The following is a 144,179-nucleotide window of genomic DNA, read 5'->3' as shown; positions in this document are numbered from 1 at the left end:
TCACTGAGCCCTTCTGTGACTCAGAATCCCTCCCTATTAATAGAAGATGACAAAATACTTCTCTTACTGAGAGAGGTACTGAGAGGTGCTTATAATCGTAGCCAGGAAAGGCGGGGGGAATGTCATTCTAAACGCCAGTGATGTATAATCCCATTCCGGGGAGACAAACTGTCTTTTGCCTCTAACTTTTTATTACAAAAACTTCAAACCTACAGGAAAGTTGAAAGTTGAGTAAAAGCATCAGAAATACTCTTTGGAGGGAAGAAAGGCCTATCTCTCCATTGTTTTTCATTATAAACAAAAGTGTAGGGGAGGCGCCGGCCTGTGACCGAGTGGTTAAGTTCACGTGCTCCGCTTCAGCGGCCCAGGGTTTTCCTGGTTCGGATCCTGGGTGCAGACATGGCACCACTCATCAGTCCACGTTGAGGCGACGTCCCACATGCCACAACTAGAAAGACCCACAACTAAAATATATGACTATGTACTGGGGGGATTTGGGGGAGAAAAAGCAGGAAAAAAAGAGAAGATTGGCAACAGTTGTTAGCTCAGGTGCCAATCTGTTAAAAAAAAAAAAAAAGTGTAAGGGATGTTACTCCTATTACTCCTATTGCTGAAATGGGGGTGGGGAGCATCCCATATTAGTAGAAGGGGTTAAACATGGTCATTCAGTGAAGAGCTGGGCATAATGTTTTCAGGTTGTGCTTCCGTTTGAGGTCTTGGAGTCTGTCCTCGTAGCACCTGGTCATGCCTTTTTTCATCTGCTGCCTGGCCCTTTCCAACAGCGACATTGCCATTTCACCACCCAGGACCGTATCAGAATTCCCTCCTCTTTTTGCAAAAGTATCAATGGTATCTGTCACAGAATGCTCTACAGACTGAAAATGCTTTAAATTATGCCAAAATGACTTGGTTTTCCACCTCTTAAAACATTCATGCTTGATATATCTGCTGAGTTGCTACAAGATATCCTGAGGGATCAAAAGCTAAATCACATGGGGACACTCCCCTCAAGAAGCTAACAGGTGGGACTGTGACCCAGGAAAGAATGTTACAAAGTTAGCATTCATGGAGTTAGAACAGTATCAAGGTTCAAGATCAAAGTTCAAGATGACTGATGGAGTCCTGCCATCCCAGGATGGGACAACTCAGACCTACAGTGGGGAACTCCACAGTGCTTCATTTCATATGTGAAAAGCAAGTGGTTTTAGAGTGACATAATAAGGAGACAAGTCAGGAACACATAAAGAGAAGATAATATACGCTACTTTCTGAGGCACGTTATGTAAGTAATCAATGATTAGTTCTCTCACGTGGAGATATTTGCTCTGGTACAGTAAATTACTCTGATTCATTTGTTCTCTCTTAATGTGCATTTCTTAGAAAACTTACTGGTGAAATTCATCACAATGCAATTGGGAAATTACGAATTACAGAGGAATAAGTCTTTTTAATCCTTACACAAATTAGTTTTTATTTTAAGGGCAGTTTAAACATCACAACATCACAGTCTGCATTTGCATGTACTTGTCCATTACTCATTGGATTGCTTTACTGCAAAGAGCTTAAGGAAATCAACTGGAAACATGGCTGTGCTGACAAGAAAGAGTCAGTTATAAAGGGAAGTAGTAAAGACTTATCCACTTATTCATAAAGTAATATGGCCATTTGATAATTCTAATTTCTGATTCAATCTTTAAAGCTGACTTACTTCTTTTAAAAACATGTGCAAGCCACAGACTGGGAGAAAATAGTTGCAAAACACACATCTGATAAAGGACTGTTTACCCAAATATACAAATAACTCTTAGAATTCAGCAAGAAGAAAATGAACCACCTGATTTTAAAAAGGGCCAAAGACCTTAATGGACACTTCACCAAAGAACATATACAGATGGCAAGTAAGCATATGAAAAGATGCTCCACATCATATGTCATCAGGGAAATGGAAATTAAAACAACAATGAGACCTGCGCACCTATCAGAATGGCCAAAATCTGGAACACTGACAACACCAAAGGCTGGCGAGGACGTGGAGCAACAGAACCCTCATTCATTGCTGATGTGAACGCAAAACGGTCCAGCTACTTTGGAGGACAGTTTGGCAATTTCTTACAAAATTAAACATACTCTTACCGTATGATCCAGCAGTCATACTGCTTGGTATTTACCCAAAGGAGGTGAAAACTTATGTCCACAAAAAAAAAAAACTGCACACAGGTGTTTATAGCAGCTTTATTCATAATTGCCAAATCTTGGGAGCAACCAAGATGTCCTTCAGTGGGTGAATGGATAAATAAAGTGTAGTATATCCAGACAATAGAATATTATTCAGCACTAAAAAGATAGGAGCTATCAAGCCATGAAAAGACATGGAGGAAACTTAAGTGCATATTGCTAAGTGAAAGAAGCCAGTCTGAAAAGGCTGCATACTGTGTGATTCCAGCTATAGGACACTGTTGGAAAGGCAAAACTATGGAGCCAGGAAAAAGATAGTGATTGCCGCGGGTTGGAGGGAGGGACAGATGAACTGGTGGAGCACAGAGGATTTTTAGGGCAGTAAAACGATTCTGTATGATACTATAATAGTGAACATGTCATTATACATTTGCTAAAATTCATAGAATGTACACCACTTAGAGTGAGCCCTTATGTAAACTATGGACTTTGGGTGTTAATAATGTGTCAGTGTAGGTTCATCTCTTGTGACAAATGTACCACTCTGGTGTGGGATATTGATAATGGAGAAGGCTGTGCATGTATGGGGACGGGGAGTTGAAGGGGAAATCTCTGTACTTCCTGCTTAATTTTGCTGTACACCTAAAGCTGCTCTAAAAAATAAAGTCTGTTTATATAATATATTTATGTACATAATGGGTGTGCTGCTGTCAGGTGACTTGGAACTACAAAATACAGTTTTCCCCTTGAATGACATGAAAGCCCCTTTTCAAATGTCTGCATATATTGTACAGTTTTTTTTCTTTTAAAAAATAAAGCATTAGTGAGTTATATTTGGATAGGTGAGACCTGTGCATGGAATAAAATTCAAAAGGAAAAAGTGGTATAGAGTAAAAGTTAGCCTCTCCTAGCCACCTAGTTCCTCTTCCGAGAGGCAACCACTGTTAACTAGTTTTTACGTATCTTCCCAATGAGAGTCTATGCATGTACAAGCATATACATTTAGTATTATTGATGTTATTATTATACAACCGTAGCAGACTAAACAAACAGGAGTGCAGTTTGATTTCTCACTGAACACATTTTGGAGATGGGCTCATAATTAGAAAACATAGAGCTTTCTCATTCTTTTTAATGGCTACATAGTATGCCCTTGCATGGGCCTACCATAATTTATTTATCCAGTCTTCCCATCGATGAATATTGAGGTTGCTGATAACATTTTCGCTAATGCAAGCAATGACTGCAATGAATCTGCTTTTACACACTCACCCACTTTGTAGGTGAGGATATCTGCAGGATAAATTCTTAACTGTGGAATTGCCTGGTCAGAGTATGTGAATGTATCATTTTGATAGACATCACCCAGATGACCCTTTCAGAATGGTACTAGTTTACATTCCCAGCAGTAATGTATTTATTCCCCATACCTTAGCTGACACAGTGTGCTGTCAAACATTTTGTCAATTCGGTAGATGAATACTGATATCTCATGGTAACTATAATTTGCATTTCTCTTATTAAGAGTCAGGGAGAGCATCTTTTTGTATGTTTGAAGGCTGTTTGGATTGCCTTTCCTGTGAACTGTCTATTCACATTCTTTACCCGTTTTTGATTGGTAAATAAATAAAATTAAAATCCTATTTTATTTTTTATACCTTATTTTCAGCCGTAATGTTAAGTTCATTATAGCCATTGAACGTCAATACCATTACTCAATCGCTAGTTTCAAACAGAAAAAACGTGGAGGCCCTTGATAACCCGGAAGCACACTTTGATATGTAACTCATTGATGCCTAACATTCCCTTCTCCACTCCTTTTAAATCTCCCCTTGTGATGAAAACTGCACTCACTCCTTAGGTTCCATCAGGGTCAAAGAGCTCTGATTATTGTTTGTTTTGTTTCAATTCCAGAAGAATTGTTTGTCCTAAGCTCTGTTTCAGCCATTATTAACTATGCACACCTTCTGAGGAATTTTAACTCATTGAAATCACAGGTCTAATACACACTTCTAGCTTTCAGTCCCTGCTTTCCTCATGAGCATGAAGGACAGAGTAATACAGTCATGCGTCACTTAACGACGGGGATACTTCTGAGAAATGTGTTGTTAGCTGACTTTGTCGTTCTGCAACATCATAGAGTGTACTCACACAAACCTAGATGGTATAGCCTACTGCACACCTAGGCTGTATGGTACTAATGTTAGGGGCCACCGCCATATATGTGGACCATTGTTGACCGAAACTTCGTTATGTGGCGCATGACTGTACCACTAGATATCTAAAAGCCTTTATCCTCACCCCCCACCTCCCCAAGAGAAGATATTTTCTGGCGCATTAAATAGAGAAGTGGGAAAGTCCCTTTGCTTCTCTTTCTCCTTCTGGAAAAGATTTGTGACATTAAAGTGTCTTGTTTACAATCCCCAAATATCACGTTGCTCTTTGCAGCTGATATTCTTTAGCTGTTGATTAAAAAATACATATTTTACACAAAACAGAAAATCCTGAATCAAAAGGATTTTGAATATTACTTCCAACTGGCTTTATCACAAGTGCATATCAGGAATTCACTGAAAGTGAAATGGGAGGTAAGGACACAAAGAAGGCAGAGGATAGCATCAAAAGTAATCAGATGGAGATTGGGAAGTAGGTTTGCAAATAGCAGGATGTATATAGGAAAAGCTACCGTCCATTGTCCTGGTTCACCACACCAAGCTGGGCAGAAGCAACCAATCTGAGAAAAGAACTGCTAGTATCCAGTCCTCTTGTGGTGAGATGAAACTCACTCACAGGAAAGTTAGATAGGATTCAGGAAACGTAGTCTCAACCCAGAGACATTTCGCTGAAGCAGCTCTCTTAACCTTAACAGGGATTTTAGATCTCCATTCATTTTGTTTAAGAAGGAAATAGACTGTAGGCAGGAGGCCAGATTGAAGATATAACGTGATTTTCTTTTTACTCATTATCTTAGCCAAATTCCCTAGAAACTAAAACCTGAGGCAAAGATTACAGTCATGTGTCATTCAACGACACGGATACGTTCTGAGATATGCGTCCTTAGGTGATTTAGTCTTTGTGGAAACATCACAGAGTGTACTTCTGGAAACCTAGATGGTACAGCCTACTACACACCTAGGCCATGTGGTACTAATCTTACGGGACCACGTCTTATTTGTGGTCCCTCAGTGATCAAAACGTCATTATATGGTACATGACTGTACTTGCTAAGGCTGTACTGAAAGGTGCAATCCCAGGACTTCAAAAGAGAAAGAGAAAGAGGGATGAGGCAGGGATGCAAATACCAGGTAATATGTTGAGGAACTGACCATAACTTCACAAGGAAATACAAGCCAGTTGCTCGTTCTGCAGGTCACCTTGAAGCAATCCATCAGGTGTTGGGGGATGGGTGGAAAAAGGAGAAGGATTTGTTTTCCTGGCCTCTAGTCCCTTGATTCAAAGTTTAACTCCCTTGCACTTCTGGGTTATTAGCTACTTCAGGGAGCCATTAGGGAAGCCAGATTCCACATCTTACTAAGCTGCCTGGAAGAGGTGGAACGAAAGAAGCCATCCATAAGTTTCATGAGTCTGGTCGGGTCAGACGGGAGCCTGGAGCCACCGAGGCTCCTCTTGCAGTGGGTGAGATGTGGGATGATCTCTGCGAAGCCCCGCCCCCGGGAGGTTCTCCATTCAGGAAGCGGCTGAGGCTTGGGTCAGGCAGGCCTGGGGAATCTTGAGAGGCAAAAAATTAGTCCAGTCTGGTCAGTTTTAAAATTATGAAGAGTAATTTTGAAGCTTTTCAGGATCCAAGAATTAGTGCTTTTGTGAAGGTTAGTATGAATGACTTTCAGATAAATGAGTCATCAACTCATGAGTAAGGGGTGGAAATTCTATTATTAACAAGATTTATAATTGCTGAAATATTTTTTATAATTATTCAGATTGATTTCTGGACTGAGTTTACTCACTCTTAATCAGATGACTTTTATTACTAAAGTCGATTTTCAAGGGGTGTTCATTAATAAAAAGTGCTCCTAACCACAATGCTTTGTTCCCAAGTGGTATATCATAATTTGTGCTAAGAAACGTATCTGCATTTTACCAAAACTGCTACTGCACTAAAAAAATGACAAGCGCTTATCTTTCTGCACATTCATGTGCTCACAACAGGGTCCTGTGATATGGGCATAGCGGAGGGAGGGCAGACGGTGGTGATGGCTGCGGGAAAAAATCGATGAAACAGTCTGTTGATGAAATGAATTTCATACATCTAAAAATAAAATAACAACAATTACTTATCCCAGCATATACATCCAGATAACATTTGGAAATTTACGTAGAAGTAACAGGAGGGCCTAAATGACACCTTCTGAAAAAAAGTCAAACTTTTTCAAAATGTGTGTTCTCTTGGATTCTTGGGATTCTAGAAATTTGTTATCCAAGTGAAACGACCCAGTTGGTGTCATCTCCATGTATACAGTAAGAAGCTGACTTTGTGGAACAACACATGGGCACTTGTCCCCAAGACTGTGGTATCTTTATGTGCTTTCCACACTCCCCATCCAAAGCCCCACCAAGAACCGTTTGTGTTTTCCTGCTTAGTGCTTATTTGATCTGAATGTAGTCTCCCCCCTCTAGCTTCCCTCTAGGCATTTACCAATCCCTTATGAGGTCAGGAGCTTGCACTGTGGCATAGGAAAAATATTTATGTACTTACTTCATATCCTGCAGGAGCAAGAAGGCAGCATGAGAACTTCTGTTACCACTAATTGAAAGTAGTTTATCACTTTATCTTTCAAAAGTTTAATGTCAGAACTTCAAGGAGAGGATAAATCGTCCAATCTGGGCCTGAGCCTGGCCTTCCCACCCTCCCGGAGTTTTGATGTCTGAGAAGAATCCTAGCGGATGTGGATTTACATGTTAGTACCTGAAAGCGGGTGCAGCCCCCACCCTGGAATGAGTGTACACTTCCAAAGGATTCATTTCCAGAGGGTGGTGGAAGGAACCACAGAGACAGCTATGTGCCCACACGCTCAGCCATCTGCTGTTCCAACCACACGTCTCTCCCCCTGTTTCCTGCAAATGATTCATCTATTCTTTTTCTCCTTCTTCAAAGTTAACTTCTTCAAAGACAACTGTGTAGGCTTTTAAGGGGAAAGTCATTAAGAAAAGTGGAATCTGGAGTTCTTAGGGTGAGGTAGAGCGGATGAAACAGTCTGGAATTTCACAAAGCAAAGGGTGCAGGTGTGGACTCCGGGCTCTCCTCTCTCCTCCTGGTGCACCATTTCACGACAGGTTCTCATCATCCATCAGGAACATGTCCACAAAAATGGCGGCACGTGAACTACGAGCGCATGAGTTGCTAAAGAGCAGAAGAGGAGAGGACGGAAGTCGGGAGGAGGATTCTCGATTTTCCAGCTGAGAATGCTGCTCATCTTACCCGCTGTCCTACACAGCTTCTGTCTCTAATTTTATACCAACGAATGGGATCTTTGTGACTTTTTCTAATAAGCAGACCAAAAAGCTGCCACCAAAGTCAGGCTTTCAAGGATGCCCTAACCAAGCACCTGAGAATGTGATTATGGCTGTGCCTCTGACACCAAGGGTATTGTGGCAACATGCTGCATGGGAAGGGGATGAGCATGCCCAAGAGGAGGTATTCCTTAGTTTTTTGTTGAATTTCTTCAAATTGGAGGCAGATGGGCCTTATTTCAAATCCTGGCTCTGCTTCCAGCTTCTGGGACATTAGGTGAGTTGATAAAACTCTGGGAATCTCAGGTACATTGTGGGATGAGGACACCTACCTCACCGAGTAGAGTGAGGACTGAAGAGGATACTGTATGCAAAGTACTTGGTGTGGTCCCTGGAACAAAGCAGATACGCAAGTATCAGGTGAATAGGAACATTCTTTATCATTTCACTTCCATTTCTGCCACATCCTGCACCCTAAGGCTAGCCAGGTAAAGAACTCAAAGGAGAATGGGGGTTCTGGCCTATTCTAGTATGGTCTTGCCCATCAGGAGAGGAAGGGACCTGGCAATAGGCTGCATGGGACAGACTGTCCCTGTTAATGCAAGACACAGGGGAGAAGGAGGGAGGCAGAGAGACAAGTAGAGCCTGTTGACACCTTCTTCCCACACCCTCAACAGCCACCACATCCCCTGTAGCAAGTGGAGGCCCAAGTCATGAGGGGTCCCATTGCTGGGTAGAATATACAGATCCCAGATCAGATTGAGCTCTTAAAGACTCTAGCATGATGCCTCCATTTCTCATCTGTAAAATGGGTGTTATGATAGAACTTACATCTTGGGTTGTTGTGAAGATGAAATAAGATCTTCTCTGTAAAGGACTGAGCAGAGGGCCCAGGACAGTCAGCAAGCAGTACATAAATGTTAGCTGCTGTTATTATTTTGTTTTCATTTCAATATATGGAATTGTTAACAGTTACTTCATTCGTTAACCTGTTTATTGATTGATCAATTTTCATTTAATAAACACTGTTCACTCAGTCACTTCATTCATTTATTTATCATCAAATATTTATTGAAATCTTATGCTGTGCTGGAATTGTGCTGGGCTCAGGAAATGCCGAGAAGCATTGGACGAGAAGCTTGAAGGCCAGTCGGGGAGAGAGATGAGTAAAGAAAAACAGGACAGGAGAGAGCACAGTAAGTGTCCTAATAGAGAGGGGTAGAAAGTGCTCCTGGAACCCAGAGGAGCCAGGAACGGCTTCACAGAGAAGACGTTTCTTGAACTGGATCCTGAAGGATGAGCAACCTGGGGAGTTTGGGCTTGGGGATTTCAGGTAAGAAAAGCAGCTTGCAAAAAGCGTAGAAACTTACGGTTTTAAGATAAGTCATGGGAAGGTAATGTACAGCACAGTGACTGTAGTCAATAATACTGTATTATATGTTTGAAAGTTGCTAAGAGAGTAGATCTTAAAAGTTCAGAAACCAAAAAAGGGATAAAGTTGTGAAAAAAAAAAAGCACAGCTGAAAGCCAAGAGGACTTTGGTGTGGGTGGTATCTGGTCCTGTGCCTGCTGCCTTTCCCTGAATTCAGGCTTGACCCTTGGCTGGGGCCGTGGAGTCCCACCCAGTGCGGGGCTACTCCAGGTGAGTCCTACCCTAGGTGCTGGGCCCAAATCTGCTCTTAGAGGAAATATAAGCAGGTCCTCTAGCTCTGTCTCTGCTTAGCCGGGCTCTGGTTCTCTTCTGAGCTCCTGCTCCATTTCCAGCTGTGAGGTTCCCACTTTATTCCTGTTATAGGCTCTATCTTGTATTCCGGTTCTAATAACTGAGTTTCCATCTTGTTCCTTTCTCCACATTCTGCCTCTAAGTTTAAGACTGGGATTCTGCGTTTTCTTATGGGCCATCCCAGGGCTTGGGGCCCTTCTGGAGACCCATCCTTGGCCCTGGGGCCCACTGAAGGCTGCTTGGTCCACTGATGATCCCTCCCTGCCAGATTCCTCCTCTTCACCCTCCTCAGGGAGACACAGACTGATGACCTCTTGTTCAAAGGCTCTGATGACAACCGAAGGCTGAACTGCCCCATTGCTGCCTCAACAAAAACTCCCATCTACAACCTGTTTCAACTGCCTGGAGGAACTGCCCCCAGAACCATCAACAAACTCAGTTTGGCTCACCAATAATTGAATTCCTAGACTCCATTTTGACCATTGCTAATGAAAAATTTACTACCTTTGTATTGAAAGTAGCACCAGACAAATGCTTTTTGGGATACAGGTTATGCCATATGATTTAGTAAATTCCCCACAGGCATTTGTACTTATAGAAGGAGTCCAATGAAAGCTATTGGAGTGTGTGTTACCAATGAGCCTTGGTGTTGCGGACCCATGCCTGTGTGGACTGACTGGCACTTTATGGCATGTATCATTTCCTTAACATTGCTGAGGAGATTAGGACACCAGTCATATGCTACCAGCCACAACTTTTAATAAACAAACTTGGGAATAAAGTCACAAGAGGAAATGGGGACCACTTGGAAATTTGAGAACCCACACGTTCTCTATGTTATTTTTTTTTCAGGAAGGATTTCGAAGTTTCAACCTGTTTTAATGCTAGCCCATCTGGCTGCTTTATTAATGAAAACAGTAGCATCGTCTAATGCTCTCATGTGAGGCAGTACTTTCCAAAAAATCACAGAAAGAACTTTGGGATTTGATGTACCATATTTTGTCTTTTTTTTCTTTGAAAAAATAAATCCTAACTGGAGAGCGTCTTAGAGAGTGTGTGCATAGAAATATTCATTGAATCGTGCCCAGTGTTGTAGGTCTATTGCGGTGCGTGGGGCTTCCAGAACAATTACATAAGTGTTAGCATAGTCAGGAACTTTTAACATTTGTGGCAGCTTAATGGAGTTCTTTTCACCATTGAAAAGATCCTAATTGTTGTTTCCTTAAATTTAAAATGCATAAAACTGGTGAAGCAGTATAAATTGATTTTGAGGCATTTCTATCAAGTGTGCTTTGTTGGCAAAGAAACTGAAGAAAACTTGTTTGAAATGAAAAACAGGTGATCAAGCTGTAACAAATACAGTGATCTAATCGTCCAGCAGAAATTGCCTGGGAGCATAAAGTGTAAATGAGACGTTTTCATTCTTTTCCTTCTACCGTCCGTCAAGATTTCCTTCACAATCTGAGTGTCTGTAGCCTATTTACTTGAACAACCTTAAATTCAGAAACATGGTTTTGGGGTTTCCAAAAGCTACTAGAATACACCACTACCTGGCTTTTATTTTTTAGAAGATCCCCCAGGAAATAATGTGATGTTCCCAGTCCCAATAATATGTTTGTTAAAATGTTAGTTATCTTTTTTTAAAAGATACTCAGGTTCCAAGGTATCTTCCATTAAGAGAAATTAGAGAAAGACCCAAGTAGAGCCACTCTCAATTCATCTTTTCTGTCTCAAAAGTGAGCCCCCGGAATCCAGGGTTTAAGGGCTTTCTAGGGAGGGTAGAGTCCTTAGTTCTTGTATATGTTTATTCAGTGTCTTGCACAACTTTCCAACTGGCTTATTTTCCTGCAGATAAGAAGTTGTAGTTATGGGTGTTACTGTATTTATTTGTTCAGAAGACTGGTGCAAAGGACAGGCGGGCAGAGCGGGCACTGACTCATAGAGGGTGCTGTCTGCTTGTACCCTGTGCACCCCTTTGGAGGGGAGAGCACAGTCCACCAAGTCCAGCTCTGCACACCCAAGTGTCATTGGATTCTTTCCGCATGACCACAAGTGCTTGAACACCTTTCCTCTGTAGCAGAGCTGATGGCACAGAGCATGCTGGGAATCCCTAAAGTGAAGGTGTGGTGAGGCTGTGTGAACCGTGTGGGCTGTGGTCACGTAGGTGAGAATGTAAATGAGATCACAAATGTAGTCTAAGCATCCTTGTGACACACAGTCATCATTGGACTTTGCTTGTTGATGTTGGAGTACTATGTGCCATCCAGGACTATTTCCAAGAATCTACTGAACATGTACCCCTGGGGCTAAGGAGGCAAGATGAAAAGAGGAATTTGGTGTTCCTCCCAAGTTCCCTAGATAATGGAAATGATTTGTTAGGAAGAAGCGACGTGTTCATCCCAGGGCTGGGAGGGTGTCGGGGGAAGAAGGCAGCTTTAGAAAGTAACAAAATGCTGCCCAAAACAAGGGCCAAGTCACAACATACCCTCCAGAACAAGAGAAAAGAGGTGAGGGGAGCTGCCCTACATTGTTTCACTGAAAAACTCCTCATCTCACTCTTCATATTCCTAGCTTTCTGCATCCAGTCATTACCAAGTCCAGCTAGCTCTATCTCTTCTGATTCTGGAATCCGTCTTCCCTTCTCCATCTCTCCAGCCACTGAGTTCAGTCTCTTACCATCTCTCACCTGGATTACTACAATTGCCTCCTAACCCGTCCCCCTGCTTTGAGTCTTGCCCCCGAAACCCCATATCTCACCAAGGGGATCTTTCATGTCTTTTCATTGTTTAACAATGGGATTTATTGGGAGGATTTCTGTCAGCCCTCAGGACCAATAAGAAGACTCAGAAACTGATAGAAACTCAATAGTGGAGGCGGGATAGGGTAGGTCTAGAAGCCACTCCACTGTGTTGCCAGTGCCCTGCCTCAGGATGAATGATCTTCTGTCATTCCTGGGGAATATTTTTCTATCTTTCTTTCCTCTTTTCAAGATTCTGATTCCAAGGAGTGCCCCTTGTTCCAGTTTGGGTCAGGTGGCTGTTTGGTGGTGAGTAGAGGGTTGAGGGCAGCTAGATTTAACAGTCTCACCAGACTTTCCAGTACGGGAGAGGTAATCTTACAAAAGGAAGTCAAAGTGGAGTGGCTAATGTGTGGTCAAAAATCAGCATGTGCCTGTGATATGCTGATTGGAGAAGGGGCATCGAAGTGCAGGGTAATATAGATTATCCCATTGTACTCCGATAGTTTGTTAACTTATCCCTCTTCCCCAGTAGACATTGAAGTCCTTGAAGGAAGAACTATGTCTCATTCATCTTTGTATGCCTGGCCTCCCATAGACACATACAATCAATATTCACTGTGTGAAACAATGAATCAATGTCTGTCTAAATGAAAGCTTTGTTTTGTCTGGTTTATAAGCTTTCAGAATTACTTTATTTCCCCCAGCTCCAGCCTTCAGCGATCCTTCTCCCTGACTGAAGACTGCTAGATACTGAACTCAGTGGTACTCAGTCCACTCACCCTCTGGGTGTTCCTGAAGGCAGAGAGAACAAAGAGATTATAAATCAGATACAAGACTCTCTTCCTGCTTCCATTCATCCATCTCTTCTAGCACCATTTTGGTCTTCGGGAACTCCTAACGTGCATTCGTTCCTGGGATGCTTAGTAGTTCTTCATGAGCTCGTATCTAACTATCTTATTTGACATAATACAATGGAAAGAATGTGCTTAGAAATCACACAGATGTAGCTTCCATTATGAACCCACCAATTACTAGGTTTGTGACCCTGGATACTTTTTTTAATCTCTCTAGATCTTGGGTTACACATCTGTTCACTGAAGATACAAGTGTACATGAAACAATATATGCAACGACACTTGTCATAATGCTTGTCATGTGACAGGTGTCCAGTGAACATCAATTGCATTCTGCTTTGGCAGCATATAGTGTTAGAGGCATGAGGGAAATTGGCAGGGCTAGAGGAAGTCATTTGAACTGAAAGGAAAAGGAGAAAAAACCAGAATGAACATACAAAATGATTTGTATGTGTGTGTTGTTTTGTTCTGCTCTAGGATGCACTGGGGTTGTTAGCTTCTATCATCTGAGAGGTCACTTTTATGAAAAGCCTTCGGGCAGAAGAAATCAAGGATTGGAAAGTTGGCAAGCCCTCAGATGAGCAAGTTGCCTGGCGGGGGTTGGGGGGGCCTGCCCAATAACTTTTCTCCACCTCTCTGGCATTATCTCATAATAAAAGAGTATGTTAAATTATGCACGTTATGGAGGCTGGCCCCGTGGCTAAGTGGTCAAAGTTCCTTGCACTCCGCTTCAGCAGCCCAGGTCTGCAGGTTCGGATCCTGGGCGCGGACCTACTCCACTCATCGCTCGTGCCATGGAGGCGTCCCACATACGAAATGGAGGAAGGTTGGCACAGATGTTAACTCAGGGCTAATCGTCCTCACCAAAAAAAAAAAAAAAAAAATTTGGCATGTTGTAATTATATGATGTAATAAAAATTTTTTAGAGGTTGGTTCTATAAAAAAGAATTAAAGAAACATCGCTATTACTGTAGTTTTGTTTTCACATTTAAAAAAATCACAAATGGAAAATTCAAGGTACTGCAGTAGAAATATAATTCGTGCTTCTCTCAAATCAGATAAAAAATGTGTTGACCTGAGGAGAACTAAAACCAACTCTGCAGCTCCAAAGAGGGCATGATACTCACTCCTCCTCTCTTCATGATCACTTGTTATATCCATTTTTTCCTTTCTCCAAAATTCTAAGCTGCTCATACATCCCAGATTGTTCCTGAGGGGAAGGAGCACATGCTATCCTGGTGTGGTAATTCCTGGTTTGGAGGAGAGGGAAGATATGAGGTAGAACTGGAAGATAGTGAGCTAAAAATAGTATAAGCCTGCCCGCGCCTCACCCTGCAGAACTGCACCACTTGTTCCCCTGCCAGAGGGAAGCCAGGGTGCTACAGTGGGCTGAGGAGAGAGAGCCTTGATTTTTCCTGGAGAACCACTTTTCTCCTATAGGAGAAATGACTGTCACTCGTGATGCCTTCCCCTATCCCATCCAAGGAGAGGCTGGAGACATGACTGAAGCGAAGTTTATCAGATGCTCTTGACCTGGAATTTTTTTTTTTTTAGGAAGATTAGCCATGAGCTAACATCTGCTGCCAGTCCTCCTCCTTTTTTTTTTTTTTTTTTTTTGCTAAAGAAGATGGGCCCTGACCTAACATCAGTGACCATCTTCCTCTACTTTATATGTGGGACGCCTGCCACAGCATGGCTTGATAAGTGGTGCATAGGTCCACACCCAGGATCCAAACCGGCGAACCCTGGGCCACCGAAGCAGAGTGTGTGAACTTAACCACTGTGCCACTGGGCCAGCCCCTTGACCTGGAATTTTGATGTCGAGAGAAATGACACGAAAGCTGAGAATGGTCCTAAATCCTTTACCCTGGTAGCAGTGGCCTAAGGCAACGGCATTATTCCCAACACTTGAAGACCTAGAACTTGTCTGGTACTTTTATAAAGCGGCTTCTCAGCTTCTCCTTCTGTTCTGTGAGCTCCTCTATATCCTTCCAATAAATTCACTTGTTTGCTTAAGATATCCAGACTCAGCTTCTATTCTTTCCATCACACAATTCGGACTAAAACAGCTTCTCAGATGCCACAGACACCAATAGGCAACACTACAGGGCAAAATTTGGGAGGTGGGGAGAGTCACTTGGGGGCAAATACCTACTATGTCACCAAGTCCAATTTTTCTCAAGCCATTCAAATCCCAGATGTTGGCTTTACAGCAACCCTCACAAGGCTGGGAAGGCAAAAGAGCCCCAGGGCCAATTCTCCCTGGGTTAATTTAGTTGAAATCACCAGATTCACTAGATCTGCTAGTGCAATTCAAATAGGCCCCAGAGATTCTAGAAAAAGGTCAGTGGTGCTGGCTTAGGTGGGTATGTTTAAATCAGTCTTGTAAGAGGGAGCGCCAAAGTTGCACAGTAATTATATAACAGATTATGATGGAAGAGCAGCCACTGCAGTTAGGTCAATAGGCATTTAAAAAATCACTGCGTGGGAACCTTTTCAAACCGCAACCCTCCATTAGGAGCCTACATTTCCCAGAAGATCCTCATTCCTTCATTTAGGCAGCAATTTTAAAGTCAACTGGAACCACTGTTTCTGCATGACAGCTACTGAAAAAAAGTCAGACTGTATTTTACTTTCCTATAAGCAGTGTCTCCTGGCTATGGCATTTTGTATTCCTAAGATGTGACATTCTTTTTCTTCTTTTTTTTTTTTTGGCGAGGAAGATTGGCCCTAAGCTAACATCTGTTGCCAATCTTCCTCTTTTTGCTTGAGGAAGGTTGTCCCTGGGCTAACATCAGTGCCAATCGTCCTCTATTTTGTATGTGGGACGCCGCCTCAGCATGGCTTGGTGAGCGGTGTGTAGGTCCACACTGGAATCCACACCCATGAACCCGGGCCGCCTAAGCAGAGCTCCTGAACTTAACTACCACAACCACTACGCCACCAGGCTGGCCCCATAGACGTTCTTTTGAAGTTATTTGCAGCTTTGGTTTGAAACGTATCCTAAATTAGCAGTAACCAGCCTTTTCCTCATGGAGTTTAGGGAGCGAGAGGGAGAGGGGGAAAGGGTGCATAGGAGAGGAATTTCCTGAAACATTGACCAGAGTCCTCCGCAACCTGTTGAAACTTCTTCTTCTTTTTCTGTTGGTTTTTGCTGCAGGTGCCACTCCAGCATCCTCAGGGGGAAGAACCTCTGTGTATTCTGTCATTCAACACTTGTTCAGGACGCATCATGCCAAGCACTATATCCCGTACCAGGCACTGGGGAACTAGGAAGACGAGGTGTTGCCTAGAAGGAGCTTCTATTCCAGTGAGGGTGGATTCGCACGTGTTGCCCCTGGGTCTAACCAACGGAATAAGGTGATTCTGATGTCCTTACTTTCCAGGTAGAAATGGTTGTTTGTGTGAAGCAACAAATAGACAAACCCTTCAGACAAGGAAAATCAAAACAGGAAATTGTTGATTTCAAATAAATTCAAAAAAGGAAAATCTTCCTGGGAAGCTTTTATTTCCAGTGACTTATTTCAGTATTTCTTTTTTTTTCTCGTGTGGAATCTTTTAATGAGTACCTTGCATTTGTGAAAAGCTCGATGGTTTTGCAGAGCGTGTTCTGTGCATGATCTCATTTGGTCCTGGGAGAAGGACTGAGCAGGTATGATCCTAATTTCACAGATGAGAAAACTGAGGATGATGGAGCTCCCAGGACTTTCCTGAGTGTTCTCAGCTAGCTTAAGTGTGACTGGAAGCCAGGCTTTTCCTGTTCCTGGTCGGCACGGCGGTCCTCACTTCTCCCCTTCCACCTATCACATTGCCATCTTTTTCATCTGTCACAAAGTGTTCTGCTGTTGTGGATTTGATTGAGATTAGCTATAATATTTTGATTGGGACACAGAACGTTTCCCCTGACACACACACACACTCCTAGAATGTACATATCCCCATAATCTGCTACCATGATTTGTCAAAAATTATTTTTAAACCTTTTTCTTCCTGGCTCAGAGACAATTGAGGAAAAAACCAAATTTCCAGTTGGGCATTGCTTTCCCAGCAGGGATGGTTATAGAAAGAAACCGGAGAGTACACAATACACATAATTATTGTTTTGCATCAAAAACGCTAGAAGCAGGGGACTGGCCCAGTGGTGTAGTGGTTAAGTTTGCACGCTGCACTTCGGCAGCCCAGGGTTCACAGGTTTGGATCCCCAGCACAGACCTACACAACGTTCATCAAGCCGTGCTGTGGCGGCATCCCACATACAAAACAGAGGAGGATTGGCACAGATGTTAGCTCACCGACAATCTTCCTCACACACACGCACACACATACAAAACACTAGAAGCAGAAATACTGATGCCATATCAATAACAGCAGCTTCTGAATTTATAACAAAAAGTCTTGGTCTTCCATGACCCATTTTCCTGGTTCATCCATCCTCATAAAAATCAATCAATTTAGTGAGACTAGGATGGAAGCCACATACAGATAAACCATTTATTGTAATAATACAGCCTCTACTAATGAAAGTCAACATTTATCTAATGCCTATTATAAGCTAGGCCCTATGCTAAGTGTTTCATGTAATTATCTCATTTAATCTTGACCCCAACCTTTTCAGATAGGTGCTATTATTATAACCATTTTAGAGATGAGGAAATTGAGGCTCTAAAAGGTCAACTGTGTTGCCCAACAATACAAAGCTACTGCGGAGTGGAGCTGGTATTTGAAACCAGGGCTGCCTGACTGCAGAACCCGCTTTCCTAATCACCGTTCTAATTAGGGGCACAGATTGGTAGATGTCGACCTCAGTCCAACTACCTGTTTCAGGCATGAGGGAGCAGAGCCCTGGTGGGCGAAGGATCCGCTTAGAGTCCCACGACACATCCTCACCAGTAGAGTGAGACTTGCTTCCATGTTGCCTCTCCCAGCTGGAGAAAAGCTAGCGTGAGTCTTTTGGTATTTGCCTATAAATCTACATAGAATATCTTTTGAAAGTTTGAGTTGATTCCATGTCATGTAAAGTGGAAGCCTGACAAACTGTTATAAGTGCTTAATTAAGAATCCAAGGATGAGGCTAGTTATTCAATCATAAGACACATTTCTGAACAATTGAAAACCAGCCATGTTCCAGCAGGACTCTCCAGTTCCACCTGGATGTGTTCTGATAAGAGCAAACTTGGAGAATGAGTATCTGTTTCATCATAGTGTATTTATCTCAAGCTTCAGGGGGTCAACTTTGAAAAACTCTTAAGCAGAAAGTTAACTTGTAATAAGCTGATGGTGATAATGCAGGTTTTATGACTTTGGTTGTTTGGGTTGTTTTTCTTTTCTTCTTTTTTTAAGAGCTCAATAACCACACTGAATGTTAAGAATCCATTAGCTCTAAAGGGAACATTTTGAGCTCCCAGAAAATTCATTTTACCTCCCAAATCTGAGCCTGTACACACAAAAATTCTTTGTCTTATAAAAAGGCTTAGTATTTGTTGATTCCGCAAGATTAGTCCCATTGATCTGAAGCACCTGTGCTGCTAGAAAATGCTGGGCATTATCAATTTTTACCATTTGTCCAGGAAGCTATGCTTGGACTAATGCTATTTATCCAGCTGTGTATACAGACCAGGACAGAGGAGATCAAAGCAGTTGGGGATTTCGTAACATCTAGGATCTGGCCTGACAGCCAGTCAGGCCCGGAGCACATGGACCTGATTACAAAACACCTTCTTCTGCATCCTTTTAGGATACTGATAAGTGAAGGCAGTGCTATCTGTCCTGGCCATAACCCCCTTCCAGGATTCCTAGGACCTCTTTTAGGTCATTCTGTGGTTCTGCTTAGTCTTCTGCATAGTGAGTGCACAGAAAGCATGAGATGAAAACCCTAACATGCAATTTGTAGCAATGAGACCCTGGGGATTGTTAAAGAACAAATAAAAAGGCGTGTGGGAGGAGGCCTGTGGAACTGTGTGTGCCACCCCAGATGGGCCTGCTTCAGCCCTCTCCAGGGAAGGAGGCGGCGCAACTGCATCCCCTTTCCTGAGCCCTCCTCCTGCACTCCCCCTGACGGCAGGAAGGCAGCAGCAGGAAAAGGCACTCATTAGGGGAAACAGTCCTTGCAGTCCGCGTGTTCAGTGACAGCAAGAGGGCTGGGGACAGGAGAGCCCAAACAGGAAGAGGAAAAATACAAGATGGTTTGGCAAGAAAGGAAAAATTGAAAAGCCCAAAAGGTAAAAATGAAATAAAAAGCCCAAAACCACAGGTTGTGTTTACCTGAGAAGCGAGAAATTGAAGGTCGCAATTTAAACTAGAGCGATGCGAAAGTGGCAGGCAGTTGGGGAGGTCCCGCCACCACCTTCCCCAGCAGGACTGCAGGGCAGAAGAATCCATTCGAAGCCCGCATCCCCCAGCCTGGCAGAGGATTACTCTTTGAATGACGCGGGCCTCCCCCAGCTGCTCAGAAAGGAGCTTGCGTGAAGGTAGGAGGGAAGGGATGGCAGAGAACCTGCCTCTTCCCTTTCTGGGTTTGAAAGCGTCTCAGAGAACTTTAAAGGCTGACAGCTAAATTTAATCAGGGTTAAATCATTGAAATGATGACGATGTTCTTATGCAACACGAATGAAAAGAGATTCTGCCAGCGCTTTCCCTACAAGGCAATGGTACAGGCTTCTAGGAGCAGCTTAGCAGTTTGGAAATGTTATGAATTAAGAGGAGGCAGGAAATGTGGAAGCCTGGTTCATTGCTAATGTTGTCTTCCGGGGCCTTGAGACCTTTGGGTTAACCAGGCAGGGATCCACAGCTTATGCTGCATAATGACAGGGCTCACATGCTCACTCGCTCGCTCTCAGTTCAGCAAAAGACTTCATACGTGGCCTCCTAACTACATTCTATATTTAAGACAGCCGTCTTTCCTTAGGAGCTCCAAATGTTTTCTGCTACAGGAGCTTGCATGAACCTTACAACCAGGACTTGGACTGAATGAAACATTAGTTTGTTTCAAGAGTTCAGCAATCTGATTTTGTGCCAGTTCTATCATTTTAGAAAATGTACAGATTCCGTTCTGGTTCAGGCTGGCTTACCACATGATTTTCTTTAAAAGTAAATGTCAAGGGGCTGGCCCCATGGCCGAATGGTTAAGTTCACGAGCTCCGCTTCAGCAGGCCAGGATTTCACTGGTTGGGATCCTGGGCATGGACATGCCCTCTCTATATATCTACGTACCGTGGGGCTTTGGGAGAAGAAGAAAAAAAGAAGAAAGATTGGCAACAGATGTTAGCACAGGTGCCAATCTTTAAAAAATAAATAAATAAATAAATAAATGTTAAGTCAACAGTGATAGGCCATGTGCCCTTGATAAGATGTGATGAGAAGGGCACTTTATCTGTGCAATTGTCCTCCCCCAAACTCATAACCCCTGTCTAACGATGAGAAAAATATCAGATAACCCCAAATTTAAAAGCATTCTATAAATTTCCTGACCAGTACTCTTCAAACTGTCAAGGTCATCAAAAACAAGGAAAGTCTGAGAAACTGTCACAGTTTAGAAGAATCGAAAGAGACATGACAATTAAATGTAACATGGTGTCCTGGATGGGATCCTGGAACAGAAAAGGACATTAGGTAAAAGCTAAGGAAATCTGAATGAAGTGTGGATCTTAGTTAATAACAACGTATCATTTTTGGTTCCTTAGTTGTGCCAAATGTGCCATGGAGACGTAAGATAGTAACAATAGGAGAAACTGGGCATGGGATATATGGGAACTCTCTGTGTTATCTTCACAATTTTTCTATAAATCTAAAATTATTCTAAAATTAAATGTCTATTAAAAATAAATGTTAAAAGTTAGTTTGGCTCATGGTTCTACAAAACTAATCATTTGAGTCCATTTCAGATTCCCACTTATGTTTGACCCCCTATTCCCAATGTGCCCTTATTACTGATATTTGACCAAGGAGACAATTGAAACATAAGGATAGGACTGAACACAAGGTGAGGGACGATGATGTGGGGAAGGAGCAATTTCTCTTCTGGAAGTCATCTACTTGGTTCTCTATTCAAGCACCTGCTGGGATGCTGCGTAATAAAAGAGTCTCAGGTGTTACCTTTCTAAGGGTATATGCATTTCAATAGGATATTTTGGAAAGAGGAAAGCAAGTCCTAAGGATTGATTTTATAATGATGGAATTTCCAAAACAAGATGAAGTTGGGTAGGGATAGAGAACAGCTCCACTGGTCCTTAAGCCCAAAGCACTCATTGGGTCAGTCCCTACTCAAATGACACAGAGTCAGCCAGTCAGCCTGAGAGCAGAGGCCGTAAATCCTGCTTCCTAAGGTCATGACCTCCCGGAATCCATCAGGGATAATGTGACTTTTCATCTCAGGTATATGCCATGCGGCAGTGTGGGCCCTGGAGTCCCGTGACAGCAAGATGCTGGAGTCAGCCTCGAAGAGATGACCCATAGCCTACTTTTTGGTCTTTAATAACCTGAGCAGCTAGCTATCTAACCAAGCTCTGCAACTGCTGTATGAGAACATGATAGACTTTGGACTCATAAATTCCTGAGTTCAAGTCCCCACTTCCAAGTTTGCCACATCCTGTGTGGCCCAGGTCAGGCTACTTAATCTTGCTGATCTTCAGGTTTTTCATCAGGAGCAAAAAGGCGGATGGGAATCCTGCTTTGAAGGATTGCTGTGAGGATTAATCACTCTGAGTGTGCGAGAACCGCTGGCCCCTTGTCTGCAACAGAGTCGGTGCTGAACAAGTATTCCTTCCCCTCCCTGCTCCCTCCTTCTCACAGAGCCAGGTCAGTGGGGACAGGCACAGCCTGGACAGCTCAGCTCCTTTCACAAAGGGTTCTCTCTGTTCTCACCAGATTTGCGTTTCTAATAGGATCAGGAATTCTGCTAATTCATTGATCAGTAATCCTGAGGTGTGCAAATAATCTCTTCTGATTTGTGCAGAAATACATTTATTTCTCTGTGGAAAGGTCCCATTTTCTCCCACTAGAAATCGTCTGGGCAGCTCTCTCGCTGGACGATGAAGGATAATTGAACCCAGGAGCTACGCAAAGTAGACACTAAAGAGGATTGTTTAAAACAAGACAGGAACCATCTGCTAACAGGACGCCTTGCTGCGAAAGATGCCACTGTGTCTTCAGTGGAATTATGAGAACAAATAAGAAGCAAGGTGCCTAGGAAGGCTAAAAGTGGTGGGGAAAAAAAGGAAGCAAAAATTAAATAAAATGAAAGGCAAATTGCCAGGCAGGGTGAATAAGAAAAGAACCCTCAATGCAGAGACAATCTGAAGGTGAGAAGGCTGGGGAGGTGCTGAGCTGAAACCCCGAGAGGAGACTCAGAAGGGAACACTTTCCCAACAAAGAGGCCATTTCTTTTTTTTTTTTTTTAAGATCGGCCCTGAGCTAACATCTGTTGCCAATCTTCCTCTTTGTGTTTTCTTCTTCTCCCCAAAGCCCCCAAGTACATAGTTGTATATTCTAGTTGTAGGTCCTTCTGGTTGTGCTATGTGGGATGCCACCTCAGCATGGCTTGATGAGCGGTGTATAGGTCCACACCCAGGATCCAAACCCAGAACTCCAGGCTGCAGATGCAAAGTGCATGAAATTAACGACTCAGCCACGGGGCTGGCACCCAGGCTATTTCTGTTTCTAGTATAATAGCACTTTCACGGTAAGTGTGTGTCTGTTATGGTGAGGGTGTCAACTGTGTCTGTTAACATCAGGCCTTGTCCCAACAGTGTGGCCTGCTGGACTGTAGAGTTTACACCTAACTGATATAAGAAAGCTTCTGCTTCTCTGTAAACCAAACCTGCATTAAAGTTAAGCAACCAAACTTTTAGTGTTGTTATTATTCACAGTCTGCATGATAACGTGACAGTGACTGCTGTCAAGCAAGCCATCATTTAGACCAAACATGAGTTTGAGGAATTCCACAGAGATGTTTATATATTTGACCCAAAGGGGTCTTCTCAACCTTTGAGGGAGAAAAAAAGACAGATTTTAGTTGTTTTAATAAAAGCATCCTTTGCTGTATTATTTTAGAAAACTTTTTAGTCAAATGAGTATACATGTTTATGGTGGAAAATTTTGACAATGAGGACTAGCTGAATAAATAAATATCATCTATTATCTCATTAATTAATGATAATGCTGTCATTGCTGTTTTCTTTATCTTTCAAAATTATGTTTACATTTATAACATAAAACTTTAATAAAAAATGTGATAAAGAAAAAAAGCATCCATAATTATTCCACCTTAAAGACTCAGAACTTGGGGGTGTTTTTTTCCAATCCTTCTTCCATCTCTATGAATAACATTCCTTCCTTAACATGGTTACAATCAAACTGTACGTACAGTTTAGTATCGTGACATTTTTACCTGACACTGCCACAAGTTTTTCGGAGTCACAGTTTCTCTTCAAACATCTTCATTTCTAAGGGCACCTTAATATCACAAAGTAGTTTTACTATTGCTTATATTTAACTATTCTCCTATAGTTGGGATTTAGTTTGTTTCTAGATTTTGTTATTAGAAATACCACTGTATCAAAGTAGTAGGACCATAATACATCATGTTTAAGATCCTAGAAATAGCATGATTTTGTTACCCCAAGTTGTTTCTATTTACATAACAGACATGTATTGAGTGCCCAGTATGTGCAGGATGCTGGGATTACCAAATGAATAAGATACAGGACCTGTACTCAGGAGACTGTAGTGGAGACAGATGCTTATACAATGTATTTTAATCCACCTTGAGAAGTACAATAATAGAAGTAGGTGCCAGGTTCTATGAGCTATTGTATAAAAATCATTTGCCCTGTATCTGGCACATAGGAAGTGCTCAATAACAAGATGACAATGATGATGATGCCGCCATCACAATTCTCATAGCATCATTTAACTGCTGGTTTCCACAATTCACATTTACAGAAAAATAAATAAACTCAACAAACCAACAAAAAGTGCTTCTTGAATTATAAAAATCAATGATAACCCATAGGTGCCCAGGCTATGCCGGAAAAGAGCAAAGATTATCAAGTCTCTTCTAATTGCTAAAATCAAGTTCCTCATGGAATAAAAACTCCTTCCACAGCGATGTTCTAATGGCGTGATGTCATCCTAGCTTAAATGCTGTCAGATGGAATGACTTTGCTCTTCTGAACATGACTTGGGTCAGATAGAGCTATTTTCAGAAAAGAGATGGGTCAATTTAGTTGTACTTCTATTTCTTTAAAAAAAATTTATATATGTATAATATAAAAATTGGTGGATCAAGGAACTCTAAAATTTTCCATAAGTAGGGTTTTTTTGCATGTAATTCCTGATTCCCATCATTGCCTTTAGCAGCCAGGTCTACAGACCTCAACAATGGTTAATGTTTAAAAAGGTACAGCATGTTCTGATTAACAACCCTGCTCATTTCCTCTCCTTGATGGTGCTGCTGTGATTGCAGAACTCAAGTAAGAGCTTTTCATTACATGAGGATGCATGAGAAATGATGCTCAAGTCCTAACAAATGTGAGATTAAAGTTGCTTGAAGAACTTGCAGCCTTAAGGAAAAACTTGAATTGGCTTGGACCTCTTTGGGGCTAGGTTTGCTGTAGTACGTGGAAATAACCCACAGCCGCTGCTGAAATATGCATAAGGACTTCAGACAGGAAATGGAGGAAATGCCGCATTAAACTGAAAGCACGGTGGGATTTAAATAAGCCGAATGAAGATTCTCTGGAGAGAGTTTGATCAGGGTACTGCTGGCATTGGCTCTACAGTAGTAGAAAGAATTGCATTGTCTGCCCATCAGATCCAGAAGGCAAAGTACTTTCAAGTTCTCCAACCATCCTCTTTCTTCTTTATTAATCCCATTCTCATTAATCTCCTGTACAATGTTGCATGAGAGCAGCACAATGCAGCTACTGACATTTCCTGTAAACGATATACCCAATCTTCTTCCTACCAATCCAATTATCGCCACACCCTTCGTATTTGACTCAATACTCAGCTCCTCTGAGAAGCTTTCTCTGATTTCCCTGTAGTCTTTCCTGGTCATTGCAAACTCTCAGCAGTTCCAAACAAATCACAGTTTGTCGTGTGATTTGCTATCTATGGCTATGTATTTACTTGTGCTCTGCGTTGGGCTTGGTCATAGGGCTACCTGATGAGTAAATCCCAGGCACTGCCCTCATGGAGGTCACAGTCCACATGAGAAAAATAGTCTAATAAAATGTGATAAGGGCTATGGTTGAGATAGGCATGCGGAAGCCCAAAGACATGCATCTTCTGGGAGGTCAGAAGGCTTCCTGGAAAAGCTGATGCCAGAGTTGAGTCTTCTGGGATGAGTAGAAATCGGGCAGGTAAAGGAAGGGGAGGGGAGGCTCAGGTGGTCTGTGTGGTGGGTGCTGGAGGCCAGGAACAGATATGGCAGGCCCTGTGTGCCCTGTGTGCCATGTTATGCTTGGGTATAATAGTAATCTTCCACTTGCTGATGAGAAGTTCTCTGAATTTGGCTTCTTTTCCTCTAATTGAATTATAAGCTCTTCTAGGGACCATATTTCCGGTTTATTTTGCCATCTTCCCCATGGGTCTGTTATAGTTCCTAGTGTTTTCCAAAGAGAGTGTTCTACCACCCTGGGAAACACTGCTGACTCAGTGGCCTCCTTCTGGGCACGCTGTCCACCAGCACTAAGAAGACTCTGTGCGACCATGGGAAGATGTGCCATGTTCTCAGCTGCAAGCTGAGACCCAGGAAGACGTACATGTCTGACTCAAAGCAAGTATGTGCTGCCTAAATGGAAGAACCATCCAAACCATTTACCCAGACACTCCACAGTTGCCGTCAAATACCATCTTTATGCTACTTCATATTTTTAGCCTTTGAGATGATGATTTACATTTTATATTGAAAAAGCTTAGCACCAACATTTCTATTATGATTTCATTGGATAAAAAATGGCACTGAGCGGGTATGAAATAGAAGTTCTAATCATCCTACTAAAACAGAAAGTAATTTTTAAAAATTAAGATTTTAAAAGCCCTCCCTTTTTGTTGATATGATTGCCACCTCAAAAGTTGCAAATGCTGGGTGAGTCACTATCATCTCTTGACCCATTGGACTTTATTTAAAGGTGGAAATATTTAGTGGGCAAATAGGCCAGTATCTTACCAACCTTTGAGACCTTTGTTGAGCCCCTCTGCTTCACAGGGAGAAGGATGGCTCCCCCAGACTGAGCTTGAGGCATGAGAAGTGTGCCTTGTTTCCGGCCTCCAGTTTGGCCCCTAGGTAAACAGACTCCCACATTCCAAAGCTGCCAAGTGGCCCTCTTTCACGGGCGGTTAAACCCTAACTCCTCTCCCACCGCCTGGGGTCAGGGGTGGAGCAGGGAGGAGAGGTACAACATCAACAATGGGCAAACTCAAAAAAAAGGTAGAAAAAGTCACCAAGAGAGTTTTCCAGGCTCTGCTGCTCCAAAGCCCTCATTTGAAGGTTACGGCTTTAGAATGACACAGGAGGCAGTTTTCCACGGGAGCCCTCCTTAATGGAAACAGCCAGGATCTAGCTTGCCTTCGGAAAGACGAAAGAAAACCCCTGGAGCGTGCAGCCAGGTGGGGAATTTTGCTCACTGAACCCAGAGCTTTCAGATCTACCAAATAATACATGGGAACCTTTGTTTCTGATGGCCCAGGAGCAGGATCTAACTCATAATAGTGTGAAAATGAGACTAACGGCCTGTTTTAAATGCCTCAACTAGAGTTTCCAAACCCTGGCAATATCCCAGTCAGCAAACACTCCAAGGATGAGATGCTTAAATAAAAGCCACTTCCAAAGCCAAGGCCTCATGGAGGGAAGAAAGGTGAGCAAATTACCTTATCGGGTTAAACGTCCCAGTACCCAGGTTAAGAAATCCATTTCAAACATAATAGAAGAACTTGAATGTGAACACTTTGGGAAAGGAAATAAAACTTCCAGCTTAACTTTTGCTCCAAGCCTCAGTGTCCTTATTAGTATATTAGAGATATTGATACTTAATTCAAAAAGATAGTCACAAAGATCCCATAAGAGAAGATTTTCAAGTTCTTGCACAAGGCACCTAGAGGTGATTTGCTTTCTCTTTTCTCCCACTATTCTGACTCCTATTGTTCTCACCATCTTGGTAGCTGGTTATATAACCCACTCGGGGTGCTTCTTGGCTCATACTTTTTCTCCTGGAAGAATATGAAAACTCATTGAAGACAAGGACCTTGTCTGATGCACTGTGCTCCCCACAGAGGATGGCACAGAGTAGATGGACAGTCGGTGCTCAGTGGATACAGGTTTCTATGCCTGCAATGAATTGTTTCACTTTTGTCTGACTTTTCCTCCCTCTCAATCACACGCAAAGGATGATGGGGAAGAAAAAAATGTTTTTCAATACTTCTATGGCCTCTCCCACCTTTAGAGATAACAGGAATGGAACTAGAAGGAGAAAAGTATTTCTTAACATATGCTGATCTAATTAGAGGACAAAGCCTGTATTTTCCAATGGGGCAGCATTACTGGAGAAATTACCTCCTGAATGGCTTGTTAAGTGCAGTCTCAGCAAAATGCAAGGTCAAAGCTGTTATCTGGCCAAGAGGGCATTTTTTAGATAAAGCCGTAGATTTACTGAATACAGCTCTCTAAACTGCTGCAAAACACCAGCAGCCTTGCAGCTACCTTATTGATACCAGCACCCACCAGGCACGGAATGCCTGGGGGAAACCTGGACTTCTAGAGACAGACGACTTCCATACACAGATATAGAAGGACGTTTGACATTGCCAAGCCTTTCATTTCACAGATGAGTAAACTGAAGCCAGAGAAGTCATGATTTGCCTCAGATCACAAGGCTAGTTAGAGGTTGAATCAGATGGAAAAACCCATGGCCAGTGGTTTCAAGTCCAATTCATTTATTCAAAAAATGTTTATTGTCTACTACATGCTTGATATGTTGGAGATACAGACGAGGATGGCATGGTCCTTATACTCAGGGAGCATATAGCCTAAGAGGGGTTACTTGGCAGTTACATGACAATGTGACAATGTAGAATAATGGGTGTAAAGGGCAGTAGGAGAGCCAGGCCAGGAGAGTGAGGCATCACTTCCGGCTCAAAATTCAAAGGGACACGAAAAACTTAGTAATCAAGATAAAGATCAGTACTATTGACTTTTCCTTTTGGCTCAGGCTCCTAGATGGCTCAGCAAAGCACTATTGCTGATTTTGTCTTTATTTAACATTTTAGTATTTTATTCATTGTGGGTTTTTTGCATTAATTTTGATTCTTTAAAATACTACATGAAGGGGCTGGCCCGGTGGCGCAGCGGTTAGGTGCGCACGTTCCACTTCAGTGGCCCGGGGTTCGCCAGTTTGGATCCCGGGGCCAACATGGCACCGCTTGGCATGCCATGCTGTGGCAGGCATCCCATGTATAAAGTAGAGGAAGATGGGCACAGATGTTAGCTCAGAGCCAGTCTTCCTCAGCAAAAAGAGGAGGATTGGCAGCAGATGTTAGCTCAGGGCTAATCTTCCTGAAAAAAATAAATAAAAAATAATTAAAAAAAATACTACATGAAAATGTACCTCTTTTTCTTGATTCCTGAGTTTTTTTGTGCTTCCCTCTAAAATTTTGCATCTTAGGCAAGGACCTCTCCCTAATCTCCAGGGGAATGTAACAGAGGCCCTGTGGGGATGGGAGGTAAAGGAGGAGCCTTCGTGTGAGTTCCAGGAGAGGCACAAGGTTTTCAGATTCTGCTTCTAAGAGGCCTACAGGTTCAAAAGAGCCCCATCAGAGGATGGGTGGGTAGGACCTCTTTTCAGCCAAAGCAGCTCTTCTTTCATCTGTCTTGTTTGCTAGCATTTTGTGTAAGGGTTTGTTGTAGTCCTGGTTTAGTAGAAAGGGATTTGCAGGTCTGAAAACTGTTTGAAAAGGTTATACAGCAATGAGAAAAAATTAGGTTCCAATACATAAGGCCCATCACACATCATGGGCTCTAGTGACAGGGTTGAGGGAGAGAGTAAGTGGATGAAGCAGGCAAGGCGTCAGGGCCCAAAGAGGGACTGGAATGCACGCAAGCAGCCCAGCTGCTGACTGACCCACCAAACGTGTAATGGGTGTCAGAGCTCAGCTGCTTGCTTTCCTCCCGAGCCCCCCTGGAGAGCCCCGTTAGCAAACTCATTCAGCACACGTCTAGTTTGGTCCTCTGGTCGTTTTCCTGGACTAAATGGCTTGCATCCCCTTCTTTATCCACCAGAAAGAGGGTCTAAAGGAGAATTTTTAAAAATTTGACTATCACAGTAGAAAGTCTGCTTTCCTTAGACAAATGCTCAATAGATGTTGAGGGGAAGGACGGAGCCAGAGAAAGAAAACACCTTAGAAACGATTCTTAACAACTGAATTAAGTGTAATCCAGCCAGACCTATTTGGGGGCTGCCACACTGCACAACTCCAGGGGACGCCTTCTCATTGTATTCTACGGAAATGGCATCCCCTGCAGTCATGCAATGCCCAACCAGTTGACTATGCAGGGCAGCAATAGTTGATGATAGTCTAAATATCTACTAGGGAAGAATAGCTTATGTCTCATGTAGCTCACTCATGCATCTGGATTCAAACTATTAGGCTCTCTCAATTTTAACAAGCTAGCTTCTCAAATTCTGGAAATTTTCTCTAGCAAGAGTGTACAATTTTCATTCTCTGGAATTCCTGCAATTATTAGGGAAGAAGAAGGTGTGCGTAGAGAGACAGGTGATTACAGGGATCTGGGAAGCCAGTGAAAGTAAAGTCAGCTAAGAAAGAGGTTAAGATCAGAGTCAAACTTGGTTGGATTATATACAAAACAACAACTCATAAGATCAAGTTTTTGGGGAGAAACTGCAAAAATGAACCATTACAAACTCCCATCAAGAAGTAATTTGGTATTCTAAAAGATTATGTGGGGTATGTGTTCAAAGTCTAAATTATATTCATATCAAAAATTTTAAAGCAGGTTTTAAAACTATGTCTAGAGTAACCCCACCAAAAGTACATATAAATACAGGAAAAAGAACATGAGTGTATATGCATGTAAATGATGGTTCTTTTGATAGTGTGGTTATGGGTGATTTTTTTGCAGCTTTATTGAGATGTAATTGACATTTAAAATTGTATAAGTTTAAGGTGTACAACATGTTCATTTGATAGTTAGATACTGCAAAATGATTACCACCATAACTCTAGCTAACACCTCCATCACGTTACATAAATAATATTTCTTTTTTAGGGTGAGAACGTTTAAGATCTACTCTCTTAGCAGCTTTCAAGTATATACTACAGTATTATTAGCTATAATCACCATGCTGTACAGTAGATCCCCAGAACTTATCACTGGAAGTTTGTACCCTGTGACCAACACCTCCCCATTGCCCCCATCAGCCTTTGGTAACCACCACTCTACTCTCTTTTCTATCAGCTTCTTAGATTTCACTTATAAGTTAGATCACGCAGTATTTGTCTTCCTCTTTCTGACTTAGCTCACTTAGCAAAATGTCACGGCAGGATTGCTTCTTTCTCATGGCTGAATAAATATTCCATTTTTTATAGATGGGTGATTTTTTTGGGTAATCCTTTCTTTTTACTTTTCTCATTTCTTTGAATAATTTATTCACTTAATAGACATTTATTGAGCACCTGTCATATCCAGGGGGTTGTTCCAGGTGTAGGAGATACAGCAGCAAATCTCATGGCACTTGGATTCTAATGGAGGGATCCAGGCAACAATAAAATAAATAAAATATGTAGTGATTTGGAGAAAAATAAAGTAGAGAGCATATCAAGAGTACTGGGCAGGAGGAGTGATTTTTAAATAAGCGTCAAGAAGGCCCTCAGAGAAAGATGATATTTAAGCAGAGACTGAAAGGGAGAAAGCCTTTCAGGTGTCTGTGGAGAAGCCTTGCTATGCAGAATGACTAGCATGTGCAAAGGCCCTGTGGCAGAGGACAGAGCAAGCAAGGGGGAATAACGGGATCTAAGGTTAGTAAGGCAGGGGGATGGATTTTGTGAGACTCCAAAATCTTTACAAGAACTTTGCTTTTACTCTGAGTGAGATGGAAAGCCACTGTCTGATTTTGAGTAGAAGAGTTATGTTTTCTGGCATGTGCTTCAGTGTTATCACTCTCACTATGTTGGGAATAGTTTCGAGGGGAACAAGGGCAGAAACAAGAAGACCAGTCATGAGGCCATTTCAATAATCCAGGCAAGATGTTCTGGTGGTTCAGACCAGAGTGATGGTGACAGTGGCATTGTACTAGATCTATTTTGAAAGTGTGGCCAACAGGATTTGCTGAAGGGGTAGTGTGAGAGACAGAGATCAAGGAAGAGTCCAAGGTTTGTGGCCTAGTTGGAGTTGCCATTGACTGAGATAGTGACATCTGTAGGATGAGCAGCTTGGGAAGGGGGGAAGACCAAGGCTTCAGTTTTGGACATGTTAGATTTGCAATGTCAAAGAGCAGTTGGATCTGGAGTTTGGTGGGAAGACGGGAAAAGGAGCCCGGGACTGGAGAGTTACATTTGGGAGCTTGTCAACATATTTATGTCAACATATCTATTAAGACCAAGGGAGTGGATGAGATTTCCAAAAGACTGAGTTTAAACAGCAAAGAGGGGTCCAAACCCTGCATCCTGGAGCACCCTAGAGTTAAGGCCACAGGGATGAGGAGGAGTCAGTAAGAGATGCTGAGAAGGAAGAAGTGACAGAAAGAGAAGGACAACCAGGAGCTCATGGTGCTCTGCAGCCAAGTGGAAAAAGATCTTTCAAGGAAGAGGGATTCATGATCTGCTTCTACTCCTGCTGATTGGTTAGGTGAGATGACACTAGAAGTTGTCCCTTGGCTATAGAAACTTGGAGGTCATTGGCGACCTTGACAGCAACAGTTTTGGTGGGTGTGCAGATGAAAGCCTGACTGGAGTGGGTTTAAGGAAGAATGGGAAGAATGGGAAACAGTGAATGAAGACAACACTTTTAGTTTTGCTGCAAAGGAGAGAATAGAAATAGATCTGTAGTTAGAAGTGGAAATGGGGCCAAGAGAAGGGTTCTGTTCATTTGTTTTTAAAGATGAGAAAAATAGGAGTTGTTTGTATGCTGACGAGAGTGATCCACAGGAAAGAGGGAAAATTGACGATGCAGGAAAGAGCAAAGAGACCCGCTTGAGCAGTGCCCATGGACAGGCAAGGGTGGCTGGGACCCAGCGCCCAAAGGGACACCAGTTCTTCTCCTGCAAGAGAGGGGAGGGCGGGGCGATGGCCACAGATATTGGAAGGTGGGTAGAAGTGACTGGGGGATAGTGGAAATGATCTTCTGTTTGCATCTACTTTCTTACCAAAATAGGAAATATTAAGTATTAAGCAAGTATTAAGGAGATGAATAGGTATTACCTAAGGATGAGGAAATAAAGAAAGAAAACTTAAATACACATGAACTCTCACTTGGCAACATCACTTCCAGGAATTTTTCTTAAGGAAACGGTTAAGGAACTTTGCCAGGCTGTTCTCTGGCAGGACTGCTTGTAAGAGCAAGAAGTTAGACACAATCTAAGGGCCTCACAAGAGCAGACTGGTTATGTTTAACCAACTTATTAATCAGTGCAGGCTTTCAAATGTATACATTGATTTCAAGAGCTATTGACCATGCATTTAGAAGAAAAAGAAAGCTCCTATGTTTGTAAAAAAAATATTTATTCGTATCTATCTGTCTATATGTATCTCCATGTTTAAAATTGGTGTTCCTTGCCAAATTGGATTATGGATTGCTGATTCTTTTTGTTGACTATATTTTCTGATTTTTCTATAATAAGCCGAATGAGAAACTTGTAATGAGAAAACAACACACAAGAGCCTGCTCAATGTTTCCATGCTGTGTGGCAACTTTAGTTTTTTTGTGACTCTCAACATGTCCTGCATCCTGACTTATGTCCCTCCCACGAGCTCCCTTAAAGTTAAAGCAAACCCGGGTAACGCCATCCTTACCTACAATCCCCATCAGCCACACCATTACCACTAAAACCACCCCAGCTAAAAAGAATGCAATATTTTTACCTGTGCGATCATTTATTTTAAAAACTTTAGTATAGGTAGTTTGTGTATATGGGCATTAACTCTAATCAACAATTTGAGAGGTGATTAATTAGCATGTGAAGCGTCTGAATCTAAATCAACATCTTGTGGTTGGTTACTTAGCACATGGAGAATACTTACATGAATCAACACTTGAGGGTAGTTCATTAGCAAAAAAATGTTAGAAACAATGCTTATGGTGAAATTGTCAGTGAGCAGGACCCATTGACCTTGCGTGGGTCGGTCCAGCGGCCTATGCCCACTCAGGTCTGGGGTCTCTTAGCCGTGGCTCCCTCCACGCCATGGAGGATCCTCTTGCCTAATCTAACTCCAATGTTGGCTCTGCAGTTCTGCTGTGAGTATGTCAGCAAGTCTACTTCAGACTACGCCTTTCCTGTGAGATGCTGGTTGACATACGCAGCTGCAGAGAGGGAGCTGTCCACAGCCGAGTGCGCGTGCCTGCCTGCTTCCTAACGTGTGCATATGCTCGGCCTGTTTGTTCTGAGACTAGCTTGGATCGTGTCGCACCAACTGGTTTGGATCAAAAATGCCTACTGGCCTGTTAGAAGAAACTACCAAAATTTACTAAAAGAACCTTATAATCCTCTATTGGCTAGATTAGTTTAGGCCATTTGTTACAAATAAAAATAATCATGTTATTTGATATTCATAATGGACACTGTCTCAGTTGTATATAAGGTGGATGTAAAAGCATGTTTAGAGAATTTTACTTTATTGATCTGTTGAATATAATTTGTTTAAAAAGTGCGCTGCCTATGACATAGCTTTAAGACAACCCTCCACCATCCCTCTTTTAACCAGATTGTTATCCCAAGCCCCTACTGTATAGGGATCCTGCCCCCTGCCCCCTGTCCCCCTAGGGGGATTCTGAGTATTCTTTAGGTCTGTTGCCCTGTTTCCACAATGTGCCACTTACCTTTGAAATGGCTGCTCCAGAATTTGAACTTCCAGCCCTAAGTTGGTATTTCTCTGATCCGTTTGCAGCTTAAGCAGTATTAATGTTTAGATGACACCGGATAACTTTGGAGGTTAAAATGGATCCCTGCAAATGGATGACTGAGTAAGCAAGGGAAACATGACCTAGAATAATCTTGTGGTTTGATATTGCATAAACATGTTTTATAATCTGTTTATCAGCAAACTTGATACTTCCTGAATGTGTCAACCATAACACACTCTTTTCTGTCAGAAGGGAGAAAAGAAAAACCATGTTTTTCTTCTCATTCATAATCAAGGAAATTATTAAACTGAGAGAATCTGGTTGTCCTCAGTGATAGACTTTCTCGTGCTTTTCTTTTCATCCTGTAGTCTTTTTTCACCTTCTTGTGCAGGGCTGGAGAGAAGTCAACTCTCATACTTGGAATGGTGGCATTTAACCTCGAATTTATTATTTTAAGCACACCTACTTGACTCTGACCAGAGATCAAAATGAGCACCGCCAGTATGGGACAGATTGAAACTATTTTGTCCTTTGATATGACACACTGAGAGGAACACAGCATCACTCCCATGATATTCCTGGCAAAACGCACATACTAATCAGAAGAAACCATCACACAAACCCAAACTGAGGGAGATTCTACAAAATCACTGGTGTGAAATCTTTAAAAATACTGAGGTCATGAAAGAAAAGGAAAGATTGAAGAATCATTCCAGATTGAAGAAGACTACAGAGACATCAAAAGTAAATGTGACACGTTATCCTGGAATGGATCCAGAAACAGACGAAAAAAAATTTTTTTTGTATGTATTAGGACAATAGGTGAAATTTGAATGGGGTGGGTGGATTACATGGTGGCACTGTATAAACGTCAACTGCCCGCTTTTCATGGCTGAAGTGTAGGTACGTAGGAGAATGTCTTTGTCTTCTCATAAATTCACACTGGCATTTCTAGGGGGCTGGGGCATCATGTCTGCAGCTTTCAACTGTCTTAGGGAAATAGAGAGGGCTAGGTATAGATGATAGATAGACATAGAAAGATAGATATATAGATCATGATAAAGCAAAGTGACAAAATGTCAGCAGCTGGGGAACCTGGGTAAAAGGTATATGGCAATTCTTTGTATTATTATTTCAACTTTTCTGTGTTTGAAATTATTTTAAAATAAAAAGTAAAAAAAAGGAATATGAAAGAGTATCTTAAAGCAGGAGTCATTAGGTTACTTACCATTAAAATGAGAATGTTCACTACCACCATAAAACAAATTGCAAATATCTGCATCTGTAGAGATATTATGATGTCTTATACATGTATATGTATATAATTTGCCTGGGATCCTGCAGACTTGCTGAATTAGAATATGGTGGTGGCGGGGGGGAGGGTCCCTAGAAGCTCCAGAGGTGATTATGGTACACAGCCAGCATGGACATCACCCTCTAAGCAAGTCCTCTCCATTCCAGACGCTCTTGGGAAGGTCTGGGAAGAAATTCTGTTTCCTGTCCTTGTTTCTGTCTCACATTCCAAGCCCCCTGTCTCCTCACTCTTGCCACTTCACTCACTAAGGGGTAAATAGTTGATAGTGACTCAGCATAGCTTCCTGAACAGTGTTGCTCAAAACACTAATGTGTTCTCAGAAAACGAATGAAAACAAAAACAAAAAGCCCATCTAGTTCTTGGGTTGCATAAGTCTATATAATGCTCCATATAGTAGCTCCTTCCTGGACATCTGTAATATGCATTAATTTATAAATGGCTTACAAATGGCTGCATTTTGTGTAATTCATATTTTGCAAACATCTTGGCCATGGAAGTCTCCCCCCACTGAACACCTATCATGTACCATCCAGAGACACTCATGTTTCTCCAGGTTTACTTACTCCCGAAGGCCATGTGAACCATTTAGGATACTGAAGGGAAGTGCTTAAAGGTAGCTGGGCCTCAGGCACGGCTCAGTTAGGGTCTGGCTCAGGTCATTTCTTCTTCTCACAGCTCTGCCTTCTTGCATGTGTCAGCTTTTATCCACAGGGTGACTTCCCTCGTGAGATTTCAACATGCCGCAAGCAGCAGCTGAGTCTAACACTTCTCCTGTCACAGCCAGGCAAGTAACGTATTGCCATCCTGTCAGACTGCAGCCCTGCACCAACTGCCAGTTCCAGGGAAATGGGGCTGCCCTGTTAGCTTGGACCAGTTACGGCTCATCCCTGTCGCTGGGAGGGTCCCATTCATACATGGCGCAATGGCTGTTGGGGGATATCAGAATGTCCTCTGCAAGGCAAAATTTAAGCCAGCAGAGGACTGGGGGCACAGCACCTGGCTCAGGTCAGCCTCACCCCACATAGGGCCTCCCAGACAGTCACCAGCTCCTAGGGGCAGTTCTACGACTTCAGTTAGCCTGTCCCCGGGGGAAGAGAGGGGCCCCCGGAGTGTGGTCCCCTCCTCTCCCAGGTGGAGTGTGGAGGGCAGGGGCAGAGGTACAGGCTCACCCAGTCTCTCCACTGAGAAAGGAGAAGCATCAGGGCACTGAGTTGCCTTCTCCATGTTTTTCTTCACTTTTTTATTCCCATGCTTTGTGGAATTGGCTTTCTCTTTTTCTTTAGCCCCACCCGGATTTCCTGCAAGCCTGGTCTTTAGGAGCAAACATGCATTGAGCACACTTCTGAAAAGAATCCTAACACAGACTGCTCCTCAGGTCCCCCACTGGACTTTGAATTCCAAAGGTTATTTTCTTTCAGCCTTAATCTCAAACTTTTGCCTCATATTTTTAAAGTAAAATCCTTCTTGAGACAGGTCCTCACAAAGTGCTAAGAACCAAACAATGTGTCATTATTACACTTGCAGTGATTTCCCGGTAGCACTGGCGAATTCAAGTATTTGTAAGTAACTTGCAGGGGTCAGCCAGGCTGCAGCTAAGACGACTTGGATGCTGGGTTAACATTGGAGCTTTAGTTTGATCCAATGAAAATGAGGAACAGAAATCAATACAGGGCAAGTTTTCTCTCTTTTCTTGTGAAATAGTTAATGTTAATGTCACAAGTACAGTGCTTTTTTTTTTTTTGAAAGATTGGCACCTGAGCTAACATCTGTTGCCAATCCTTTTTTTTCTTCTTCTTCTCCCCACACTCCCCTGTACATAATTGTATATTCTAGTTGTAGGTCCTTCTAGTTTTGCTATGTGTGATGCTGCCTCAGCACGGCTTGATGAACGCTGCCATGTCTGCGCCCAGGATCCGCACTGGTGAAACCCTGGGCTGCCGAAACCGAGCGCACGAACTTAACCACTGGGCCACGAGGCCGGCCCCACAAGTACAGTGCTTTCATATGCCTACAGCTGGCTTTGAACGTGGGCTGTCACTCATTCATCACCCAAAGCTGAAGAAGAGATGAATTCCAGGGCTCAGCCCTGCCCACTGTAGAAAGCCTGGGAAAGTGCCCAGCACCTGTCCCAGAGCACATATTCAGGTAGGGGCTACCTCTCTTCTTCCTTCCTCCCTCCTCTTCCTTCCCCCAAAACATTGCCCCAGAGGAAAACATCCAAGAAATTACTGAAAATTAATGTAACAAGGTACTCCCTACAGCTGCTTCCTCGTTGCCCTTCTTGAAATCATCAGCCCTTGTTATTAGGTTGCTGCCTAATTCATTTGATAAATTACTGTCTGACAAGTTGTTACACACACACACACACTTTTAATGTGAGTTATTCAAGGCCTCAATTCAAAATACTGACAAAGCTGAGAATCTCAGGCCTTCTCCTCACCATAAAGCGCTTGCTCCTCTCTTAAAGCAACCCTAGAGGTGAAATGGATTTGAAAGTTTTTAGGGTCATTTTGGGGTACAAATGACCCCTTCAAGCCTATTGCTTGTCAAATATCTGCCTCAGAGAAGAGTCAGAGCTTGACAATGCTGAGAGTTTCCTGAAGCTCAAAATTCCTCAAGGCCGTCTTAGCCTTGTATGTCTCCTCTGGTTCCAGAATTACTTCTACGTTTACCTGTTCAGCAGATACAAAGCAGAGGATCAGAGTCTCAGGGTCGGAGATAATCTTAAATGTTCTACCCTCTGTTCTAAGCTACAATTTCCCTACCAAGTGGTAATCCGGCCTCCTGTGAAACATCTCCAGGAACGAGCCACCCTCTACCTCTAAAGGACGCCCATTTTGCTTTAAGATAGTACTGATTGTTGGAAAGTCTTCATTAGATCTGGTTAAACTCTCCCTTTCTATAGTTTCTTTCTATTTCTGCCTTCTGCAATAACATAAAAAACGTCCAGAGTTTCTACGTGGCAGTCTTTCAAATACCCAGGGTAGCTTGGTATTTCCCACAGTGGAATCTTTTGGTTGAGCAGGTGAGCCTGCCGTGTCCACCATTCCCAGCTGAGAGAAACAATGTCTTTCCTTGTACCTAAGTGGCCACGTTCTATGTGACTCCACCATCCTGGTTAACCTGTGGGCTGATCCGTGGCCTGTGAGGGGGCCTAGCACACGGTTTGTGTTGCTGGGGATGATGATGATTAAATTCATCAATAAGGTTCTTTCTCTTAAGAATTTGGACTGAAAAAGTAGGGAGAGGTCAGTTAGATGGAAACATTAGCCAAGAAGAGACAAAACAAAAATTGCCAAGACATGTTCATGATGAAGCTCCAGAATTATAGTCCTGCTGCTGGGGGCATGGTATAGCAACCAGGTGAAGTGTCATTTTGATGGACTCTATCAATAATTTTGAATGATTTCCTGCACGAGATCTAAGCTCTAGGCTCAGTTAGGCCCAGCTAGACCACGATTCCTCTCTTTTTCGAAAAACTTGACTGTAAGTTCTTCCGGGTTGTCATAATGCTTGGCACTGTAATTGAGATTCTTGCCTTCTTTATTTTCACAAACAGTCTTCTAAAAATTCCAGCAATACTTGAAATAAACCAAATGAATTTCTAATCCATGAACCCATAGAATGTAACTAAGAATTCTCACATTTTCCAAGTCTTCTCTTTTCCAGGCTAAAGATCTCCAAACATTTAAACCATCATTACGAAATGGTTTCCCAACCCTTCAGCTTCTCTGCCTCCCTCTCTCTCCCATTTCTCCTCTCTAAAGTTCTTAGTCCCACCTCCTCACCCGCAATAACCAGCATCACAAATGAAGCAGATCAAATACAACCCACCCTAAGCATGTGCTCTGCATCTCCAGCACAAGCAGAATACTTTTACAAAACCAAACGTGCACCTTCTTTCCATTTTTGGAAAGATCAGAGTGAAGATTTTCCGACCTGATCAGCCCCATGGAACCCAAGGATTGTTAGAACCAAGCTTACGAAAGTGAACTAAAATGGATGATTGCATGCCCTTGAAGGGAAAATGGTGTCGAGTCTTCTATTGATCTCCTGACTACCCCCTTCATTGGATGAGATTATCAAAAGTATTGGCTCTCATCTCAATTTACTTAGGTAGCATTGGGAAAAGAAGTAAAAAAAAAAAAAAAAAAAAAAATCTAAACCCCAGATAATGTGTTTAAATTGATTATCTAAAGAAATGTAAATGTTCTTATCTGTACCCACTTTTTGGCTGCAAGTAATAGAAAATCTAATAGTTGGGTAAACCATAGGATATTGCTTAATGAGGTATCTAAAACTGGGGGCAGAAAAAAGTCTATACTTTTGTTGTTCCACTCAAGGTTGAAATGTGAAATTCTGCCTCCATAATTCTGCTTGGTATTTTCACATAACTGTGTTTGAGACCGAAAGTCCTGAAAATCTTGAGCCACCAAGACTTCCCCTTCCATCTCATTAGTCAGGGTGGGGGCACACGGCCAACCTGACTCTCAAGGGAAGCAAGGAAGTGAGTTGTTGGCAAGGGGAAGTGGGATTGTCATGACCAGGCAAAGCGTCTGCTTCAGTGTGTTTATAATGTCTAAAAATAGAGTTTATTTTATTACGAAAGTTAATACATAATTATCAAAGTTTGGAAAATAGAAGAGAAAAAATTCCCTAGTGCCACTACCCAAAGTCTTTTTTCAATGCACTATTTTAACACTGTTCTAATCATATTGTAGACGGAGTGTGAATTTCCTTTTTTTTTTTTGCACTTAACATATGATTATTTTAAGGCTCTATGGTTTTTGAAATATAACCACCATTTTGAAAGAAAACGTAAACTAAAGGAGGCAGCACCAAACGGTGGAAAGAGGGCTGGCTTAGGAGTGAAGAGGCTGTTTGTGGCCTGGGTTCTGGCACAAATCCACCACTGTATTTCCGTTTCCTCAAGACAAAGAAGTGTGTTTCCTTAGTTCTACCATTTCTGAGTCTACAAGATCATGAGAGCTATTGCCTTTGAGACACACGGGTCTCACTGTTCAGATACTGATTCAGCACGGCAGGTCAGGGCCACAAAGACAAGCAGACAGGTGAACTGGAAGTGGTTGCCATGAGAAACTGGGTGCCCAATAAATAAGCATGCCATATATGAAATCTAATATATAATACATGACAACATAACATCAGGTCTTCCAATTCTTCAACAGAAGCCAGAAATCCGCATTTTCACGTGATATTGCTTGATTTTTAAATATTGGTACTTAATTTCGCAAACAAAACACTACAGAGGCCACACAACACGTGTGCCAAGTGTCTGTCTGCACCTCCAACTAGACCGGCAGCCAGCTTAATCATGACTGGGTAAAGGATATACAGAAAAGGCGCTAAGGAGAGCTGCTTACAAGGCATTTTGGCTACACAGCAACTGGATTATTATGAGCCGAAAACATCAAATGCTTATATTAATGGCAAGGAAATCTAGTCTAGGATGGTATCATCTCTGTTTTTTACATGGACAGTATAATTACTTCCCACTGTTGATTCCAAGCTGCCCTCAGGTATGAGCTAAGTTTTCATGTGCTCTCTTGACTAAGTGTGCACTGTATTGGAAACAACTACGTGGGGACCCTTCTAGGCCACAACTCCTTTTATATTTTATTTTTCACAATTGCATCTGGTTCAAAACCAAGTCCTGCGTCTTTTGCCTTAATCGCCCAGTTTAAGGAGAAAATGAAAACGAAAATGATGAAAGTGCTAGACAGGTGCTCCCTTGAGTCAGAACTGCCACCTCCAGCAGTTTATTCCCTTCTTGCCTTGAATGTTGCGCCTTTAATCTCGCCTTTTCAGAGAAAGAATGATCAACATCACTAGTCGCTGCAGGCCTCGCACTTGGCAATGCTGACTCTCGCTCGCTGAAAGCAGCACAGAAAGCGGATTTATCGGCTTTGAACTTTTTATGTGATTTTTGCCTTTGACACAGTTGTTATTAGAGTTCTAAAAAAGCAACAGCCCCCCATAAGAACATCAGGTTTCTAAATGATTCATCTTCTCACAGACCTTGACATTCAATCCAGGTGGAGGAATAAGCAGGATCACCCTCAGGTTCTATCCCCAGGGCTTGGAAAGGCTTCAGTGAAATTCTATAGCAAAAGACCCAGGCTCTTCCCCTTTCTCTTTGTTGTACTAACTTTTTATCTCTGAAAAGCGAAGGGATTTCCTTTGGGGATTAAGCAGAGGAAACAGCCTCAAGTAGCGATAGTGTTTCATTAGAATTACCAGACGCAAAAGCATCCTGAAGTCAACTCAACCAGAAGTCCTTTCCCCAGTCTTGGACTGTCCCCCTATCTCCCCAGCAGAGATCGTCACACATCCTTGTCCCACTGAGGTTCTCATTCTCCTTTCTCCTGTCCACAGGGACATCTTGGGCAAACAGTAGTGATGTCTTGAGTAAGGCAGAGAGAGATTTCATCTGAAAGCAAGACACACTGCCTTTTTTCCTTTTTCTTTTCAAAAGTTTTTACATGTTTTGGTTAACCCTAAACCATTTTGAAATAAATATTTAAAAATCAATATGTGCCATTCTCATCCTACCAGGTCATGGTTTTGAGTCACTGAAAGGAACAGAGGTAGAATGAGACAGATGATTAATTTTCTTAATGATAGGTCTTAGAAGCTACTGTACAAAGGATGAGACGAAAGTGAAGCATTTCCTGTTCACAGAAGGCCAATGTGCAACTTTGCAAATTTGACCTAGTCACACTTTTTATTCCCAACCAGGAGTCTGCAGAAGGATTAGGGCATGACAGTGAAGGAAAAGGATTTGTGTCAAAGCAGCTACACTAAAGCCAGTCTGACAGATCCATCGCCTGTCAACACAGGCTAGATAAAACATACGGACTTAGCGGCTATTCAAAAGCCACTCAAAAATCTTGAAATAATAACATAAATCACATTTCTATTACATTTGTTTCTCAAATCTTTACATTCTGAATTGTGGCTGACAATTACTTAAAAACATTCAGTGGTAACCTGAATGACCAAATTCTAAGTTAACAATGTTTTTACTAATTACTTTTGAAGTCATTTTTTTTCTTTTAATGATTACCTTTAAAATTTTCAAAGAGCCAACTATTTTTCACATTTCTTATCTTTCTTATATTTTCCCTTTACTTACTATGATAGCTCTCTACATTTTTAGGCAGATGCTTGTTCCAGACTTCCATTGTTTTGGCAGTATCCCATCTAATTGGACATCTTGCATTTTTATTTGTATTTGAAAATACTCTTCACTACGTTTTGGGGATTCCTCTCTGGCTCAAAGGTTACTTAGTGAAGTTTAAGTTTTCTTTTTCATGTTTTCTGTGTGATGGAACATTTTATTTTGGTATTTCTAATTTTATGACTTACTCTCTGGATATATGAAATATAGAGTTGTGATTCATTTATACCGTGTGGTCCAGAACATGGTCAATTTTTGTTTAAAATACACTCGAGCAAAAAAGCAGATTTGCTTCTATTTCCATGTGGTCCTTTGCACCTCTGTGAAATCTGCCTTATTAATTTTGTGTAATTTTATATCCTGTGGATTAACTAAATTCTACTTCTGAACTGTTGATATTCCCAATTATATTGTGTGTGGCCTTTCTGTCAATTTTTTCTATTCTTGTACTTTTTGCTTTATACATTTAGAAGTTTTAGATGGTCAAACTATTGTTCCTACTGCTTTTGTCGTGAAATCTACTTTATTCTGAGAAGAATCTCAAATCAGAGTCTTTATTTTTACTAGGAACATGTTTGACATTTGACCCAAAAGAAAACACAACTGATGAACTTTGCAAAGAAAAAAGTAGTTGCGCACACACTCTCCACCCCCTTTAACCTCTGCCTCTTGGCAAGCCATTGACCTATTTTCCTAGTAAGCCCAGGCTGCCATTGTGTTACCTGGCTGAGTCATAGTTGGGGCTTACGGAGGACAACTTGGCAATTAGACTGTGTTCCTAGAGTCAATGCACATTCCGAAAGCCTCTGGTGCATGAAGACTAAAACCTTGTGACTTACTAAGGCAAAACATTGTACAAGCCATCAGGGAAAATGAAGCCTATAGTGTATGGATGGTATAATTCCACTTAAATATCTACTATAGATCCACCTGTTTTTATCATTAAATTTGCTCATGAGTTGAGCATGATTATTTGTCAATAGCCTCTAAATATTAGAATCCCTTTTTTTTTCTCAGCAGGCCAATATTTCTCTACCCAGGGACAGACAGTTTATCTTCCAATCCTCTTAGATGCCTAGAATTAATCTTGGGAATAAAAGACTCCAGGTTTGCTCTCTACACATGAAAGAAATGGTAAGTGAGGCTCTGGACTGCTCTGTCTTTAGAGAAAAGGCAGTAAACAAGTGATACCTATTCTCCAAATATCAAAGGGCAAGGACAGTATGAGTTCCAGGGAAGTCTTTCTCTTAATGACACTTACTTGGTTCACATTCCAGACCTTTCCCACACTTCCTGTTTTTGACCTGTCTTTATTTGGGATGATTATGGCATTTGTGCTCTCAGGCTGAATTCCTCAGGAGTTGCTCAATAGCTAGCTTTTCACCTGAACCTTGAGGTTTTCTCTGTATGGAAGCCTAATTTCTTTTACATATTTATTCTTTTTGTTAAACCTTTAAAAATAAAACATAAACTTTGGATTAAATATCATGCTTTCATTCATTACCACTTAATATTAATCCCTGTATCTTTTCTAAAGTTACAATTGAAATCATATTATTCGGAAATGCAGTCCAAGGAAACAAAATGATTAATAAATAGCAATAATAGCTATCATTTATTAAGCACTTAACCCTGTGACAGCTACTGTGCTAATCATTTCACAAACATAATTCACATTATTATTTTCACCTTTTATAGGTAAGGAGACTAAGCTTTGTGAGTACCTTTCCTAGAGGTCACACTGCCAGAGAAAAGTAAAGCCAGAATTTGTACCCAAGTCTTTCTGGCTTCAAATACTGTGCATGTAAGGACTGGGCTGTGTGACAAACAGCAGGTGAGAGCAATGCCCACTCAGCCCCAAATACTGACTGTCTAATTTTTTTTTTTTAAAAGATTGGCACCTGAGCTAACAACTATTGCCAATTTTTTTTTCTTCTTTTTCTCTCCAAATTCCCCCAGTACACAGTTGTTTATTTTAGTTGTGGGTCCTTCTAGTCGTGGCATGTGGGATGCCGCCTCAGCATGGCTTGATGAGTGGTGCCATGTCTGCGCCCAGGATCCAAACCAGTGAAACCCTGGGCCTCCAAAGCGGAGCACGTGAATTTAACCACTCGGCCATGGGGCTGGCCCCTAAATTTTTACTTAGGCTATTGCTTCCAGTCCACTCAGCCTAGTTTTAACTGCTTCTGACTACAAGCGAATTGGAGAATAATGTTATAAAAACACTTGAATAAATGAAAATTCTCATTTCTTCCACAATTTTCTGTTGAGCTCCTCTTTTGCACGAGGCAATGTGCTAGTTGAGAAATCTAAGACGCTGCTTGCTTTTTGAGAAGGTCAAGTCATGGTGGGAGAGGCAGCACTGTATTGCAATCTGTGTTGTACCAGAGATATGCAGGGAACAAGTGGAAGGTTACCGTTCCATTAGGGTGTTTAGGAAGGGCATCTCAGAAAAGGCAACATGTGAGCAGGCTGGAATGTTATGAGCGATACCTGGGAACAGGGAGTTCCAAGTAGAGAAAAAGGCAAGGAGAAGTGCGCTCAGGTGCGAGTTGATGTGCTTCTTCGAAAGGAAGCAAAGAGGCCACTATGGCCAGAAGCCAGTGGGTGAGGGTGATCCAAGAGGAGGGAGAGGGCAGGACGCCACTAGTGTCAAGTCCTGGGCTTTTACTTTGAGTAAGATGGGAATCCCTGAAGGTTCTGAGTGGAAGAGCCACATGTTTTAACTTGGACTTTTCAAGAACCACTCTGGCCAACTGTGCAAGGTGACGGCAGGGAGACCAATTAGGAGCAAATGTCGTCGTCCAGGTAAGAGGCGACGGTGGCTTGGGCCATGGTGGGTGATGGAGGTGGTGAGAAGGGAACAGATGTTTCTTACGTTCTGATAAGATTTGCTGAAGGGATGGAATGTGGGATGTGAGAGAAAGGAGTCAAGGATGACTCCAAGGTCTTCAGCCTGAGCATCTGGAAGGAGCTCTGCCATTTATTGAGAGGGGAAGACTATGGGAGGAGCTCGCTAACTGGGCGTGAGCAGCACATTTTGGTTTTGGACATATCTGAAGATGTCTGCTAGTCTTCCAAGAGATCTAGATCGGGCAGTTGAATATATAAGTTAGGGAAGAAGAAAGGCTGGAATCTGATGAAGACCAAGGAGAATCCATAAAAGCTTAAAAAAAAATGGGGGGTGATAAAATGACCCTCTTGAAAAAGTTTCAAAGCTTTTTAATTTATATCATCACTATTTTTTACATCACTTATAAAAGTCTATGACAACTATAAAAATACGTGGCAACACCATGTTTGTAAGAAGTGGCTATAGCTTCATCAATGGTTTCTAAAGTGTGGGCCTTAGGCCAACAAGCATCAACATCACCTGTGAGCTTGTTAGAGACGCAAATTATCGGGCCCCACCCGACCTAGTGAATCATAAACTCCAGGGCTAGGGCTCAGGAAGCTGTTTTGACAAGTTCTACAGGAGATAGTTATGCACAGCAAAGTTGAGTAATCCAGATGATAAGAAGTTTAGTATTTCCAGGTTCTAGTCATTTAAAAAGAAAAGGAACAACTTTTTTTTAAAGGTAAAATGTCTTTATTGTTTGAAGCATAAAAAAGAGTAAACAAAAATCAGTATGACATTTCATTTCCTAGCCTTCTCAGTGAGGTTATAAAAATACAGTGCCACTTAGTCTTTACAAACTCTTGAAAATGTCTACAAGTTCACACTTAGTATAATATAAAAAGGCACTTAAAACACACAATGAGATGATCTTTTAAAAAATCACCTCATACATACGATTGAAATTGCTTTGAGAAAAATTTCTAAATATAGATTCCTACAGAAATAGGACTTAACTTTTTCTTCTTTTCCAGAACATAGACAGCATTTTCCCCATGTCACCTATAGACATCATGAATGTGGACTGCCTTCTCCCACCTTCCTTGTTCTTGATAGAGGTTAACAGAAAAGCAAGCTACAATTCATCTGTTTTTCTTCAATTTAATCTCGTTTTGTTTAAGATAAAACAAAATTCTTAATTTGTAACCAAGATCTTGTAGAATGCCTGGCTCATTTTCATTCTGTTTCAAATAATAATTCATTAAAAAAATAGGAAGATGGTGATGCAAATGTTTAAGTACTTATCATTCGGCAGCCAAAATCACCCTAAGCAACAGCATTTCTGCAGCGTGTGAACATACATGTGGGCATATTTTTAAATGTTTCTCTTACATCATTCTGGCTTTTGAGCACACTGAAATCACACTAACGTAATCTTTGTAAGCTGGGATCACAGGTTCGGACACAACCCAAAGTGCTTAGTGCACTCATCTGTGAGAGAAAAGATATGTGCGCTTCACATATTTCTAACTCTTCATTTTCTTTCAGGTTGATCAAAGGATAAACAATGGACATCTTAAATCAAATAAAAACTCTCTGCTCTGTGTCACATATGTGCTGTTGCTAATTAAGATAAGTGTATCCTTGCTGTGGAAATTCTGTGGTCTGGGAATTTTTACAAGATCACTTTTCCAAGGCACTGGTAAGAAAGGACAGTTTGTTTTTGAAGTGAAAGAAATATGAGGCGGATCACTAACTCATTCTCTGCCGTGTATAGGATGCTGTTTTAGAGGTAAGCGAATTATTTTACCCCAAGGGTGTTGTTCACTAAAGAAATACATTAATTGCTTTGAGGAACTGCCTGAACATGGTCAATTTGAAATGATTTAACTATGAAATCAAGAGATTTGGTTACTTTCCTGGTAAGGTTTGGACTATAAATGAAAACTGACATTTAAAATATTATGGGGGAAAATACAGAGCCACTTGAATGCTTATCACTTTATTCCTGCAGTCATAAATGGGAATGCTTTAAATCAGTCCTTGACATTGATTTGTGTGTTTAAATTAGTCCTTAATTATGCCTTTTCTGCCTTGTTCTGTGGCTTGCCCTTATGAGAAATGCCATGATAATGAGCGCCCGGATGTGCTGCACGAAGCAGCTTGTACTACCTTCCTGACCATCTGTACCTGTGTCACTTATCTCGCCTCTGCTCATACTTCTCTGTTCAGCTTTTCTGATGGATAGCACTGAAAAGCTTTTGCTGGTTTTCAAGGCAGTCTTTCAGCTTATCCTCTGTCAAAGTCAGTCGCTGCTCCAAGATTGAAACAGTCTGCAAAAATGAAGACAAAATAATCAGTGCCTGGTGACCTGGTGGTGAGGACGATGATGGGACTCTCTGCATAGGAGGGAGATCCTTTTTAGAACTGGAATGCCAGCCCTTTTGCTAGGAATTTGGCTCAAAATGAGCCCCAGAATTTGCTCTGCTTCCAGGTCCTACCACAGGGCAAAGCACTGTAAAGCAGCTTGAGGAAAAGAAAAACAACTGATACATTTGAGGAAAAAGGAGTAAAAGATCAGGCCTCTGCAGACAATTCTCATGTCTGATCTCCTAAAGCATCAGTGCCCTGGAAGAAGTGACAGGGAGCATTCTAAGGGGTGCCACCAGCTACATGGGCCTGGGGGGGGCATAGGGGTGGGGATGGGAGGCCACATGCCTGGCTCAGGTGCTACCTAGATGTCATCACAGTCATTCCATCACAATCAATGCATGATGAACCATACCTACACCACCCCAAACACCCCAAACTGGATACCTGGTTTACTTTGAAAATATCATAATGATTCCACCAGTTCTCACATCCAGAAGATGATAACAGCACCTCATAGGGTTGTTAGGAAGGCGGAATGAAATAATGCACGTAAAATGTTTAAGCTGGAGCCTGGCACACAGGACTTGATGAATATTAGTTCTTCTAACTCCTGAAGCTCAAAAATGAGTATATGACTACACACACACACACACACACACTCACACTCACAAATGACTACTTCTAAATTTGGGAAATCTAATTTTTTGTGATATTGTTAGACTTCACCTTCAGGCTTTATATCTTTTAAAGACGTTTTATTATAAAATAAAACAGACTTAGAAAGCTGCACCAAACACATCACTTAATGAATTCTTACAAGATAAACACCCTTATAACCAGCACCCAGACCAAGAACTAGAACTCTGCCAGCCGCCCCACAGTGCTTTCCATGTGCCTACCAGAATCCCCCGCCCTCCCACCATGGGACCTACTACCCTGACCATCGTAAATCACTTCCTTGTGTTTCTTTATGGTTTCATCTTTCAGGTGTACAGCCCTAGACACTATAATTTTCTTACCCATTTTCAAGATCTGATATGTCATTTAAAGTCTCCTAGTCTACAGATTCCCCCTCTCCTTTTCTTTTCTTTAGTTTGTCTGTGGACAGGCTTCGGCCATTTGACCTGCAGAGTTTCCATCAGTCTGGATTTCAGGGACGGCACCTCAGTGCAGTTCAGTCTGTTCTATCCTCTGTATCTTCTGTAAATTGGCAGCTGGATTCAAAGGCCTGATTAGACTCTGGTTAGAGGCTGTGGCAAGACAATAGGCGGTGGTCTGTTCTTTCACCAGAAGGCACATTACTAAGGTTTGCTCATTTCTCTTTTCATGATCTTAGTAACTACTCAATGCCTAGATCTATTAATTCTCGGGGATTGCAAATGATGGTATTCTACGTTCATCATTTAAAAAAATTTATTAGTTAGAATAATTTATATATAAGAGATACTTGCCTCATCTACTATCTGGCTCCCCAGTGGTGGAGTTCCCAGAGGAAAGACAGGATAAATGCTTCGTTATTTTGGTCAACAAGTTTCAAGATAACGAATTGATTCCCTACCACCCTCTGAAGGCAGTCAATTTTTTAAAATGTCATTATTTAATAGCTTTTGCTTTCATATTCCATACTATAGATTATGACTAATTAACAGTAATAACGATGCTGATAATATTTTCTACCATTTCTGGGCCAAGCATTTTGCCAGATACTTTACATACATTATCACAATTCCACACACTAAAGCTACTGATACCTATATCATCAACACCTTTAACACTGGTTAACTCTGTTTATCTACCATCTAAAACGTAATTTCATTTTAATTTATTTCTAATTATAGTTCAGTACAGATGGTTATAAACACTGCCACTGAACTGGGAGATGTTCAGTCATCTGTAATTAAAGTGAATTAGAACATGTTTATTTTACTTGCTACTTGCTCAGAGATTCACTGTTCCCATTTTGCAAGTGTGCTGTGCCTGCTTTTAACCTCTTTAATAAAAACAAAGCCAGCCCTTCAAAATTAAAAATAAAAAATCATAGAGATATTCAATAAAGCTTAAAGTGATTCATTTAACATTGAATCGGGCATAGAGAAGGAGAAACGGGTCATGGGGCTGAAAGAGCAGAGACTGTACAGATTCCCTGGGAGAGGCCCTAATGAGGCCCCGACACTGGATGCGACAGTGCAGGTGAGGAAGTCATGGCGATAAGGAAACAAGGCAACCAAAACTAACTGTGGTATGGAAGCTGAGAGGAAAACTGCCTTTAAAGGAAATAAATGTCTGATAAATACAGAGAAAGTCACCTCCAGCACAATACTGAAAAGGAAAAATTGGTGATTTTAATATGATTTTCATTGAACAAATCTTACAATAATTTCAAACACATGGCTCTTTCCTATAATTTGTTAGGACTCCAAATACACAAACGTGCCCCTTAACCCCCATGGCCCTGAGATGTTATATAGAGGGTAAAAATATTCATTTAATTAGTGGCTCTAAACCCTGGCTGTAGAACAGAATCATATGGGGTTCTTAAAAGACCAATGCCAGGGCCCTTCCCAGACCAATGGAAATGGATTCTCTGGAGATAAGAACTGGAGATCTGTACATTTAACTGCCTAGGTAACTATAATGCACAGCCAGGGCTGAGAGGAGAATTAGATGATTTCTATGCAAGAGCTATTTCAACTTGAAATATTTGTTCTGGAAAAGTAGTTGACATCTCTCTAGTTCACATTATAGCCTTTCATTCTGTATAACTTGTGACAATGTCCACTCTGACAAATATTGGTATCTTCATTCTACATATCAAAGAGGAACACCAGGACTGTGTCAAAGGAAACAACGAATCAGCAAAGCTGGAAGAAAACCCTCTGGTATGTCCACTTCAACAAAATGATATTTATATCTCCTAACCAAGAGTTGGAAAACCTTTGATATATTAAGATCCATGGTATTCCTTCTTTGCAGAGGCAAACTGGCATCGAAGAACTGGGTAATGCAAAAACCATCACCACCAGAAAATCACAGCATCAATATAAGAAGCTTTGAAATGAGGGAAGTTAAATATTGGACAGTGAGAATATCTTCAGAGTCAAGAACTATAAACATTGCCAATATTTCATTTTAACCAGAAATGGTCAATCCCAATACAATTTTTGTATGGTCCTAAATATTTCTTTGATAATGTCCTAATCTGAATATGATGCATTGAAAATTCTTAGGACAAAACATTACTGCCCAGGATCAAATATGTTTATAGCATGGACTACCACCACTGTTCTTCACAGTCTCCACTGCCCCCTTCCAGCCCCTAGATGCCATATATAGCACTCTACGTGTGTGTGCGCGCACACACATGCATACATGTGCATGGGCTCTGGCCTTACTTCTACTAGATCTTGCTAGAGCAGCTCAGCAGATCATGCCTTACTATATTGATTGTCACCTTGAGCTTGCCTTGCTAAGAAAGAAAACTTTACCCCTGCCCTACTAGTTCTGCTGCCTGCTTTAACCAGGATTGTTTTGTATACATCACCCCCAAGTGCAAAGCATGCCAACCCACCTGTGTCAAAACATTGAGTTGTTCCATAATATGCCCTAAAGCGTCAGTCACAGCGAGCGGTATGCTTCTTTGGCTCTCAGAGGGCAGGTCGCTCATGTCTTCTGTTTTCTTTTTCAAGGTTGTTGGGAAACATTCTGATGTCGTTAATGAGGGGTTCAAGAAATATCCACAGATCCCTTCACCCTTGTCTGGTGGGGTTCTGACAGTGGTTTCCGTTGTCTTTGACATCATAGAAAAGATAGGAAAAGTTATATTTTCCAAACTTTAATTGATATATATAGAAATTTTCAGCATTCCTCTTCTAAAAGCCCAGCCTTCATTTAATTATTTATCTTCAACTATAGCAAATTATGGAAATTACAATTATAAGCAGGAAATAAAGCTAGCAATGAATAAAGAAAATTCACAGTTTTCCTTGATTTTTTTTCAATGAAATACACTTTGCGCGTATCTGTCTGAAGGATCAGGTGTTCTACCATTAAAAACACTGTTAGATGCAGTCTAATTCTGAATTTAAAAATGAATATCACATCGATTAAGATGACTATTAGTCAAAAAACGGAAAATAAGCGTTGGTGAGAATGTGGAGAAAATAGAACCCTCATGAATTGCTGGTAGGAATATAAAATGGTGCAGCTCCTGTGGAAATAGTTTGGCTATTCCTCAAAAAGTTAAACATAGAATTACCATATGATCTAGCAATTCGACTCCTAAGTATAGACCCAAAAGAATTGAAAGCAGGGACTTGAACCGATACTTGTACACCATTGTTCATAGCAGCATTATTCACAATAGCCAAAAGGTGGTAGCAACCCAAGTGTCCATCAACAGAAAAATGTATAAACAAAATGTGATCTATACATACAATGGAATATTATTTAGCCATAAAAATGAATGGAATTCTGATACATGCTACAACATGGATGAACCTTAAAAACATTATGCTAAGTAAATAAGCCAGACACAAAAGAAAATATTGTATGATTCTCCTAATAGGAGGTAACTGGAATAGGCAAATTCATAGGACAGAAATTAGAGGTTTATCCTATGGGCTGGGGGGAGGAGGAATGCAGAGTTATTGCCTAATGGGTAAGGAGTTTCTGTTTGGAATGATGAAAAAGTTCTCAAAATTGCTAGTGGTGATGGTTACACAACACTGAATACTTAATGCCAGTGAATTGTACACTTAAAAATGATTAAATTGTAAATTTTATATTATATATGTTTTACCAGAATAAAATAAAAAACAAAAAAGCCCTTCTAAAAATTATGATAATGAACAATATGAAAATAAAATTAAGAAAACAACCCCATTTGCAACAGCATCAAAAAGAATAAAATACTTAGGAATAAATTTAACAAAAGAAGTTCAAGACATACTGAAAACTACAAACCATTAATGAAAGAAACTAAAGAAGATCTAAATAAGTGGAAACACATCCTATATCCTATGTTCATGGAGCAGGAGACTTAATATTGTTAAGATGGCAATACTCCCCAAATTGATATATACAGATTCAATGCAACCTCTATAAAAATTCTAGCTGCCTTTTTTTCAGAAATTGACAAGTTGATCTCAAAATTCACATGGAAGGGCCAGCCCCATGGCCCAGTGGTTAAGTCCTGTGTGCTCCACTTTGGCAGCCCGGGTTCATGGGTTCAGATCTTGGGTGCAGACTTACACCACTTGTCAAGCCATGCTGTGGTGATGACCCACATACAAAATAAGGGAAGACTGGTACAGATGTTAACTCAGAGCTAATCTTCCTCAAGCAAAAAAAAAAAAAAATTCACACGGAAGTGCAAGGAACCCAGAATAGTCAAAATAATACTGAAGAATAAAGTTGATATTGAGGAAGAAAGTTGGAGGACTCACACTTCCCAATTTCAAAATTTACTAGAAAACTACAGTAGTCAAAACAGTGTGGCACTGGTCTAAAGATAGACATATAGATCAATGGAATAGAATTGAGAGTCCAGAAATAAACCCTTCCACTTATTGATTTTTGACAAGGTTGCCAAAACAATTTAGTGGGGAAAGAATAGTTTTTTCCACAAATGGTACTGCGAAAACTGGATATCTCAATTCAAAAGAAGAGAATTGGGCCCCCACCTCACACTTTATACAAAATTAACTCAAAATGGATCATCTTAAATATAAGAGCTAAAACTATAAAACTCAGAAAAAGCCACAAGAGTAAATTTTCCTGACACTGGATTAGACAAAGATTTCTTAGATATGACATCAAAAGTACAAATGACAAAATAAATAAATAAATTGGACTTTATGAAAATTAAAAGTTATTGTGCTTCAAAAGATACCATCAAGAAAGTGAAAAAAACCCCAGGGATTGGGAGAAAATATTTGCAAATCATTTATTTGACAAGAGACTTATATGAAGAACATATAAAGAACTTTTATAACTCAAAGCTAAAGACAGATAATCCAATTAAAAAATAGTCAAAGGATTTGAATAGACAATTCTCCAAAGATGATACACAAACAGCTAATAAGTAAATAAAAAGATGCTCAACACTGACCATCAGAAAAATGCAAATCAAAACCACAATGAGATACCATTTCACACCACCAGGATGATTAATATAAAAAAGACAGATGATAACAAGTGTGGTGAAGATGTAGAGAAATTGGAACTCTCATATATTGCTAGTGGAATTGTAAAATAGTGCAGCCACTTTGGAAAATGGTTTGGTTGGTACTCAAAATGTTAAACATAGAATTACCATATGACCCAGCAATTCCACTCCTCAGTATATATCCAAGCAAAATGAAAACATATGTCCACACAAAATCTGTGCATGAATGTCATATCAACATTATATATAATAGCCAAGAAAATGGAATCGACCCAGATGCATCCAAATGCTATGATAATGAATGGACAGACAAAATATGGTATGTCCTTACAGCGGAATATTGTTTACCCACAAAAAGGAATGAAGTACTGATACACGCTACAACGTGGATGAACCCTGAAAATATTAGGATAAATTAAAGAAGCCACACATAAAGGCCACATGTTGTATGAGTCCCTGTATATACAATGGTCAGAATAGACAAATACATGAAGACAGACTGAGATTAGTAGCTGCCAGGCGAGAGAAGAATGGGGAGAGATTGGTAATGGGTATGAAGGTGATGAAAATGTTCTATGATTCTTTTTGGAGTGATGAGATATTCTAAAATTAGACAGTGGTGATAGTTGCACAACTTTGTGAATTATACTAAAAATCATTGAACTGTACATGTTAAAAGGGTGAATTTTATAGTATGTGAATTTCATCTCACAAAAGCTAATATGAAAACAAACAAAAATCCAAATACACACATCACAGAAGGTTTTTAACTACATTTCTGGTTACCACTTGTGACATGAGAGTTTCTGACGGAGGTTACCTCAGCCATGGAAAGTACACTTCTAATGATGATGATGATGGTGACGGTGACAACAATTAGCACATTTAGAACTTACTGTGTACTTGGCATTGTTTCAAGTGCTTTACACATATTAACTGGTTTAATCCTCACAATAATCCTATCAGGTAGGTTCTACCTTTATTCCCATTTTACAAAGGAGGAAACAGATACCAAAAGATTAAATAACCTGCCCAAGGTCACACAGGTAGGAAAGATGTACGAGGCATAACCAGTCATAAATCTAAGAGATGCCAAAGAATTCCAGGTACTACAACTTTGGGATCAAAGCCACTGTTCTCCATGATGCTTCCAACCACTTTTTAGGAAGATGGAAACTTTCAAGTTTCCCTCTGTTAAAATCTTACTGATTCACTATTTGTTGAAACTAATAAAAATGAACTCAAAATCCACCATCCACAATTCAAGCTTATTTTTAAAATAGGTATAAAACACATCTTAGCACTCCTACCATCTCTGACCTACCCGCTCATGCTCTGAGCTAAGGGAACTGGGAAAACAACACACAGTACTTCTCTACCTGGGTTCCCAGCTACTGGCTGGTGGCAAAGACAAATGAAAGCAGTGTAAAGATGAGGATGGAATATACAAAGAATTCACCAAGAAGTCCTGTCTCACAGTCACAGTTTGCATTCCTGATCCTAGGCAGCCACCTCACTGACTGGGAACAATGTACGGATGACCATGCACAACCATCCTCACCCTAGAACAAATAATTCCTGCTTCAAGGACAGACTTGTCCTTTCTTTTTCTTTTTCTTTCTTTCTTTTATTTTTTTAACATTGCTTCTGCTCTGCCTGCAATGACCTTCTCTGCCTTCCTAGCATGGCTGAATCCTCTTTTTTTTCTTTTTTTTTTTGAGGAAGAACAGCCCTGAGCTAACATCTGTGCCAGTCTTCCTCCACTTTATATGTGGGTCAGCGCCACAGCATGGCTGATGAGTGGTATAGCTCTGCACCCAAGATCTGAACCTGTGAACCTGTGCTGCCGAAGCAGAGTGCACTGAACTCAACCACTACGCCACAGGGCTGGCCCTCTGAATCCCTTTTGATCTCTAAATTTCAGCTTAATTATCAAATCTTCAAAAAGTACTCCCTGACCACCCTATTGAAGCTAGACTTCCAGTTCACCTCCATAACTGATCAGAGTGTGCTTTTCATATTTGTTCCTTGTCTATTATCAGTCTCCCTCACTAGACTGTGCTATGCCTATGCTTCTCACCACTGTACCCCCTGGACTTAGCAGGAACTTGAATATTCTTGAATATGTTACCCACTTATATGCAAATTTTATTACTTTTCTCACAGATGGAAAACAAACTCTCTGTAACCAAGACAGTCTTTTTCACACGGATCTCAACATACCTAGGTACGTACACACATGGCCACAAATATCACTAGTCACATTGTAGTAAGAGTTTCAGCCGGTCATGGGAAAAGGCCTCAACCTAATTAACAAATCAGTCTTTGAACTTGGGGGGTTTGCAGGCAGGGTGGTTAGTTAAAAAAGGGCAAAAGGAAATGGACAAAGATTTAAGACCAGAGGCAGTCTAAGCAGTAAAAGATCTCAATATGGCCTTAATAATGGTTTTCTTGTTTGGGACCAGCAACAAATACATTTCTATCAAATGACATATGGAGATGAAGAAAAACGAGAAAAGTGTATGGGTAGAGAGAGGAAAAAACACTAGATCTCCATCCTTGAACATTAGCCAAGTGACACATCTGTCCTTCTGTCTCAAAGGTATGGGACCTAGAAATTAGCAGATTCCTTCCCACCAACCAACCCTGCCTTTGCCTCTTGTTTGTACAGGAAAGAGTGAGCTGCACAGCTTGGGGTAATTTCAACATGCTCATTCATAAAATTAAAAACAAAACTGAGAAGGGAAAGAATATGTTTAAGGTTCTGGGCTATCAGAAATCTAGCAAATAAGGCTGTAGTACCTGTTGCTCCCCATACATTGAGGTCCTCTCTGATTTCAAAGTTGCTAATATTCCTTCTTTAGGTAAATGCTTACTGAGCACCGATATCATACTAAGCATTTACTAACGTTAAAAGTAAGCACGGGGGCTGGCCCCGTGGCTGAGTAGTTAAGTTCGTGTGCTCCGCTATGGGGGCCCAGGGTTTCTCTGGTTCGGATCCTGGGCGCGGACATGGCACCACTCATGAGGCCACGCTGAGGTGGTGTCCCACGTACTACAACTAGAAGGATCCACAACTAAAATATACAACTATATACTGGGTGGATTTGGGGAGAAAAAGCAGAAAGAAAAAAAAAGATTGGCAACAGTTGTTAGCTCAGGTGCCAATCTTTAAAAAAAAAAAAAAAGTAAGCACAGTGTGATGCCTCTCTCAAGGACTCTGTTGTGGTGAGAGAATTAAGACAGAACAGGACTGAGATCCTCCGCAGGGCCTGGCATATCACTGGCACTACAGAATGAACAAGAAACATAAGCAGATAAATGATAGTAAGACTGCAAAAAAGAACAAATGCTTTGGCAGTTCATAAAAGGAAGAAATCACACCACGTTTCCTTATCTCTCAGTTTTATTGCTGACACTTGAAGTAGAGTGAGATAACAATCATTCATTCACTGATTCATTCAGCAAACGAAGGCCTCCAAGGGCAGGCATTAAAGCTACAGCAAAGAACAAGTGAGATGCGGTACCCTCCTTCATGGGCTTATAGTTCTCTAAGGAACCATTTCATCCAAAAGGATGGCAGGGCAATCACCACCCTAAAGTTCTCCGTAGTTGTCACCTCAGAGATGCAAAATGCAGCCTCACCAAGGGCAAGAAGGAATCTGAGTAGCTGAGAAATCCTATGTCTACAGGTTAAAAAGCTCCACCTTCCATCTAAACATATAGAGTAATAGACAGAGAGTCAACTGATACAAATTACTTTGATAGTCCTGAGAGTGAGATATGAAACCTGTCACATTCGGGGGACAAATGAGTCTTAACATGTTGTTTAAATGCCATGGTTAATTTTAATGCATAATTTTTCATTTGCCATTTACATTAGAGAATGAATTATTTTAATGCATCAATAGGAAGTGAAAATTGTGGCATTTGCAAGCAAATTCTTATGGGGAAATTAACCATTCAACAGTGCAATCAAGGTTCACACATCTAAACTATCACTATTTATATAATTAATGGAACATTCAAGATACTGTGGTGCTCAATTATATGTGAAAGTTCATATATTATATTTATTCCATTTCTTCCTCTTCCCTTCTCTCCTGCTACTATCTCCCACCCACCATTGTCTGGCCGGCAAATCAGGACTAAGCACTGGTGCCACTTCACTCTCAGAAGCCTTTGCTTGTGCCATCGGTAGAACATGAATCACTTCTTGTTATCTGTGTTTACACATCTATGTTCCCTACTAGATTATGAGGGATACTCTCTTGAGGGTAGGAGCCATACTGTTATCATCTTTTTTTCTCAGGTACCGAGCACAGTGCGTAAGACACAGACAGAGCTCAACATTTGTTGAACTAAATTCAATTAACTGTCCTACATCAGCTGAACCATCCACAAAATATAAATATTAATAATTTAACAGTATTTGGAAAGAGGTGAAAACCCAAGGTTAAGCCAATATCATTCCCTACTAAAAATTATCACCTTCAATGCCTCCTCAGATACCCAAGGAAGGAGCAACGCAAGTATTTATCACTTAACTGCAAATCACATCTTGATTTTTATCCCCCAAAAGCATATTTGATGGTTTCTGGTGGCACAGCGTAAGGATTTTGTGACAAACAGGAATGTAAAAGTAGGCACCTCACATGTAAAGACAATCAGTGGCTCGAACTTCAGATATATCCTTAGTAAATGGGTTAAAATAAGTCAGTTTTAGCTTATAACTAACATTTCTAGTCTTGGTTTAATTCTATAAGTGGAGAACAAAACAGACAAAAGTCAGAAAAGTCTATCCAAAAGTGGTCTTGACCCCTCCAGCTAAAGTGAGTTTCCCATCATTGAAGGCTCTAAAATAGACTTGGGATGGTCACTTGTCAGGGAAATTGTGAGAAATGCACAAACATCAGATCAGGAAATTCAACTGAATGCCCTTTAGAGTCCTTTCTATTCTTGACATTCTGAGATTTTTAAATCACTACGGGCGTGCACACGCGTGAGCACAGACTAACTCTCTCTCTCTCTCTCTCTTATAAAATGCCTGCCTGAAATAGACTGGGAAAACAAAAAAAAAATATCTTTTGCCTGGACAAAAATAAAAGCAAATACTATTTTTTAAAGAAATAATGGATCATTTACTTTCAATGCTAATATTTAGAATAGGGATTAGAAACTTCAATATCTCTCCATGGAATCTAAAATAATGACACTATTTATTCAAAAAAACTATTCTATTTAGCACCTACGTGCCAGGAAAATTCTAGGTGCTGGAGATACAGAAGTGCATTAGTTTTCTACCTCTGCTTTAACAAATTGCCACCAGTTAAGTGTTTAAAACAACATAAATTTATTATCTTAAAAGTTCTGGAGGTCAGAAGTCTAAAATAGGCTTTACGGGGCTAAAATCAAGGCGTCATCAGAGCTGTGCTCCTTCTGGAGGCTTTAGGGGAGAATGTGTTCCTTGCCTTTTCCAGCTTCTAGAGGCTGCGCAGACTCCTTGGCTCATGGCCACATCACTCCAACCTCTGCTTCCATTGTCATATCTCCTTCTCTAATTCCCCTGCCTCTCTCTTTCCCTTAAGGATCCCTGTGATTGCATTGGGCCCACTGGGATAATCCAGGATAATTTCCCCATCTTAAAATCCTCAATTTAATCACATTTGCAAAATCCCTTTTGCCATGTAAAGAAACATATTCACAGATTCTGGGCATGAGGACATGGACATCTTTAGAGGACCATTATTCTGCTACTACAAGGAATGAATAAACAAGAGACCCTGCCGACATGGGGTTAAACTCCAGGGAGTGAAGTAAGGAAAATAAATATATAGATATGTGATGTAATGTCAGGTAGCGACAAGAGTTATGAAGAAACAGAAAGCTGGGTAAGATGCTACATTATGATGTAGCTACATTGATGATGCATTTTATTAATGGAGGAGGGGTAGAGAATAAATTTGGGGCATGTTAAGTTTGAGATGCCTATTAGACTTCCAAGGGGAAAGTCATGAATGCAATTGGAAATATATGATTCTACGTTTCTATGGAGAGGTTGGGGCTAAAAGCATAAATTTTGGAGCTATCAGAATATATATATATAATATATATATATATATATATATAATGTTTACTGATTTTTATAAAGAACACAAATGAACAGCCAGATAAAGACGTACATAGGACGAGGTCTGGAAGGGTTCCAAGTGCAGGAGCTTCGATTCTCCTGGAGTTGGGTGCTTAAAATATAAACATTTACAGCCATAGGTCTATGATCACTCAGGGAGGAGACAAACAAGAGAAAAATTGCAGAGACTTTAGAAGGGAGGAAGAGAAGGAGCAGGAAAGGTGACTAGTGGCCTGTGGGGTAGGAAGGGTAGTAGTCCACAGCCAAGTGAGGAAAGAGTTTCAAAGAGAAGGCAGTGGTCGCCAGGACTGAGTGCTGTAGAAAGGCTGATTCAGGTGAATCACTGGGACCTTGACATGAGTGGAATGGTGGGGACAAAAGCTTAATTGGAGTGCATTCAGAAGAGTGTAAAATGAAGAAATGAAGACTGAATATAGGCCAATCTTTTGAGGAGTTTTTCTATAAAGGGGAGCAGAGCAATGAGACAAAAGTTAAAAAGGGTTGAGTGGCCAAATGAAATTTTCATTTTTAAAGATGGGAAATACATTACAAATGTGTGCTGATGGATATGATAGAGTAGAAAGAGAGCACTGATGTCACAGGGCAGTGAGGGGTAAGTTCTCAGTAAATGGATTGGCCAGGCAATACTGAGCGCCCTGGAGCTTTGTATAAGTAGATTTAAGGTGAGATCAGACACATTAAGGCTGTCTAGTCACAGGCAGTTGCTTGAGTGTGGGTGTAGAGCAGGCAGAGAAATAGATTTAACCAGGCTGAAGATTTGAGGGTGCGTACAACAGAGGGAGGAGGAGTAGGAGTGCAGCTTTACCGACTGCAGAATCCCAGGCAGGCGAAGGAGAGAGACAGACACAGGGGGCGGACAGTGAAAAGAAAGGAGGCTCATGGATTGGAGGCCATCTGGGGTTGAGGAGTCATCAAAACTGGAGGACTAGAGGGAAGTGGTGGCCAAAGAGTGGGAGGCTGGACACTGACTTTACCATCAGCACAAAGGATTCAGACAGTCACTGAGTTCACTGGAGAATCCTGACAGACAGAGGACGGCTGTGTTTCAGAAGTGACTCAGAGTGTTGCGCCATCTTTGGTTGTTTCTTTGAGATCAGAAGCTAGTGTTAACCAAGGAGTGGACAGACTAACCAGGGAAACAGAAAAAGGAGTTACAGAGTCAGCCATGTGGGGTTGTCACAGGACCACAACACAGGGTTCATTCTCAATTTCTAAAATTCTTAGGAAGAAAAGGGTGGTGATTCTGAAGGCGAGAATCACATCTCTTCCATCTTATATATCTGTACAGCGTACAGTGTATCCTTGTAAAAACATACCCACCTGATCAAGTCTGATTGATTTAAAAGTATTTCTAGAATAAAATCAGAAAATGTCATGTGAAATGTTTCTTCCAAACTAAATTCACTGAGCTGAGAGAGCCTTCTGTTTGTCCCTTGGGAGAAATCATACACTTTTTTCTCAAACAGACAGCCTTCAGGCTTTGGAGAGGGTTTACAGAAGGCTTTGATTTTTCTTCTTCAAACCAAATTGGAAATTTTGTTTTTGTCAGAAGACTTGAAAGACATATCCCTATACAACTATCAACTAGAATATCTGAATGATTAATTCAGTCTCCTTGGAAAAGACAGCTGAGGCCACAAATCTACTGTCTGGCTTTGTCTTTAATCTTTATCGTCATCTCTAGAGAAGCTTATTAATTTTGAAGCCATGAATAGATAGGATACAACTAGGACAAATAAAGTCTGCAGAAAAACTTCCTTCTATGTGTCCCTTCTTACACGATTAAGCAAACACAAACTGAATTCCTTGAAGGACAATCTGTCTCCTAATGCCCTATGCTGAGTCTAGTTTAGTGCACTGCATCAGACAAATCTTAATTAATGATAAAGGACTGACTTGAATTATATGAGGGGTGGCAGAGCAGACAGTCAGTGAAACAGAATTAGTGCTCTCTCTTCTGAGTTAATATTAAACTAAAAAGGCTACAGGTATATGGTATTCTCAGTATTCTAGACAAATATAACATCAATAAAACTTTCTGTAAACTCAAAAGGGACAAGAAGTAGCCACTACTTCTTTTGTGAATCCTGCTGTTACACCTCAAAGGGCTTCACAGTAAGGGACTCACTCCTAATATCTTTCATATAGAACGCAGTAAGAATAATTTCTGCAACATGCTGAAGTGACTGGGGCAGAAATAAACCACTATTTATAGTTATTCTTCACTCTGTTTAAAAAAGGTGTATTGTGGTGGGATAGAATCTAAATTCTGAAGCAGGTAATAGCTTCTATTATACAATGATGTATTTTTTAAAAAGACATTTTATGTCCAAATAGGTATTACATCTTGGAAAAAATGGAAGTTTGACTGGAAAGGCCATATTTGGTTTAGTTTCACCCACATCATGTCTCAGAAAAGCCATCTGTTCCCCCACACTTCAGGAAGCTGCCCCTTCTTTGCACACACAACAGCAGTCAAGTGAGATTAATCTATGAGCGAATGAGAAATGCAGTCTCGCGGCGCACTAACATTTTTGAATGAATCAGGAATCGTTCTTTTCTTATCTAACTAATAACCACTGATTTTTTTCAAATTCCACTGTGTGTTAAAAAATTCAAAGAAAGGTATAACGAATAAGAAAGCAACCCTCTCCCCCAACGTAAAGAAATAAAGTGTACCCTTTCCTGATCTATCTCCCTTCCCTTCCCTCTGAAAGGATACCACCATCTCGAATACAGAGTCCATCATTCCAGTCTACGTCCCTTCACTTTTATCATATGTGTACACATCCCTAAACAACAGTATTGTTTTGGCTAGAATACTATTTCACTATAATAAAATATTACAACTATTTTACTCCAATAAAATAGTGTTATATTAGACCCTTTTGGTATTTTCTGTTAATCATTGTTAGATCTGTCCATGGTGATGCAGGTAAGTCTAGTTCACTTATTTTCACTGCCAAGTAATATTCCATTGATTGGCTGTTCCACAAGTTATGTATCCTTTCCACTGCCAGCTAGCATTGAATGCTGCAGTGAGCATTCTTGTGAATGTTTCCTGTATACAGGTATGAGGGTTCCTCTGGAGTGGAATAGTTAACTCAGAGTTTTACCAGATATTGTCCAAAATGGTGGAATCAACTTACTATTCCATGAGCAGAAGAAAGTCTCCCTTTTTTCTAGAAAGTCAACAATAGTTTATTGTTAGATATTTTAAATTTTGCCAAAATTATGAGCAGGAAACGGCATGTCATGGTTTTTATTTCACTGTGCATTTTCTTGATTACTGGTAACTTGAGCATATTTTATGTGTATATTAACCATTCTTCTGTAAATCACCTGGTTAAAATCCTTAAGTCCTTTAAATCCACTTTTTAATTGGTCTACTTCTCTTTTTTCTAATTCACATTTAAGAGTTCTTTATATATTCTGGATACCAATACTTTGTTGGTATTATATGTGTAATATATTTCCTACTCTGTGGTTTGTCTTCACTTTTATGGGTTTTTTTTAATTTACACAAGTTTTTGTGTTAAATGCAGTTAAATTTATCAACCTTTTTTCCTTTATGAGTTGTGCATTTTACATTTTGTTTAAGCAATCCTTGCCTACCCAGAATGCATAAATATATTCTTCTGCTTTCTTTTAGAAGTTTTTAAGTATTGTTTTTTCACATTTAAGCCTTTAACCCATCTGGTATTGATTTTGTTTGTGGTTAAAAGTAAGAACATAATTTTATTTTTTTCCATATAGCTGGTTGCCCCAGCAGCACTTATTAAACAGCCCATTTAGTGACTAGGCCATCTTCAAGGGTCTGCAAAGCCAGGCCTTCCACGTACCAAGCCTCTACATCTTCTGCAGGCTGCTGATGTGCTCTCCATCGTGGGCTCTGTCTTTCCCTGTAACCATACTACACTTAGAGCTTAATTAGTCCCCAACCTTCAAATTTCTTCAAAATTGTCCTGGCTATTTTTGGCTGTTTGCTTTTCCATATAAGCTTTAAAATCAACTCCTTAAGTTTCATTAAAAATCTCCCTGGGATGTTTATTGGAATTGCCTTGAATTTGTAGATTTATTTAGGGAGAACTAACATCTTTAGGACATTGAGCCTCCCTATCTATAAACATGGAATTCCAAAAACCATGTGATGTTTTACAAATTTCATGTTTCCCTCACATGGAGGCCACTCTAGTATTCTCTGCATCATCTCAATTTTAGTATCTGTGCTGTAAAACACACACACGCCCACCACTTTAGTATCATAATAATGTATACAGAAAGCCAACCACATCGACATGTCAAATTATGTCTTAAATAACTATCCTTATTATTTTCATGAAACATACAATTATTACAGAATCAGAAGCATTATTTAGAATACATTTTTGAAAAATTATTTCCTGGGCTTGCTTCTGAGATAAATAATGCCATTCTTTGGCCTTTCTTACAGGCCTATTTTCTGTTTCTCAAAACTCTTCAAGTGACAGATTCAATAGAAGTGAGCTGTGTGTTAAAAGTCATGAGATAATTTTTTTAAATTGCACACACAAAGTAAATCATGCTTTGCTCACTTGAATAGTACTTTAGCTTTCTTACTGTATTTGTTTTAATACTATGAAGAGGCAATTTCAAGGCAGGAATTCATCCAGTCATTTAACAAAGCTACATTCAGAAAACTGGCAAGCTTTACAGAACATTGTTTAGAGGGAAAATATTATATTTATTTATTGTTCTGTTCACCATCTAGCATAATGTGAACATTCTAGTAGGGTTAATGATAACTGTGATTCTAACAGTAAAGTGTATTCACAGCTAGGTATTGAGAACCACCCTTCTGTCTGTTTATTATTCATTAAACCATTCAAAAAACAGAGTGAAAGCTTTCTATGTGAACTCAGTATACACAGTGTATTTGTTGACTTTAATTTGCATTTGCAAAATAATGAAGTCTTTTCTCATCCTCCCCAAATAGACGCAATTTACCCCTCCTCTAAATCTCTATAAAAATTTAATATTGCTTCTTAAGGCAATTATCAATTTTTCCTTGCATTTCTGCTATTAGTGATATCATATAATTATTTATGCTAGCATCTAATATGGTGGCTCTATGAATGGGACATCAAGCCACACAGACTTGGGTTTGATCCTGTCTCTTCTGTGTATTAACTGTGTGACCTTGGACAAATCACTTGACCTGTCTAAGTCTTTGTTTCCTCATCTGTAAAATAGAGAAAATAATACTGGGCTACATTATAAGGTTGTTGTGAGAATACAGGTAAAGAATTTAATCTATAGTTGGTATTTAATTACCTGTCATTGTCAATATCATACCACGTCCTCCCCCGACTCTACTAAAATCTAAATTGCACCTTTCTAGAAGGCAGAAGCCGTAGCCTACCTGCTTTCGGACAATCAACAACATGCTGAGTACCTCCATGTGTCAGGCACACATAAAGTAACTAATACAACTTGTTGAATTAAAGATATTTCTCTATCCCTTATATTCCAAGTTTTTAAAAATTCCAGTCTATATGACTAGTTTCTCAAATCAAATAAGAAGCTATTTAAGGGCAGGTGACAGTTCAATAAATAAATGAGTGAACCACATTAAATAAATGTTAACCGAGTAGTAAATGAACAAAGAATATGCTGAATAAACATTTAAAATGAAATCACTGTTTAACAAAACCAAAAAAAAAAATTATGACATTTCCAGACGTAATTTTAAAAAGAAAAAAAGGTTTCTGTTTTCAGGCAGCTGTCTGAAAAATGCTTATAACACTTTTTTTAAATAAAAATTCAACCACATAAATTTTACAGATTTAACTGGCTTTATTAAATGATTCACCAATAGAGGAGCATCCCATCTAGCAAGTAAAGAGGAGCTCCTATAACACTTAAAAAAATATTTAGTAGACAAAGATCCAACATCTATTTAAAAATTCTGGTCTCATCATTTTAATGGATTAAAAATGGTTTCCTAACAATAATACGGGAAGCCAATGTAACGTTAAACATTTAAATCTATGAATCTCATCTTAAATATTTAACCCCCTGATGAAGATTCTATAACTGGACATAGCTGAAAAATTATGGCATAAAATCTCCAGGGAGAATGGCCTATGAGTAGAGTATCAGTAACAAATACTTCATTATAAACAACAGTATACTGTTTAATAAGATACTCTATTTTTCTTTCCTACATTTTTGTGTGTAGAAAGGTGTGGGTGTTTTCTTCCTTTCTTATTTTGCTGGTGGAAGAAACTCAGAAACCAAAGACAATAAAAATAATGACTGCTTATAAAAGATTTTCTTTTTTTTTACTAATCACCATGGGGGAAAAATAGTGTAGGAGAAATAACATTCAAATACTACCATAAAATCCAAAAGTACTTTTCATTGAAGCCATGAGTAAAAGAGAATACGAACTAGATTCTATAGCTTTGTCAAAACAGTGGTTGAAATCATGAAAACTTATCTATACACACATGCACGTGGAGGAGTAAGCAGGAAGTTTTTGTTTTTGTTTTTGTTTTTTGAGGAAGATTAGCCCTGAGCTAACATCTGCCACCAATCCTCCTCTTTTTGCTGAGGAAGAGTGGCGCTGTGCTAACATCCATGCCCATCTTCCTCTATTTTATATGTGGGACGCCTGCCACAGCATGGCTCGACAAGCAGTGCGTAGGTCCACACCTGCACCAAACCAGTGATCCCTGGGCCACCAAAGCAGAACGCTCGAACTTAACCGCTATGCCACCAGGCGGCCCCAAGCAGGAAGTTCTTAAAGAGGAAGCGGCGACAACACTAAAGCATGTCGCTACCTACAGCCTTTAAACGTAACCAGTTTTATCTGTTTCACATTTCAGTCACAGCATTTACTAAATAACCAGTGTTATTCAAACAAAAGTCTTCAATGATCCCTCCTGATGAATGAGATGAGATGAATGCCAATCCGTTTATCATAATCATTACCATACTTATTATGCAGCTGCAGTTTAAGAATAGTCCCATGGAACCTCATGGCTCAATTGATCAATTAAAGATGCTCAAATGTATATTTCTGGACTAGACACTATATCCAAGCCCTGTCTCTTTCGTCTCTTGATAAGCAGTGCCATCATCCACCCAGCAGCCCCACATTTGGGAGATACTCTAGACTCCTCACTCTCCTCCCATGTCCCATCAGTGAACAGAACTTTTTAACTCTTTCTTCTCAATAACTCATGGATCAGTCTCCTCTTCTTCATTCCTATGCTACTGCTCTAGAGGAGCTCTCCTCACCTCCTCTCTGCATTACCACTGCAACTGCCTCCTAATTTTCCATGCTGCCATTCTCAACTCCCTCCAACCCCTCCTTGATCACATTTCCAGACTAACTGTTCTGAAACTCGAATTTGCTCACTCTTCTGCTTAAAATCCTTCACTGGTCCTCCTACAATTCTTGGTGAATCCAAACACCTTCAAATGGCATTCAAGGTCATTTATGATCCAGCTTCATCTTCGCCCTCCTGCCTCATGTCCTGCAATCCCTCAACCCTATCCAAGTCTGTAGCCCACCAGAAATGTCTACCGTCCCCTGAATTCGCTCTTCCCTCTCAAGCCTTCCTGCCTCCGCACATGCTGAGCTGTGTCCTTGCTCCTCTTATTATCAGGCAAATTCTTAAAGAATCTGCTCAAGTATCAACCCCTTCTGGGAAGGTATCTCTGAATAACTTTTCTGTGTCCTGTCCTAATTTTCTTGTGTGTGCGTGCACTCACATACACTTCCTATTTAATCAGTTCACAGATGTACTCTCACAGCAATTTAGGCATATATCCCTTCTCACTGCTTGGTATACAGCAGACACTCAGCAAATGTAATGAATAAAAGAAAGCACAACCTATTCCAGCTATCTTTTTTGCTTACCCCTCTCCCTCCACTCACTGTTCAACTCACTTCATACTGGCTTGCACTGTATTACTCCAAAAACCTCTCCAAAAAGGAACTGAAAATCTTTCCTAAATTCATCAAACATTTTTCAATCCCCCTCTTGGCTTTCAGCAATGTTGACCCCTCCCATCCTCTTGAAAGACTCCTCTCTTGGCTGCATGACACCACATTCTCCTACCCCATCCCTGGGCTCCAGCCCTCCTTTCAGTCCCTAGAGCATAGCAAGCTCCCCATAAGACAGTCTTTACTCTGCCTAGAACACTTCAACCGGCCTAATCCTGTCACTTCAGCTCCTCCTGAAGCTTTAGATCAGCACTTCTCAAACTTCAATGTACACACAAATCACCTGCGGATCTTATTAAACTGTAGAGTCTGATTCAGTAAGTCTGAGTGGGACTTGAGAATATGCATTTCTAATAAGCTCCCATGTGATGCTCGAGCAAACCACTCACAGGCCACATTTTGAAGAGCAAGGTTTTAGATCTCAGCTCAAACGTCTTTTTCAGGGAAACTTTTTCTGAGTCCACCTCACCCACACTCCTGATTCAGTCAAACGCCCCCAATTCATACTCTCAGTGTACCATGTAACTCTCCATGATGACTTTCGCTCATCATTTTAACCCACACCCATCCTTCCTCCAACTCGCAGCTCCTACCCAGTGCCTGGCACATTCATTTTTGAGGAATGAATGAATAACGTCTGTGGAGCCAGCCCCTGACTTAGGCCGAGTCACTTCCCTTCATGATGCTAACACCACAAGGTTCACCGGCCTGAGCTCAGCTCCTACAGAAATCCAGCTCACCTGTGGTTAGGACTCTGAGAGATTTTCCACTCCTGCCAAGATTCACTCATCTGGGGGCTGCAGAGTGGTGGCCGGAGAGTAAGTGATTCCATAGGTACTGCCTTTCTACTCGAGCAAGCCGACTAGCCACAGGCTCCATGCACAGTCTACCAGTACTCCAGACTCTCTTGTGCCAGGATATAAGAAGCAGAGGGAAAAAAAAATCCTCTTTTCAAATCCTAGTTACTGTGGCCAACCCAGATCTCCCATGCTGGTGTGAGGAATGGTGGCAGGAGGGGTAGAGGCAGGAGGAAAAGACAAAAACTTTTAGTACACTCTGACTTTTTTCCATTCAAAATTCACTGCCTAGATGCTCATAAAATTAATGTTTTCTTACGTTTAGGAAAAAAATTTCAACTAAAAATACTGTAGGAAAAATTATACAAGTTAATGGCTGGATGCAAGAGCTAGAACATTTGCATGAAGTAAGTTATGATGGGGACTATAATGGAAGAGATTAATTGCATAAAACACACGGCAGGCAGAAGCAACGCTACTGTTGCCAAGAGAACTGCCTGGAAAGAGAGCCAGAACACAAACTAAAAATAAACAAATAAAACATCATTTGAGATGTCAACTCCATGAACGTCATTTCTCTTAACTAACAAGTACATAAAAATAGTCATACTACCTATAGCAGAAATAAAAAAATCTTAACCTTTGATTAAAATATTAATAATATAACACTTTAGAGAAAAGTGTTGCTCTCTACACAAAAAGTTTTAAATACACTTAAGGGCAGAGAATTTTTTTTATTTGAGTTCATAATAGTTTGCATCATTGTGAAATTTCAGTTGTACATTATTTCTTATCTGTCACCACACAGGTGCTCCCCTTCACCCCCTGTGCCCACCCGCCACTGCCAAGGGAAGAGAATTTTTTGAAATTAAAAAAATTTTTTTCTCCATTCTGTTTGGAAACCCTATTATCATACTCAGTCTAAAAAATGGGTGACATTTTTTCAAACATAATCAGATTTGCTTATTTTCATGTCATTTAATTGTATATCAGAAAAAGACTTTATCCTGGAGGTGAGAGAAAAAGAGTGTGACCCTCTGATACATTAATGCCCAAAATGTAAAACAGTCATAGTTTTATGGCATTCCTAATTCACAGAACACTTATGTATCTAAATGATTTTTTGAAAAAGAACATAACTTTTTAAACAGCATTAACATCTTGCAATTTTTCAGTAATTTTACTGTGTGCTGAATTGTACAAAAAGTACACAGAATTTTCTGAAAGTACAAATTTGGGAGAGTACATTTCTTAGTCAAATATTTCAAATTTTCAACCAATTTCCCAAAGCACACAATTGTCTTCACTTTATCTTAATAATGCATTTCCAGTTCTGTTTAAAATAAGTAATTATTTTAATTATTTGTCATCTTGAAATTTCATTAAATTATTAGTTATTACTCCCAAACGCACATTTCTGAAGTTAGAATAACATTTACTCAGCACGGTAATTTGCCTGATGCTAGATATCATTTAAGATGAATTTATTTTATATAACATCAGCCTTAGAAAATGGACAAAGTATGGCACAGACCCGTTTTACTAAACCTGAAGCTTCAAGCAGAAGAACCGTCCAAGTGATCTATGCAATGTCTGAAAGTTCCACCTACAGGGTGAAACAGTCGTTCTCAAAGAAGAGACACTCACTGAGTCTGAGAAGCAGTGGACACAGAAGGACTGGGTCCCTTGGAACCGTGGGTACTCATGATCTGAGCAATAATAACAGCAAGAGAGAAAGAAAGGAGGGAGGAGACGGCCTGGAGTCTGCAAATAGGCACAATACCTGTAAAAGTGCCTCAAATCACCAGGAAAAAACCCAAAATGTTATGGGCTTGGGCATGCTTTTGAGCCTTGCCCACAGATTTCCAGCCCAATAAACTGAGGATGTCTACCAAGAAAACATAGCTCTGCTTAAAAATAAGTCAATGGAAAATAGAATTCACTTTATAAAAAGCACACTGTAACCAAATCTGATGAAACTGATGTTATCATCTATTCCACAAAGGAAATAATACCTGCACATACCAGAACTAGCAGCAATAACACCACCAAAGCTTATGCACACACGATTCTCACCACAAAGAATATCCATTCTTAAAAAACAAACAAAAACGAAAATTGGTGACAGGGTGAGGTTGGGGGCCTGAGGGGAGCAGTAAAACAAAAGTAACAACACAGCCCTGCCCAGGAGGTAAAGTCACTATATCGTGATGAAATAGACTCAAATAACTATTCATATCAGGAAGCTGTATCCACACAACGAGGCTTGAATAACCTATGCCGAGCACACCATATGGCACACCTTCTGGAGAATCAGTAAGAGGCAAGTGTATCTTAAACATAATTCTTTTTGATGAGGATTCGAATACTAAGTTAAGGATCTGTGCTCACGAAAGTCTGGTACATGCTAAGGATTTAAGTCCTCAGCAAGTGAGAACAGGCAATGTATAAAATCCCACAGTAGCCTCCACAACCAATTACTTACAAGCATGGATTCTAGGGCCTATTTCCCCATAAGTTCTGAGACCGGAAGACCTCAATACCTGTCCTTATTTTTCAAACAGAGATACTGATCAGGCCTGCTTGGCTACTATATTATACTATGGTGAAGAAATATTTACTTAGGTTAAGTCATGTTGATAACAAGGAAGTTAAAACCAGGATTCAGAATGACAAGGCATGTGGTCTGGGCATCTCAACTATTTGGGGAGCACATGGTATAGGGTTTGTATTTTGGGCTCTGACCTTAGTCCAATCTTGGCCCCAGCTTGCTTCCATCACTCCCTGGTTGGTGTGACTTTGGGCAAATTACCTTACCTCTTTAAGCTAATTTGTGGATCCTTAGTATTGAGGATCCTTAGTATGAGCATCCTTAATAAGAAGGTAAAACGCTTAGTAGTACAAGAAAAATGGTGACTATTTTTATGGAAACCACAGGCATGTAACGAGAATGCTCCTAAAGTGGATTCAGTGAAATTTTAAAATACTTGTCTGTAATACCACATTCCTAGATGAGCAAACACAAGACGGCAACGTTGGCAATTCTCATCGTTATTTTATAAATCTAATGCAATGCCTGTCAACATTCCAATGGGGTGTTTTTGGAAAACTGACAAAATAATTCTGAAGTTCATATGAACAAATAATAGGCAAGAATAGCCAAGAAATTTTTGAAGGAAAAAACTGTGCGGTATATTTTAAAGAAATATTTTAAAGCTGCAATAATTAAAAAGGTATGATAAAGGATCAAGAACAAGCAGATCAATAAGACAGAAGATAAAGTCTCCAAACAAACATAAGTATATAAGAATTTAGTATTTTAAGGAGGTAATTCAAATTAATGAGGAAAGAAAGAATACAAATTGAGGACACTTTAACTATAAATCTGAACCTCATAACTAAAATTAATTCATCTAGAATTTAAGATGTAATTGTCAAAAATAAAACTTTAAGAAGAGTAGCTGGTGATATATTTGGGGAGTAGGGAGCGACTTTCCTTTGCACAGACACCAAAGAAATCATAAAATTAAAATAATAATACTTTTCAAGAAATTAATGCAACTAAACCTATCAACAATCAGAAATAAAATTCAAAGGGAAATGACAAAGACAACATATTTGTAGCATATGGTAAAGGGGGTCAATCTTGTTAATTAAAATGATGTAGATCAATTTTAAAATGAACAAAGCAATAGAAAAATGAGTAAAGAATACAAATAGGCAATTCTCAGAAATACAGATGAACAGAAATCATGAAAATAAGTCAAAACTCACAAGTCACTGTTCTTAGTACACAAAAAAGGTAACTATGAGAGGTGATGGATATGTTAATTACTTTTATTGTGGTACTCACTTCACAATGTAAACATATATCAAAACATCATGTTGTATACCTTAAACATATTCAATTTTTGTTAAAATAAATATTTAAAAAAATTTCCCAAGTTGCTAAAAAAATAGAAATTAACATTTCTTGCATATTACATTTTAAAGGCTTTTAAAAAATTAAATAACAATTAAACAAATATAACACCTAATATATACATTTTAAAGTGTAGGAAATAGGCACTTCCATATATTACTAGTGGGAATCCAAGTTTATATACATGTTCTAAAGTGAATTTGCCTTATAAAGGTCTTTTTAAAAGTTTCTATCCTTGAGCCAGCCCTGATGGCCTAGTGGTTAAAGTTCAGCGCACTCCGCTTTGGCGGCCTGGGTTCAGTTCCTGGGCGTGGAACCACACCACTGGTCTGTCAGCAGCCATGCTGTGGCAGTGGCTCACATAGAAGAACTAGAAAGACTTAAAAGTAGACTATACAACTATGTGCTGGGGCTTTGGGGAGAAGAAAACAAGGAAGATTGGCAACAGATGTTCACTCAGGGTAAATCTTTCCCAGCCAAAGCAAAAATAAAATTACATCATTTTCTACTTAAAAAAAAAAGTTCCTATCCTTTAATTCAGTAATTTCTTCTATAGAAAATGTTTCTTGGTTCCAAATCCACCCTTCTAAACTCTGTTTTGTGGTGCTGAGACTGGGGCTCTGCAAACTACATTGTCTCTTGCTGCTTGGCTCCCTGTTAGGCTCTGTGAACAGGAGGCACAAGAGGAAGCCCAGAGGCTCTCAGTGACAGAAGAGACCTACTCTTCCCTGTTTGCTTGCTGTTCCTGTCAGTGTCTTCTCGGCAACAGCTCTGAAGCACTGCAGATATACCAGCACCAGCTGCCTGGTGCCCCTCAGAGGTCTGGGTCCAGCTTCATAGGGTCTGTCCTCTGCGCTCCTGAAGCTGGAGGGCAGAGCCTCTTCTCCAAACTCCTAGGTTCCAATAACCACAGCCTATTCCTGGGAGACTACACTTCAACGGTTAACAATGGTTGTTTCCAGGTAATATTTTGTTTCTTGTATTTTGTGTGAGGGTGTATGTGTGTTTTCTCATTTTTTTTTTGACTATTATTCATTCTTTGTATAATCAGGAAAGTTACTGCTTTAGAAACATATACATTCACACTCCAAAGTGGTTAAAAGCACACTCTAGACAGAGTTCAAAAGCCTGCTTTGTTCCTTACTGGCTGCATGACCTTGGGCAAATTCCAAGGCCCAGGTTAGTATATGATATACACAAGACACTCAGAAAGAATGTTGTTGAATGGATAAACACATTTCTTTCCCTTGACAAAATCAGAATGATATTGCTTGTTACATACTTTCTTCACTTGATGAAGAGCATTAATAAAAAGTTAAAAAACAAAAATCATATTTAAAAGCATTTTTAAAAAAACAAAAATCATACTTCCCTATATATATGATTTTTAACTTTTACTCTAAAATAACTTCAAACTTACAAAGAAGTTGCGAGAATAATAAAAAGGACTCTCATATACCTTTCATCCAGATTTGCCCAATTGTTGACATTTTGCCACATCTGCTATATCATTATCTATCTGGTAATTTTTTTTCCGAATCTTTTGGGAGAAGTTCTAGCCACTATGCCCTTTTACCTTAATTACCATAGTGGATATTTCCTAAAGATAAGACCACACTCATACATAACCACAGTTTGATTATGAAAATCAGGAAATCTGGCATTGATTCTATTATCTAATATTCAGCCCACATTCAACTTTTGCCAATTATCTTAATATTGTTCTATATAACAGTTTTTCCAGCGATCCAGGATCAAATCCAGAATCCCACTGCATTTAGTTGTTGTTAAACATGCATGGCTATATAATATTCCATCTATTGATACACTAAACTTTTATTTAACTAATACTTTCTTAAAGGACATTTGATTTGTGTCCTTTTTTTCTTTCTTTCTGTCTTTTTGGTGAGGAAGATTGGCCATGAGCTAACATCTGTTGCCAATATTCCTCTATTTTGTATGTGGGATATCACCAGAACATGGCTTGATGAGTGGTGTGTAGGTCTGCACTTGGGATCTGAACCCATGAACACCAGGCCACCAAAGCGGAGCACATGAATCTAACCACTAAGCCACCAGACTGGCCCCTGTGTCCATTTTTTTGTCATTATAAATAATAAAGTAAAAATCCTTGAAGTCATTGAGAGTACAGGCATAGCTCATTTCATTGTGCTTTGCTTTATTGCACTTTGCAGATAGTCTGTTTTTTTACAAGACCCTCCACCAGCAAAAAGATTATGATTTGCTGATAGCTCAGATGATGGTTAGCATTTTTTAGCAATAAAGTGTTTTTAAATTAATTAATTTTAAGTTAACAATGTACGTACATTGTTTTTATTAGACAAAGTCATTGCACACTTAATAGACTACAGTATAGTGTAAACATAACTTTTATATGCACCAGAAAGCCAAAAAATTAGCGTGACTCACTTTATTGTGATATTTGCTTTATCACAGTGGTTTGGAATCAAACCCACAATATCTCCAAAGTATGCCTGTATGTATTATTTCTTTAGGATGATTTAGGATCCTTAGGATGATCACTCAGGATCCAGCAGGAAAACAGAAACCACAACAGTTATTTTAACAGAGAGAATTCAACACAGGGAACTGGGTGAACAGGTTTGGAAGTCTGTAACGGCTAAAAGTGAGCACAGAGGTGAGAAGAAATAATACACACACGAAGCAACTACCTCTCCAGGGCTGCAGGTACAAAGGAAAGAGGGTGGATTATTAGAAACTAGACACAGCCTCTCCTGGGTTGAGACAGTTTGTCCACAGGAGGGAAGAGGAATGTTCATTAAAAAGACATTCTGAAAAGGAAGAGGAAATGCCTGGCATTCCTTCTCCATCCCCCTCTCAACTTAAAACAACAAGAAACTCTTATGTCCTTCGGAAAAGTAATCCAGACAAATACATGACAAGTAAAAGAATTCTGCCACAATAAACATTGAAACCTACCAAAATTCTGTAGTGATTTGGCAAGCAATTTTAAAAATACATATGACATAAAAGCTGGGCTTTGCATTGCCATCACTATCTCAGGCAAAGGAGAAAGACAACACTGTAGAAATTTAAAAAGAGAAAAAAATAGAAGGTCAAATTATACTAGAACATCATCCAGTTGTAAAAATCAATTCGAGTCAATTTGAAATTTCAGTGATAGGGGTTGGTTGGTTGGTTTAAGCAACAAAGTTTTATGCGTGTTTGAGGATGTATGACTGCACACAGCACAATCTCTTCTGCTGATGCCTATCTCAGAACGTAAAAGGAAGGAAACTGAAAGACCCCGAAAGAACTCAGCCAGGACCAGCCCTGGGCCTTCGCAGCCAGTCCACTTGGATTAGGAGGCTTTTAATCTCTCTGAAGCCCTCACATATTTTACATACTCTGACTTCATAAAGCACAAAGAACTGACTGAAAAAATCACATTAGCAGACTTGCTGACTGCTTCTACCAAATAATTAGCTGTCAAGTGGCTAAATAAAGAAAGGAGCAAAGCCAACTAGCTTCACTGTGTAAGCAGCACCAAATAACTCAAAACCAGATGGGTATAGATGTACAGAGCAGCTGAAGGCCAAGTTCACTATTTTCCGTGAAACTCCCACAGACCCACAAATGGCATTTCGCTCCTTAGTAAACCGTGCTGTAGGTCAGCAGGAAGCTTGTTAGGGGCTGACAGTCCAGGAGACAAGCACTTCTCAGAGTGCTACTGTAGTAATTTCCTGTGTGAAAAGCTCACTGCTGTTCTTGCATTCCTCAGGGTGCACTTCTTCTCATCTCAGAGGATGTTGCTCTTCCACAGGAAGAGGAAGGAACCAGTTGTTACTGGATGTGTGGGCTGAGAGCTGTCGGGCATTTTCAGCATGCCTCCGTCTCAGCTGTGGGAACTGAGGATGCGGCTTGGATTCCCAGGCCTGGGACTGTCCGTGTCACCGCACAGTGAGGAGTCACAGTTTAGAGAGACAGCATCTCAGCAAGTTGGAGGGCAGAAATAATACCTGGAACTCCAACACCTCCAATTCCCAGAAATGTGCACATTTTCTAAAGGAAATTCTAAAAAGTATTTACTTGGTTGGGCTCCCAAATAGTGGGTTTTATAAAATCCTTTTGTAGAGTCTCTTTTTTCTTTCTTTCTTTCGTTTTTTTACATTTCATATAGAAAAGTTCAAGTCCTAAATCACTTCTGCCAACAGGGATAAAGACCAGTTTCACTGCATAAAGTTTTATCTAACTAGGGCTATTTTAAAAAACTTAATTAGAATAAAATTTTTGTTAAAAGGAAACATTTGTTAACGTAAGCTTTCTTTCCCTGTGACCTTGAAACTTAAAGGGAATGAAGTTCAAACTAGTAAATTTTCAGTGCAGCTAAATCAAACCCTTGGGACTTAGTGATTATTATGATTTTTATTAAAAAACGTATTTTATTTGGAGGAAAAAAAAGAAAGTCTCTGACCTACACTATCAATCTCTTTTTATAGTGGTACCATCTTAGTAAATTTTACAGATTTCTAGACCTCTGTCTTCTAAAAAAAAAAAAAAAAAGCGATGTTCCTTTAACAGACCAAAAAGTTTTAGTTGGGCATTTCATTTTTTTTTTACAACCCCAAAACACATTTTTTTTAAAGGTCAGCTATCACGTTCACAACTGTTAGTAGTTTTTATAACACATGGGTCATGATGTACTTCAAAAGCAAACATACAACTAATTTGGAAATAGTCTCTTCTCAACTCTCATATTTTCTTTCCTATCTCTAAAATAACTTGTACCTGAAAAAAATAGAAATGTTGTGTTTCCTATTTCTAAGTGCTAAGAGATCTATGAAAATGGTGTATTTTTCCTCATTTACTTCTGTTGACTACCATGTGTGTCTTATTTTTGAAATGCCTTCAACAATTTAATTACTACATTTCTTACAATTTCAAAGGGCAACGCATTTAAATTATTTCTCAGCCCTGATAAGAATTCCCCCTTTTACTCCTACTAAGTATCTTAGAGTTACACTTAACTTTTTGAGTTGTTGGATTAAAACAATTACTGTATCCCACTTGACATATTCAAAATTAAAACTAAAAGTCTTTTAATAAAATGAGGACAAATTGCGGAGGGCACCAGCTAGTGAGTCCAGAGACAGATTCTACACATGCCGATGCTCATTTCCTCTCAACTCTGTGAGTAGGGGCAGGAGAAAGACACCGCAGGCCCCAGAACCAATGCCCTCAGGTACCATAAAAATGTCTGCTTCCTAAAGCTTAGTAAGCAGCAACAAAGTCACAAACATATCTAGTTTCAGGAATCACAGGCACTAAACTTACAAATCAAGCCCCACCTTATAAAGTGTTGCAAAGTTAAAAGCTTAAAATTAAGGACTTCAGCTATCTCCAAATTTAGAAGCTGTTTATATGTAAATCCAGGAATGTTAGCATATAGAAAAGTAGAGAAAGCAGGAGGTTTGTGCAACACGATTTTTACTGATTTTCCTGGAAAAGTAAAGGAGGAATCTGAGGACAATAAAGTGCATATTACCATTTTATACTCCAAAGTCATAAATTTTAGTTTTGAGACATTTAGGTTTGCATACACTGTGTTCTTTCAAGTAAGTCTTTCCAAATCTTTGCTTACATAAGCAGTTAGGAACTGGAATAACTCTGAAGCAGTTACGCAATGTTGTCTAGTAACCAGGATGAACTGTTGCCACAACATCCATGGAAATATTCTCTCTGTATCTGCAAGTTTACTCTTTGTATGTCCATATATTTTGTCAATACATTAATATTTTTCAGACAGCATATCCATATGACAATCTTCATGAAAGTGTGTAATCTTTTTCTTCCTAAAAATAGGCTGATGAGAAAATCTTTCCAAAAAGAAAAACAATGCACTTTCCTGAAAAATGCAAATCTAAATGACATCTAGGAAGGAAGAGTGTGTTTTACCACTGAGCTTCCCAAAGTCACAGAAACAGGAGAGCATCTCTTGCATTGATTCAACTGATCCCTTTCCTGATCCTAGAAAAGAGGATCGGTTCTTTTTTCTCTTAGCAACCCCTCTGGCAAAATGATGCAGAGCCAGGAGATGATCTCAGCTACCCTGAGATGACTCAGGGGTACACCTTACTGTACCTGGGCAAAAGAGACAGCGAACCCCACAGCCGACATTCAATCTGTCAGGAAATCCTCTTGGCTCTGCCTTCAAAATATATCCAAAATCCGATCACTTATCACTACCTCCTCTGCTACCACCCTGGATCAAGCGACTATTGCCTCCTGTTGGATTAGCTTCCTAACCAGTCTTCTTGCTCCCCTCCACCAACACCGCTGGCTGATTCTCAACACAGTAGCCAGAGAACCTGTTAAAACTTAAGTCAGATCATGTCCCTCCTCTGAAGGAAACCCTCCTTCTCCTTCCTTCTGGCCTTCAGGCACTGCTCCTAGTGCCTGGAGTGCCCTTCCCAGATATTCGCATACCTGTTCCCTTCATTCCTTCAATTCTTTACTCAAAGTTACCTTTCCTGTGACTCATGTCCTCGACATACAACCTAAAATGCATCTCTCTTCCCATCTGCCTTCACTGCTTTTTTCACCTTTGCATTTTTTTCAGTCCACTATGCTCTACAGTCGATTTGTTTTATCTGTGAATTGCTTCTCTCCCCTACTAGAATGTAGAACGTAGGCTTCTCCATGGCAGGTATTGTTTTGCTCATTTTTTCTAAAGTCAAGAACAGTGAATGGCATAGGATACATACTGAGTGAGAGAGACAGATGTGTGTGAGTGGGTGTACTCCTGGCATTCGACCACATCTCTATCCATAGAGTTAGACAACTGAAAGACCCCAAACTAGACTGACACTTTTATTACCATGGTACATCTCTTCAATTACTTTTGAGGCATCTACTTATACCTATCTTTCCCCACCTGGAATGTCCTATCAAAATCCTACCCACCTCTGGTTAGGTCAAGAACTGGTCAGAAGTTTTCTTCTAGAGAAGTCTCTAGTTTCCACTACCCCATTAATGATCTGTTCCAAATACTAAACCCACTAACACCAATTTAAAAATCACGTATACCTGGCATCTAGTATATTGAAACTGTCATTTCTTTCTTATATTGTTATTTGTATCTCGCTAGGTTGTAAGTTTCTCGAGGTCAGGCAGCCAGTCTGACATCCTCTTCAGCAGCTCATGTAATGCCTTCATGCAGCACAACTTTAAACATTTGATGGAGCAACAAAAGACTGCAGACCCTTGATTATTTTTCTATAATGTAATCGCAAATTCTCAGTTTATCGTAAAGAATTAATTTGACCTAAAATACTGTCCTTAGTTCTAAAGAAAGACATACACATTATATTCATGTTCTGCACAGTTGCCAGAATGAAGACAAGAACACTGTTTCAGTTGTTCTTGTCCAGTAAAGAGTCCAGTCTTTTGACAATCAACGAGAAGAACACTACAAGATTATTTCATTTTGTTCATTTATAGGACAAATTATAGCAAAATTAATATGTCAAAACTTAGGAATATAGTTTACCTAAAAATAACAAAATATTTTAATGATCCTAGACTATTTTAAATAAATTTTGTTTATTGTCACTATTTAAAAAAAACCCAACTTTATATTAGGAAACAGAAGAAATTTCTATCTTGCTTGCCTCTTTTTGGAGTGGGAGGAGAGGATGTGAGAGGGTCTAGAACATTCCACGTAGCCACATCACATGTCAATGCTAATGCTAAATGCCCTCATACAATTTTGATGACAAAGCCCTAGTCTAGTTGTAACTGAATAAACAAAAACATTAAAAGACTCAACGGAATCTTGAACTAAATAATCTCTAGAAAATCAGTATATAATAGGTGATAAAGTAATCAGAGTAAAGATTTAGGAATTTGAGACCAACAGTTCTAAACTATGTCTCTATGACAGCCAGTATGTGCCTTTACAGAAACATTTTTCACAACAAAGCTTTAAAAATGCAGATTTGTAACAGCTTATTTTGATCCCAAAATATTATATCAAATTTCTTGCCTGGCTTAGAGACATTAAGTGCAAGCCACAAAGATACTGACCATTACACTGTATGTCATAATTTCTTCTCCGTAGTAAGAAGGCATCAGAGCGTAGATATCAGTACACTTAGATCTATAAATCATCCTGAATATAATAAATCAAGTCAAAGCAGGAAAAGAAGCCAACTATTTCTTATACCATAACAAATCTGCTTTGATCCTACTAAGAACTTTGACAAATTAAGGTTGAAAGAGTAATCTTACATCTCATCTTGATAAAATGAATTTCTAAGGAAACTTTCTTCCAGTCTACAAAAACCAAGCAAACAAATCTCCAAAACAAACAGTAACCACAATAACAAAAACCAAAACTACCTTTAAACACTGCTTTTATTGGCTTCCAATATTTCTCTGGGTTTTTAAAATTATAATCATATGCAAAGTTCACACCATAAATATTTATTTGCGCTTCATGCCAGAGTGGAAACAAATCTCCTTTACAATTGTGTCTGATTTGTTGGCAGAAGCAATGTACAGAGGGGACTACAGATTAAGAATTACTTACCAGTAGATTAATGGGAAGGTAGGCAAGTTAAAGTGATTTCACTTTCATTTTCTAACCAATTATCTACCAATGAGCTAAGAGAGATATACACATTGAAAACTTAAAGGAAAGCATTTTAGAGATATTCTTTACAAAAATCTGCATGCTTTAAGAGCATCTATGCTTCAGAGAATGCCTTGGGAAATAAATAAGATTAGGAGTCTTTATACCTTGCCTCAAGGCAAGCAGTTATCTTCCAGATTGTAAAAGAACCTACCCAGATGGGACTTCATTAGCCTAATCCCAAACCAATTCAGAGCAAACAAGTTTTTGTTTTCCTCTTTGTTTTATTTTTATGTAGTATCAAGCACACAACTCAAAGCAACAGTAGATTCCTCTTAATGCTTTAATATGTGGGGTTGAACCATGGGAAATAACTGATATTAGATAATTTTTGCCTACAAAATGGCACTTTCATAAAATTCAACCTAATATTATCTCTTATGTCGATAGTTGTACTCTTTAGTTTTCTTATTCTGTTTCATAGCACAACTGCAAACATGTCATGTGTTTATTATACAGAAGCGTCCTCTCGATGTCCTGTATACACTATACTCCTGAGTTAGGGTCCTATAACTAAACTAGTTGACTTTGGCACTTCTGGATGACCATCAGGGACAGACATGCTGCTCTCACTCGCTAAGCGGCAGTTAGGCCCAGCTCCATAGCACACTGTCAGAACATCTGGATTCCTTAGGTCAGGAGGCTTTGCAAAGCTTGAAGGGTTCTGGCAGGGAGAGTGAATCTCAAAGTGTGGACTAAAGATTTTTGATGATCTGTGATATCTTCCAGGCCAAGAATACCCAATTTTAGTCTACTGACTACCTCACAAAAAGGCAGCATATGCCAAAGACCACCTAACTTTGGCTCCTTTCACTACAGGGGCAAAAACCCAACTCACCAGAATTTGTAAATTTCAACAGCATGCCTTTTGAGTAACTCACTGAACACAAACATATTGAGCACCCACCATATCCAAGCACTGAGAGAAGAATTAGATGTCTAGTTAATTTTTAATTGCATAAGTAAGCTATTAATGCAGAAATGCTAGTAGGATTGTTTTATAAACGTGAACACTGTAAAAGGTAAGACCACAGACTGCTTGAGGTCCTGGCTGTCACCAGAGATTCCGGGCCTTCCCTTCAACAGTCAGCTCCTTAGTTCGCCCACAGTGATTTCTGGTCACTGGAACCTCTCATGAGTGATCTGGGTGTCTTCTCTGCCATGGGATTAACACTGAAAGGACTCTTTAATAATTAGAGTTCTTTCAGGTGCAGGATAGACTCCAGAAGGACCAGTTCCTCTGCAGAACTCTTCTATAATAAATATAATCCTTGAGATCCATTGGAGAGTTTGTAACGTCATAAGGTCGAGGTTCTTGTTTGTTTTCTTTTTTGGTCGTGCATTAATAATTTACCCCAAATTTTTAACTATACCGACACCATCACAGTTGTGCTGCCAAAGACCATCTCATTCCTCCTGTTCGTTCTTGCGGCTAGTAGAACTGACGGCAGCAATGACCTGCCTTGAAAAGACTCAAATTGAAAGGCTGAAACTCTCAATCTTTGAAGACTTTGGATACTCTGAGTAAATAAATTATATGTATGTAATTTTTATAAACAAAACTGCAAGTATTAGAAATATTTCTTAATTTCTGCATAATCCATCAGGAGGGATGAACAAAGGGACATGACTGCTTTTCTCACAGCCTCTAAAGAGAAGACTGGAAGTAAGCTTAGCGCCTCTGAAAGGCAGTTAACACAGAAGAAAATCTCTTCTGTGACAGCAAGTGGAACGTCACCTGGGTGGCACCTTGACAGGAGATGAGACAGTCAGCATGGCTTAGACTGAGCTCCGCGTTCTCCAATTAAAGGCTTTTCTGGAGATTGGTGCTGCTCCCCCTTGTGGCTATTTAGACACAGTGTAAATACGACTTTTTGTACAAAGTTTTTTCTATGCTAAAATGTTATGATACTTAGCCCACTTTTTATGTCCTCTCTCACAAACTTTTTGAGGAAAATGGATTGTGCCAAATAATTAAATACATCTTAAATGTCAAAGAAAACTTACTGTGGTAGAATCAAAAGAAAGGATGTCTACAACAGGGGGAGTAGGGGTCTGCAAGTCGATCACTTCAAGTTTTGGATTAATCTGTGTAGATACATAAAAAATGTTAACATTAGATTTTTATACCGTAAGAAACTAGATGTCATTTGTAACAACCTAGAGGGTATTTCCTAACATATTCTAAAATTAAAATATATTGATATTTTCATTAACATGTATGCAAAAATTTTAAACAAAATATTAGCCTATCAAACCTACCAATGTATAAGAAAAGATCATGACCAAGTTAAATTTATCCCAGGAACAAAAAGCTGATTTTACATAGAAAATTAGTGTAATTCACCTATAAAGGGATTTTAAAAATAAAATAAAATGACCCACCTCAAAAGACGCAGAAAAAAATCCTAGCCAGTTCATTATGACAAGAAAGGGAAATAAAAGGTGTTAAGATGTAAGAATTGGAACAGAAGAAATAATTGTCACTCATATATAATATAATCACCTTGGAGAAACCCCAAGAGAATCTACTGCTAACTAATTAGAACTACTAAGAGAATTTACTAGATCCAATATCGATATACAAAATCAACTGCATTTCTGAACTTCAGCACAGTTAGAAAACGTAAATTAAAAAAATCATTTACAATACCATAAAAATTATCAAATGCATCAGAATAAAAATACAAATATGTGTAAGACCTTTATGGGGAAAAAATAATAAAACTCATGTAAAGACACTAAAGAAGGCTTAAATAAATAGAAAGTTCTAACATAAAGAGCCCAGAAGCAGAGCACTGTATATATAGAAAATAAATATAAAAGAAAACTGGTGCCCCAAATCAGTAAAGGAAGGATGATACAGTTGAGGAAACTGGCTCACTGTATGGATCCCTGGGTAATACTACATAACAAAGGTGGACAGCAGATACATTAGAAACCTAAATGCTATGTTAAAACTAGAAAGTAAGTTAAGGGGCCAGTGCTGTGGCCTAGTGGTTAAGTTGGGTGTGCTCTGGATCTTGGATGCAGACCTATACCACTTGTCAGCCATGCTACGGCAGTGACCCACATATAAAAAATAGAGGAAGATTGGCACAGATGTTAGCTTAGGGCTAATTTTCCTCAGCAAAAAAACAACCCTATAAAGCTAATATTAGTAAATGTATAAGAATGTCTTTGTAACCCATGGTCAGGAATGACATCTTAAACAAAAGCTACAAAAGCGAAATCATAAGGAAAAAAAATTGATCCATTTGATTATACCAAAATTAAGGATTTTTGTTTAATAATGGATACCACAAAGTTAACAATCAGATAATTGAACAGGAAGAGACAGGATGTCTAAAACTGAAAAAGGAAAAATACGTAAAATATACATGAAAAACCTATAAATAAATATGAAAAGGACAGCAATCCCAAGAAAAAATTATAGAAGAGAAAACCTAACAGTTAACTAAAATATGAAGAGATTTTCAGAAACCTTAGTAATTAGAAAAGATATGATTAAGGCAAAATACCACTTAACATACATTAGGATTGTAAATCTAGCAAACAATGATGCCGACATTCTTTATAGCAGCATTGTTTGTGGTGGCAAAACAAAACAAAACTCACAACCAGAAATCCCCACATGTTTGTCAACAGTGGACTAGATACATAAATTGGAATCACACTGTGGTAAATTCACTGGAATCCTATAAGGCAGTGAAAATGAATGGACAACGTCTCAACGTATGAACTCAGAATCCCCACATATGAATCTCAGGATTTTAACATTAAAAAAGCGAGTTACAGAAAAATATATTCAGTATGATCAATTTATATCAAGTTTAAAACCACCCAAAATGAAATATCTAATTATAGATTCGAACACATGTAGTAAAGTTAAAAAGAGAAGCAAGGGAATAACTGAGTGGTGACTACTTCTGAGGGCAGCTATTTCAGAGTTCGAGAAGACCAAAAAACAAAAAGAAACTACATGACGAAATACTTATTACACGTTATGAATACAAAGAAGTAAGCAAAGGGCGGCAAAGAGAGCAGAGCTTGGTAAAATGGATGGTCCCAACAATAAGCGTGCTGAAGAACCTCCGAGGAACTGCGGCCGGCCCGAGCGCTTGGCGAGCGCGGCTTCCTCGGTGGACACAGGGCTCCAGACGGCTCCTCACAGACAGCTTCACAACAACACAGACAGAGATGAGTAAAGAGCATTCCTGAACAGAGAGAGAGTGCTGACGCGATACTCTCGCACAGGGTAGTAATAAGAGAGGTTGGCAAAGGTGAAACTGTGGAGGGTGAAGGAATTTGGGAAGGCAGAGAAAAACTGGAGGCCAAAATGTGCTTTAGAAAGATTAATCTGACAGAGATGTGTAAAGTGTTAAGAACACAGTCGGGCTAACAGTGAGGACACTATTGCGGACTGTGATAGGAGGGGTGGAATGATTTTAAAAGCACTTATCCTGTTTGCTCGGTATACATGTACTTTGGAAATATTAAGAAGCTTTTATAATTACAGAACATTGCGCTAGAGGCGAAGGTGTACATGCCCGGTAATCCCCCACTCGGTAAAGAAGCAATTACAACTGCTCAGGGTGAGAATGAGGGGCGATTCCTCAGCCTGCCAGCACCTTTCTCCCTTTCCGGCTGTTCCACAGAGCAGAAAACAAAGCCTCCTCCTACCAGCTCTGAGTCCAGAGTTGAGGCAAAGAGAAGAACCCTGAGGATGACTCTCTTTCTTTTAATCTTAGGCTCGCTGTCCAGAGACAGCTTGCAGACATTTTATTCTCTTTTATCTACTGCCACCTAGCGTATTATAAAATTGTTTACCTATGAAAAACAACCTGATTTTACCGTCTGAAATAGGAGCTGCTCAAAAAATCTAAATCACATGGAAATAGGATCTCTCATAGAGAAATTCTTGAGCTTCTGCAAGTTAGGAAACTCCTGATGGAACTAACAGTATTTTACTGCCATGTGGCACAAGTTGCCGCCACATACACTAAATGGAACAGGAAATTCTAAGTAAAAGTTCATAGTCTTCTCCATAAAGAAAATGTGCTGAAGGTGACATAGTTAAGTTCCTTGCTAGCCAACCTCCAGGAATCTGACCAGCACCTTCCAGCACCCGATCTTCATCAAAGGGAAGGACCCCTCACACATGCTTTGAAATGGAATGAGCTGCCTTATGAGAGGCCGAGTTCTCCATCACTGAACAAGGGCTTATAATTGAGGGACTGATGCATGAGGGAGAGGTTGGTCTACATGACGTCAAGGGTACCATCCCACTCTGAGGTTCTGTGTGTCCACCACACTGAGGACGCCATGAGCACAAACACTGCTACTAACAAATCTGAAGAGCAAGGAACATGCCCACCTTGTTTGCTGTTGAACACTGTACAGCTAGTACAATGTCCAGCACACAGATACTTATTATCTGTTAACAGGATGAAATTTAATTTTGATTATATTGAAACATTACATCAAAATGGTTAAAAGCACAGAACGGAACCAGGGTGCCTGGGCTGAAATTACAGGGCTACTAATTACTAGCTTTAAGTTACGTGTGCCTCAGCTTCTCAGGGGATAAAAATGGTACTTACTTCATAGGGTTTTAAGGAAGATTTAATGACAATTTATGTAAGGCAATTAAAATAATGTTGGATGCATTAAATAATATTATGATTACTCCTATTATCATCATATAATAATAGTATTAATAATCATCTCTCAAGAACATTTATTGAGGCCCAAAACAACATAGACATATACCACAGCTAGAACTAAGATACAAAATTGGTAGAGAAGTGTTCATTTTTTAATCATAAATTGTAAAATTTTCAACCTTAATAGAAGATTGAGATAAAAACCCAATTTCAGACTCAAACACTTAAATTCATCACTTGCAGTTTTTAACAATAAATCGTGGCCAGCCTATCACAAAATATTATTATAGAAATATTTGGTTAAACTAAAGGAAGTTTTCCTTCCTGCTAAATATCATACAGAATTTCCTATGCAATTTATAGATTAAGGTAATTTCAAATGGCCATTATAAAATTAAAAGCCATTGGAACAAATATTAATAAATTATTTTTTAACTAACTAACCATAATCCCTTCCTACAATATTCTGTGGTTCTCCTAGAATAATTATTTTGATGCTTTCTCTCACCAAGATCTGTCACCATCCCTTCTATTGTCTTCCTGTTAAAACATGCAAAAGAGTAGGGGACCGCTCTGGAGAAAAGTGTCACGCACATACATTCAGCTCCCCCTTCAAGTAGGAATGCTTGGTTTTGTCTGGGGGCAGGACTGTGCAATTTGCTTCACGACAATCTGAAGAAGATAAAGTCAGCGTGACCTAGTGGTGTGCCAGAGCACAGTGTGGGCAGGGTTAAGATATCTTGTTTAAAAGTTGGGCTCCTTTCTCACCAATAAAAGAAAGAAGTTGTTCTCGTGTTTGTAATTAAGACGGAGTGCCTAGGCCAGGAGTGCCACAAAGGATCTGCAGCTAGATCAATAGGAAGACACACTAGGGTAAGAATTTTATGATTCATGCCTTCCCTCATGTGACTTCCCTCTCATTTACTCTAAAAGCAACCTGGCTATCACTCTCTCTATCCACGTAGGAATTAGTAATTTATATATTTAGTCAGCTTGGACCCAAGGTCTAAGACGCCACAGGACTCCCCACCTTCAAACAAGTAGAGCACTTAAGGCTGGCAAATGGGCGCCTTTTGCAAAAGATCAATTTCACCCAGGAGAGTGAGACTGAGATTATACAATTCAAATGAGACACAAAGAAAACACAATAAAATACAAATCACAGGAATGCTGTGTTGCTTCTAACTCAGAAATGAAACACTCATGGTTATTGCAAAAAGAGAAAGTTAGAGAAATTAATTAGATCACTCAGATGCCATTTATTTCACATCTTTCAATAAAACTTTTTTTCCTTTTAATCATGAATTCTGACCTCAATAAACTTTTTCTAGTTATAAAATGCTTCCAAAGTAACATACGGAAGCTGACCTTTCCTAAAGCTTTGAAAAAAATTTAATCCACCAAATTTAGTTTCAAAGTAAAATTTACTACTAATAAATGAACACAGCACAACTTGCATTCTGATTCATATAAAATGCAACATCTAGGTGATATTCTTTTGGCTTTAAAAGTGATCCATAGACATTAATTTGAAGTCTTTAGAAAACAATTAAATATCAATTATAATTGTTAAATATCGATTATTTACTTGTAATAGTAAAGGTGTCCTCTGTCCAGAAAACTTTACACCCTTGCTTTATTATAAGAAATTTTTAGGGAAAAAAAGGAACAGTTGGTTATTCATATGCAGTATCTTGTCACTTCTCCAGCATTTTATATCACAGGATCTGAAGGTGTATTACAAATATAAGTGATACTGTGTACTTAATTTAAGCAACCATGAGTGCTTACAGATAATTTAAACTGGGTACACAGAGGCTGACTTTCTTAAGGCCACAAACACAATTCAGTCACAGAGCTCAACATTCTGTACGGTATAACTGAACTCTAATTCCAAGATGAAAAGTCAGTGTTTAATAGACTTTTTACGTGTATACGCGAAAAATACGGCTGAGAATGGGTTTGCATGGCCTGGGTCATCCTGACCTAGCATTCAAAGCAACCTTACTGCTTTCACTGCTTTTCGGCTGCACTGTCAGAACAGAGCTACTTAGACAACTTGTTGACATTTCAAAGAAAGTCTAGCACTCTTAAATGGGCATGAACTGACAGTAAGTCACAGGGAAAACGGCTCGAGTCTCCAACGCTGAGGTAGTGTGGTATCATGGAAATATCACTGAATTAGGAGCAAGGAGACCTGGGCTAAGCCTGCAGCTCTGCCACCCGCCACTCTGGAGAGGTGGCTGAGTGGACGACAGGGCAGCAGCAACAGTGCTGCTGATCAAGTCCAGCCAAGGCCACAGAAATGCTAGAATAAAAAATACCAGGAGTCAATAAAACCAGCTTGGGGCAAACAACAAAAGGAAACACAAATTAATTAAAATATATTTCACATATATTTTATGAGAATATATGTGATCACGGGGATCAACAAATACATCTTTAATTATAGAAATGAAACAAGAATGTGATAAGCCACAAACAAATTATATTACATTCTTTCTTTCAGAGAAATAAAAGAAAAAAATGATGATACAAAAAGTAGCATAAAAAAGTAGTAAAGCACAATAGTAAATACACTATTTAGAAAGAACCAGAAAGATGGTCAGAAGTTGGAAAGGACAAAAGTTATAGCAAAGAAGTGAAAATAAAGACTAGCAAGGAAATATTAGGACAGAAATGCCAAAATATGCCAGATTAAATAAAATCTAGAAAGCCCCCAAAACTTGAAAGTTTAAAAAAACTTAAACTCACACACATACACATACACACGACCTGAGACTAAAAGAAATACCTGAGATAACAGAAAAGACCATGACTAAGAAACCAGAACTAAGGAACTGCTTGGGGTAGGAGACACAGAGACCACAAAGGGCGGCAGGGACCCACAGCACGAAGACTGCGTGAGGCAACTGAATCGCCACTCAGGAATGAGCCTTAAGAATGCAAAATATCTACTCTAATAGCAAAGAAAGGTTCTGTCAATGAGAAAAAAAAAAATTCACACAGACCGGTAATAGTTGATTTCTGATATCAACTCTTAGACTAGAAAAGTGCTTAAGGAGAATCATGAAAAATGGAAAGAAATACAGTAACACCAGCTAAGCATCCAGCAAAGATGACTTTTTTCCTTTGAAGAGAGTGGAACATTTAAATCTATAGGACCTAAGGAATTGGGTCAACAAAAATCTACAGCTAACTAGATATATTTGAAAATATATGTAAGCAAACAGTACAATAGTCTCAGTTGTTAGCTTTAATGATTAAATCTCTTCTTTTTATTCTTCATAAGACTTTTTTTTTGCTATAAAACGGTTTCAAGATACCTATTTCAATAACTGTTAAGAAACTTCTTGCTCTTCAGCTCTGTTCTCATGACAGCCATCACATGAGCATCCTAAACACGTCTAGAAGATGAAGCTGGTTCAGACTTCAGTCACCAGAGGCCTTAGATTTGAGTCCTCATTTCCTATTACTAACAGTTTTATAGTTGTATTTCTAAGTCTTCAAGAAGCAAATATGAGAGGCTTTAGCACTGTTATACACTATTATACTTATAGGTTTATTTTATCAGTGAAAATAATTGTTTCTAAAAGTGCTGCTGTTTTAAGGCAGGACTAGGTTTTACATAGTTAAGTATAATTTCAAGCATCTAGTTGATCAATAGCCCTAAAATGTACACTTAGAAATAGTAGGACAAATGAAAAAAAAGAAGCACTCACTTCAACAGTCTCGATTTTCCCCTCGTGAAGATGCGGTGTTCTTGGGTAGATATCAAGAAGATGCGGTGGTGAATCAAAATGTAATCTTTTGAGATTTCTTTTAATAATGTCTTTACAATTCATTTCATCAAAGTTAGTCCTCCATAATAAGACCTATAAAAATTAATCATCTTGGCAGTTATTGGCTTGTATGTACAAGCAATAGAACCATTTTTTTAAAAAAACACAAATAGACAGAATTGTCCCTCCAAATAGTCAGGAAGACTAGACAGTATATATTTCAACAACATTACTACTTCTCAATATTTTTTTTAAAGATTTGAGGGAGAGATTTAGCATTTTGAATTACTTTCATATTCAGTTTAAAATTTGTACTAAGAAAATAACTTATTACCTTAAAATCCTCTTTCTTTTTTTCAAAGCCCAACACCATGTTTTTGGCTTGATAGTCCACCTTATTCAATAAGTCTACCTATGAATGACTTTTGGTCATTTCAAATAAATGCAGACTTGCTACATAAAATAATTTATATTTACCATACTCAAGAAACTTTACATTTGAAAAACAAGATATCCAGATAAAAGATTGGGCAATAATTCAAGTGAAAGCACCAGACTGATACTGGGCATTCAGTAAGTGTCAGTTATATGCATAATTAAGTGTAGAGATAAGCCAAAGAAAATAACCACTCTTTGAGTTTCAAAAACTATTAGGACTGGCACTATTTCACATACAAGATAGCAGACTTCCTGGTATTAAATTAAAATAGAAACTCACTGATAATCATCTTAACATATACAAACTAGCTGGTTGTGAAACTCTTAGCTGAGGTCTTGGAGTCCCTTACCCCGACCAAATCAAAGAGGGAGCTGGAGACCGACAAACCTGTGCGTCTGCACCTCCTGATGCAAACAGCTCTCCACCTTTTGAAAATGAAACAGTAAAGACAGGTCCCTAAGAAATAAAGGGAGATAAAAGAAAAGAGCACTTGGTGATGTTTTCTCATGGCCAAGAAGACTGTGAGTATTAACTTTTCACCTTAATTTACATAGACTATTTATGAAATAAGTCTGATAGAACATATCCAGTTGCTGTTCAACTAATGCAGGCAGAGTAAAGATAATCAAAGAACCAATCCAACTATATTAAAACACATATAAACAATACTAAATGATATAAATTTAAAAATATATATTTTTATCAATGATATAACGATATAAATCATTAATGCTGCTAAAGATATAATGATAAATGATATATATTAATGATAATGATATTAAATAAGTATATAAATGATATATTTGATACTAAATAAAAAGCAATACTAATAAGAATAAGGAAATACACTTTTTTTCCTTCAAAGAAAAGCTTGTATCTGTCTAAGTTGATAAGATTTCTATTAAGACTTACTGGCTTTGAACTCTCTATTCAACAACTCACTAGCAGAAGCTGAGAGACAACTCTATAGGTGATGGGAATGCGGCTATATGAACAAAGGCCATTTCCTGACACAGCAGGCGTCTCTGAGTGCTCCCTTCATGTGGGCAACAGTGAGCCACTAAAAGTTTTCAGAGCAGGACAGAGATAGAAGGAGAGCTGTGATTGATAAAAAGTGAGACCACAACTGCAAGAATGATGAATTGGAGCGAGAATGATGAATTGGAGTAAGAATGAATGGTTGGAAGCCAGTTACAAAGTCACTGCAATTATCTGGGTGAAAGGTAAGGAGAACGTGAAATTGAGCAATGACTGTGGAGTTGGACAAGATTCCACTTGGCACAGTTACAAGATGCATAGCTTCTAGGTCAATTTTTCAGTCAAGATAAGAGTAATTATTTCTCATCTCGGAAATATTAGTATATTCTGGGATTTTTTCATATGTCCTTAATCTGTACAAGAAAATTTGGGGGGAAAACATCTTAAATTTTTCAAGTAGACCATACCACAGACCTAGGTTATTATAGCCTAATAAATACCTTCACCTCCAGACTATGAAAAATTCCATATTCATGTATAGTGTTTTTCTCCTAAAATACTGTGTTCATCTTTCTCTCTATTATTCTGTACTTTTTCCATGGATATTTTAATCCTTGGCCACTTTTATTGGTTCAGCCTAAATCCATGGATACGCATATATCTGAGCTGGTTAGTGTCTATTTCTGCTTCACTCTAACACAGCTGCAGAACAAATCATAAAGCAAAGCAGGAAGCGAGGCAGGATGGACCACAAAGCCCATTCTATTTCTGGACATAAACAGCTTATACTTGGTTAAAAGGAAGTACCTAGTACATCTTAAAAAAAAAAAAAAGAGGTTACAGTCTAAAAAATCTAGAGAAGTTTGAATATTTACCCAGAAAGAAAGAATAGTTTATACACACACAAGTTTTTCTTTAGTGCATTATATGCCTGTGTGTGTGTGCACACACACATGAGTGTGAGACTGCACAGGCTCAATAAATAGTATGCCTCTTCCCCACTGGGATCTAAGCCAATTGAGAAATAAGGCTAAGGAATAAGGCATGAGAGAGTCAAAATATCATCTTTCTTACTGATAAAGGTTTGAAAAGAGAGAATGTGGCTTGATCTGTGGGCAAATGGGCTTTCTAGAACTGAATCCCAGATGAGTCAGATTGAAGTACCTGGCCACAAGCAAGACTGAACAAGGGCAGGCCTCTCCACAACAGACGTCAGAGGAAAACAGCGAGGACAGGCTCGCTCCCAAAAGTAGCAGGCGCTGAGCTCTACTCGTCAAATTTCTCCTTCTAAACTCACCAATCAGATTGGTGAAAGGAGTGAGTGAGGGGGTGTGAGAGGCCAGGAGACTCAGAGCTAGTGGGACAGCCTCCACACGAGGGGAAAGATCAGAAGGAGGGAAAAAATTTATCTACCACCCTTTAACCAGTTCAGCCTGTATTACAAACTGCTGAAGACAGCAGTGGAGAACCAGTTTAATGGCCACTCCAAGATACACATTGATTTCGACAAGAACTACAATAAATAATATTTCTAAAATATTTGCTTCCAGAGGATTCAAACATAGCCTTGGAAGCAAAAATTTTTTGTGACAGCAGCAATGAATGCTACACTTGGAAAAATAATGAAGACATATATTAAAATGGATCAAAACTTTAAAATATATATTATTTAAGAAGCAAAAATCTTAGTGTTAATACCGTATGTCCTTGAAGTGTATATATGAGCCTTCCTTCCAAGAGATCCAGAATCTTAAGTGTACCGTCTGAAGAAGCAGTGATGAGATAGTTACCCGAGGGGTGGAATGAGACACAATTAACTCCACTGCTGTGAACTGATTTGTAAAAAATAAAAGCAAAACGTTCAGAGAACAATTCTTAATTCTAAAGATGTCCCTTTGCCCTATTAGCAATATTAGTTGAAAACAAGGGTAGCATTAAACTGAATTCATAGTAACCAATTAGTGGCTTGGGACTAAGGGGTGAAGAGTGGGGAGATATATTTGAAGAAAGGCATGTCTTGACAGCTCATTTGAGAAGTCATTTCTGGACACCAGCCTCCAACAGGAGGCAGTATAAGACAGTGATCAAAAGTTTGTTCTTCGATGTACTTTGTAAACAGAAAGATCCAAGTCAGTGCTATCGACTATTTTAGAAAGTTACTTATGCTCCTTAAGCCTTGATTTCCTTATCTTTAAAATGGGGGTGATAATAATACCTCTTAGGGCTTTTGTGAGGATTTAGCACAGGATCTGCCACATGTTATTACACTTACTAAGAAAGGAAAATGTGGATTTAATATAAATCCAATATATATCAAGAAATTAATTCCTTTCTCTTTTACAGTCAATACACAGACACAGCAGAATGTTGTTTTCTATCAGTTATAACACCTATTTGTGCTCACATAACTCCTGAGGCCATTTCTATCCCTGACTTCTCATATAATGCAGACAACCAGAGTCTAAAAATCTCACAGTAACTTCTCTTTTTACAGCCCTGGCATCACTTTTAAGGTCCCTCTGCCTCCCTCTCCACTCTGGCATCTACCCCAGCTTCTCAGTCCATGCTGTTGACAGGGGCTAACTGTTCTCTAGTCAGTTCAAAGGCAGTCCATGATGCTCATTGAGAGGGCCAAACACTGAGAAGAATAGTCTCAGTTTAAGACTTTCTCAGAGAAGTCCACTCAACAACTGAATGTTTTTGTTATGGAAACTGTTACCTTGATAATGTTGGAGTAATTTGTTCACTCTTATATCCCAGATTTTCACAGTATGATCAGAACCTGCTGAAGCTATGCACGTACCATTAGGGTTAAAATCCACAAAATTTGCAAACCTAAGAGGAAAGAACAAGAGGTCCAACAGTTTGACTTCTTTACTCTCATTTCTTTATTTAAATTGTAAGAATTAAATGTCTCCTTAGCAAACTAGCCCCATGTAAATGTACAAAGAGAACGAACTTACCCCAGAGAATCTGAGAAGTTATTAACACACTGCTTATTTGTGGTATCCCAAATTTTAATAGTTTTATCCTCACTACATGATACAATTAGTCTTCCATCAGGTGAAAATCTGAAAGCACAAGAAAGAAGATTGTTTTTGTGAAAGGCTCCTGAAAACCACGATTACCACCACCACCCACCACCACCACATACCAGAGACCACTGTTACCCCACCAGGCAGCCAAGTCATCTGCAACCAACATCTTTCCAACTAAAAATAAGCATGACAAATGACACTGACAGACCATTAAAAGATCAAAATAGGGGCTGGCCCAGTGGCATAGTGGTTAAGTTTGTGCGCTCTGCTTCAGCAGTCTGGGATTCACAGGTTCTGATCCTGTGTGCGGACCTAGGACCACTTGTCAAGCCATGCTGTGGCGGCATCCCACATTAAATAGAGGAAGACTGGCACAGATGTTAGCTCAGGGACATCTTCCTCACATACACACAAAAAGATCAAAATAAACTATGTAAACTAAACAAGTTTCTTTTTTCCTTTTATTCTTTTATTTAAATAATTTAATTTTATGGCATCTGCTCCAGGTCTTTGATTCAAATGCACTCCTTCCAAGCCAAGGACCTTGTTTTTTTTTTTTTTTTTGAGGAAGATTAGCCTTGAGCTAATTGCTGCCAATCCTCCTCTTTTTGCTGAGGAAGACTGGCCCTGAGCTAACATCCGTGCCCATCTTCCTCTACGTTATATGTGGGATGCCTACCACAGCATAACTTTTGCCAAATGGTGCCATGTCTGCACCCAGGACCCGAACCGGCAAACCCTGGGTCACCGAAGCGGAAAGTGCGCACTCAACTGCTGTGCCACCGGGTTGGCTCAGGACCTTGCTTTTTAAAGTTCTCTCTACTTCTCTCTTTTATTTCTCTCATTTTCTGGTGTTATCCGTATGACCCAAGAGAGCCTTTATTACTCATCCTACCAACCTTCTGGCAAAGCTTTTTGTAAGAAAAGGACTGGTGTGTCGAGAATTAAAATTAAATGACCATCACCAACAAAAGAACCAACTCCCAAGCCCGTAACTCCCTGGACGTGGAGAGGCCAGAGAGCTCCGGCGGACTGAAAACAGGATGACTCATTGACACAGAACTGAAGTCCTTCACGGACACACCTATCACCCACAGGCCCCATTAAAAAACAAATGAGAAAATTCTCAGACATCTTGTCTACTGCTTTTATACTCTCTCTTCCAGATCCTTTCCAAGCTTCATTTTTCACCCCCAAGTGCCTTTTTAGAATACACAGAAGGGCAGAAGACCAAAAAGAAAATGAAAATCTAAGACTATTAGAAACCACGAATAGTATTTTTGTTATTATTATCTCAGCAATATCAAAACCCAAAAAAGACAGATTTAGGACACAGACTGACTACGTTTCGATTTTATTTGTAGTTTCCTTCTATACCCAGATTACTATAAAAGTCAACAGTTAAGGGCGTGAATTATAATTGAAGGTCTCTCTTTTTGCTTCCTCACTCCCCCCTCTCCTCCCTCCCTGTTCTTAAAGCTGACCTAAAAATAATTCGTCCTGACAGAAACTTTGAATCTGGCATTTACAGATTCACCATATTAAAAAAGGGACAGAGAAGCATAATTAAGTTCTATGTGAAATAATCTTTAATAATTCAAGAAAATAACCTTCCAAGGAAATATCTTCCATGCTGGGTAGTTCAGCTTAATTTTATAATAACATAATATTTTATTAATCTTTCCCACCAGAAAATACATGACGAAGATTCAAATATGAAGGACTGTATTACAGAAATGTTCCAAATAGATGAAACTTATTTTACAGAGACCCTGGGAAGAAACACCTACTCACTATCCCCATGAAAATAAACTTTGCATAATAATTTGCATAAACAACCAATGCCAGGAATCAAATTGTGTTTCTTAATAAGCCATCTTTTAAAAAATTACTTTAAATGATAAGAATATTTCTAAGAGATGACTTGATTCTCACATTTTAAGAAAGCAATGACAAAAAAACTTAATAAAATGGAATGATCAGATTAAAAACAAAGTACAATAACACTCACCCTATGACGTTATTGTCCAAATCCTACCACCACCACTACCATCATTATTATCCTGCCTACATTTACTGAGCACATAATGTCCTAGAATGGTTCTTAACACATTAGCTATAGCAACTCATTTAATCCCCAAATAACCCAACAAAACAGGTGCCCCTGCAGCCTTAGTTCACAGATGAATAAACCAGGGCACACAAAGGATCAGGAACTGCCCAAGTCACACAGCTACGAAGGTTTGAACAGGCAGTCTGGCTCCACAGCCAAGCCTCTCAGCCACTCTGCTTAAGTCTGAAGAAAAGGAAAGTTTCCTCTCTTGGCCAAATTGTTTAGAGCACAGGAAGTTCTGTGTGGCTTCTGTGCAACCACAGAAAGTTCTGACTGGAGAGGAACCACGAGGTGGTGCACTTAGGAGGCTCTGTGACAAGGCTCTGACCAACAGGCTGACCGGCAGACTATCCTTTAATAAAAATCTGTGTGTACTGCCGCCCTTCGTCAGTGTTCTCGGGGCAGTTTATGGGGAGGGAATCCATTCACTGATTCACTGAAACATTTCCTGAGCCCCTGCCAGAACCAGGCATGGGGCACCGTCCCGGGGGACAGGAATCAAGTGGTGAATGAGACTAAGATCCCTGTCTTCGAGAGGTTTTCACTCCATTGAGGAGGGGGAGGGGGGCACACGAATCATATCATTTTAGATAGTGATAAGAAAAGAGTTTGTAACAAAAAGGTGCCAATTTGTCACCAGAGGCTCCATAGAAGAACAGGATTTTAAAGAAACTTGTGAACAAGGAGAAGGTGGTATCTTAGCCAGCTAGAGATTCATCCTGAGCAGGAGGGGCTACAGCCTGGGAGGAATTTCCTGGCACTAAAGAAATGCAGGGGGTACAAATGTCAGAGAAGCAGAGAGTAGAGGAGGTGGCTGGGCAGAAGCTGGTTTCTACTCCAACTCCACAGGATCAAAGTGGGACTCAGGGTCCCTCTCCTCTGGCCAATACATTATAACCCCCACAGATGCTCTCTGTATATGTTGTCTTGCCTTTCGGGGGGTTGAAAGTGAGGATGGTGGTTTGTATCTTCTCCCCCCTTTTATTTTTAATTAGATACATCAAAAATATGTTAGCACCAATAAAACAGGCTTCTCTTTGGCCTGACTTTGATCAGCATAGTCCTTCCTTTGTCAGCGCTCAAACAACATCTAACTGGATTATTAATTTTAAGAATGTTAAGAAGATATAATTTCTATTGAGACATTAATAGATTTCTAACTCTCTAATTCAACACTACCCAACTGCCTTTTAAAACTTCTGGAGAGTGTGTCACCAAGATGGACGTTACATTAGTCAAGAGTGACTAACGGATCAGCAGATATGGACTGTCCGTAGGCATTTGAGAAGTTAACTGAACTACTATTTAATTCTTTAGAAGGTATTGGTAGTCATTTGAGAGAATGAGGAAATTCTTGAACTTCTTTCTAGAAAAACTGGTTCACATGTCCTTGAGGATAGCCCAAGTTATACAACAGGTGTTCTTTGACTTGAAATGTATGGAGTTCCTGAAACCATATGTAAAATTGTACATCTGTATGCACAGTCACAGAGTGATTTGTTCAGACAAACAGGTCCATGAACAATGTGAAGTTTTAAAGTGCTTTCATAAGAAATCAAACTTTCCATTGGGATATTTCTTGTCATTAGCATCTACATTCAATAAAAATGCATTTCTGGCCCTCAGCATTCTGAGACCATTGCAGGCACTGTTCCATGTCCCGTTAGAAACAAATATTAGTAAGAGGTACTCTGAAGCCAGCAGCTATTCAACAGAAGGGGGAAGCAGTAAAAACAGTGGAAACAAGAATGCCCGGTCAGTCCAGAGTCCTGAATTCTATGGCCCATTCTGCCACTGGTCAGCCATGTAATCTTGTGAAACTCACAACCACCCTGGCCATCATTTCTATTTGGGTAATGACAGATTTTGGACTGCATTCAGACCTAAAACTTTCATAGACTCATAAAAAAAAAATTGGCAGCCTCAGAGTTTGCTTGGTGGGATTTTGTGTTTACATACTGAAGTTGAAGTTCAAGGCAATAAGCAAAACATTTATGTTTTTTAAGTGTTGGTCAGCATTAGAAGAGAAACCATCTGTTGACTACAGTAACAGGATTCATTCCTGCAACTGCTGAGACACAAAAGGCAGATGAGAGAAGTATTAAAAGAGTTAAGTATCCCATGAAACACGCTAATATTTGCTGGGTCATTTACCATTTATATGCCCAGATTTCTCTCCTGGGATCTCCACCCGTAAGTAAAACTTCCTATGGGCGCCTCCTCTTGGATATCCTGTAGGCACCTCCGACTCTGAACTTGTCCAAATCTGAACTCATCATCTTCCTCCCCAAACTGCAGCTTCTCCAGTGTTCCTCTCCTCAGTAAACGGTTTCTCAAGCCAGAGACCTGGGAGTCACGCTCGGATCCCTCTTTCTCCTCCACTCCCCCACCTTCCAATCCAATATGAGGTCCTGTCTCTTCAAACCACAATGAGCCCTCCTGTCTTCCATTCTCCACAGGCAACAAAAGTGATTTTTAGGGGCCAGCCCAGTGGCCCAATGGTTAAGTTTGGCACATTCTGCTTTGGCAGCCTGGGTTTGGTGCCCAGGTGTGAACCTACACCACTCATCGGCGGCCATGCTGTGGCAGCGACCCACATACAAAACAGAGGAAGATTGGCACAGATGTTAGCTCAGGGCAAATCTTCCTCAAGCAAAAAGAGGAAGATTGGCAATGGATATTAGCTCAGGGTGAATCTTCCTCAGCCAAAAAAAAGTGATCTTTAAATCTTAAATTTTTCTGATTAAAACCCTTAGGTGGTTTCACATTTCCCTTGGGGAAACGTCTGACATCCTTACCTCTGCCTACCAGGTCCTCCAGGGTCTGCCCTCCTGCCTCTTCATCTTCATCAACCTATTCTGTGGCACCACACCCCTCTTTTCTCAGGTCCCTGCTCTTGCCTCACGCGTTTCCTCACATGCTGTTCCCTGTGCCTCAAACACTACCCCTTACTTTTTATCTAGTTTAAAATACCTAGAAGGATTTTACTCCTCTGCTCCATGTCACTTCCTCAGGAAAAGGCTTCCTGAACTCCCCCAGGAGGCGTTAGCTCCCAGCAGGTGTTCTTAGGGTAGCTCATATTCACACTAACATCACACTTACAACCACGTGTTGTCTGCTTCCCTAACAGAATCTAAGCTCCAAGGAGAGAGACTCCATCTGTCTTCCTTACCACTGTGTACACAGACACAGCACACGGCACCTAGGCCCTGGCCCTCAGCAGACATTTAGGTAAAAAACTTTATGGGGATTGCAACTAGCTTCATATGATAGCCCACGAGAGCTCACGTCTAAAATCTTTGCAGTTTGTTGCACAACATTAATGTACTTAATGCCACTGAACTGTATACTTTAAAAGGGTTAAAATGGTAAATTTTACATTATATATATTTTACCACAATAAAGAAAAATCTTTGCAATTCAGATGGCTAAAGATCACTTGTAATGCTACCAACAACTGAAAATTAAAGGCTGATTTTTCATCTAAAAATTAGTGCTGAAAAAGCAGTAATGTTGGAAGAGTGGTCTCGTTAGCCTCTACTTATTGTTGACTGAGGACATCATAAAGAAATACAATTTATCCCACAATACACATCATTTTAAAAAAAACACAGGGATACAATAATTTTAACTTTTAGAAAAATTCTTTTGCCACTAAAAAGAGATAATAATTCTCACCTACATATATATCTTTTTAAATGATACATTTTTTCTTCGTTATTCATTAAAGGAAAATTACTTGTTAAAAAAAAAACTGGAAAATATAGTAAGTAGAAAAAGTCCATAGTCCCATCACCCAAACAAAATCAGACTTAATATTTTGTGTAGGACAGGTACTTTATCTTTTGTTCACGTAGAGGTCTTTTACATCATCATATCGCAAGTTCTGAATTTTGCCCCCCACCTTCACACATAAACACATCTTTGTGTCACTACTTACATATACCCCCCTTTTGAAGGCTATATAATAATCTAAATTTATTTAATCAGTTTTTTTATTTGGAAAAATTGGTTATTTACAATTTCTCACCATTATAAATTATACTGAAAGCAGTATCTTTGAATACAAACTTTTTCCTTTGAATACAAAAAGAGCATTTATTTAGGATAAATTTCCAGTTGTGGAATCGCTGTAACAAAGTCTCCTAATATATTTTGCAAATTGATTTCTAAAAAGACTATACTAGGGGTTGGCCTAGTGGTTTAGTTCACGCGCTCATCAGGCCATGCTGAGGCGGTGTCCCACATAGCACAGCCAGAGGCACTCACAACTAGAATATACAACTATGTACCGGGGGGGCTTTGGGGAGAAGAAGAAAAAAAAAAGAAGATTGGCAACAGTTATTAGCTCAGGTGCCAATCTTTAAAAAAAAAAAGACTATAAAATATAAAATTTTATAAAATACAAAATTTTATAAAATATAAAATTTATATTTTAAAAGCATGAATGTATTTCCCAATAGAAGGCATATCTTAAAAATATTCCTCTGAATTAAGATGCATGGTCATAAACAATGGTTAGTCTAGAGAACATAGCTATTCATCTCTTCTTACACTAATGGGGACCATCTCTGTGCCACATAGAGTAAGTCTGGGTTCCAAGAACAAGCTCATAGTAAGTACTGGGCACAGAGACAGAGACAGAATTTTAATTACTTAAGTCCATGGTATACATTTAAAATTCAAATACTACAGGGAGAAACAATTGCTCTGCTGACCCTCTATATTCATTTAAATATACTGTCTATACATTGGGAGGAGGAGCAGTATCACTTGGACTATTTTTAATGTTTAGTTATTTAATTCATCTACAGTTTTTATAAATCTATGGTGTGCAATAAGGATCCAACTTTACAGTTTTCCAAAGAAGACCCAATTATCTTAACTACACAATAAAGAGTCCATCCACTTCCCCACTGGGGAAATGTCATTTTTATCATAAAACACATGGGTCTGCTTTTGGGCTTTCTATCACCTAGTTTCCCAATTCTGCACCATTATCACCATATTTTAATTTCTACAGTTTTATAGTAAGTACTGAGAGCTCGTTGGACAAGTTCCTTCTAATTTTTTTTCTCATCATTTTTTTCTTGACCATCCTGGCACATTTAAGTCACCCATATGAATTCTGAAACTGGTTCCACTAAATTCCTCTGGCAGAATTTCCAGTTTCAGACGGGGGTAATGGTTATCAGACTTACTCCTCAGCCATAAACAATCATACAACTGGGCAAAATATATGAAGCAACATTTTTAGACACTGGACAAGAAAGAGCACAGGGTTGTGAATCTTGTGAGATGGAAACAAATGAGATGAGCATCAAATCCAAAAGAGACTTCCACCTGGGAGCATTTTCCAGATCATGGCACACGGACGTAGAGCCCAAGAAGACAGCAGCAGTCTTGTTAGGCAGGGAAAACAGAAATTAGAATTCAGAACTGCTTAAGGGATGGAATTTTGAGGGCAGAGTATGAGAGAGGTGCTATGAATAGCAGAAACCCCCCAAATATCTGCCTATGGGTCCCCTTGAGTCTTTGATCAAATGCAAAGCTGCTTATGCACAGGGCAACAAAGCTTGGCTAACAACAATTACTGGGAGACTGTGAGCTGGACAAAGACTACAGAGGTTACATAGTACTGAAGGATATTTAAGTTCTGAGCAGACTTTTCCGAACACTCCAGGCATTTGGTTGAGGCCCTAGAAAGGCCACTAGTCCTACAGCCTAAGAGTAAAGGCTATTCTAGACCCACCCTAAAAAATTTAAATCCAAGCCACAACAGAATCTAGCTAGGCCAGCAGAAAATTAATTGTTTACAAGAATAAAACTCAACACATTTTAGAAGATGATAATCTATAACCTCACTTAGCAGTGATTTGGTGTACAATGCAAAAATCACAAGACAGACAAAGAAACAGAAAAATTTGACCCAGATATGATATAGATGTTGGAATTAGCAGAAAGGACTTTAAAAGAGTTATTATAAATATGTTCAATGATTTAAAGGAAAATATGGGCATAATGAGCAAACAAATGGGGAATCTCATCAGAGAAATGGACAAACTTACAGTAGACTGGACACTGCAGGAAAAAACCCATTGAACTTGAAGATAGGCCAATAGAAACTATGCAAACTGAAGCACAAAGAGAAAAAAAGTTTGAGACAATGAACAAAGCCTCAATAAACTATGGGACAATATCAAGTGGTCAAACATATGTGAATCTGGAGTCCCAGAAAGAGAGGAGAAAGGAATTAGGGCAGAAAAATATATGAAAAAAAGACAAAATATTTCCAAATATGATGAATGTCAATCCATAGATCTACTTAGTTCAGTGAACTACGAGAAAAATATACAAAAGCATACCTAGGTTCATCATGGTCAAATTGCTAAAAACAAAAGATTAAGAAAAAAACCTTACAGCAGCAGAGAAAAAAAAAAAGACACACTACATAAAGAGAAATAACAGTAAAAATGACCACTACCTTCACATAAAAAAATACAAACCAGAAGACAACGGAATGACATCTTTAAAGTGCTAAAAGAAAAATTATCCACTAAGCTAGAATTCTACATTTCAGCAAAAATATCTTTTAAGATAAACAGAATAGGATAAACAGAAAGCTGAGAGAATTCATCACCAGCAGACCTGCACTACAAGAAATAGTAAATTAAGGTTTTTAGGCTGAAGGGAAATGATACTGGATGGAAATTTGAATTTACACAAGGAACAAAGAATGCTAGAAAAAGTAAATATAAAAGGTTTTTTTTTTCTTTACAAGAAAATGTTGCTTAATGTATTGTGGACTTCTACCATATGTATAAGTAAAACTGTCAAGAGGTGAGTAAACAGAAATATACTTTTGTAGGTTCTAACATTATATATAAAATAGCATAAAATTAATTCAAGAGTAGACTGTGATACGTTAAGGATGTATATTGTAACCTCTAAAGGTCACCACTAAACAACAATATAAGACAAAGAACAAAGCTAAAAAGCCAATAGAGAAGATAAAATGGGATACTAAGAAATAATCAATCCAAAAGAAAAAAAAATAAATGGGACAAATAGAAAACAAAGAGCAAGATGGTAGACTTAAATCTGATCATAAGACTAGTTAACATAAATTTAAATGGACTAAGCACTCCAACTAAAAGGCAGAGATTTTCAGACCCAAGTACTTGGAATAAAGTTACCTTCTTAGGCTGGCCCACTGGTATAGTGGTTAAGTTCCCCACACTCTGCTTCAGTGGCCCAGGGTTTGCAGGTTCAGATCCCGGGAGTGGACCTACACACCACTCATCAAGCCATGCCATGGTGGCATCCCATACATAAAAATAGAGGAAGATTCACAGGATATTAGCTCAGGGCCAATCTTCCTCAGCAAAAAAAAAAAAAAAAAAAAAAAAAAGTTACCCTCTGATAGTTAAATACATAAAATGCATTCAATGGATGATAGTAGCTACATGTAGAAGCAACTCCACACACTATGTGCAAATGTGTGAAATGACTTTTGAACACAACCTAAAGGTGGCTCCAGAACAATCCCTAGGAGAAAAAACTGGAATGTGAGGGCAGTTAATAACTGACATTATTTACATTCATTAACTTGTTTAATTCGCACGAGGACTCTATGAGGAAGGTATCCCTTTGTATGATTTTATATGGGAGCAGACTTAGGCCCAGAGAGGTTATGTCATGTTCCCAGGAGCCCATGCTGTCTCCCTGCTGAAACTAATCAACTACACTGCACCACCGAAAAGATGCCATGTCATCAGAGAGGAGGTGCCTGGCAACTACAGGGGCGTGAGCAAGAGTGGCTGGCAGGTCTCCAGCCTGGACGAGGGGAGAGAGGACCTGACCAGCAGAACAGGTCATGCACTTTCCTTAACAGGTATGTACATGTGGAGGAGATGGGCCCGTCTCATCATCCTAACCTGAGGAAGCCATCCATCAAGATTTTTCTCAACAAACCCCCCTGCTTCAGTTGGAGGACCCACTTAGCTCTTATTCTGACTTTGCTGGCAAAGGAGGAAGGCCCTGACGGAGGCAGGCAAATGTTCCAGTTTCTTCAAAAGTTAGCGTTGTCATTGTAAATAAGTAACCCAGCATCTGGTTTATGTTTCAGACTCTCCTACATTTATTAAGCATGACTCAGTTCCCCCTGAGCATTCTCACCTTTGGGTAAAGAGTGAAAACAGGGCTTCCGGTCCTTCAGACCCCTGGAAGAAAGTCTTGGACTGGGATGACCCCATCAAGGCTAATTTCTCCCAGGAAGTTGCACAAACACTCTGAGAGGCTAGGCCTGAGTGGTTCACCTGGGCCCTCTCAACTCTTCTGGTCTCTAAGTATAGTAAGATGAGCCAAGAAAAAAGATTATAATAAATGCATGAATCTCTAAGCATGCTGTAGAGCACATATATGGAAAGTTGCCACAAAGATGAAATCTTTTCTCACTAAACTTAACCAAATTATTTATCAAAGAACCTTCCTCCAGAGAGACCTCTGCAGAATTTCACATGAATCACTCACTCCAAACAGTAAGAAAACAACTGGTTAAAAAACCCCACAAAACTCTTAGAACCACAAGGTACCATTAAGATAAAGGCATTCTATTAAGACCAGCTGTGTTGAGTATAAAAATTATCAATCTGAACAAAGGTAGACCAAAACAGAAAAATAAAGTAGTGAAGCCACATAATACTGTCCATGCACAACATGCACGTACAGCACTCCTGGATTTATATAAAAAATCCACAAAAATGAGTCTTCCTTGAAAGAGGCCAGGAAAACTCCCACCAAAGCTACCTGCACAGCAGAGGTCCACCTTTCATTGTTCATTCAACCCACAGTTCTGCACAACTCCTCTGAGCCTTCCCCACCCTATGCCTAACATTCTACTGTGCTGCTCACACGTCTCTGACACCATCTCGACCGCTCTCCCCTGATCCCGCCTTCGAGCTCCCTCACTTCAGTCGAAGCCTCCTTAGGGGAGAGGCCTTCCCTGACCACCACATGCAAACGAGCAGCTCCCAACCCCATCACTCGATCTTGTTACCCCACAGTATTTTTCTGCAGAGCAAATACCACTCATATATTTGTTTCTTGTCTGTCTCCCTTCGGTAGAAGGAGCTCCATGAGAGTAGGAATTTTGTCTCTTTTGCTTTCTATGGTATCCACAGAACTTAGAACAATGCCTGGCATAAGAATACAAAATGAATAAAATACTTGTAATTCAAAGCTAATAGAGAAGAGAGCCCTAAGCTGACATACAGACCTCATAAACAGAGCAATGTGGTGGCATAAAGAAATCATAATTGGCTCAGCCCAGGAGAGTCAGAAACTTTTCTTGGAGGAAGAGATGCAGAGCAGGATCATGAAGGGTGGGTGGAATCAAGAGCGTGCCAGGCAGGGCGGGCAACATGTGGAAAGGCACAGAACACAACAGAGCACCGCATATTTGGGGAACCTTGTGTAGCTGCACCAAGGTGAATGGTGAAAGGGACAAAATTTGAGGTTGTAACAGGAAGGCAGAGCGGACATGCCAGGGCAAGGAGACACTGAGTAGTTTTAACCTAAGGAAGAGCACGGCCAGATTTGCATTTCACAAAGCTCTCTTTGGAGGCAGAAGGGCAGTGGAGGGAAAAGGAGAATGGAAGCAAATCTGCAGTCATGGAAAACATTTAGGAGATTATTGCAAAAGTCTCTACAAGGGCCAATGATGCTAAAAACTAAGGCAGTGGCACTGGGGATGAAGATAAAACAGGTGTCTTGAGTACACAGGACTGGATGCGAGGATAACTCCCACTTTTCTAAAACTGCTCCACTATCACTTCCTGCAGAAAGTGCCTTTAAAAAAAACCAAAAGGAAATTTTCTAAGACTCATTTCACACACACATATACACACTAATAATTCCAGGTATAACTGTATCCAGAAACCACATCATGTAATTAGACAGCAATTTGTCCTGTCTTCATCTCATAGCTCTGCTCTCCTCTGAATCAGGTCAGTTCTTTGCCCACCGTGTGCCTCAGAAGCTAGAGGCTTAAAAAGCCTAAAGGTAGCAATCCCAGATGAAAGGCCTGCAGTTCCAACAAGACCCACTAACTCGTGCAGGAAGGGGAATGCTCTGTTCTGGACAGCAGGCTTGAGCTGAATGCCCACGGCTGCAACTGGAGATAGGGCCACTGCGCACACACATAACATACAGAAGGATTGTGGGGGAGGGCTAGTTCCTCAGGGAGAACTCGGGCACCGTTACCAGAAAAGGGGGCATGGATGCTAGGCAGAGAGAAGTGCAGAGTTCCACCATCGCTTTCTTCTCTTGAATGGATAAAGGAGAACAACACTGCCAGTGGCTCCTCCCCAATTCTCAAGTTTCTCCCTGACTGAGGGTGCCCAGCTGGAGGAACGGCAGTCTTGCGGCATCTCTCAGTCCCACTGTAAACTAGTAATTCCTATCCTCACAATAGCCCACTTTGAGAAGCCTCACTACCCTCACTATCCACAGAGACTGAGCTGTGAACTAATTTGCCCAAGGATAATGAGATGGTGCAGGTAGGCACATGAATCGCCAACTATCTCATAACAATTCTCGAGCCTCAAAGTCATGCTGGTAGAATAGATCAGTTACAAAGAAGAGTTCAGAAATGATCATACTTCTTCCTGATTCCAGGTCCTCTAGTGTCTCCGTATTACCTGGAGGACGAAGTCTAAAGTCTTTTTCTATCACCAGTACCCTGAGCCTTTCCTGCCTCCTCCCCACCTCATCCCACTTACTTCTTGTGCCTGGTCACGGCTGAACGGTTAACGCTCCCAGAGCACACAGTGTCTGGCCACAGTATTTACTCTTGCTGATTCCCTCTGTGGATGGTTCGCTGCCCCCTTCCCGTCTGACGTACACTGCTGCCTCCTCTTCTCCTTCCCTTCCCTCAGTTCTGGGCCTGGACTAACTTCTTTGACTTTTCCTCACACAAGTCTGTTCAATGCCCCACCTGCACACTCCGTTATCATCTTTGCATCATTTTCCCATAGGACATACCACTTTATAATTATTTGGTTTCTATTTTTTTCCATTGAACTATAATAGCTCCTTGAGGTTAAGACTATCTTTCATCTCTACATATTTAGCCCCCAGCACCAATATGTGGTACACAGAAGGGGTTATATTTTGAAGACCAAAATTTCTTATTATTGGTGACCCTTCAACCTTTCGTAAATTCTTCAGTCTTATATTAGTATTACTGTTTTTTTTTTTTTAACATTTGTATTATACATAGATGATTCAGTATAAGGGCAACAAATAATGTACTTCCTAGAATTTACCACAGGAAAAATTTCCTCTTATCTGAACAACTTGATAGGATTCCTTCTTGTTGTTAGAAAATGAAAATATGTGAGCCATCATCATTCCATTCATATCTTGGCTGCAGGAAACGCAGGCTAAACATGATGCCGAATTTACACTAACCAAGGTTACATGGTTCTAGATAGAACTGTCTGCCCATTCCCTCTGATGATTGATGTATACACAGGTATGACAGTTACTATAAACCAACTTAAATTCTTTTAGGTAAGAAATAGAGGCACAGAGGACACACTGGATAAACAATAGCTATTATTATTAGTCAGAATGTCCACAAAACATTTTGTCTTGATTATTAAGCCAACATTCAATGTTTTTGCTTAGGATGAGCTCCCTGATGGAGGTAACAAAGATCAGTCTCTTTGCCAAACATATCCAGAGGTGGCATACAGTGGGCGCTAAATAACTGTTTCCATTACCCTGCCCAGCCACTTGGACGTCTTTCTGTTCTCCAGGCCTGATGTACTAGATGATAGATCTCTGCTTCTTCTTCTTATTTAAAACATTATTTTATAAATAAACACAAATGACTTGACCAGCCCCGTGGGACCATCACACGTCACCTCCTCAGGTGGGAAAAAATAATCACTCAAGTTACTTAATATCTTTAAAAATTAAACAACAGTGAGATGTCCAATGACAGTGATGAGGATAATGGCTAAGATTTATCTAAAGATTATTCTGTGGGAGGCATGATTCTAAGCACAGCATGTAAATTTACTCACTTAAATACCATGACAACCTACACAGCAGGTTACTATTATCATCATTCTAATTTTACAGGTAAGAAAACTGAGGCACTGAGAAGTTAGGTAACCTCCCCAAAGGTCACACAGCTGGTAAGTGGCGGGGCTGGGATTTTAATCTATATACTTAGGTCCCGGGTCCATGTTCTTAACCACACAGCTATGTGGCATATATAGAAATAACACTGAGATGGCCAGAGACAAAAGTAGCTGAGACCTTTAGAAGGAAAAACCTATTGACTAAAAGTATAGCCGTCAGGCTATCTTTTTCTATTCTTCATAGACTCATTACCATAGGTTATAATCAATACCTCCTGAGCAATAATGTCCCACTGGAGCATAACAGTGGTTAAGAGTGTGGGCTGGAAGGGAAGACAGACAGAGCTGGGCTCTTACTCCCACTCCATCACATCCTGGCTGGGGACACCTGGATGTTGTGTCATACACTAGGCACACAGCCAGGTGGCTGCAGGATTCAGTTTTTCTCCCAGTGACCACGTCTGTACAGGCCTCTTCTTGTGAGAACTGTCCTCTCTCTCTACCACCAGAACACATGGTTGGGATGACCCCTCCTCCCCGGCCAAAGCAGCTGGTCTTGGTCAGGTGCCTGGCTGAACTGAGAGGACCACAGTATCTCACCGCCTGCTGAAGGGATGGGCACAAGGCCCAAGCTGAGAGGCACCCCTGGTACTTTCTACCGGGAACTGAGAGAAGCTTTTCCTGTCTGGTCACAAAGCTGTGAGGACTTCAACCTAGAGTTGGCAGTGACCTCAGCACCAGGGTGTCTGAGAGAATGAAGCTGGTGTGCAGAGAGGCCTAGAGAGAGACTGAGAGCAGCGGGGTCCCTGGTGCTAGTCCCTCCCACTCCACTCCAAGGTTATCAAATACATCAGCCCATAAATCACCTTGAGCAGAGAAAACAAGTTTCTTTGGGTTTCTGTCACTTTCAACTAGACGAGTTCTAACTTTAATTCTGAAACTCAGTCTCCTCATCTGCAAAATGGGGAAAATACAACAGCCCCTCCCTCCCAGGGCAGTTCTGATGGGGAAATGAGATATGCACTTTACTTCACCAGTGTGTCTTAGGAACAGAGAGAGCTCCATGGCTGTTAGACGACAGATAATAACACCTACAACAGCACTCTTCCCAACAGAATGTTGCCAAAGATTATGGAGTCATTCCTTGTTCCTCTTTCTCTGTCACATCCAATGTGACAGCAAGTACTGTTGGTTGTAACTTCAAACTAGCATCCAACCACTTCTGAAATCTCCACTGCCCCCACCCTGGTCCACGCTGAGACATAAACTACTGTAACAGCCTCCTAACAATGCCCCCCAGCTGCTGCCCTGACTTTTGACAGTCTCTCCTCCACACAGCAATCAGAGCGATCCCATTAATGTGTAAGTCAGGGAGACCGACTTGCGCCAGGGGCGTCTCATTTCACTCAGGGTCTACGTGACAGCTGTTCCTGACCTGGCCCCGGCCACCCGCAGGGCCTCCCTCACTCCTTCCCTGCACTCTGCTCCCCACCAGCCTCCTTGGTTGTCCTCAGACAGCCATCAGGCTCCCATTTCAGGGCTTGCGCACTTGTTTCCTCTATCCAGGACATTCCTTTTCCAAATATCTTCAAGCCTCACTCCCTCCCCTCCTTAGGTATCTGCTCCAAGGCCACCCACTTTGTGAGGCAGTCACTGCACACGCTGTTCAAAATTGCAGCCCCTCTTCCAATCCAGCTGGTTTTCTCTGTAACACTTACTACCATCTAACCCGCAATATCTGTTTTCCTATTTGTGTACTGTCTCTCTCCCCTCTCTAGAACATAAGCTTCATGAGAGCAAAGGTTTTTGACTATTTTGCTTACTGTTGTTCCCAGCACATAGCAGGCACACAATGAATATCTGCTGAATGAACGAATGAATGAATAAGTGAATTTGCCCTCAATCCCCTTTTCTGGGGATACAGGGGCAAAGATGGACTATAGCAGGACAAAAAATGGGGAAATCTTATTACAAAACCTTTGCACTTACTTGGCACAGCGCACCCAGTGTGTATGTCGGTACAAGGAATACAAGAAGCGCTGGCGGTACATGTTCCATACTTTGATGGATTTGTCTTCGGAAGCTGTAGCTAGAAACTGGCCATCAGCTGAAAAGTCCACACTGCGAACTGGGGCTGTATGAGCTTTAAATTCAGAGGATTTCCCTCTCCTGGAAAAAATAGTTTAATATTTATAACATTTGATTTCCTTATAATCAATATCTAGTCAGTATACAGACTTTGAAACATATAAAACAGTTTAACTCTTGTAAAAACTAAAAAAAGTGTGAAGAGGCTGCGTTGTACTGTACTCTTCAGCTGGTTTTGTTAATTAAAGTCACAACTGATACTGAACAAGACAGAACCTGGTGGTCCCCACCCTGAAATGCATTTGATGTTTTTTGTTTTAATTCGAAATGAGGGAAATAATATTTTGAACAAATCTCTACCACACATTTGAAGTTCCTGTTGTTCCTCTAGAAATAGAAACATATAATTTAAAGGACCCACAACCTAGAAAAGCTAAGACTGATTAAATGAATGATCCTACAGCAGTGTTTTCAAGTTGGGGTCCTATGGAAGTTGTGTGGCCTGGCAGTCTGGGTTGGGAAGGAGGAGATGTCATTTGCCTTTATACAGAATGTCCCTAGGTGATGTGACTTTCCTGTTCCCACCTGTGTTTCCAGCCACCAGTAATGAGAACTGAGACCCCCAGGGTGTATCTAAGACCTCGTCACCCCTAGGCCCAATCTTACACTCACAAGCAAAACAAAGGATACGTGGTAATAACACACGAGTTCTTAACACCTTGAAATTTCAGATGCATTTTTTTTTTCTTGGCTAAGGTGGGAAAAAGAGAATAGGAAAAAAGGTGGAGAAAATAATGTGTGGTATTTAAGGAGAAGCAGCAGAAAAAAATATTAAAATAGTTAGGGGTGGGGCCGGCCCAGTGGCGCAATGGTTAAGTTCACATGTTCCGCTTCTCAGCAGCCCAGGGTTCGGCGGTTCAGATCCTGGGTACAGACATGGCACTGCTTGGCAAAAGACATGCTGTGGTAGGCGTCCCACATATAAAGTAGAAGAAGATGGGCATGGATGTTAGCTCAGGGCCAGTCTTCCTCAGCAAAAAGAGGAGGACTGGCAGCAGTTAGCTCAGGGCTAATGATCTTCTTCTTAAAAAAAAAGTTAGGGGCAGGCTAGTAGATGACGCTGGAGCTGAAAGGCGATATTTGGGAAGTACTACTTTGTCAGCATTCCCAAGTTCCCAAAGCACTTTCACTTTATGCTACATCCAGGCTTAGCAGTTTTCCCATTCAGAAAGTCATATTTATACAGGTGATATCTTATGGTGAAAATCGCCATAACTGTTTGCAAAAGATCAAGTAACAGAATTTGCGGAAGCCTGGAAGCCACACTCAACTCCTCCCTTTTCCTCTCCTCCCTCATCCAAAAGGTCAACAAACCTATTGAGTGATAGCGTTGCCACTATTGCTCCCTGAATATCTTTTGAATCCCTCCCCTTCTTTCTAGACCAGCTATGCCTGCAGTGAGGCAGATACACCCTCAATATCCTTCACCTAGATTATTGCAAAAGCCTCTTAACTGTTCTCCCTCCTCTAATCTTTTAGCCCCTCCAGTCACCTACATACTGTGCTTATTACCTTGCTAAAAGTCTGACTCCAAGGAAGTCAGTCCCAGTGTAAATGTGTCACTGGCTGCCCTCCAAGAAAAGGTACAACGCCCAAGCTCTTTGGCGAGGTCTCGCCACTGCACTGGACTTTGTACTCTCAGAGCAGTCACAGTGCTTCAAATACACCTCCGGCTTTGTACTCAGTGCTTCTTCAGCCTGGACTACTTGCCCCGCCCCAGACCCTACTGACCAACCCCGACAGGCTTAATTGCTCCCTATCTGCTACATCTATTTTGCTTATTACATAGAGAGTACTTTCTTTTTTAACAGACCTATTTCTCTCCTATTAAGCAGCAAGTTTTTCGAGGCCAGGAATGATGATTTATTCATCCCTGTAAGACCAGCATCTAGCACAATGTCAGGCATATAAAAAGAACTCAATACATTTTGCTGAATTCCACTGGCAAGAGTCAACACTTAAAGGTTCTTAGATACATCCTGGCTTACCATTCCAGGGGTCTATAGAAGGCAAAGGTGACTATGTCATAAATCGCCATCACCTGATATATGATATTACACCAGGAATAACTAAAATCAATATTTAAAAAGTAGGAGTGAGCATTCAGGGACCGGTTCAGTGAGGTTTCAGGGGAAAGCTCTATGAGCAGAATTCAGGAGTACAGTTTGGCCTGAATTCAAGTATAAGGCGTAGAAAAAACAAAGACTTGGCATCTGCTACAAACACGAAGCCAGGAGACAGTCAGTATCATCAAAATCTGCCCTGACTTGAGTTCCGCACTCCACACTCCAGCAGGCTACCCTGCTGGCCTTCTTTCTAAAAGGCCCTCCTCTCAGCTACAGGTTGGCCTAACCACTGGATCTGGTCTCAAGAGGAGTGCACAAGGAACCCAGACAGGAGTGCTTTGTGTTTGCTGTGCTGGTGCTTAACTGGTTTCCAGCTTTTAATCTTGCCTTCACGTAGGCTCTCTGCCTCTCCAGTACTTGCCTGCCCTTTCTGCCTAAATTCTCTTGACTGCCCACCGTGACGAACTCCAGGCCAGAGCTGCTTCCACACTTGTTCCTACTATTCTTTCTCAGCCTTCCATCACCAGCTGTGGTGTCTGTCTGCAAATATGGCTGCCTACAATTCCTCTCATCCCTGTACACTCCTGCCACTCCTCCCCAGAGGAGGTAGAATCTATCAATTTCTCCTCCCTTTGAATCTGGGCTAGTGTTGTGACTTATTTTAACCAAAAGAATGTGGCAGAAGTGACACTGTGCAAGTTTCAGGCCTAGCCCCTAAAATGTTTAGCGGCTTCTGCTTTTACTGTCCTAGAACCCAGCTTCCATGCGGTAAGGATGCCCTTATCCTGCTGGAGAGAGGGCACGTGGAGGAGCAAGCCAATAGCCAGCATCAAGCCCCAGGCATATGAGTGAGCCCAGCTGCCAGCTTCATGAAGCTGCATGAGTAACAGCCAAGACCAAATGGGGCAGGAAGAATCATCCAGACAACCCACAAAATTGTGAGAAATGATAGTTGTTATACTAAGTTGCTAAGTTTTGAGGATTGTTATGCAGCAACATATAATGATACATGATTGCCACAATCCACTATTGCCCTGGTCCCACTACAATATGATGTAGAAAGAGGAACTAGAGGCATCTGCACAAGCCTGTTGTACTTAGGTTAGCCAGTCCACATTAACGGCTCAGCATGCTTGTAGCTCATCTGCCCTTGTAGAGTGTGCTCCCTGGGACTTCCTGCAGGTAGTAATGAGAGACTGAGGCTGTGCCGTGCTGAAGACAGTAAAGCCACTGATCCTAAATTCCCGAAGTTAAAGATCTTAGGAAACGCTGTCCCTTTTGGACCCCAAACTAGTCTCTCTCTCACACAATTCCCCTTTACATCGTCCCCCAGGGTGTATAACACATCACTTCTCTTCAATAGTTTTTTGCTACATCAGGATAATACTCAGACTTCTCAGCACGGAGCTTCCTTTGGGTGGTGGCAGAAAAAAAAGTGCCCACTGGTGAGGAAATGCCCCTGAGCTTTCTCTCATTTGGAAGTGCCTGAGGCTTCAGTTGCATGCCACAAATCAAATCCCGCCAGAATAGTCGAGGAAAATGCTCAAATTCTTACTCTCTGAAGTGTTTATGGGGGGAAATGATATGATGTGTGGGATTTAACACTCCACCAAAAAAAGGAGTGGGGAGGAGTAGATGAAACAAGATTGACAGAATATGGTAACTGCTCAATCTGGTTGATGGGCATTGCGGGGAGGGAGTTGTTATGCTATTCATTCCATTTTCATGTATGTTTGAAAGCTTCTAACAGTTAAGAGTTTTAAAACTTTTTAAAAAAATCATGGCTCAATAATTGCTTAAAATAGATGGCTATCGGCTAGGGTTTGAAAAGCCTCTTATAGACAGATCTATTGTAACAGGATAGGACCTTACACAAATGTAATGATTTATATCGTTTCCTTTAACAAGAAAATTCTGGAGCCCAACAATGAATGATATGCATCAAAGAATAGTTCTGGCACAGGGGTTTTTAATAGAAATCTAAAGGCCCCATGAACGGATGTTAGGTGGTTAATAAACTGTAAAATGTTGGTTATACATGCTGAAGTGCATCTTTCTGGGAAGATAATGTAAAGCTTACATCAGATTTATAAAAGGATTGATAACCATCACCCTCCCTTGCTCCAAAAAGGCATATTAAGCATATATCCGTGGTTAGAAATAGTTTTCAAATAGAAGACATAAATTAAGAATGAAAGATGGGGAGAAAATGGTGTGAATAGTTTGACCCTATGACAAGGGCAGTACTCCTTGTGTCTGACTCACGAAGGACCACGTAGGTAAGCGGGGGGTTTAGGCACCCCGAGAAGTGCCTCAGGAACAGCCAGGCTCCAGTTTTCTCTTACATTTCTACATCCAGGGCATATCAGGCGTTTCTCTTACTTATCAGGAATCCAGAGTCTAACAGTTCTGTCTCGTGAAGCAGAGGCCAGTAAGTTTCCAAGTGGAGAAAACTGCACGCTGGTTACAACATCCTTGTGACCCACGTATCTGAAAGCTCTAGCTTGTGGCTTGAAATTCCATAGCATGAGAAACGTATCCCAAGAGGCAGTAGCTGACAGAAAGAGAAGAACAAAACCACTGTTTGTTAAAATGCAAACACAGGCGTGTCTCATGACAATGGGCAGCATACCTAATAAGAAGACGTGTCCAGGTAACAGAGGGGCTGGGCTGGAGGTTGTAAGGTTGACCAGGTAATGGCAAAAACATTTTCAAAAGAAACCCAGAGCCACATCACTAAAATACAGGTTTGGCTGTGTTCTATGTAACCACACAGCAGGACCCACTGGCCCTGTATTTGGTTAGAGCTCAGTGACTATTTCCTGAGAGAATGCAGCACACTATAACCGAGAGCACACAGGACCAGGAGTCAGCACTGTCTCTAACTCTCAGCGTGACTGGGAAAACTACGAACCTTTGTGTCATGAGGACAGAATGCTTTTCCTGAGAGGGCAGGATGAGATGATTTTTTAAAACTCTTTATGTGGAGATCACTTCACACTTACAGAAAAATTACAAGAATAGTATAAAAAACATTAATACACCCTTTACCAGATCCACCTGTGTTAATATTTTGCCCCATTTGGTTTATACTCTGCATTTGTGCACATTTGCACTCATTCTTTCTTTCCATACACGGGCATGTACACATGCACACACACACATTTCTTTTTCCCCTGAATCATTTGTGAGTAAGTAAACACATCATCCTGGCACCTTTATTCCAAAACACTTCAGTTTGTTTTCCTAAGAATAAGGATATTCTCTTATATACTCATAGCATAATTATTAACTTCAGGAAATTTATCACGGACAATACTTTAATCTACCAACTGTTTTCCAACTTTGTTAACTGACCTAGTAATGTCTTTTATAGCTGGATAAGAGTGATCTTAAAAGTCTCTTTCTACTCTGTTATGACATTCTACAACTAACAAAAGAATCATGTGTGTGAGACATTAGCTTAAAGCTTTACACAAGGAAAACAAATATAATCAATGGTAGAAATGAATGCCTTGCACAAAGAATGAACAAATAGACAAAAGATAGATCTAACTCTTGCCCCCAAACCAAATTTTATATATGCACGTAGCCCCAAAATAGCCCCAATAATAGGAACCAGGTAAATGAGAATCACTAAGTCTAGAATGCAGAATGCTTAGAAAAAATGAAACTTTATAAACTTGAAATACAATTAGCATCACTGTTAGACGAGAAATATAAAATCACTGGAAACCTTCTAAGTTCTTTAGCTATAGATAAAATTCATTTGGACTTAGCTGATGCATTCTTTCCATGTAAAATATTTAAAGTGAGGCTGGTGGGAATGCAAACTGGTGCAGCCACTATGGAAAACAGTATGGAGGCTTCTCAAAAAACTAAAAATAGAAATAACATAGGATCCAGCTATTTCACTACTGGGCATTTATTCAAAGAATATGAAATCAATAATTCAAAGAGATTTATGCACCCCTATGTTCACTGCAGCATTATCCACAATAGCCAAGACATGGAAGGAACCCAAGTGCTCATCAACTGATGAAGGCATAAAGAAGATGTGGTACATATATATACATCAGAATACTATACAGGTATAAAAAAGGACAATTTTGTCCCATTTGCAACAACGTGGACGGACCTTTAGGGTATTATGTCAAGTGACATAAGCCAGATAGGGAAAGACAAACACTATGTGATTTCACTCATATGTGGAAGATAAACAAACACATGGATAAGGAGAAGAGACTGGTGGTTACCAGAGGGGGAGGGGATGGGGAGGTGAGTGAAAGGGTAAAGGGGCACATATGTATGGTGACGGATAAAAATCAGACTATTAGTGGTGAGCACGATGCAGTCTATACAGAAACTGATATATAATAATGTACACCTGAAATTACACAATGTTGGAAACCAATATGATCTCAATAAAATAATTTAAAAAAATAGTTAAAGTGAGTTTATAACTTTCAAGCTATAATGCTTTATGACATCCCTTTTTTTAAAAAGTACAAAAAGTTGATGTTCCACCACAGCTTATCAAATTATTAAATATTTCTATCAGGGTCTGAATTATCTGGGGCTAATGCAGACAAAACAGCGAAAACAATGTATTATCTTATGCATTATACTTAGGACCCTATTTCATTTCTAAGGTATTATGCTGCAAATAAGATCTACAAAAGGAGGTAAGATACAATCCCTAACCTCAAGGAATCTTAATATTGCAGGGGAGACAGTCCCTTAACAATATCATACGTGATCAAAGGACTTTCATATGGTATTCATTTTACATGTTATATGGGGTGGTTGGTAGTCCTTTCTGAGGAAAGTACATTTGAGCAGAGACTTGAGGAGTGAGGTCCAGGCTGAGATGTGACAAAGAGCACTCTGGAAGAAGGAATCCCACAGACGATGGCCTGAGACAAGAACGCTCTTAGAAGACTGAGGAACAGCCAGGAGACCAGCACGTCCACAGTGGAGGGGAGAAAAGGGAACACTGGGATGGAAGCCAAGAAGAAAGCAGGTGACAGGCAAGGAGCTGTGGCAAGAGGTGTCTATCGCATTATAAGTGCAAGGGGAAACCATTGAAGGATTCTGACAGGGGGTTCTTATGATCTGATTTAAGAAAAGTGCCACTCTGAACCTAAGCAAAGGATGGTTTTCACAAAAAAATGATGTTGGGTCAACTGAATATTCATAAGGAAAAAATTGTATCATCACTGCTACATTTTATACTATACACAATAATTTTATATGGATTGTAGATCTAAATGTGATAGGTAAAACAATAAGCTTTTAGAAGAGAACATAGGAGAATATCTTCATGGCCATTGGAGTAGGCAAAGATTGCTTAAACACAACAAGAAAATTACTAAATTACTTAAATCACTAAAGGAAAAGAATGATAATTTGTACTATACTAAAATTAAGAAATTTTGTTTAATGAAAGATACCATTAAGCAAGTGAAAAGGCAAGCCACAGAGTGGAAGAAGATACTTACAATACCTTATCTAATATTTAACAAAGAATTTATAAAGAAGCCTACAAATCAATAAGAAAAGGCAGGAAAATAAGCAAAGGGCTTAAACAGTCACTTTAAAAATGAGAATATGCAAATAGGCAATAAACATATGAAAAGGTGCTCAATTCCATTAGTCACCAGGAAAATGCAAATTAAAACCAAAATAACATATCATTACATACTTACAAGAATGGCTACAATGAAAAAAATAATACCAGATCTTGGTGAGGATGTGGAACAACTGGACCTCTCATATAATGCAAGTGGTTATAACCACTTTGGAAAATTGTTTTAAAATATCTACTGAAGCTGTATATACACTTACCATTTGACTCAGCGATTCCACTCCTAGGTATATACCCGACAGAAATCTTATGTAAGTTTAGCAAAACATGTACAATAATGTTTGTGGCAGTACTATTAAAAATAGACCAAAACTAGAAACCAAGCTATGAATCAAAGTAAAATAGATACATAAATTGTGGTATATTCATACTATGTACCTACTGTGTAATTACATTTCATTTATACAAAGTTTAAGAAGTAGTAAAACTAATCTATGGGGTTAGAAGTCAGCATAGAGATAATTAGGGTGGCAGAGAGGGAGGACAGCGGCTAGAAGGGAACACACAGGGGGCTTCTGGGGGTACTTAAAATGCTATGTTTCTTTCTCTTGGTGCTGGTTAAATGGACATGTCACATTGTGAAAATTCATCAAGTTGTCCAATTTGGGTACATATCTTATACTTCAATAAAACGTTTAGAAAAAAAAAATATCACTCTGGCTGTTGTGTGGAGAAGGCATGGGGGTAAGGGGACAGAACTAAAGAAGGAAATCAATTAGGAGGCTACTGCAATAATCCAGTCAGGAGAAGGTGGTGGTCTGGACGAGGCTGGAAGCTGTGGAAGTGGGAGAAATAGTCAAAATCAAGAGACATCATAAAGGTAGAGCCTGCGAGGTTTGCTAACGGATTAGATGTGAAAGAGAGAAAAAAAGCAGCAGCAAAGGCACCGGGCTGTTGACCTGGGTACCCAGGTGCATCTTAGAGCCGTTTAACGAGATTGGAAAGACCAGAAGAGAAGGAGGGTGGGAGAGAGGCAGGATGGGGTGGGAATCAAGAGTTCTGTTCAGGGCACAGTAAGTGTAAGATGCTCATTAGACATGCAAGTGGAAATGGTAAGTAGGGAGAGGGATGTATTCACCTGGAGCTCAGGGAGAGGTTTTTGACTGTATAGTTTGGTAGATAAAAGAGAAAACTATAGGATTAGACTCCCTGAGTCAAATCTTGGCTGTCATTTACCAGCTGTATGCCCTTGAGCTAGTTACTCAACCTTTCTACACCTGGGACACTTCATCTGCAAAATGAAGTATTTAAAGTATTAAGTGAAATGATACTTGTATTTCATGTTTGGCACATGGAGAACACTCAAGTGTAGCTATTAGTACTATAGTTTTTGTCTTTGTTACTGTCAGCAGCTTCAGTCTAGATAATATATCAGAGAGCAGAAACTGGATGGGATGGCTCAGGAAGTGAGTATAGATAAAGAAGAGGGTGAAAGTACTTAATCTTGAGAGAATGAAGGAGCCACGAATGAAGTAGGAGGGTCAAGGAGATTGTGGTGTCCAGGAATTCAGTAAGTATTCAAGGGGGTGATGAGCTGTGTCAAACGCTTTGAAGAGATTTAGTAAGATCAGGCCTGGACAGGATCAGCTACATAATTTGTGGGGCCCAGTACAAAATGTAAATGTGGGGGCCCTTGTAGAAAATTATTAAGAATTTCAAGACAGTGAGAGCAGGGCATTAAACTAAGTAGGGGGCTTGTGTGACTACATAGGTTGTCTCCCCATGAAGCCAGCCTTAGGTCTGAGGATCAACTGCTGGTTTGGCGATAAGAATGGTTTCAGTGAAGTGGTGGGATCAAAGCTGGAATGGCGTGGGTTGAGGAGAAAATGGAGGGAGGCAGTGGAGGGTTAAGAGCTAAGACTTATACAATTGATTCATTAACTCATTGAAGGTTTACAGGGTCCCTAGTACTCAATAAGAGAAGGAACAGAAAAAATGGTATTATAGGATCACAGTGAAGCAACTGTGGGCTTGGGGTTGGGGGCGGGGTTGGAGGGATAAGAATATGAAGCTTAAATGAGAAGATGACAGAGGGACTGAGCCTTCCCATATGTTGTCAGAAGAGGAAAAGGGCATCTTAACCAGAGTAGATGCTCAAAAATTATAAATTTCAAGTTGATGGCTGTGTAGCCACATTAAAGCAACACTTGCTATTATCAGCATGAGGACTGCTAAAGAGAAGTGGCTGCGATAGCAGGAGGAACAAATGGTTTAAAGGACAGGCACAGCCTAACCTGAGAGTGAGGTAGCACTTCGGAGTCCTACTAATTATGAAACACCAGAAGCAGAGATGTCTCAGTTTCAACTGTGTGGCTCAGGGTACACTCTATATTTTCTTCCAAATTTCAGGAAAATGGAAAAAAAGACCAACAATCTATAAAATTCCCATTAATGCATTCTTATTAAAAACTACAAAACCCAACACTGAATTTTCCTGCTTACTTCCTTAACCTTGTCCCACCAAACCCTCATACCATGATAATAAAAGGTATTCAATTATTGATGTCAGTGCTGTATGGTGGTATTAACTTGGAATGTGCTTTCATACATTTCCACTGAACCACACCCTATATAAACATTACCACATAATTTAAAATGTCAAAGCTCGTCATCTGACCGCTCTATTTCAAGATAAAATGTCAAAGGGAGGAAGTTAAGAGAAAAGGTTAACTAGTAAATCTACCCATTTAAAAAAACATTAATATTCTATAACAATAATCCATTGTTTCAAGAAATCCTCCTTAGGACAAAAGAAAGAACAGAGTCTATGCTCGCCTAGGCCAGTGCTATGTCTCTGGAGGTGACGACAAGGAACATCCTAATAGTTTGCTCCCCATAATGTCCAAAAAGCCAACAGCTATTGTGTCACCTTAAGTGACACGAGCTCTCTCACTCACTGATTTAACCAACATCAACTGCAGTGAATTAGAGGTTTGCTATATCAGGAATACCTCTTTCTGGAAAGAAATGGTACTGCCTCCAGTTTTTGCCTTTGTTGTTAAATTATCTAATCTTTTCAACTGGTAATAAACGTACATGATACAGAATTCCAATATTACAAAAGAGTATTTACAAAATCTCCTTCCAGTCCTTGGCTTCCTGGTTCCCCTTCCTAGAGGCAACCAGCATTAACCATTTTCTTGTGCGTATCCTCCTACAGCTTAAACAAATATGTGTGTCTATTCACTTGTTATTTTTTATACAAATGGTAGCACGCTATTCCTGCTATTCTGCATTTTGCCTCTCCATCCTCCCCTCCCCAGTCCACCAGGAGATCTGCTTGCTTTTTTTTTTTTCCTGAGGAAGATTTGCCCTGAGCTAACATCTGTGCCAATCTTCCTCTACTTTTTTGTATGTGGGACACCTCCACAGCATGGCTGGGGAGTGGAGTAGGTCCGTGACCAGGATCTGAACCCACAAACCCAGGCTGCAGAAGCAGAGCATGCAGAACTTTAACCATTTGGCCACATGGCCAGGCCCAAGATCTGCTTTCTTAGTACATAGAGCTGCCTTCTTCTTTTCTGCCTATTTTTGATAAAATTTTATTTTGATAACTTCAAGCTTCCAGTACTGTTACAAGATACTACAAGAAAAGCCCGTATATTCTCTACCCTAGATTTTGCCATTGTTGACATTTTGTCCCTTTGCTCTATCATTCTCTCTCTACATGAACACTTTCATATATACATATTTTTCTTAACCATTTGAAACAAAATTAGAAATATAATATCTCTTTACTGCCAAATATTTCAGTATGTATTTTCTAAGAAGGAGGATATTTACTTACATAAACTACAGTACAGTCAACAGTCAGGAAATTAAATACTACTTAATATATTATCTTATTCACAGTACAGACCTGGATTTTGTCAATTACAACTACTTTCCCCAGTCCATGATGTAATCCAGGATATGCATTGTGTTAATCGCCATGTGTCTTTAGTCTCCTGTGAACTAGGAAGATTTCCTAGGTCATTCTTTGTCTTATTGACCTCAATATTCTTGAAGACTGTAGGCCTATTAGTTTTGTAGTATGTTCATCAATTTTTTTCCTGACGTTCCCTTGTGATTAGATTCAAGATCTACATTTTTGACAAGAACACCACAAAAGTTATGCTGTGCCCTCGTCAGTGCACCATTTTAGAGTGCACGTGATGTCTATTTGTCCCAATATTGGTGATATTAACTTTGATGACTTGGTTTAGGTGGTTTTTGCCATGTAAAGTTAGTCTTTTTCTGCTTTGTAATTAATACGTATTTAGTGGGGAGACACTTTTAAGACTATATCAATATCCTCTTCCTCAACAAACTGTCACATGCTAATTTTAGCATTCCAACCTGTCACTTTTTTAATTTATTAGTTAATGTTCAATTAGTCAGTTAACTAATTTTAATTTATTATTTTAAGGAAGAACCTTCCCCTTTCCTCCACTTATCTATTTATTCATTTACTTATTTATATCAATGTGGACTCATTATTTTACTCAATGGGTTATAATTCAAAACTATCGTTTCTTATTTTGACTCTCACATTGTTACAGATTTGGCTAGTGAAAGCCCCTTAAACATGGTTTCTGTGAGCTTCTGATATGTGTCCATCATTCTTTGAGTACTTCCTTACTTCTAGAATTACAACATGTTCTAAGATGTACTTTCTTTGCCCCAGCCCTGGAATTGGCCTTTTTTTCTACAAGAAGCTCTCACTCCTATTGGTGGAGAATGGTATTTAGAAACCAAGATCCAGGAACTATGTTTGCACATTGCTACTGGTGTATCAGCAAACAGAACTAAGAAATAAGATATAAATATAAAATAAATAGAAATCTCAGTGGGCAGAACTAAGAAATTAGATGTAAATAGAAAGCTGTATCTATCTATATGTAGATATAAAGATAAAGATATTAAAAAGCATGAGTTTATACCGATAACTCCAATTCCAATCTAAGACCACAGAATACATTCTAGCCCTCCCTCTTTTCATATTTATAACTTTCTTCTCCCACAGTAAAAAACCTGGCTCCCATTGTGCTCCATATATTTTTGTTCAAGCCTAGAACACACAAACAGTAGTTTCAGAATCACTAAGCCACACCACCGCACAAAGCAAGCCTGCTAACCAGAGTTCAAAATTCAGTTTTGCTCCTTTTTGGTCTCGTCAGACTTGGTTTTCTTCTTTGTTAGGGTGGATCTACTTCAGTTTCGAACTTAGTTTTAGGGCATGCTCTTTATTTCAGGTGTGGTCCTGACTCCTAAGGCCTGGCCTCCCTGGTGTTTCCGCCACATGCCTGAGGCGCTCAGTGAGATTTCCCCTTTGTCCGAGCTAAGAGCTAGGGACATCCAGCTCTGCATGGCCCCTGGGATCCCCACACCACTTTCGGCCCAGCAGTAAGTGAGCTCTGTTGGACCTCCAATTCTGAACTTGCAAGCGTGTTGCTCAGTCCCCAGCCAAAGAACTATGACTGACCCCCCACTCCCACCCCGAGACTTCTGTGACCGCCTATCCTGCTCAGCAACAACTTCCCAGGAATCCTGCCACACAAATCTCAGCTCCGCCTCAGCCAGAACTATGACCTCTGCTGTCTCAGCTCAGCCAGGCTGTCACTCTGCTTCAGCTCCACCCCTCTGCCGCAGCAGGAAGACTGTCCTCAGAAGAAAGTGAAGGCGATCGTGGCGTTGGGGGGGAGGCTCACCTTATGTGCTTCTCTTCTGGGAAGGATCACAGTTTTGCACTCTGTTGCTCAATGCCTGAAAACAGTTGCCTCATATATTTTGTCTCGTTTTATAGCTGTTTTTAGCAGCAGGGTAAATTTGGTTACCAACTACTCCGTCATGACTGGAGACAGAAGTCTACCTTATTCTTTTTAATACCTGCATAGTATTCTATTGTGTAGCTACATCTTAATTTATTTAACCAGTCTGCCCTATTTAGGTTGTTTACACTCTGGTCCTTTTACAAATGATGCTGTAATGTACAGGTGCCCTTTCTGATATGTGCAAATACATCACTGCAATAAATTTCCCCAGAATTATTGATGGGTCAAAGAGTACATATTTTAGAATTTACAAAAAGGTCCCTGTTCACAATATAGTATCTTTCATGACTTTGCACATTTAGATTATATCTCTCTCAGGCCTTTTCATTCCATATTCAAGACAGTCCCAATAATTCAGATCACCTTCATACAGAAATTTTGAATTTTTCAATCATTTCAGAAGTCCCTCTATAGATTTTCTACCATGATTACATCCTACTTATAATCCACTACCAGCAGTAAACTCAGCCTTCTAATTTGAGGGCACCATGATTTTGTACTTTCCGTTCCATTTCCAGGTTCATGCTGGTCTTTGGGGTCACAAAAGAAACCCTAGACTGCCTACTTCAGGGAAAAATAAACAAGGACATCTTCTAACGAAATCTATGAGGAGTTCTCTATAAATATTTTTGAGAAAAGAAAAACAAAACGTAATCCCCAAGCATACACATCCATAAACCCAGACGGAAATAAGGGGACTGCACAATGAAAAGATAATACTGTAATCTTAACCAGATAGACTTTAATACTCCATCTAATACTTTCAGAATTAGTTTGTACTATCCCAACACTGAATAATAATATAATTAAGTGATGGCACTAACTTAAAATTCCTCTGTCCTGAATGAGGGAATAATTAAGCATGTTTTCCTTCTCGCTGACACTAAGTAATTAGTTTGCTAGTGTAAGCATGGTCTAAAAGGAGCTGTGGGTGCTTTAAAAATAATCTTTAGTAATGAAAATCTGCAGAAATTTAATTTAGCTTATTCAAATTCCACATCTCTTTGAGGACTGATAATCGCAACAACACAAACATTTAGTGAGTTGTTCCTATGGGCAAGTACCTTGAAGGACTTCAGAAGCATTCTTTTCTTTAATCCTCACAACAGGGTAGGTAAATATCATGATCCCTCTTCTGCAGATGAGGAAATAGGCTTAATGAGGTGAAGTAACTCCCCCAAGGTCATGCAGATGGAGAGCAGTACACCTCCGGCTTTAACCCAGTTCTATCGGACTCCAAAGCCTGGGCTTTTAACCAATAACGCAGTGCTTCCAGAAGCACTGGAGATTTATAGATTATCTCCATTAGAATAACTGAGTACTTTGTTAGAAGTGTGTATTTTAGTAAGTTACATTCCTTGGAGCGAGACCCAGGAATCTGAATTTTTTACCACTTTCTTAGTTAATTCTGATGTACACTGAAATTTGAGAAATTATTGCACTCTGCTACTGACTCTCAGTGCACACACCAGATTACTTTAGCACTTGGGAGTAATTTTTAAAACTCTAATAGTAGGAGAAGCTTCAACAAAGCTACTACACAGAGTGCCGTCAAAAATCATAATAGTAAAAGAATTTCTGACAGACTTGTATTATGGTTTCACTGTGAGGAAAATAACTTTAAAATTCCAGATTTCATTCTGCTTCTGTTCAGTCAGAAAAAGGAGAAATTAACTTGTTCTTTGCCATCATTTATTCTACAAACATCCCAGAGATCAAATAGGGATTGAGTCAAGGATGGGGTAACCTTGAAGGACAAAAGTGGTAACGTTTTAAATGATAACTTAAATGTTAAAATTATATAACTTTAGATTGAAACCTCTAAGTGCAGCTCAGATTCTGCAAACTGTGAAAATACTTTCAAACTCTTCTAATGTTTGTATAAACTTGAGCGTGGCCCTCTGGGAAAGAGATTGACTGGACTAATGGAAAAGAGCATAGCTTAGTCAGGCTCCAAACCAGCCGCAGCCAGGCTCTGCTCTTACCAGCTATACAGCTTTGGAAAAGTTACTGAACTTTCACTTTCTGTATCCCTAAAAAAGAATGACAATACTTCATGCTACTGAGGATAAACCCATCATGCTTCATGTTCTCTTTCCTCCAGTCATGACCAGAAGTTTAAGCTGGAAGCCCCTCTGGTTATCAATCACTGTGCATGCTCACCCCCATAACGCTCTGCATATCCCCTTGGCTGACCCTGATACCCACACCTTCTCTCTTTCCCAAAAGCTACCACTGGGCCAGAGGAACCCCCACTAGATGATCTCCCTTCCATCCACATCCTCCTCTCTGAAAGTCCCTTCTCCTCTTTAACTACTTACACCTTGACTCTTCGTGGGGACACCAAATTCCCTGAAATCCTTTCAAGAGACAATTTTCTCTTTTACACTTCACTTACCTCAGGTCACAGCCTTCCTCTCCGCTCCAATTCCTGGGATTGTTAGTTCATTCAACAGATAGCTCACCCTTACAACATGTAAGGCATCATGAGTGGGGCAGAAGGAGTCATAAGAAACAAAATAGGCAAAATCTCTACATGGGAAGCTTAAATTCAAGTGGAAAAGAGGGAAACAAGTCAACAAGCAGGCAAACATCATCTTAAATTGTGCTAAGAGACATGAACGATAAAGCAGGAAGTCATAATGAGAATTCTGTGTGAGGGTAGAATACTTAATTCAGATAGAGAGATCAGTGCCATTTTAAGTGGAGCAGCCAGCAAAGAGTGAGGCGGTGAAGAACATCTCAGCCCAACGGGACAACCAGGCCTCTCCAAAGCCCTTGTCTTCCACATTTCCTCAGCAATCCATTCTATGGTCATACCTTGGATCTCGTCACCAGCAGAATCTGAACACTTCCCAGACCAGTAATTGAAACCCACCGTCCTCTGACAATTGCTTTCCTACATCTTGCTTGTTCAGTAGATTCCATCTCCTCCAGAAGTACATTCTCCGTTGACGCTTTCTTTTCACTAACTTCATTCCACTCTCTAATTTGTAACCTTCATTTCTCTTCTTACCCAATTTATAAGCCTGCTCTTTACACATATATTCAATCCCTCGATTCTCCCTCCTCCCTTCAAATTCCCCTGGCAGAATCCCAATCATTCTGCCTATCAAGGGACTATATCTGTGCCAGCAAGAATGGCTAGACACACCCCAAGACAGGCTGGAAATACAATAAATTTATGATCACTAATTTCACATGGATCTTCCACACTGCCCAGCAGTGCTCAAGTCTACAATCGTTCCCTCCCCCACTCTCTAATGACTGTTTAATATCTCTTCCTCTCTCTTCAACATTTCTACCCGACTCTAGACCTTGGCTTTCATGATACCCTACTGGAATGGCTTTTCCTCCTATCTTTCTGATGATTCCTTCTTAGATTCTTTTCTTACTTGTTCTGATCTAAAGATTGGAGATCTACTTTAGGATCAGACATGGGCCATTTGCCCTCATTGTTCTATGTTCTTCCCAGGTGATCTCATCTATTCCCACCTCCATGCCAATCACTCCCAAATTTCTGTTTCCTAGACCAACCCCCTAGTTTGAAGACCACCATCCTAGTTTGAACCACCACCACTCCTGCTGATGTTACTGTAATAGCTTCTGATTGATTTCTCTACTAATAGTTCAATGCCCACATAGTAGCCAGAGTGGTCTTTTTGAGGTATAAATCAGATCATGGCATTCCCTTACTTAAAATCTTCAACAACATCCCACGACTCTCAGAACAAAATCTTAAAACATGGCCTCTGTCTTAGTTTCCTGTCATTTCCATAACAAATTACCAAAAACTTGGAAGCTTAAAACAACAGAAATTTATTCTCTCATAGTGCTAGAGGCCAGGAATCCAAAATCACAGTGTTGACAGGACCACACTCCCTCTAAAGGCTCTAGAGGAGAGTTCATTCCTTTCCTCTTACAGCTTCTAATGCCTTCAGGAGCTCACTGGCTTGTGGCTCCATCACTCCAATCTCTGCCTCTGGCTTCATATGTCCTTCTCCTCTTATCTCCTCTTTGTGTCTCTTTCAAGAATGCTTGCCATTGGATTTAGGGTCCACCTAGATAATTCGGGATGATCTCTTCTCTAGATCCTTAATTACGTCTGAAAAGACCTTTTATTTCCAAATAAGGTCACATTGACAGGTTCTGGGACTAGGACATGGACATATCTTTTGGAGGGCCACCATTTAACCCACTATAGCCTCCAAGGCCTTGCCCAAGCTGCCTCTGCCTTCCCCTGCAACTTCATCTCCCAAAGCTCTCTCTCTTGCTTTGTTTACAGGCTCTGCCCATTCTGGCCTTCTTTTATTTCCTTGATCCAGGACAAGCTCTTTCACACCCTTGGTGTTTGCATATGGTAGTCTCTCTCTCTCTCTCTCTCTCTCTCTCTCTCTCTCTCTCTCGTCTTTGCCTAGCTAACTCCTCTTTCAGGTCTTGAGTTAAATCTAACTACCACAGAGAAGTGTTCTTTGACCCCGCCACAGTTATCTTCCTCCAAGCACCCTGTTCCTTTTCTTTACCGCATTCAACTATTGTCCTGTTTCAAGTTATACCTGCACATGATTTGCTGGTTTACTTGTTAATATTTGTCTCTATCACTGGACTGTGAATTCTCCATGCCATCGCAAGAAGCACAACTCTGTATGTACACCCAAGCACAGAACAGCATCTGGCATATAGTAGCATTAACTAAATACAGGAGTACTAAACAAATAGAGTACCTCCCGTTCCCCTTTGAACAGGATAAGATAAGTGCAAATAAATGGCTTAGAATGGTGTCCACAGAGCTGAGGACACCGCTGGCCTGCAGCAGACATCTCTCCCAGGCCAGCCTGGGAAAGTGATCAACCTGGGCACCAAAGGAAAAGTAGTGCCCGATTACTATCAAGTTGGAAGGACTTCTCTAGTCTTCAGTTCTGCCATGGACAACTATGTACCTCAGGAACTCTTTCCACCTTTTATAATAATCTCTACCTCTTGTTCAAAAGGACTGATTGAGGTTTTCCTGCAATTTTAGGAAAAACTCCATATACAAACTGATTTTCATCCACAGCCTAAAACTAAGCTGGGAGATTCACATATCTATATACATATCCAACTTTCTAATTCTGCTTAATTACAAAATTACTCAAGTATTAATAATAAATACTGCTGGCCTGTTTTAAAGTCTAGTATACATAGAGGCACACAGAAAGAGGAATCTTTTCTGGGACACATGAAATTCTCCAGCCTTTTTTGTCCCCCTGAAGTTTTTTGTTTAACTGAGATATAATTCACATACCATAAACTCAGCCTTTTAAAGATTTTGTTTTTTTCCTTTTTCTCCCCAAAGCCCCCCAGTACATAGTTGTATATTCTTCGTTGTGGACCTTCTAGTTGTGGCATGTGGGATGCTGCCTCAGCGTGGTTTGATGAGCAGTGCCATGTCCGCGCCCAGGATTCGAACCAACAAAACACTGGGCCGCCTCCAGCGGAGCGCGCGAACTTAACCACTCGGCCACGGGGCCAGCCCCTAAACTCAGCCTTTTAAAGTGTATAATTCAGTGTTTCGGGCACTGTTGCCCAAAGTTGTACAACCATTGCCACTAATTCCAGAACATTCTCATCACCACCCTCACCCCCACAAAAAACCCATCCTCCTTAGCCATCATTCTCTACTTCTCGCTTCCTTAGTCCCTGGCAACGACTAATGTATTGTCTTTATGGGTTCCCCAGTGCTTTTTTACACTCATGAAACTGAAACCACTGAGAGATGAAATGATTTGCAAAAGGTTGCAGTCACTTAGTAAGAGAGAAGATTATGACACATATTTACAGGAACTGTTTAAACTGTATAAAAAAAACAAGAGATCAGTGAATATGTTTAGCTCAACTATCCACATCCTAAAAGTGGCCATAAGACATTTGAGGGATAAAGCAGAGGCCTTAGACTGATGATTCTCAGGCAGTGTGTCAGGACGGAGGGAGGCAGGGATGCAGGAATCAGTAAAGAGGAAGAGGAATTGCACTTAGGGACAGGCTGATGCAGAGAGAAGGCTGAGGGAAGTGTGAGGCTAGGCGGTTTATGGCACAGACATATTTCTTTTCAGCCTAGAGTTTTGAAATTGGTGCTAATGTGCACAGGTGCCCACTTGCTTCCTTTTACAGTATCCCTTGATCATTTCCAGTTTATGAGTAGTTAATGCATTAATAGTGCTAACACCACTTCAGAATACTTGCTGGTTAATGACACCTTGCAAAATAACTTTTTTTTTTTTTTGGTGAGGAAGATTGGCCCTGAGCGAACATCTATTGCCAATCTTCCTCTTTTTTGCTTGAGGAAGCTTGTCCCTGAGCTAACATCCATGCCATGCCTTACTCTACATTATATGTAGGATCCCACCACAGCATGGCTTGATGAGTGGTGTGTGGGTCTGCGCCTAGGATCCAAACCACGAACTCCAGGCTGCTGAAGCAGAGTGCATAAACTTAACCACTACTCCACTGGGCCAGCCCCAGAAATGTGATTGTTTTATATTCTACTGTCTCCATTTTCAAATAAGTAAGAGAATTACAAGCTTAACTTACTTCTGTTACCATCAATAAATCTGTACACAGGAATGGTGATCCCATAGACTAAAATCATCAGAATCCATTTGTAAAAATAATTAGGCACACATTTTATTTTACATGTCTTAATCAATATTGCAAATACCATTAACAAAAGGAAAAAAGGATGGAAACCATTCATCACACAGAAAAAAATTCATCATTCAAAAGAAATTAATCTGAACCTCAACATTCTTTGTGCTCATTTAAAAGTATTATTAAAACAGCAATTCAAAAGAACAAACAAGTCAAAACTAAGTATTTTATTAACTAAAATTGAAACCCTAACCCAACTAAGACTACACAACTTAAAAATAACCTCTTGTCTTCAACCTAGAAAATTTTGATTTGCCAACATATAATAAATACTCAGGAGCCTACTACTGGGTGAGGAGACAAATTTTCTTTTACAAACAAGTTATTTCTGAGTTAGAGAGATTCTGCAGATGCCTAGATTATCTTTTTTTTAATGCTAAAAATGCCTATTTAGATAGTCAATCTATTCATAGAATTGGGCACTAAATGACACAGTGACTATTTAAAGTTGAAATTTGTCTACCAAATATTTTACTAAAACTGTTATTAAGCATGTAAATTAACTTAAAAGGTCAAATCTTAATTGTCAACAGCAAAAGACAGCTTTGGTACCAATAAATTAGAAGGAGGGAATCAAAATATATTTTGTTTGCAGTTTCACACTGTGTTTTTGGAATTAAATTGGAAATGCCTATTTGTGAAGATGTGAAAGCCTCATGCTTCTGTCACCTACACTATTGTGAGGAATGAAAGCCGACCCATTCCAAACTACTGATATAAATACAGCACTGCCTAAAATTTCTTCCAAAAAGATTAATGGGTGACACCCTGCAATTTAGGCAAAAGGTAAATAAAGAATTAAGTACTTTACTTTTCAATGTTCCCTTTCTCTTTTGATGGAGCAGTAAGATACTAGAATAAGAATAGTTCCAATAAGTACTTACAGAATATGTCCATTTTAGTTCTCCCATATGATAGGGGGCTAAGAAGAACAACAAAAATAAATAAAAAGAGAAAGGGTGATTTAAAAAAAAAAGGCAGACTGAGCAAGGGGACAGGGTGGGTTTAGGAGAATATCTGCTGCCAATCAACCCTTTTGCAAAATTCAGAGCATTAGTATAAATCCTTCTTAAATTACACCCAGGGCCATGCACATTGCCCATGGAAGCTGGACAATTCTTTGATAGACTTTAAGGGTGCTGGATAACTTACAGAAAGTTAACAACACATTTTCATTTTAAGAAGCAAAAGAGAAACAAAGCATTCAAGATACACAGCAATTTTACTTTTTGAAACGGTTACCCTAAAAAAATTTCTTAAATTCAGATTTTGCAAAGGTGCTACTCTCCAAGTCACCAAGTAGACACTGAAAAGAACTTCACTTATGAATACTGTGGACTAATTCTTTATGGAGCATGCATTTTTCATAAATCTAGACCAAAGTGGACTAAATGAGATTTAATTCTAAAGTCAGCCTGTGATTTCTGCATCTTACATTAGAATAAAATGAATAAAAATACTTTTTTTAAAGTCTGTTTACCTCTCAAATAATTTAGTTTGGGAAATAGTTATATTCTTAGCCCAAAAGATTACTTTTAGAGTTTGAAACATTAAAGATAGAAACAAAAATTGGTTCAACAATTGTCAAAATGAAATGAATACAACACTGACCACAAGGATTTTCCACTCAATCCAAAATAAACCATGTCAGTTGAGCTCAGCTCACTTAATTTTTAAAAGCATTTCCCTTTTCCAGCTTCAGAACTGGACTGAACGCTGCTCAACAACACAACCTATGTTAAAGGTGGAGAGAGAAAAAGTGTTGTAAAGATCGCACAGTGACTGAATCTGAGAAAGGTGTAACGTACACTTACAACATTTCAGAGCTTGAAGGGAGCTTCAAGATCTAGTTCAGCACTCACGTTTTACAAATAAGAAAACTGAGTCATTTGGTCAAATGATTTGACCAAAGTCACATTCTGCAGCTGAGCCACTCATTCACTCAGTCATCCACTCACCCACTTACTGAAGGCTGTGTGAGTGCCAGGCTTAGGGCTGAAAACTCGCTGGAAGGTGGCACTCGCCATTGCCAAGGCAGTCTTTATTCCTCGTCTTCTTAAGATAAACCCTTAAATGTCCTATTCAGCAAGAACTCCTAGAAGAGTTCCACAGCCTTTGTAGAACTGGGCCCACTTTCAGTTTCACACATTTCAGTAAACACGGTGGGGTTGAACTTCAGAGAGGCCTCAATTGTGTTTACGTTAAGTGATTAAGCATTAACAAAGGGAAGCACAGTATTGTGAATGAGTCCCTCTCCAGTACATTCATAGCTTAAGTGCAATCAGAAAATGCCCTACACACACAAACGAGTTCACAGAGAGGACAGCTTACAAAATCAGAGTGATGTGAGGTATCAGTATAGATCAGTTAATCCAATCGCTCAAGTTTACAAAATGTGGAATGTAAATATCTCCCCATTTCATTCAGAGTCCGGTATATTTTTCTGAGATGTTAAAAAGACCTCTAAACTCACATCCAAACTAATGCCCTCTTCCAAAGACACATATATCTAAACCAGGCCTTTCTCTTTAACATGAACTTTCTTCGATTTCTATTGGATTAAAGGAAAACTAGAATAAAAATAAACAAAACCTAAAATTTAATGAGCTGGCTAAAAGAAATTCAACTTCTATGTACAACCAAAATAGCAAATAGAAGCCAAACAGCTCAAACTGCACATTTAGGAGTTTTATTGAAAAATGGGATGTGCAAAAAAAAAATGAGATGTGCAGGGAATTTACCCATCAACATAAATCATCCCTCATTTTGCTTAGACTTTTACATTCTTTAATATTTTAAGTCTGGTACGTAAATGTTTTGTGTATCTCAACTCACAGTCAACTTCTTTAAGGAGAAGTAAGAAACCATATGGACAAAGCTCTTAAATAAAACATCCCACCAGTAAGGCACTTTGAAATATTAAACAGGAGCTCTCTCTGTGCACCCAGTTTCACTATTCTATACCCAAACGAACCACAGCTTTTACAGAGCCCTCGCAGATGACCTTTGGGTGATTTCTGATAAAACACGATCTTCCCTGAGGCTCCCTGAAGGCTCTTTGACTTTCCCGAAGCTATTGTCAGCTCAGGCTGAAAGTGCTGTTGTACTCTTCTATTTCTCAAACTTCCAGATTTGATTTTTAGCTAGAGCACGACAAGTTCTCATTTCAACATTCGGTCGGCCCTCAGGTGTCCAATAAGCGCTAAGGCACTGTCCTGAGTGTGGATGAAAAATGGTTCCATCTTCTTTAAAATGCCAAATAATGTTTGCTGGAATAGAGAACCCATCTTTTGGACAATTTTGCATTCCCACATGGTTTTTTTGCTCAGGAACCTCTGCACATAACTCCATCACAGAATTAAACCTTATTTCTTTCTTTGAAGTATATTCAAAGAATTGATTGCCGCCTTGACCATGGCATCCAAACAGTGAAAGGTTAGCACCTGTAGGGTTGTTGTCAGGAGCATTATAATCTAAACATTCAGAAGGGATCCCCATACTGCGAATAGCTCCGTGCCAGCCTGGCCTATCCTCCGGAACGTGCAAATTAGAAAACACATTTTTCAAATACCAGTCAAAGCTCTTGCACTTCAGTCGTTTTCGTAGTAATTTTCTTTCAGAAATATCACCATAAGCTTCTTTCCGTGCTGGAGGGTTCCGATTGTAGAAATGCTCTTTGTACTCGTCCATCCACACTTCTGCTGCCCGGGCAGTATTCTGGAGGAAATTGGGCCGAGCATACGGTGCCCGTTTCGGGAATACATGGCCCACGTGGGAACAGGGGTGGATCTCCAATTTACCTCCACACTGCCACACCCTAAAAGACAGCTCGAGGTTTTCACCTCCCCACACTTCCATTCCAGTGTCATATGTTCCAAGGTACTCAAAATACTTCTTGCTGACAGCAAACAGTCCTCCAGCCATGGTGGGTGAACTGATTGGGTCAATTCTCGATTTCCGCCTGTCCCTTTCATGTTTGGGGACAGAATGCCACTGGAACGTTAAACGCCAGTCAAAACCACCAATCATGGGCTCCCCAGTCTGCATATAGAATTCAAAAGTATTCCAATCAATGGTGTCTATGACAGGACACACAACTGCCGTTTCATCTTTACTGATCCTTTCCAAAAGTGGTTCCAACCAACCAGAATTACACTCACAGTGACAATCCAAGAAAGTGAGGACATCCCCAGTGGCAAAAGTGGCCCCAATCAGACGGGCCCTGACCAGCCCCTCTCGCTTATTTGTTCTAATCAAGCGGACTCTATCAAGATTGCTGATATAAGTTTCAAGTTGTGTCTTCAAATAAACTCTGTCACTCAAGTCATCGACTAAGATGATCTCCTTCAAAAGGACTGCAGGAGAAGTTTCTAGAACACTGTGGATGGTGCGGAGCAGAGTCGACCAGGCTTCATTATAAAAAGCAATAACAACAGAGGTGGTGGGAAGTTTCCTATAGTTGAACTTCTGGGATTTACACTCATACATTCTTTTATCCTCTATGTGGCGGTGGAGGGAGATCCTGTCACTGAGGTAAATATTAATGGCATATCTCTCAATGAGTTCTTCTTGCTGCTTCAGTTCCCCCTCGTTGAGCTGGAGTTTGCTGGCTTTCCCCCACTCCCCAAGTGCATGGGAATCCGCAGGGGGCTTCTCATAAAGCGGTCGAGACAAATCCTCTGCCTTGTCCCCAGGGTCGGAGATCTGTCTTGATCCCCAATCCCTGGCCAGGCCGGTTCCCGGGGAGGCATGGAAAGTGGAGACCGAGACTTCCACCAGGATATAGGCCACCGTTAAAAGCGCCAGCAGCAGGCAGCTTTTGCCAGCCCAGGTCCACCTCACGGCCATCCGGATCCTCATGGCTGGGAGCAGACGCGGTCACCGGAGTCACAGGCAGAGAAGGGCTGCGGGACCCGCAGCTGGAGTCGGCGGCTCAGGTAGGAGCGACCTTCGGAGCAGGTTCCTCCTTTCCAGCCACAGAGGCTGCCCAGGGGTCACCTGAGACCGCTCGGCCCCGGCCCCGGCACAGCCCCCACTCCTCTCTCCCCACTTCCTCCTGCTGCTCTCACAACTTTTCACAAACTCTCCAGCCAACACCCCACCCTCCCGGGGCGGAGGACCAACCCCTCCCCTGCCCGCTCGCTCCTCCTGCTGGTTGGTTCGCGAAAGTCGCCGGCTGGGTTCGGGGCGGCCGGCGACCCTGCGAGGCGGCACGGGGAGGGGGCCGGGTAGGGGTAGGGGTCGGGGTCGGGGTCGGGGTCGGGGTCGGGGCGGGGGCGCGGGCGCGGGCTGGAGGCCCCCCGGCTCCGACTGCCCCCGCCGCCGCGCCGGACTCCGAGTCTCGGGCCCCGCGGGTCCTCCCTTGCTCTCCCGGGACCCGCGAGGACAGAGAAGGCAAGGTTCCCGCCCAAGTGAGCGGCGGCCCTGTCACAGAAAGCAGCCGTCTGTCACTTACCCAGCTGTTGGCCGTGCGGGCTGAAGTCCGCGGAGGTGATCGCAGCTTTGTGGCCCTTGAAGTAACGTTCCAGAACCGGGTCCTCCTGGGAAGGAAAGTTGTCGCGCTGTGAGCGCAGGTGCGGCGCTCGCGTCGGGGGGGCGGGGATCGGCGCGGTCCCCTCCGCCCGGCCCGGCCCGGGAGCGGCCGCCCTCGCCCGCGGAGCCGGCGGCAGCCTCCATGCTGACCCCGGCGGCTGGCGGGAATGCTCGCTCCCGGGCCGCCGGCCGCGCGGGCCCAGGGCCGGGTCCGGCCGGCGCCTTTTCAAAACCCTCCGCGCTGATTCTGACGCAGGCGTCCCACGGGAAGCCGCAGAGAACTTGGGGGCCGCGGGGCTGCCTGGCTCTGCCGGAGCTCCGGGACTCGGGGAGGAGCGCCCGGCGGCCCGGGAGCAGAGCGGGGGACACGGGCGCCCCGGGCGAGGGGCGAGGACCTAGCGGCTCGGGACCTGGCGCCGACACCTGCCTCCACCGCCCGCCAGGCCCCGGCGCGCCCCCAATCTGGCCCCGCAGCCCGCAGGACCGGCTCTGGGGAGGCGCCCCCAGCCCGTCCTTACCGGGGCGGAGGCCATGGGGGAGCGGGCGGCGCCGGGCTCCTGCTGGTGGGGGGGAACCTGGGGAAGGGGGACGGGGAGGAGGGGGGAGGGACCGTGCGGCGCCCGGAACCGTCTGGCCGCAGCTGCGGCGCCTCCCGGTCACTACAACAACGGCGGCCCAGTCAAACCCCGCGCTCCAGGCATGGCCAGCCGAGCCCCGAGGTTCCGCCGGCGCCGGAGAGAGCCGGGCCTCCGCCAGCTGACAGGAGGGATCCCTGGGGGTCAGGGCGACCGCACAGCAAAGCCGACGTTTACTAACACTCGCGCTGCCCCTACCTGGACGCCCGGAAAGAAGGGAATAACCGGCATAGGAATGAGAGCGATGGGAGCGAGCGGAGAATGAATTTGTGATCGATGCAATCAGAGTTCTATTGCACGTTAAAGGGACAGCGCCCGCGAATTTCAAACAGGTGCGGGCCAGCTTGTTGTGATGGGAAAGGAGCTTTGATGTGAAGTGGGGCAGCTCTCTCGTTATTAAGCTACGCAGTCCTCTGGAGGACAGATTTGAATTTATTTAATCACTGTTTTTCACACACTGTCCTGCGCGATTTGTAAATATGCTGGATAAACGTGATGAATGAGTGAACGTTGTGCATCCACTTAATGTTTTTCTGCTATGTGTTTCTACTCTAATCTGCTGATTTGTGTATGTGTTGGAGGAGCAGACTTATACAGCACCATATTTAAAGTCTTTAGGAAGATTTAGAAACACTTTTGTTTTGTATAAATTGTTAGGCCACATAGTATCTCTATCCGTTTCTACAGCAGGTTTTCTTAGACATAATATCATTTGAGCTTCAGCAACACTATGAAGTTGATAGAGTTACAAAATGTCACCAACGTTTACAAATTATAAGCTCGATTCTTAGATATTTTACATATAATTGTCAAAGATTATGCAGAGACAGCTCTTCCAATTCCTAGTTCATATCCTTTTCTACTCTGTCTCAAAGCGTGAAGGACTCAGCCAAAAATTACATATAGAATAAAGATTCTTGGCTGTATAAGATGCTACAGCAGACCACAGCTGGTAAGCTACAAGTTCTATGCAAATGAAAAGTATACTACACACTTTAATTACAGGTTTGCTAACTAGTTGTCTAGTGACGGAATTTAGTTTTAATGAATACTGTATATAGCAATTAAGCAGATAGGAAATAGCTTTAGACGGCAGTATAAGTTTAATTCAAGTATACGTTTGTTGAATATCTGCGGTCTGTTTGGCTCTGAGGGAAATGAAAGTGACTGAGATATTTTCCCTGCCCTCAAGAACTCAACAGTCTGGGTTTCTGAGTCTCATATTTTAGTGCATAATGATGATTTAGGGGACCTCATTCCCGGAGATGCTGATTCAAAATATATGGGGTGGGACCCAGGGACCTACAGATATAAGAAGCCCCTTAGATGAGTGCTGTGGGTCTCTCAGCGGTGTGCCGTGAGAAACGTTGCTCTAGTCTAGGAGGTAATGCATCGAGACTGTTCATATCGGCAACTTGTCAGCAAACTATGGCAGGACTCTAAATTTTGTGTTTATTCCCCATCTAAGTTTGACTTTTTAAAAGGCTGACATAGTTTAAAGTAATGCTAGATGCTGGTGGGAGTGTAAAATGGTGTAGCACTGTGGAAAACAGTTTGGAAGTTCCTCAAAAAGTTAACTCCTAGGTAGGTACCCAAAGTTATTGAAAGCAGGAACTTGAACAGCTGCTTGGGCACCAGTATTCATAGCAGCATTTTTCACAATAGCCAAAATGTGGAAACAACCCACGTATCCACCAGATGAACCAATAAATAAAATGTGGTACATACATACAGTGGACCGTTAGTCATAAAAAAAATGAAATTTTGATACAAGCTACAACATGGATGAACCTTGAAAATATTAAGTGAATAAGCCAGACACAAAAGAACTTATATTGTATGATCCCATTTATATGAGATACCTTGAATGGGTGGTGGATTCATAAAGACATAAGCGGAATAGAGGTTACCAGGGACTGGGGGTAAGTGAGAAGAGGTGAGTTATTGTTTAGTGAGTGCTGGGTTTCTCTTTGAGATGATGAAGTTCTGGAAATAGATAGCGGTAATAGTTGCCAAACATTGTGAATGCACTTATTGTCAGTGAATTGTACCCTTAAAAATGGTTAAAATGGTGGGGCTGGCCCCGTGGCCGAGTGGTTAAGTTCGCGCGCTCCGCTGCAGGCGGCCCAGTGTTTCGTTGGTTCGAATCCTGGGCGCGGACATGGCACTGCTCATCAAACCACGCTGAGACAGCGTCCCACATGCCACAACTAGAAGGACCCACAACGAAGAATATACAACTATGTACTGGGGGGCTTTGGGGAGAAAAAGGAAAAAAAAAAATTAAAAAATTAAAAAAAAAGGTTAAAATGGTAAATTTTGTGTTATGTATATTTGACCACAATAAAAAATAATAATAATTCTGGAAACTCAGAATAACCAAGACCTCAGGATTTCTCACAGCCATATGTCTAATATTGGGTACAGCAGATTAACAGAAAAAGAAAGAGTTGGAGATGTAGAAACTAGCTTAAAAGAAAAGAGAGAAATTTTTAAGTACAGATCTTTCTCTGTCTTTTAGTAAAAAAATTTTTTAACTTTTTTCCAGTTGTTGAAAAGTACGTGTTTTTAATTGAATAGAAGAAAAAAATCACCTAATGTCCCATTACCTAAAAGTTGACTTTCACAATTTTATCATCTGCCTATGATATGCTCACTACCTGCCAGGTACTCTTCTAAGTACCTTACCAGCTTGGACATTTAATCCTCATAAAGATGTTATGAGAGAGATACTATTGTTATTATCATTTCCTTTTTACAGATGAGGAGGTGGACGTGCAGAGGCATTAAGTTCCTTGCCCCAGGTACACAGCCAGGAAGAAGTAGAGCTTTGGACTTCTGTGAGTACATCCAGACTCCACTCTCTTAATCACTAAATCGCGATGCCTTTTGCATGATTGCAGGCCTATTAATAGTATATACGTGAAATTCTGTATCCTAGCCAAGGTTTAACAGTAAGTTTTAAAAAAGAAAAAAACATAATTATCTCCTTTTTTTTCCATTCGTCTGTCCACATTTTTACTCCAAGCTTCTCCTCCTGTGGTTCTTTTCCATATTTGATTTTATTCCTTTTTGCTATTCTTTACCTTTGCAAATATCAGAGGCGGACATTTGGAAATGTGGCCAAAGTTGGAGATGTTTTTTCTAACCTTAAGTCTGCTTGAGTTCATGTAATTCTACTTGCTACAGTAATTATTTGGGACCTCCCCAAATTGTGTATTTATTAATCTGGGTGGGAACCACAGTATTTCACAATATTTGAAAATCTGCAAGGTATCTGTGGAGGCCAGGTACTAGGTAGGGCAAAGTGATCCTTGAATTAGCCCTTCTTTTCCAGATCATCCCCCCACAATCAGAAGTTGAATGTATCCACTTGCACACTATAATGCTTTGTTTTTATTTTAGCACGAGTCATTCCTAGGTTAGTTCCCTTCAAAAGTTGAAAATTCAGGCATAGCACGAAAGTGCCATCTGCTGTTCATATTCCTGTGTGGCGCTTGGAGTGAAAATACCTTGTTGCCTGTTTCCAGGCAGTGTAACTCTCTTCTGAACACAATTCCTCCAAAGTATAGGAGAGTACTGTACTTACATAGAAAGTACCAGACCTGTGACTCATTAACCCCTGCTTTTTTTAAGACTGTGAATGATTTATTTCAATCAACATTCAGTCTCCAAATTGTGTCAACTCTATCTTCACAACAGATTTTATCTTCCCATCTTTCTGTCCTTCTGTCCTTTCAGTCCTGCCCCTTTATAGACCCTCTGCCTCTGCCTGCTAGAGTACTTCCATCATCCCTAACTTACCTTCTGACTTCAAGACTTACCTCTGTCTGTCTTTCTTGCATACTGCCAGCAAGTACGTAAGAATCGCCAGGGTAGCTTGCTAAAAGTACCGAATCTTGGGCCCCACCCCAGAAATTTCAGTTTAGCAAATCTGGTGTGAATACTAGAAATCTATATGTTCTCAAACAACTTTTCCAGGTGATTTTAGTGTGCATCAGTATTTGAGAGCCTTTGGGCAAATCATGCCACAGGACTTCTTTAACATGTACTTTGCCACTGTGTGGTCAAGCCTCAAACCAAGTCTGATTTCATATCCAACCACACACCTCTCTCAGACCGGTACTTAAGCCATCATGCACATCCACACTTTGGAGATTTTGCTGGAACTATTCCTATAGCTGTGAATGCCTGTGCTGCTCCCCTCCTCCAACTTCCAACTTCCACAGAAAGAAACTGATGTCAGGACCTAGAAAGATACTATAATTCTGTAGATACTAATTTCTCTGAACCTATCTCCTATCCCCCTTATAAGATATAATTTATGATTTCTTCCTTTGGTCCCCCATAGTTTGCTACTTAGAGTTCAACTTAGCACTATTTTACATTGCTGCATTACATCTATATTATGTTTGTGTCTAACAGTTCTCATTGTAGTGAAAGGTCTATAAAGACAAGGACTGTGTTGTATTCATCTTGGTATCACTCTGCAGCTACCACAGTTCCTAATACACATTAGAGGCTCAATAAATGTTTTCTATGTTGATTGAGGACCCATTGTGTGGCTGGCCAGCTCTGTGTTCACTTAAAAGGCTTACAAAAGAAAAAATATGATTGTTAACCTTAAACAGTTCAAAATCTAATTGGAGAGAGAAGACTCTGATCCACATGAAACAATCAGTGAAGCCAGTCTACACAAAAACTAAGTTATGTGAAGCAGTAAGTCCATAATGACCATAGGAATGTTACAAAATGTCTGTATTATAACCATATTATTATGTTTTGATGGTGTCATATATTCTTAAGACACGTGACTGGTTTTTGGAGATGATGTTCTTGTCTCAAGAAAGGTTTTATAGGAGACGATGGGTATTTCTAAAAACTTCAACTTTTAAAAATGCATTAGACTAGATCAATTGTTCTGAAACTTTAGTGGGCATTAAAATCACCTGAAGGACTTGTTAAAATGCAGATGGCTGGGGGGTCGGCCTGGTGGCACAGGGGTTAAGTTCACATGTTTGGCTTTGGCGGCCTGGGGGTTTGCTGGTTCTGATCCGTGGACCTACGCACCGCTTGTCAAGCCATGCTGTGGCAGGCATCCTACATATAAAATAGAGGAAGACAGGCATAGATGTAGCTCAGGGCCAATCTTCCTCAGCAAAATGGGGAGGATTGGAAGCGGGTGTTAGCTCAGGACCAACCCTCCTCCTCCTCAAAAAAATAATGCAGATGGTTGGGTCACATCCCAGAGTTTCTTTTTCAGTAGGTCTAGGGCCCAAGAATTTGCGTTTATAACAAGATGTAATGCTATCAATGAACCATTGTGTGGCAATCAGTAGACTAAATAAAAAGTAGGGGAGACAAAGACAGAAAGTAGAATGGTGTTTGCCATGGCCTGGGGTGGGGAGAACGAGATGGGAAGTTAGTGTTCAGTGGGTACAGAGTTTCAGTTTGTAAAGGTAAAGTTCTGGAGATGGATGATAGTAATAGTTGCACAACAATCTTTATGTACTTAGTGTCACTGAACTATACACTTATAAATGGTTAAATGGTAAATTTTATGTTGTGTTTGTTCTACCACAACTGAAAAAAAAAGTAAGAGAGAAGTTGAAGGAGAAGAAAGCACACAAATGAAAGCATCCCATTCATGGGATGAATGTCACTAGAATGAAGGGCACTACAGGATTGGGGGGTCCTGGCATTATGGGAGTACTGGCGGTAGGCATGTAAAGAAATTGATAGATATGTGCAAATGTGACACAATTAACATGAAGGGAGGGGGCAGAAAAACTTGAAATGCTGTCCTTGGTCCTGAACCAGCAGTATCTCTTGCTAAACGGTTGTCTGGCCTACCCAGAGACATTGGTAAATACTCTTTTAGGGCTTATAGTTTAATTTTTAATTTTTTTTAAATGTAGGTTTTACTCTCTCAGAACAAATAAAATCATGGTAATCATTCACAATTTACCTAGCTGAGTCCACGTATTTTGAGAGTTGGTTGAGGTTTCTACATGTAAGAAT

At 40.4% G+C, this 144,179-nt stretch overlaps 2 protein-coding genes across 6 annotated transcripts; both read right to left on the bottom strand.

Annotated features, from left to right (window-relative positions):
* Positions 1-46,528: 46,528 nt before the first annotated feature.
* POC1B (POC1 centriolar protein B) lies at positions 46,529-138,490 on the bottom strand. 5 transcript variants are annotated; one of them, XM_046646241.1, is made up of 12 exons: positions 138,357-138,490; positions 137,447-137,531; positions 116,227-116,398; positions 111,620-111,799; positions 95,291-95,398; positions 95,047-95,162; positions 94,026-94,159; positions 91,737-91,805; positions 90,851-91,003; positions 83,470-83,550; positions 51,325-51,543; positions 46,529-47,716 (listed from the first exon to the last, which is right to left on the bottom strand). In XM_046646241.1, the coding sequence occupies exons 1-12, from the start codon at positions 138,387-138,389 to the stop codon at positions 47,612-47,614; spliced, it is 1,455 nt and encodes a 484-aa protein (XP_046502197.1). In that variant the 5' UTR covers positions 138,390-138,490; the 3' UTR covers positions 46,529-47,611. The 5 variants fall into 5 exon arrangements, with proteins under 5 accessions (XP_046502197.1, XP_046502199.1, XP_046502198.1 ...); XM_046646243.1 differs by having other exon boundaries at positions 94,026-94,090; XM_046646242.1 differs by lacking the exon at positions 138,357-138,490 and adding an exon at positions 138,042-138,105.
* Positions 132,365-137,061, bottom strand: GALNT4 (polypeptide N-acetylgalactosaminyltransferase 4). The gene has a single exon (XM_046646240.1). The coding sequence runs from the start codon at positions 136,849-136,851 to the stop codon at positions 135,103-135,105; it is 1,749 nt and encodes a 582-aa protein (XP_046502196.1). The 5' UTR covers positions 136,852-137,061; the 3' UTR covers positions 132,365-135,102.
* Positions 138,491-144,179: the final 5,689 nt, after the last annotated feature.

The sequence above is a fragment of the Equus quagga genome, chromosome 19, assembly GCF_021613505.1.
Source record: "Equus quagga isolate Etosha38 chromosome 19, UCLA_HA_Equagga_1.0, whole genome shotgun sequence".
Taxonomy (NCBI): Eukaryota; Metazoa; Chordata; class Mammalia; order Perissodactyla; family Equidae; genus Equus; species Equus quagga.
The sequence above is the reverse complement of the archived record's forward strand: the minus strand, read 5'-3'. Positions and strand labels throughout refer to the sequence as shown.

Excerpts from the sequence above, each read along its gene's own strand:
- GALNT4 (XM_046646240.1), bottom strand. The coding sequence starts at position 136,851 with ATGAGGATCCGGATGGCCGTGAGGTGGACCTGGGCTGGCAAAAGCTGC.
- POC1B (XM_046646241.1), bottom strand. The coding sequence starts at position 138,389 with ATGCCGGTTATTCCCTTCTTTCCGGGCGTCCAG. Across the intron at positions 116,399-137,446 it reads CCCGCACGGCCAACAGCTGG|CTACTGCCTCTTGGGATACG; the intron begins GTAAGTGACAGA and ends TCTTTCTGTCAG. Across the intron at positions 51,544-83,469 it reads TTTCTTTTGATTCTACCACA|ACAACGGAAACCACTGTCAG; the intron begins GTAAGTTTTCTT and ends ATGATGTCAAAG.